A 139,943-nucleotide genomic window follows, 5' to 3' on the forward strand; every position below is an offset into this window, starting at 1 on the left:
AAAATGTTTGCCCAGCCTTGTTCTAGCACCTGGTGACTGGTGTCACAGGAACAGGCCCAGCGGGAGGCGTTATCTGACCTGGTGTCTAACGCCACAGGTTTCATTGGGATAAAGCCGGCCACTGGGGCAGGGGGGACAAGGTGGGCAGGGGAGAGCTCCTTTATGCCTTTCATTCCTGGCCAACGCTGCCATGTTCGAGGTCAGAGCCAGGGCCCTGTCATCACTACCTGGTGAAGTCACACATCAGACGGGCTTGGCCGTGCAGAGCTATGTAACTGTACAGCCCACCCTGCCCCAGTCGGGACCCTGAACCTGACTCCCGACAGGCTTCCCAGTGCCTCACCACCATTCATTGCCCACCTGCCTGCTCACCGGGCATTGCTGTGCGCTCCACGTGTGGACTGCCCTCGCACGGTGCCAGGTCTGGCCCGGTGTAAGACTTCACCAGGTGGGCCCTGCTGTGTTGAACATGCGGGCAGCGGCTGTGTTTTGCAGAGTGAGCTGAAATGCGGCACAGCCCCCATTCCCGGCCCTGGCCGCACTCCAACTGCACAGCGACCCACTCACGGCCCAGAGCCGCGCAGGTCCCTTCCTCCTCTGCTCGTGCTGCTCGTCCCGCAGTGGGGTCACGTCATTCATTCATAGAGCGTAAGGCCAGAGGGGAGCACCAGGAGCATCTAGTCTGACCTGCACAACACAGGCTGCCAGATGAACAGATTCCATCGAATGTCATGCAGTGAAGTGGATTCGGGGAAGTCTTACGAACAGGCCCCTCTTCGCCTGGCTTTCCTGCTGGCTGTGGAATGGGTGTCTGCTGCCTCCCGCTGCATGGTTATCAGCCTGCGTTTGGGTTTGTTTAATCCCAGCCCCTTCACTAAGCCATGGCCTTGGAAAGCTCCGTGTCCCAGAACTCAGCCAGTCACATCTGCTCCAGGCTGAAACTTGTCAGACAAATTCTCCACACACAGCCTGGGCGAGAGCCTTCTTTCTCCCGGGTCACCTTGCACGGTTCACACGCACAGATGTGCCCGCTGGGCAGGAAGATGCCTTGCTGTTAGCCACGTGTAGATTGCACCCCTTTCTTTCAGACTGTTTGTTCTTCAGAGCAGGGCTCTGTGGGTCAGAGAAGGGGCACGCTGGGGGCTAACCCTCAGAGATCAGGCATTTTAATAGCTGCTTCGGACAGAGCCGAGGGTGAGGGGCTATTTGCTGGGCGTGACGCTCTAGGGCAGAGGAATAGCTGTCGCTCTCACGCTGGCTTTATACTGGCCACTTCATTGATTTGGGCCAAGTTTCTCTGAATCTCCAGGCCAGAGTATGCGAGACCCGAGTCAGACCCCTGGGGCGTCAGCACCTCACAAGCTAAGGGCTCACCTTCAGGCTTTGCTCCGGCTGGCTTTCAGTGCATCACGTCCCTCTCGCCCAGCCGCGGCTCTCTGCCTAGATTGCAGGGTCTTCGGGGCCCAGACCGGTCTCCTGCCTGTCTCCGGAGCACCCAGCATGCTCTGGGCTCTGTAAGTAACTAGGCACCATGAGACTTTCAGACCTTTAGGGATTTTCCCTTCACTCAGTCTGCGGCTGAGCCTCTCCCCTCCATGGAGTTACACACGTCTCTGGCGTTGTCAGGCGCAGCGGAGGGGGATCTCCAAGGTTTTAGGCTCTTACTGATACTGGGTCTGAATAGGGGGGGTCTAAATCTTCAAATGAAACATTCTGTTGAAGTTCCAAATTTCAGTAAAGAGGGAATCTTGTACTGAATGGATCTCTCCTCCTCCCCATGTTCTGCCAGCTCTAATTATTAATTATCTAATACTGGGCTGCCCGATAGGGACTGCCACCCCCCCTGCGGTGTACAGGCTGCCCAATGGGGAGTGCCCCCCCCCCGCGGTGTACAGGCTGCCCAACGGGGAGTGCCGCCCCCCTGCGGTGCACAGGCTGCCCAACGGGGAGTGCTGCCCCCCCGTGGTGAATGGGCTGCCCGATGGGGCATGCCAGCCCCCCGGCAGCGCACGGGCTGCCCGATGGGGAGTTCACACCTGGGCCGTACTGTTATTTGGCTGGAGACAGTTTTCAGCCGGGCTGGTTTGCCAGGTGGCTGCACATCTGGCCATGCCACAGCTGGGCTTTCGCCAAGGGAAAGGGTCAAACCATAACGTCTGTGCAGCAAACTGCAGGAGGCAGAAGAAACTCCTGAAATCCCAGCGGTGGGGAGGGACACGCCAGCTCAGTGGGGCTGGGGCTGGTTGGACTTTGCTCTCTGCTTCAGTGACTCACGCTTAGTCTCTCTGAAGCCAGCTGTCCCCAATGGGGCCTGTCCGTACTGGACCCTTAGCAGGGAGAGGCCCCACCCCTGCAGTGACACCATGCTGGGGGCAGGCTGTAAAACCCCAGCTTTGGGGACGCTCCCTAAGCAGGCTCAGCAGCGATTGTTCAGTGGCCTGGCCCAAGTATGTTTGCACTAGGATTTAACGTCTCCATTGCAGTAATGCCCAGACCCCACCAGAGCAGGGCCCCCTTGTGTCCAGGGCTGGACAGACACGGGGTGAGCCCCATGCCTCGGGGGAACTCTCCCTTGGGGGGCCAACCACTGGGTGTGCTCGAAGGGGTGTGGCCCAGCCACGGCTGAGCGACCAGCCACCAAAACCAGAAGACAGGGCCAGACCCTCGAGGGTAGCTGAGCTGTGCTCAGGGCTGCTCCACGCTGGGGCTCAAGCTGGGCAGGGGCGGTGCTGAGGCCCCATGTGCGCCCAGGGAAGGTTTTGCCCTGGTGTCCCACCCGCAATAGGGGAGCCTCACGTACTTTCATCCACATCTGCCCCTGTGGCACCTTAGTGACTAACACATTTATCTGGGCAGAAGCTTTCGTGGGCCAGAACCCACTTCATCGGAGGCATGGAGTGGAAAATGCAGTAAGCAGGTATAAATATACAGCACATGAAAAGATGGGAGTTGCCTTGTCAAGTGAGGGGTCAGCGCTGATGAGGCCAATTCAATCAGGGTGGATGTGGCCCATTCCCAACCGTTGACAAGAAGGGGTGAGCATCAACAGAGGACAAATTACTTTTTGTAGTGCTAACGAGGCCAATTCAATCAAAGTGGATGCTTCTCAAACCACACAAGGGCCTGCCAGAGGGGCACCAGCTCAGGTAGACAGACAGACAGACACACACACACACACACACACGCGTACGTTGGGCGGATCTTATCTGAGCCAGTGATTGGCACTTGCTGCTGTTGGTGTCTGTCCTTTTTACTGGGTGTCGTTAGCAGGACGGTTTTAATCTGAAAGCAGAAGCCCCACGGGGCCCTCCTGTTCGCCCTGTGAGATAGATGGTCCCTGCGTGAGCGCAAGGCTGTAATTCACAGGCCACAAGGCTGCGTGGGTGCCAGTGTGCGAGCCAAGGAGCCCGTGAACGGCAGCAGAGCCCTGGCACTGGGAGCTGGGCTCCTGGGCACTCTGCCTCCTTGGATTGCCATGTGTAATGAAATGCTGGCTGGTAAACAGCAGCCTCGCCAGTTAACATTGATTTACACCAACCCCTCCAGTATTTCATGCTCCTCCCAGGATCCGTCCCCTGGGCGCAGTGGAGGGAATTGTAAAAGCTTGTTTCGAATGCAGAGATGGTTTAATGTAAGAATTACGCTGGAGCCAACAAGTAGCCCCCGGCTCTCGCGGTGGAAGGGCATTGCTGGTACCTGCAGGGACGACGAGCCCTGGGAAAGCATCACTGGGGTTAGAACTGACTTCCCCGGTAGGGAACTGGACTAGCTCAGGAATCAGGCCCCCTGAGACGCGTGAGACCCCCAGGCGTAGGCAGGCAGCTGGCTCCGGAATGGGGTTCGGTTCAGCCTCGGCTGTCAGTCGTGCCCGTCTGCAGTGGCCAACGTGAAAGGAGTTGGTGCTTTTCAGGCTGGATCCGGGGGGAGGCGTATCTGCCTCAGAGCCCCCGCCTAGCACCAACTGACCCTGCTGGGCAAGGGCGGATTCAGCCAGGAGCCTGAACTTCCCCCTCACTGCTGCCTGGGCGAGGCCGGCAGCGGGACCAGGGGAGGGGAGCGGGCACCGACCCTGCCCACTTCAGGGGCGAGCGACTGGGCTCCATACTCCAGGCTGTGCCACCGGTGCCTTCACCGGCACGGCATTCGCTCTGACGCTGGCAATTTGTGTCCTCAGCACCTGTGCGAGGCCAGTGGCTGGGGCCTGCCGGTGACGTGACACGACTGGAAACGTTCCCCCGGCATTTGCTCCTCCTGGTAACAAGGCACAAGAGGCTGTAGGCCACTCCCCATGGGCCGGGGGCATTGCTGTTAGCATGACACACTCAGCTGGGGCACGTATGTCCAGGGCTGCTGTCCCGTCTCCCCTGCAGACCTGCTCGGGGCTGGGATTGCTGCCTTGGCATCACCCTGGGAAGCCGCAGGAACTTCCCATGAGAACAGAGTTATCCTGCTGGAAAAAATCTCCACAGCCGCCCCTTCCCCCCACTCCAGGGGCCCAACCCTCAGCTCGTGCAAATCATCATAGTGTCATCGAACCCAACAGAGCGATGCTGATTTACACCAGTTGAGGATCGGGCCCTCTGTGTTTAGTCCAGTTTTCTGTCACCCAAGTTACTTTCCAGATCCCAGCGTGTAATCCCTGGGATGCTGCCTGTCGCTGCACCCCTCTGTCATACTGTGCATGGTCACGCTGGCACTTCTGCGGCCCAAAACCCACACGGCTCATCATCAGACCGCTGTCTCTGTGCCTTCCTTCCTCTCGCCCCTGTTAGGGAACAGCTTCCCTACGCCACTCTGCAAAGCTGCTTTCCTGGTAAAAATCTCACTCCCCTGCAGCAGGCCCAGATGTCGAACTCACAAACAGCTGAAGACTCATTTCCACCCAAAGCACATGCTTTTAGCCTGAAAACACTTTTAGTTTGGATTTCAGGAGAATGAACAAGAAAATGAAATCTCCCTGGGAGAGCACAGCGTGCAGGTCTCCTCCAAGGACCAACTCTGCGAACACATGGCTGCTGTGTGCTGCATGCATGTGTAAAACACACACATCCCACCCCGTACTGAGAAACAGAATGAGGCCATACACAGAAAGCAAAAGGTGTAACAGTTGCAGAGTGCCCCCCCCAATAAGCAAACAGTGATAATTAATAATAAATAACTATTAATAATCAAAGCAGTTCCTTCAGCTTCACCCACCCTCTCAGCCTGTGCATGACTTTACCTGCCATTGTTACAAATACCCAAACAGGGCATTGTAAAGCTGCACTTCCCAAACTTCTGACAGCAGAGTCCCGCTCCAGGGGAATTCCCACCGCCCAACCCTGCTGGTAAAGGCCTTCCTTTAAGAAGCATCACTCAGGCATATTTAAAGGTTTTGCTAACATTGCCATGTCAGTAGGAGTGTGAAAAAACCATCCCCCTAACCGTTTTTTTTTTTTTTTTTCCAAATCATTGTAATTTTTTATGTAGGCTTTTATTGCACTCAGTACAAATAATGTACAATTTTGTCTCTATTCGTTACTAGGCCTAAACAAAATAGAACCAAATAATGCCCTTTGTATGTTGTGACAGGGTTGGGCCCCCCTAACCAGTTCAGCTGTGTTGGCAAAGGGCCCAGTGTAGACGCAGTTATAGTCTGTGCAGGAACCCGGTTTAAACTGCAGGGGGCTCTGGGGCAGCGTGGGGGGAGGGACAAAGGGACTCTGGGGGGAGATTAGATAATGTTGGGAGGTGCGGGGGGGGGCTTTGGGGCAGGGTGGGGGAGGGACCAAAGGGCTCTGGGGGGAGATTAGTTAATGTGGGAAGGTGGGGGGCTGTGCGGGAGGGACAGAGGGGCTCTGGGAGGAGGTTGGATAATGGGGGCAGGTGCAGGGGGGCTGTGGGGCAGGGTGGGGGAGGGACAAAGGGACTCTGGGGGGAGATTAGATAATGTTGGGAGGTGCGGGGGGGCTTTGGGGCAGGGTGGGGGAGGGACAGAAGGGCTCTGGGGGGAGATTAGTTAATGTGGGAAGGTGGGGGGCTGTGCGGGAGGGACAGAGGGGCTCTGGGGGGAGGTTGGATAATGGGGGCAGGTGCGGGGGGGCTGTGGGGCAGGGTGGGGGAGGGACAGAAGGGCTCTGGGGGGAGATTAGTTAATGTGGGAAGGTGGGGGGCTGTGCGGGAGGGACAGAGGGGCTCTGGGGGGAGATTAGATAATGTGGGGAGGTGCGGGGGGGCTGTGGGGCAGGGTGGGGGAGGGACAGAAGGGCTCTGGGGGGAGACTAGATAATGTGGGGAGGTGCGGGGGGGCTCTGGGGCAGGGTGGGGAAGGGACAGAGGGGCTCTAGCGGGGGGCTGGATAACGGGGGGAGGTGCGGGGGGGCTCTGGGGGTGGGGGGCAGGAGGAGCTATGGGGCCCCGGGGGGCTCTCGGGGCGGGAAGGGCCGGGCCCTGGCGCCGCCCCGCGCCGCGCACACGGGCTGAGCCCCTCCCGGGGCGGAGCCGACTGGGCGGCACCTGGTCCCGCCTCACCTGGAGCCGCCGCTTTAAAGGCGCGGGGCGGGGCAGCCGGGGCGAGATGGAGCCGCCGCGTCCCCCTCGCCCCGCCGCACAGATGGGGCCGCCGCGGGGCCGCCTGCCCGGGCTCTGCCTCCTGCTCCTGCTGCAGGTAACGGCGCCGCGCTGCGGGCTCGCTGCCCGCCCGGACCCCGGGGAGGGGCCCCCGGACCCCCTCTGGCCGCGTGTGCCGGGGCTGGAGGGGAGCCCTCCGCGGGGCCTGGCCGCGCCGTTGGGGGGCTGCGGGGTTGGAGGGGGGCCTGGCCGCGCCGTTGGGGGGCTGCGGGGTTGGAGGGGGGCCTGGCCGCGCCGTTGGGGGGCTGCGGGGTTGGAGGGGGGCCTGGCCGCGCCGTTGGGGGGCTGCGGGGTTGGAGGGGGGCCTGGCCGCGCCGTTGGGGGGCTGCGGGGTTGGAGGGGGGCCTGGCCGCGCCGTTGGGGGGCTGCGGGGTTGGAGGGGGGCCTGGCCGCGCCGTTGGGGGGCTAACCCCGCTCTCCCTGGCGCAGGTGGGCTGGCAGCTGGGCGAGCCGGCGGAGCCGTGCCGGGCTGGCTTTACCCTGGAGCGGTTCGCGTTCGTGGTGCCCCGTGCGCAGCTGCTCCGGGGCCAGGTCCTGGGCCAAGGTAAGCCTGCCTCCCTAGGGGGGGTCGGGATCCCGGGGGCAGTGGGGCAGACCCCGCGGGGGGCGGAGACACTTAGCTGCCCCGGGCTCTGGGTCATGCCCACGGGGTGCTGCTCGCTGCCCTGTGGGACTTGAATGCCGCAGCGGTTGTGGGATGTGCCCTTGGCTGGCTTCACCCCTGCCAGGTGCTCCCGCATGAGCCCCGTCTGCCCCCTGCCTGTGGGGTGGGTGGTGTCGGCTGATCGCCTCTGCCTTGTGTGCTAGTCCTTCCCCTGGGCTCCTAGGGCAGCGTGGTTCTGGGTTACCCCAGGCTGAGACTAGCTTTGATGCTCTGGGGTGTGACTCTTGTTCTGGCACAGAGCCCTTTGTGCTTGGACATTCCCCTCTGCTTGTCCCTCCCTGGCCTCTGGTGGGCCCCTGGCCACGCTTGCACTGCGAGAGCCATTGAAAAGTGGAGCCCCAAATGATCTGCTGTGATGCCTCTGAGTCCTGTCAGGAAGAGCTGGCTTCCATTCCCTTTCTCCGCCCCTCCACTGTTCATCTGCTCTGCCAGACTGTGAGGTCCTCGGGGCAGAGACCTCCTCTCCCTGGGCTCCTGTTGAGCACAAATAATTGAGGGTACCCAGGCAGCTTAGGGGAGGAAACACTGCATGCTGAGTGAGGTTCCCTGGAGATATAACAGCTAAGCAGCTTCCTGGCTGCTCCTAACTCAAAACCTGCCCTGACATTCCAGCTTATTCTCTAGTATCCAGCAGGCTCCAAAACTTGTCCTGGAATGGAGGGTTAATTCTGATTCCCTCTTCTCACCCAGTGCAGTTTGGGAGGTCTTGTGGCCTCCTTCCCTAAACCCCAATCCTCCGGGCTCCCTGGGCGGTTAGTTAGACCAGTGCTGGCACTTCTGAAAGCAGAAATGGAGAGCGCCAGGCCCTGGCTGCTTTGTCCCTCTGAAGTGTGGTCAGCAGATGATCTGATCAGACCCTATAGAGGAGAGTCTATTTCCAAATGGGGGACGGCTCAAGGGCCTTTTCTGCGGCAGTTGAATTGCTAAAGCCCTAATTCAGACTGGGGGGGTTACATGTTTAGTGGAAACTTCCTTAATGTAGTTAGGGCTTAGCCTGCAAAGGCTGTCTCATGTCTGTCCCACCCCAAAGTAGGGGAAATTTCCACTCTGTTTATAACTTTGCCCTGAGTTCTGGTGAACTTGGCCGTCCGTGGTCATAAATCCCCCAGGCCTACAACACTTCATAAAAACTGCTTCTATCCCCGAAGAAAGAGTGGGCCTGTCTCCTCTTTATCTCTGCTCCTCCCCCTGGAGTGCAGGAGGCTTTGTCCTGGGGAATGCAGCCTTTGAAATGCTAACGTCCAAACGGCTGGAGGACAATCCTCTGTGACTGGAAGGCTAAAGACTCCCACACCTTGTTGAGCCCCACCCACCCAGGGCAATGGCGCAGGACTAGAGCGTCCTGTGAACCGGGCTCTGAGCAAACCCTGGGAGAAGATGTGGGGAGGGAGCTTTCTGTGAGGCAGTTACTGACCTGGCTTGCCCTGCACCCTGAGACCACTCTGACCCCCCCGACCTGTCCACCACTTGCTCCTCTTGGCCTGCTGCCTCCTCGGCCCCATCCCCCTGGTCCTCTCTGTGCCCTGGCTGGACCTCAGTGCACCTCCAGCTCCAGGCAGCCTCTGCTTCCCACTGCCTGTGGATCCCCACCTGTCTCTCCAGAGCTGAGCCACCTGGGACTGGGGCAGAAGCCTGGCCAGTCTCAGCTGGGCGGGGAAGTGTGGGGCAGGGGACAGTGCGGGGAGCTTGACTGGGCCCCTCCAGGGGAAGTGCGTCTTAGGCCAGAGCAGGTCCTGGCTTGGCAGATCACCCGAGACCAGCTCTGGCTGACTGCTGCTCAGCCGGGCAGACAGTCGCCTCCCAGCAGGTCCAGTGAGTGCGGGCAGGAGGCAGGGTGTGGGGGAGTGGGTTTCTTGCAGGGGCACTGCTGAGCTGTGAGGGGGCAGGGAGGGTGTTTGTTGGGGCACTAGGGAGTGGGGGTTTTGTGGGGCTGTGGGCTGGGAGGCTCTGGGCAGGGGTGGTGTTGTGCAGGGGGCTGGGAGGGGTGCTGGCATAGTGGGGCTGGGGGGGGGGGCTCTGGCCATACAGAGTCAGGAGGATTTGGGGGAAGGGGGAGGAGCTGTGTGGTGTGGCCTGGGCCTGCCCCTGAGGGCAGGGGGAACACTGGCAGCAAAGGGCCAGGCGTGCCACTGTGTCTGGCAACTGCCAGTTTATAAATAGTGACCTCGCACTAGGCTGAGTGGAACAGGGCCACCCTTGCCATGCCATGCCCCATTGCGCCTGGCTGGCCCCTCGCTCTGGGGACTGACCCCCCTGCACCATGCTCCACTGCTCCCATGGGGGCCCACAAATAAGTTTGGCGCTGGACCCACAAAAGGTTAATCCAGCCCTGCCTGGCCTGTTAGTTTATTTTGGCTGGTGTCATGTCTTAACAGATACTCCCCCGCCTTCCCCTGCAGCAACCCCTCCCTTCCAGCTAAAGCCGCTCTGCTTGTTGAGTTAGGGCTGCTGCTTCTGGGCTGGAGTCTCCCCCCATGCTGGGGATGTGGATAAGTTTGCTCGCTCCTGAGTCTGACCTGGGAGCCCCAGGCATGGTTCAGCTTGGCAGGGCTGCATCTCTCTGGGGGTCTTTGTGCATGTGGCAGAATCCTGCTGGCAGTGCCCCTGAGCCATGTCCTGATGGCTAGTGCCAGGCGTTGGAGGGTGGCATTTAAATCCCCCACCCCCAGCTGATGCCTGGGTTAGACTGCCTGAAATGGCAGTCAGTGGGCCTGTCCCTGCCCTTGCATTCCAGGCCTGCCCAAGCATGGCAGTGGGTGCCAGTGCAGAATTCTTGAAGTGAGGTGGGTGTTTCATTGCCCGGTAGACATGCTCCAGTCACCTGCGGGGTGACCTCCCCAGGGTCCCAAGTGCGGGAAATGGCTCAGCTTTGGACTCTCTTCCCTGCCTCTGCTGGCCCACCCTGCAGTGGGCCCAGGGAGTGCGGATCAGGTGCTGAGATGAGCCGAGCCAGTCCTGGGCATGGTTCCGGGGATGTGAAATGTGCACATTGTACTCCGAACAGAGGCTGGTCTGTCTCCTCTGCCGTCCCTCCAGGGACTGGCATGCACTTAACTCCATGCTTGCTGGAGTGACTTCAGGACACCAGAACTTAGTTGATTTAATGTCACCCCCTGCTCTGTGGAAGAAAGACTTCCCTTCCCCATGGGCCAGAGCCTCCCTCACAGTGTGGGGACGGAGAGGCTACACCTGCGTGTGACCACGGGCTTGCCTACACTTGAAAGGCTACAGCAGAGCTGCTGGAGCACTCTGGTGTAGACGGCAGGGGTTCTCCTGTTCCCATGTTGGTGGTCCCGTCTGACAAGCAGTAGCTAGGTTGAGGAATTCTTCTGTCAGCCTAGTGTGATCTACGCAGGGACTTAGGTCGGCTTAACTATACCGCTCGGGGTGTGGATTTTTCACGCAATGTAGCTAACTACCCTAATATTCTAGTGTAGCCCAAGCTGTAGGCTCTCAAAGCTCACTCTTCTGTCTGGAGATGTAAAAACAAATAAAATACCTAACAGAAATGTGCAGTGGATCCAGAGAGCTCTCCCATTATAAGCCAGATCCATGCTGTTCAGTTTTTCACTGGCCTGCAAAACTAGCCAAATCCAGCCTGCAGAGCAGTTACTTGGTTAGTGCCCAATTAACATTCCTCAAATGCCAGTTGTTCCCTTGGCATGGCAATGTTGCCTTCCCAGTGCTTTGAGCTTGACTAGAACCCCTGCACTGCGGGCTGCAGATCAGGGATTGCTGTAAGAGGCCCCTGGGGGTGCTGCATCCACACAGTGGTGTTCACTGCTTTGCTTAGGGAGGATTTAACCAAAGCAGGCTTTCTGCTCTTCCTTCACCTCTCACACAGCCTGACCTTTGTAAAGTAGAGGCCTTGAGACGGACCTTTGGTATGTCAACACAGGGGCTGCAAAAATTCCATGCATGCTGGAGAGAGGGGAGGTGCTGATCTCCTAGCTTGTTCTAATTCCCCTTGTACTGGAAAGCCTGCTACAAATTACTCTTTAGAGTAGCACTATGGTGCTGAAAAGCAGGCCGTTAGGAGAGATTTAATATCCGGAGCTATTTGAGTCCTCTAATCAGCATTACACAAGGATCAAAATGCATCTTAAAAAAATCACATGCACTTAATGTTCTGAAGTGTAACTGCTAATTCTCCAGTGTGGAGGAGGAGTTGGCCGGTTGCTATTAGTCCATCTCAGACACACAGGTCAGCTCTGATTACACTTAAGCCTCTGACCAGGGAAGTGATGCAGAAGACTCCTGGGTGTAGGTGCAGTCCTTGCCTGTACTACAGGGCTCGTGCAAAGGGCGTCCTCTTGGCCTTGCCTATTACAGGGCTTCCTCTGCTGTCTGAGTGAAAGGATTGCCTTCCTGCCCAGCTGGTACCAAGGTTGGGTATCCTTGTGGTGAATGCCAGGCAGAGGCAGTTGCTTGCTGGGCTGGGGCCCAAGACCTAGGGACTGTGAAGTGGCTCTGCTCAGGGTTAAAGGCAAGCAATAACCGCTTCCATAGACCTCCTAGCGCCTGCCATCTATGCAGTGGTGGGAGCTTTCTGCTGCAGTGCCTCTGGTGGGGACTGTGACCAGCAGTCCCAGAGCTCTAGGAGCTGTAGCTATCTCCTGCATGGTCTGATGCAGGGCAGCATTGCAAGCCCTTGTTTACTCTTTCTGTTTTGAAGTGTCCTGGGGGAGGAGGCTATTTCCAGTAACTGCGTGCAGAACTCTAGCTTCGGTGATGGCCTTAGCTAATGGCTGCAGAACTCGAAATACCACTAAGTGGTGAGTGCTTTCAGCGAGCCAAGGCCAGGCGAGCTGACCCAAGTGCTCAGCTCACTTGGAGTACCTCTGCTGGGTCTAGCTGGATGTGGGGAGCTGGAAGCCTTCCTGTTTTCTCCATCCTAGAGCAGAGATGTCTGTTGCAAACGCTGTCCCTTCTCTGAGAAATGGAGGCCTATGTTCCACAAAGTATCACTCTAAGACTTCCTGGTCCTGTCCAGGCTGCTGCTGCAGGTTGGGGCTTATAATGTGCCAAAGCAGCTGAGCTGGCCCAGGGCAGTCTCATGGACATGCAGGCTGACAATTACAAAGGAGCCGAAGCCTTAAGGGCCCCCGGGCCACGTTAAGTGTGGAAAGAGCTTATGTTTTTATTGCAGGGTTTGTGTGGACCTGGATGCAAGTACAGCTCCCCTTGAGTGTGTAATGGCTGAGGCTGGTGCTATCTCTGGGAGATGGGTTTTTGTGCATGGCCCTCGGGAATTCTTGTCCAAGACCACAGATGGTGTGTGGTGATAAGGGCTCTGTCTGCACGGGGCACTCTAAAACCTTCCCACCAGTGCGGTTCACTAGGGCTAGTAACAAGGGAGCACTATTGGAGCCCAGCAGCTGGGCTTGCATGGTGCTGGCTAGCCCTGCTCGGAGCAGGCATGGGCAACGCCACAGCCTGCTGGAGGCTAGAGCCCATGAGTGGGAGGACTTCGGCACCTGCTGTCAGCTCCTAGCATGGCAAGGGAACAAACTGGTGATTGCAGGACTGAAGAGCACCTGGAATCCTCCAGGCCTGGGGTCTGTTTGGCTGCCTCAAGGCACCTGTGCTGCAGTTACTGGGTTTCCTGTCACCAGCTTCCTCCCTCCACTCACCCATCCCAGAGAGGCTGGTACCTATACTGAGCTAGCCGCCCTAGTCCAGGACCTGTGGAGGAGTCAGTCCATGGAGAGTCAATTTCTTGTAACTGCTCCCAGGTCACGGGGAAGGTCAGAGTTGCTAAGACATGACCAGTCTAGCTGGGCCTGATCTCCAGTGAGAGCGGAGCAGCAAGCTGCTCCCTGACTGTTCCTGCCCCAGGAAGGGAGGAGATCGCACAGTGACCCTTGATTTCTCAAAGACCAGCCATGCTGGTGGGCAGTTGCAGCCTTCTCTTGACAGCCCTAAAAGCTGTTAACTGGAGAATGGGCCAGGCTTCACTCCATGCCCCTGATCTAAGGGTGGTGCAGACCCCTCCTGTATGGGCTACTTGGTGTTATGCCCGACACCTGCTCTTGGCTGCAGTGGTCCGAGCATGAGCATCTTCCTGTGCAAAACAGGGAGCAGGGGGCCTGTCCTTCCAGCTGTGAGGAACTGCCCCCCAGTCTCTCGCCTCCAAAGCCACCCTGCAGAGCTGCACAGTGTTCCCCATGCAACAGCTGCCCCATCCTTGGTGAGGGAGGCTCTGTGGCTGGATCAGCATGGCAGGAGCAGGAAGTGGAACAGGTCTGATTGAATAACTTGGCCATTTAAATACCTGCAGAGCAGAGGCTAGACCTCTCAGTGCTACCTGGGAGTCAGTGACTCCTCCTGGGCCCAGCGTCTGAAAGCAAACCAGAAACATGCATGTAACTCGCTGCTGGGGGCAGATTAGCCAACAGGCCATGCCACTGCTTGGCCTCACATCAGGCTCTTACACATGTGGACTTCTGGAGACCAGTGACTGGTCACTGCATTATCCAGAGGGATTCCTGGATTCCCTGCTGCTGGAGAGTGGGCAGAAACCCCTCCTAAACAAGAGCATGGGATAGGAAAGCCCTGGGTCCGGAGTACTGTTCCGAGCCTGCCTGCCATTACCCTGCTCTCTGGCTGCCCCTGTAGGGCATGGCACCCCTCTAAACTGGCAGCTAAGCTTAGACCTGCTGGTGTTCTACACGTACCCGTACTTGTGACGTGGCTATGGGAGCCCTCGTCTCCTAGGGTATTCACATTGAGAACACAGGTCACAGCCGAAGCCATGTTCCGGAGTGTGACCTCAGCCCCTCAATGGCAAAGAAAAGGGGAGCATGCCCCAAACAGGCTTCCATGCAGTAGTCTACAGAGCTGGCTGTCGCAGGGTGCTGGCTTTCCTGGCTTACAGGAAGTCTCTCTTCTACCAGACCAGTTGCTATGCATTTCATGGGCGTGGTATGGAATGGGGGCCCAGGCAATAGTGAATGGCAGGGTGGGTGTTTGCAATGGGATAGTTTACAGATTCTTGCAAAAGCTTTGGGACCATGGGCCTACAGCACAAGGTGAGTACAGCCTTTCTGCCCAAGGAGGGGTAGCTCAGTGGTTTGAGCATTGGCCTGCTAAACCCAGGGTTGAGGTCAATCCTTGAGGGGGGCCATTTAGGGATTTGGGGCAAAAATTGGGGGTTGGTCCTGCTTTGAGCAGGGGGTTGGACTAGATGACCTCCTGAGGTCCCTTCCAACCCTGATATTCTAGGATTCTATGACTGCTGAGGTCCTGGCTGCAGCTCTCCTAGGCAGCATTACCTTGTGGAAGAGCTGGTGGCAGAGAGGTCTAAGAAGACCTATAGTGCTCTCGTTAACTGCTGGCCCAATGCAGTCAGCCACACAGGGCTGGGGTAGCTCTGGTGAACTGGGTAAGTCTGGCCTAGCAGCATGGTTGTTGGGATAGAAATGGTGTGCCCTGTGGGTACTCTGTGCAAGGAGTTAGGGTGTGGCCAGGATACAATATGACTGAAGCATGCAGTGCAAAGACTCATTCTTGGTCTTTGCCAAGGTATCATGCACCTGGTGTGGGATTTGCCCAAGGCCCTCAGCCCTGCAGTCTGCCTCTTGCATTCCCAACTCCTAATGCAACTAAACCTCTAAACTGAGTCAGGCCATCACAGGCTCTTCTGCAGTAGGAACTACCTGCCAGAGGAGAATTGGCCCTCCTGTTAATTGCTCCATCCCTCTGCCTGCTGTTAACAAGGCTGTCTGCAGACAGCATGGCGGTGGAGTTCTTGTCTGGAGCTACCCAGTCATAGGCGCTAACCAACAGGCAGCTGACTTACTGCTTGTTCTGGAGGTGTAATAGCAAGCGATGCTGCGTCTCTAAAGTAGCACCATCGCCCTCACTTACCCAAGCTTGGAAGGCCACGTGCTGTGTGGTGGGGGCCAGGCTGACGGACCCATCAGGATTCTGCCCTTGGTGTATTACTATAGGGAGATAACCGTTCCTACGGCCAGTTTCAGAAACCCAGCCTCTGTTTGGGCTCGCTGACTGCACTAGGCAGAGCCTGTCTTAGCTGAGTCAGCAGCTCCAGTTGTCTGAGAGCAGACTTAGCTGATCACATTGGAGGATAAGTCCAGATTTCCCCTGCTTCTTCCTGTATGGTTGGTGCTGTCACATGTCTGGCTTAAACACTTACTGCCTCCTAGCAGGTTACCCAGAGTCTCGCTGGAGATATCTGATCAGTCATGTTCCTGTCTCCCTTCTCCCTTCTGGCATGGAGAAACTTGTTTGCACATGTGGCTGGGTAGCTCAGAAGGCCAGCTCCAAGCTGGCCACTCCAGGGAACGATGACGTGTGCTTGGGGCCCAATGGCTTGGGAAAGGGGTAACATGAAAATGACTAGATAGGCAAACCCCTTCAAGCTGGAAGCTGTCACAGTTTTCGCACCAGGGTCTCCCTGACAGCCTGTCTCCTGCCGTCCTGTGCTTGGCGGGAGCCTGTTAACAGAGCCCTTCCTCCCCAGTGAGGTTTGAGGACTGCACGAGATGGAAGCTCGCACTGTACGATGCAGATGATGCTGACTTCCGAGTGCTGGCGGATGGGACGGTCCTGGTGAGACACCAAACCCAGCTGCCTGGGCAGGGGAAGACTTTTACTGTGAGTGCCTGGGATTCCACGGGCAAGAAATTCTCTGCTTCAGTGACTGTGAGGAACCAAAGCCCTCGCTCAGCACAGGTAACGCTCATGCCAGCTGGCAGGCCTGTAGGGAGCGCGGGGGGCTGACTCTATGGCAACCTTTGTGCCTTGGGTAGAATACAGCACTAGTGAACCCTGTTCCCCTAACAGGATGGCAAGGTGCCCAGATTGATCATGGCCCCTACGAGAGACGGGGGTGGAAAGGCCAGTCCCACAGCCATTACTGCTGTAGTGTTACCAGTGCACCCAGCCCACTAACTGCCTGTTGCTTTGCTGGGAGTCGGTTACATGCAGAATGACGCTGGTCTAGCAACTGCTTTCATGGCTAGAGCAGCCCAGGAGCGTGGGGCTCAGTGGGAATCGATACCTGTAGCTCTCCCTGGACTGCCAAGTTGGCCCCTGGTCACACTGGGCCCAGAGTGCAACCTTCTCCATTGCACTTTACATGATCCAAGCCAGACACAGAAATACATGGTCTTCATCCCACTCGCCATGGTCTGGCCTCCTGCAGCGTCCGTGTCTGAACAGTCCGCAAGTCTGACTCCAGGTCTGTTGTGCTCACAGCATGCTCTGCATAAAGGAGCCGCCAGCTGGCACCACGCTAACCCAGGGTTATACGCTGGCTGGTCTGGGATCCCTGGGCTTGTTTCTTGTACACATGGATGTCTCCTTCTCCCTGTAGGAATCTGCTCCAGGCCACCCAGCAGAGGTGCTGATGTTCCCACAGGCCAGACCTGGTCTGCAGAGACAGAAGAGGGACTGGGTGATCCCTCCGATAAGGGTCCCTGAAAATGAGAGGGGCCCGTTCCCTAAAAAGCTGGTTCAGGTAGGGAAGCATCTCAAACCTGCATTCACCCGCCCAAATGCTGCCTCTTGGGCAGGCAGGTGCTGCCGGGTCTCTTGTTGCTGGACCTAACCATGTCACATGCCTGGCTGCGCAGGTGCTGACTGCTTTTTGCCAGTGGGTGCTTTTGAAAAGGTGGTGGGGCTCCGCCGGTTTGGGAGGGCAAGGCTATGTTCAGCATATTTATACACTTCCATATTCTAGTTCTGGAATGTTCTATCATTGGCATCTTAACAATTTAATCCCTATTAAAATAGTAACAAACTACAGAATCCCACTGTCAGGAATTACAGTGGAGGAAAATCCTTGCACTCCCCTAGACGCTGTTGCAGTAGATTCTTCTGTGTTTGCTGGAGTACAGTGGATTCCTGAAGGTTTCCCACTGTTGATCTTGTCTGAACGCAAGTTTATCCATCTTTCAGTCTGGCCCTACTCATGTCCGTTACCGAGCTGTGACTTGCAGTGTGCTCATCTAATTCTGCCTTTGTTACACCATGTGCCATGTACATGCTTTGATTCCCCTTAGATCAAATCCAATAGGGATAGAGAGTCCAAGATAATCTACAGCATCACAGGGCAAGGTGCAGACACCCCTCCCAACGGCATCTTCACCATTGAGGCCAAGACTGGCTGGATGATGGTGACTCAGCCCTTGGACAGAGAAGACATCGACAAATACCATGTAAGTCACCCAAGCCCTGTGTGTGGCAGGTGGGCAGAGCCCCACTGACCAGGGGGCCCATTTCTGAGCCAGCTGCTGGTGGAAGGGAGCATGGTGGAGCTCAGAGCCCTCTTGTTTGTCTGTAGCTCTTCTCTCATGCCGTGTCTGAGAATGGCAAACCTGTGGAGGAGCCCATGGAGATCATCATCACCGTGACTGATCAGAATGACAACAAACCCCAATTCACCCAGGAGCTCTTCAAAGGCTCGGTTCTGGAAGGAGCACTGCCAGGTAGGAGGAATGGGTGGAAATAGCTTTGTCCTGCTGATAGTGATCCAGGCTCCAGAAATCTGCATCCCTGGACTCTGCTCCGTTGTCCCTTAGTGGGACAGAGCATGGGGCTGGGTCTGGGGTGTCCCTGTTAGCAGGTGGGATTCTGCCTTTGACATCTCTGATAGTGTCTGCATCCATGCCCCTGCAACCCATGTGCAGTCAGTACAGAACACAAATCAAGCCCTGATAATCTCTTACAAGCCTCTGGTCTCTGGCAGCCCTGAAGGGTCACACAGGCTCCAAGCCACTGGTCCATGAATGTGGTGCCCACTTCCACACCCTTTTGTGTGGCTTGCCAATGAGTCCTCCTCAGAGCAGTTAGCTCTCCTTCCTACTGAAGGAGATGAGCCCAACGCTGGGCTCCGTTCTCCATTGGCAGAGTCTCTGCTATTGAGCATCTTGTATGAAGCTGCAGCACTCCTCGGGGGAAATGTTCTGCCTCCTGATCAGGGAGGAACAAGCCACTACCACCTCCAACTCTACCCCACTCTCTCAGGTACCTCTGTGATGCAAGTAACTGCCACAGATGCAGATGATGCCATAGAGTCCTACAATGGGGTCATTGCATACTCCATCCTGAACCAAGAGCCTAAGGAACCCCATCCCCAGATGTTCACCATCCACAGAGCCACTGGAGCCATCAGTGTGATTGCAAGTGGCCTAGACAGAGAGGTGAGCAGAGACATGGGCTTGGAAGCATGGCAGCTGTTGCCATAGCAAAGTTCCTTGAAGGAGGGCGGCAACATCTTCAGTTACTGGAGTGTGCCAAGGACAGAGTCCTTTTCCAGCTTGTGCCGGCAAGGGCAGCTGTATGGCACAAGCCTATGAAGGAGCCAGCTCCTCGTTTGCAGCCTGCCTCTCGATGGTCTGAAATGCCCAGATTTATAAATCTGGGCTTGACACCAGAAGACTCCTGCAGTGGCTCTCCCTGGCTGGAGAACTGTGGGCTGCTGCAGGGGAGAAGGGCTCCCTGTTGATGCATGCCTCTGAGATCTGAGCAGACCCCTGCCCAGGGAGTCCTGAAGCATGATGGACTCTCGTAGCCAGCTTGACATGCCCTGGCTGCTGGGGACTGTGTGAAAGGGTTACAGGGAACTGGCATCTGAGGCAGCACTGCTAATGTCTTATCTATCCATCTCTACCACTGACTGGCATGTCTGCCTCCCCCCAGAGAGTGAGAGAATACACGCTGACGCTGCAGGCTGCAGACCTGGATGGGGAAGGCTTAACAGCCACTGCATCCGCTGTGATCAAGATTGCAGACACCAATGACAACGCTCCTGTGTTTGACCCCAGAACGGTACCCTACTCCATCACCCTCTCATGAGTACCAGCTGTGCTGGGGTGTCCTGTCCCATCCCCCTCCCTGGGATCAGGTGGGGGGAGATAACAGGCACAGTGAAGACTGCAAGGAAAAGTGGCCATTCCTTCACCCAAAGCATCTCTTGGCTAGGAGCCACATGAAGTGCTCTCTGCACAGGCTGCTGCTATCCTGAGCCTACCCCAGTTGTAAGGGATCAAACAGCCAGGGTGCCCCAGCTGGAGCCCCTGAAAGGGAGACATCTGGATCAGCCCCATTGTTCGGTGCTGCACAGACAGTGAGGTCGTGGTTTTAGGCAAGGACTGCAATCTATTGTCTTGTCCTATGCCATGAGCAGGAAGAGTGGGGCGGGGTGGGAGAGCAAGGAGCGATCACTGGCTGCTTTGTGCTGCTGGCCAGTGGAGAAGGCCCAGGTCTCAGGGGGGCACTCTCTCTGCTCTGAGCTGTGACCGTGTGGCTGACCATGGCCTGCATGCCCCTGTGTTGCAGTACGCCATGGCGGTGCCAGAGAACGAAGCGGGGCGCGAGGTCCAGAGGCTGACCGTGACAGACACGGACGAGGTCAACACAGCGGCGTGGCGGGCTGTGTACACCATTGTGCGAGGCAACGAAGGAGGCTTCTTCACCATCACCACGGATCGCGAGACCAATGAGGGCGTTCTGCGAACAACCAAGGTAGGGTGGGTTTGGGTTTCATGGGCAGCTAGACCAGTGCGCCTCCGGGGGTGAGAGGGGCATCTGCCTGCCTTAAAACTGGGCTGGTGTGCTGCAGGGCGAAGCGCTGGCTGCGCCCAGTGCCAGCATCCTGCTGGACTGAAGTAGCTGCATCAAAACCCGGGGCCATTCTGCAGCACAGCTGAGCACATGGCATTGCCACGTAGCTAAGTCTAGAGCAGCCGACTCCCACATTGCTGGAGGAATTGCCCCCCCCTCCTGGGCAAGAGGCCTGGCTTCACCTTTCCTTCTCGTCCCTCCCAGGGCTTGGACTTCGAGGTGAGAAGCCAGTTCATCCTCTACGTGGCAGCCACCAATGAGGAGCCCTTTGTCGTGAAGCTCTCAACCTCCACAGCCACCGTCACAGTGAACGTGGAGGATGTGAACGAGGCACCTGTCTTCAACCCACCCATCAGGACAGCCCAGGTCTCAGAGGACGTGCCTATTGGGCAGAAAATCACCTCCTACATGGCTCAGGACCCAGACAAAATGCAGAGTCAGACAATCCGGTAAGTGGTGGTGTTGGACTGGGAGCCTGGGCTGGTAATACCGCACATACAGAATCCAGCCTCGTGCCTAAACAGCCAGGTTCACCAAGGCCAAACAGAGACCGATGGCCTTGACAGCCCTGTGCCAGGACAGTCTGGACCTGTAAACCATGGGCAGCAAAGCCTCTGGACTGGCCCTTGCCAAACACACCATATCCCATGGCCACTGCTCCTGTCCCTGAACAGACTGGCTGGCGCAGTCTGGGCTCCACGCTCTGGAGTTCAGCACCTGCTACGCGGGAGTACGGAGCCCCCAGGGAAGCCATGATTTGGGCAGTAGCTGCCCAGCTCAGGGCCCAAGTGCCACCGAAAGCCGCCCGCTGTCAGAGTGGTGCTGAGTCTGGCCTCTCAGCGTCTTGGCAGGCACCTTCCAGAACAGCCTCCCCCTACAAACTGGCTTCTGCCCCCGGCTCTAGCACCTCTTCTGTCCCCTAATGCTCTTTCCCTTCAGGTACCGCGTTGGGAATGACCCCGCGGGGTGGCTGGAGATTCACCCGGAAAACGGCATTGTAACGGCAAAGGCCCAGCTGGACAGGGAGGCTGTGTTTGTGAAGAACAACACCTACACGGCCATCGTGCTGGCAGTGGACGATGGTAACAGCTCTGCAGCTGGAATGTGGGGGGCAGGGCTGAGAGCTTGTCTGATCACTGCGGTTCTGCGATCAAGAGAATCTTTGTTCCCCTGCGCTGGTGATGGCTCCCCATGTGAGAGACATGTGATAAGGCCACACCCCCTCCGAGGCTGTCACGAGAAACCACACCTAAATTAAAACCCAGCTCCCTTCCCAGGAAGATGGGAGTCCTTCTAAAAGCAGCCCAGGCTGGCTTGTCGGCTCCTCCATCATACTGCACCAGTCTGAAGCAGCCTGTGCTGGGGTGGAACTGAAGGTGCAGGGCTTGGGAGCCTCACCTGAGTCATGGGCAAAGCAGACCCTGTAGCCTAGAGTGGGGACCCAGGTGGTGGTCATTGTTGGGACTGCACCAGGGACCTCCAGAGCTGACGACGTGCTGCCCCTGGCTGGCCGGGCAGCTCCGTTCTGGGTCAGGCACGGGACAGGCGTCTCCCACCTGCTGAGCAGTGGGCTCCCCTTCTGGGCCAGGCAAAGGAGATTGAACCACTTGCCACGATTAACCTCCACTCTGTCCCCAACAGGTGCCCCTCCTGCCACTGGCACAGGGACCTTGCTTCTGACTCTTCTGGATGTGAACGACCACGGGCCCGAGCCAGACCCTCGGGAGATCACTGTCTGCAACCAGAATCCGGTGCCACAGGTCCTGACCATCATCGACAAGGACCTGCCCCCAAACACCTCCCCCTTCAGAGCAGAGCTCCTCCATGGATCTGGTGCGAGCTGGGCTGCTGAAATGGACAGCAAAGGTAACTGCTGAAGGGATTTGCTGGTCACCTGAGATCTCAGACCATCCATTTCCCCTCTGCCTGCCCCCCTCCCCATTCCTCCCTTTCCCTCCAGTAGGAGGAACGAGCCCTGAACTGTGGCTGTGGATCTTGCCCACAGAATGCGACGTGGTGTGGTGCTGGCTTGGAGTCACTCGTGTGACTAGGTCTAGAACACTTGACCTACCAGGCAAGATTGGAAAAAGTTAGGTTTGTTTAGTCTGGAGACAGACTGAAAGGGGACATGCTAACAGTCATTTTGTAACTCCTTTTATGTATGTGGAGGGACATAAATTGTTCTCCTTAACCACTGAGGACCAGACAAGATGCAGTGGGCTTGCATTGCAGCACGGGAGGTTTAGGTTGGACATCGGGAAACTTCCTATCTGTCAGGGTAGTTACGCACTGGAACAAATTACCTAGGAAGGCTGCAGAACCTCCATGGTTGGAGGCTTTTAAGAACAGGTTGGAGAAACACCTGTCAGGGATGGTCTACAGCAGTGGTTCTCAAGCTATTTACCATTGTGGGCCACCTCCAATACTAGCTGTATGGCCCTAAGCATGTCACATGAGCTGCAGCTCTGTGCTGATTGGGCTGCAAGTGGCCCATAGTTTGCAGGGTGAGAACCACTGGTCTAGAGAATACTTGGCCCTTCCTCAGCACAGGGGTTGTGCTAGATGACCTGTGTCCAATCTTCCAATTCTTGTAAGCTTGTAAAATGATCAGGGAGGAGTATAAAAAATATTGCTTGGGCATGCAGGAGTGAAATCAGGAAGGCCAAAAACACCTGGAGTTGCAGCTAGCAAGAAATGTTAAGCGTAACAAGAAGGGTTTCTTCAGGTATGTTAGCAACAAGAAGAAAGTCAAGGAAAGTGTGGGCCCCTTACTGAATGAGGGAGGCAACCTACTGACAGAGGATGTGGAAAAAGCTAACGTACTCAGTGCTTTTTTTGCCTTCGTCTTCACGAACAAGACGAACTCCCAGACTCCTGCACTGGGCAGCACAGCAGGGGGAGGGGAGGTGACCAGCCTTCTGTGGAGAAAAGTGGTTCGGGACTATTTAGAAAAGCTGGACAAGCACCAGTCCATGGGGCCAGATGCGTTGCATCTGAGAGTGCTAAAGGAGTTGGATGTGATTGCAGAGCCATTGGCCATTATTTTTTGAAAACTCATGGTGATCAGGGAAGGTCCCGGAGGACTAGAAAGACTAATGTAGTGCCCATCTTTATATAAAAATAAAAGGGAGGAGAATCCGGGGAACTACAGGCTAGTCAGCCTCACCTCAGTCCCCAGAAAAATCATGGAGCAGGTCCTCAAGGAATCAATTCTGAAGCACTTAGAGGAAGACAGTGATCAGGAATAGTCAGCCTGGATTCACCAAGGGCACATCATGCCTGACTAACCTAATTGCCTTCTATGATGAGATAACTGGCTCTGTGGATGAGGGGGAAAGCCGTGGATGACGTGTTCCTTGACTTTAGCAAAGCTTTTGACGGTCTTCCACAGTATTCTTGCCAGCAAGTTAAAGTATGGGCTGGATGAATGGACTATAAGGTGGATAGAAAGCTGGCTAGATTGTCAGGCTCAATGGGTAGTGATCAATGGCTCCATGTCTAGTTGGCAGCCGGTATCAAGTGGAGTGCCCCAAGGGTCAGTCCTGGGGCCGGTTTTGTTCAATATCTTCATAAATGATCTGGAGGATGGCATGGATTGCACCCTCACAAGTCTGCAAATGACCCTAAACTGGGAGGAGAGGTAGATATGCTGGAGGGTAGGGATAGAATACAGAGGGACCTAGACAAATTGGATTGGTCCAAAAGAAATCTGAGGTTCAACAAGGACAAGTGCAGAGTCTTGCACTTAGGACGGAAGAATCCCATGCACCGCTACAGACTAGAGACTGATTGGCTAAGCAGCAGTTCTGCAGAAAAGGACCTAAGGGTTACAGTGGACGAGAAGCTGGATATGAGTGGGCCCTCGTTGCCAAGAAGGCCAATGGCATTCTGGGCTACATAAGTAGGGGCATTGCCAGCAGATCGAGAGACGTGATCATTCCCCTCTATTTGGCATTGGTGAGGCCTCATCTGGAATACTGTGTGCAGTTTTGGGCCCCACACTACAAGAAGGATGTGGAAAAATTGGAAAGAGTCCAGCAGAGGGCAACAAAAATGATTAGGGGACTGGAACACATGACTTATGAGGAAAGGCTGAGGGAACTGGGATTGTTTAGTCTACGGAAGAGAAGAATGAGGGGGGGATTTGATAGCTGCTTTCAACTACCTGAAGGGGGATTCTATAGAGGATGGATCTAGATTGTTCTCAGTGGTAGCTGACAGAACAAGGAGTAATGGTCTTAAGTTGCAGTGGGGGAGGTTTAGGTTGGATATTAGGAAACACTATTTCACTAGGATGGTGAAGCACTGGAATGGGTTACCTAGGGAGGTGGTGGAATCTCCATCCTTTGAGGTTTTTAAGGTCAGGCTTGACAAAGCCCTGGCTGGGATGATTTAGTTGGTGGTGGCCCTGCCTAGAGCAGGGGGTTGGACTAGATGACCTCCTGAGGTCCCTTCCAACCTTGATATTCCATGATTCTTGCAGCCCCTTCCAGCCTTACATTTTATGTGATTTCTCTGCATGTGTCATGTGTTGAGTATCCTAGTCCCAGATATGCCATGGTTGAACACTGGGGAGGGAAGATGCAAACTCCAGGGATGAGGTGGTCTTGGGTATAGCATGTTCATGGCACTGTAGGGTCTTGGTCTGCTTGGGAGGTAGAGGGGATGTGGGGGGCCTGGTCTCTGACCCCTGGTGGCCCTCCCCTCTGGTATCCAAGCTGCGGTCTCACCCATATAATCCCACTGTCTGTCTGCACAGGGGAGATGCTCACCTTGAAGCTGCTGGAGCCGTTGAAGAAAGACATCTACCAAGTTTACCTGCGGCTCTTTGACAACCAGAACAAAGACCAGCTGACTGTTCTCAAGGCAGAAGTGTGCAACTGTGAGGGGCATGCAGAGACATGCCCGAAGGAACAGCTGCCTGTTCCAGGGGTCCCCATCATTCTGGCCATCCTGGGGGCTATTCTGGCCCTACTGAGTGAGTGCCTGGGAGGAGTTGCTCTAGGCCTGGCTGATGGGCATCTTGTGCCAGGGTGGGGTCTTCCAGAGCTAAGCTAGCCTGGCCTGCATGGAGGGTGAGCAGCAGAAGCAGGTGTCTTGCAGTGCAGGATGGGACCTGCTGCTGCCTGTGGTGAGGCAGCTTCACCTAGTGGCTAGAGGACCGATGGTCAGACCTGGGACCTTGTTCCAGCTCCACTGCTGACCTGCTGTTTCACTTCTGTGCCCTGGGTTCCCTGCCATTAAAACTGGGGCCTGACCTCCTGCCAAGTGCTCCGAGATGGGAGCTTGCTGGTGTCTCAGCGTCACTGCACCCAGGAGAGCAGCATGGGGCTCCATGGGGGAGGAGGAGAGCGCCCCTGGAGCAGGCTGCATGGCACACGCCTACCTGTCTTGTCTCTTCCAGTCCTCCTGCTGCTGCTGCTGCTCTTCGTGCGGCGGAGGAAGGTGGTGAAGGAGCCCTTGCTGCTCCCCGAGGACGACACCCGGGACAACGTCTTCTACTACGGCGAGGAGGGAGGTGGCGAGGAAGACCAGGTGGGCACTAGTGGCCCATGGCATGTTGCAGGGTGGGGAATGGGTAACAGCACACCTGAAGCACTGGCTTGCCCTGGGGGCTTGACTGGGTCCCACCTTCTTATTCTCTGGCTTTGCATGTTTCCAGGAGTGGGCAACATGGGCCTTCAAAACTAATGGCCTTGGAGCCCCTCTGGTGCCCATGCCCATCCCTAGGACAGATGTGGCCTGGCAAATAGACATCCCAGTTCTGGATCAGCCAAACTTGGGAAAAGGGCCCTGACCCTGTGCATCTCCCTCCTAAAGGACTATGACCTCAGCCAGCTGCACCGCGGCCTGGAGGCTCGCCCCGAAGTCCTCGTCCGCAACGATGTGGTGCCGACCCTGCTGCCAGCTCCCCAATATCGCCCTCGACCTGCCAACCCCGATGAGATTGGCAACTTCATTGATGAGGTGAGGCCAGGGATGCAAGTGTTGCTAAACTCACGTGAGCCTGGGCTGATGACACCTAGTGAGGAGCTGGAGCCAGCTCTGGACATGGGCATTGGCTGATCAGGGCCACCAGTTCCTTTCTGGAGCTCAAGATCTGGTCCTCACTTTAGCTGGATGTGCATACATTGGGCACGTACCACCCTCAGGGCTAGTTGCTAGCCACCTGCGGCTCTGCTGCTGTGGGGATTCCCTGGACCGCTGGTTCTTGGCTATGCGGTGGCACTTCAGGGTCTCCCTTCCCATCACCATGGGGGCCCAAGGTGCCCACCCAAGGTCAGCAATAAGTGTTATCTGCCTGGCCTGGTGCAGTTACATCGCTGCTGGGAAAGCCTGGTTTTATGGCTGTGCTAGGCTCTGATATCCCTGCCCTCATTGCCGGGGCGTAGCTCGCCCAAGGCTGTAACCTAGCTATGGGGAGTGGAGAGGGTGGATGGGTATGTCCAGGTGTGGGCCGCATATGTAGCTCTCTGCTAGCAGGCCACATCCATGAGATATGGTCCTGAGGATGTCACCTGGGCCTCAGCTGTGTGCTGATTGGGCTGCAAGTGGCCCGTAGGTTGAGAACTGGTGTAGAGATTTCAGGGGAACTGGCTGAGGGTGGTGGAGAATGTGACCAGAGCACAGACCTGTTTTTTTTCTCTCCCCTGTTGGGTCTAGAAAAGCCCACAGGCCAACACTGGAGGCCAACCTCCAGGAGAAGGCCTGTGGCACCCGTTAGTCAGGCTGAGCTCTTCCTTTCTGCCAGGGTGCTTGGCATGACCGGCCCCAGCCTCCAAGTGCACATGCTGTTGGACTGGTGATGGGCCAGGCCCTCTGCTCAGACCAGCTGCCTCTGGTCATAGCGGCTGTCGTTCCTCAGGGGCGTTGAGCGCTGCAGCTCCCACTGACCTCAGTGGGAACAAGGGTTGCTCAGGACCTGGCTCCTGCCAGAGAATTCCCCAGGTCCAGCTGAGGGACCAAATTCCAGCCTCTGGGGTGGGAAGCCAGCTGGCGCTGGGGTTGCTCTGGGCTGACCTAAGATCAGGATCTCCCTGCCAGTGACTCAAGAGGAGGGAAGACTCTTGAGTGACTCATGGGTGTGGCAGGGGACCCTCCATCAGGACTGATCTGGGAGCCCCAGGCCCAAATGCAGGCACTGAGGGTAGTCTCACTGCTCAGCAAAACTGCCCTTCAGTGCCCTGGTCTCATGATACAAACCTGCCTCTTGACTTCCCATCTGAGAGCTCCCTGCCTGTCCTGTCCCCTGCCAAAGCCTGGGCCCCAGGTTGGCTCCCCCCTCAAGGTGACCACTCGCTGGTCTTAGTGCTGCCTGCCAGCACCGATGCGGGTGGCCCTGTTTAATCCCCCCCACCAAGCTCGCTGCACTGGAGAGTCGCCCCAGGAGCGTGTGCTGGGATGACTCATAACCGAACGCTCCTCCGCTCCCCCAGAACCTGAAGGCAGCCGACACTGACCCCACTGCCCCGCCATACGACTCCCTGCTGGTGTTTGACTACGAGGGCAGCGGCTCCGAGGCAGCCTCGCTCAGCTCCCTCAACTCCTCCGCCTCGGACCAGGACCAGGACTACGACTACCTGAAGGACTGGGGCGGCCGCTTCAGGAAGCTGGCTGACATGTACGGTGGGGGCGAGGACGAGTAAGGGGGGTGGCCAGATGCCATGTGCCCACCCACCCACAGAGCAGCTTCTGCCAGGATGCCGGATTTCTCTCCAGGAAGCTCCGTAGAGCAGCTTGTCTTGCATGGGGCAACTGGCAGGCTGGAGCCTCAGTGGGCAAACTCTCTGGCCTGGGTCCCTTCACATGAGATCTTCAAGCTTCTTGGAGAGGAAATAGGCCCAGCTCTGGCTCCTGTTGGGCACCTGTCTCTGCATGCCACCTATGTGGCTGAGCCATGTGTGTGAGATGCTTCCTGGAGCTGAGGAGCCTAGTGTGACTTTCCTGGAGGCTTGTGAACAGCCTTGTACCCAGACCCAACCATGCCTGGAAGCCTTATGCAGCTGCTGGTGCCTTTTGGATCTTAAGACACACTTGCCTGCCAGGGAAAATAAAAGCCTGTCTTATGAATCCTTAACTCCTAGAATATCCCAAAGGCCTGGAGACCTCTGGCTCTTGATTCCAAACTGTGACTGGATTGCCTCCTTGTGTGAAGTTTGTCAAACTCCAGCACCAGGTAACAGTATCCGTGCAAGGTGCTGTACCCCAATCAGTCCAGTAGGCTGCCGGCCAGCTACCCATGCAACTGCCTTCCTGCTCCAACCACTCAACTGTTAATACCCTGCTGCTAGCCCTGTTCCATACAAAATGTTTGACTACTGCCTTTTATATCTTCCTAGGCCACCCTCTTTTCTTTTGTACTGTGTATAAAGTAAGTTAGTGTGATGCTAAAGCATGGGGCAATGGGTGATGTAACTTTTAATAAAGGAAGTTGATTTTTGTTTTTACAGGCTTGGCTCTTTATTCCTAGTGTCCCTCTTGCCAGTTAGTGCTGTGGGTTGTGGTGATGTCTGTCTCGGAGCTATTGCTCGAGGGCTGACCAGTAACAAGCTCCCTAGCCTTTGGGCAGTTAAGAGAGATCCTCCCCACTCTGGAGCCCAGGAGCTCTGGCCTGTTTGCAGGTGCTAACTTCCAAAGGGTTCTGGCCATGCTGGCTAGCAGAACTCTGCCACTGGCTCCCCTCACACTGTGAGAGGGGGATGGCAGGGACCCATTTCTTGTGTGAGACCCTCTAGCTGGAGAGGCCAGCCCTCGCTGGGCTTCTGACAACTGGAGGGGAAAGGGGTTTCCCTAACATAGAGGCAGGATCAGGCTGGGGTTTAGTATGCACTAACCCCTCTGGTCATCTAGATGACCCCTGGCAAAGGGGCCATGGAAGGCAGGACTCCTAGCCATTGCTGCTGAGGGGGTTGGTCTACAGGTCAGTGACCCAGTGCTGCACGCTTGTCCTGCAGGGAGGTGTTAACAGCACAGCAAGACAGAGCGGCCCTCTGGCCTGTAGATACTGCCCCAGTGCCCAGGGGGAAGTGGAGTGATTTTTAGCTTCTAGCAATGCTGGTACTGGGAACAGCCAACAAGCTGCTATTATCTGAAGGGAATCCAGCGGTTGCTTCCCTCCAGTTGTGACAAACTCCTACTGGAAATGGTGTCCTGTGTCCAGAGTGATCCCTCTGCAGGTGAACAGCTGCAGCATTTGCCAGAGACTAGCCCCACTTTGCAGGGGCAGGGAGGTGTTTATGGCTGCAGGGGCCAGGGTAGCCCAACTAAACTGTCCTGCACTAGCCTCACCCATGCCCCAGTCAATGCACAGCTGGGCTGCCAGGTGTTTGGAGCAGACAGTGCCTTGCAGCTGGTGGGAGCCCCCTGCTGATCCCTTATCTCGTCCCAGCCCTCTGCAAACCTGAGCCATAAACAAGAGCTCAGAATGGGCCAAGGCCACTGATCTCCAAACAATGCTGCAGCGTGTAGCTCTCCCACAGCTAGGCAGAAGCTGAGATTGGAAGCTGGCTAGCGAGGAGCATCCTGTGCAGAGGAGAGGTTTGCAAGAGTGAATGCTGTTGCTTCTTATCTTTCTAATTTACAGCTGCTTGCTTCTGCCACAGTGGGCCAGAGCCAGCCCAGGACCTCACAACAATGAATGACATCTAAAGTGGTCCGGCTCCTGGGACCGCTCTGGCCTTGGCTTCACTACACCTCCTGCGAGCTGTGGCAAAATAGTCATCTGCAGAAAGGCTTTGGGGAGCGAGTGGCACCGCTGCCCATGGGAGCTTCCTTTGTGTCTGCAGGGAGGTGGGAGGCCTCTGCAGAGGGTGTGATGGAGGCTGGTGAGAGCCGGGCCGGGGCCACAGCCGTGCGGGCAGGAAGGAGCCAGCAAGGCTTCCTCCCCACTGCCCTAAGCTAACCTGACCACCTGCGCTCCAGGGGCTGGAGTTCAGGGGGTGAACTGGGCTTGCCAGGTGCATGTGCCCATTGAGACGCTGCATTGCCAGCGAGTGCCTGAGCTCTGGAGTGAGCACGACCCTCCCCAGCAGTTGCTGCTGAGCTGGGAGCTGCTTAGAGACTTTTTCCCTTCCAGGTGACGTGATTTAGCCTGTAGCCAGCCAGTGGTAGAACTGGGAAGAGAACCCAGGAGTCCTGCCCTACAGAAGCATGCTAGGCTCTTGCTTCACTGATGGCAACTGTTGCTGTGGGCTGTGAAAAAGCTGCCCGGTTCCAACCGAGAGGAGGCAGCTGCTCTGGGGTGAGTCCAGTGCCTGTTCTTACGGTGGTGGTGGTGGGGGGGGGGGTGAGGTGCCCGGCAGTTTTGAGGGGATTAAACTTGCATGCTCTATGCTCGTGAGCAGGGGTAGGTCCAGGCCCTGCTTGGTACCAGGCCCCAGGACCTTAATGCTGCAGAAATGAATGCCAGGAGGTCATTTAAGCAGCTGTTTCAAACCCTGCTACCCAACCAGTCGGAGGGCAGCGAGGTATCTGGGCCCTGAGCCCCTCCCGCAGCACATGCCCTCGCTTTCACCCTCCACCGGGCTGAACAGGTCTGGGCCTGCCGCTCACAGGAGCCTCCACGGGCACCTTTTACTTTAACAGGTCCCTGCCGGGGAGCAGAAACCTCCTGCTCTGGCCTGGCCCCTTCCTTCTGCCCAGAGATAATCCAGCTGCTCCAGATAAATCCCAGGCTGGGGAAGGGGGCCACTTCTAAACCCAGAGAGCTGCCTGTAACCTGAGGCCAGGCCCTGGCTCCTTGCTTTGCTTGGTGGTGGGGGGCCACAGCCTGCCTTCTCCCCACAGTGCCCTTCCGTGGGGGGAGGCTGGATGCAGACTGTGCCTGGACCTAGCACTGTGGGAGCTTTTCCAGCTGCCGCTGGCCTGATGCTCACCGGGGGGTGTCTACGCTACTCAAACACCATTTGGGCTCGGCATGTGCCCTGGGAAGGGGGAGGATCCCAGAGCCTGAGCTCCAGCCCAAAGCTCACACCAGTTAATAGCCCCTGAGCCCAAGCCCATGAGTCTAACTCAGCTGGCAGGGGCCTGCTCTGGGATTTTAATTGCAGTGTTGACAAACAACCCTGAGCGGCTCCTCCTGCTGGGCCATATGAGGGTTGCCAATTATCTGATTGCAGAAAACTGAGCACCCCGTCCCACCCCCTCTCCAAGGCCCTGCCCCGCTCGCTCCCTCTTCTCTCACCCCCTTACTTGCTCATTTTCACCAGGCTGGGGTTTGGGGTGGGGGTGCAGGCTCTGGGGTGGGGTCAAAGATTATGGGTTTGGGGTGCAGGAGGGGGCTCCAGGCTGGGGGGGGTGGGGCTAAGGGGTTCAGAAGGGTGCTCAGGACTGGGGCAGGGGTTTGGGGTGAGGGCTCCAGTTGGGGGTGGGGGTTCTGGGGTGCAGACAGGGATTTGGAGGGGGTGCAGGCTCAGGTGGCTCCCGTAAGCAGCTGTCATGTTCCGCCAGTTTCTAGGCGCAGGGGCAGCCAGGGGTCTCTGCATGCCACCCCTACCTGCTGGTACCGCCCCCGCAGCTCTCATTGGCCATGCTTCCCGGCCAATGGGAGCTGCAGAGCTGGCCCTCAGGGCGGGGGCACTGTGCAGAGCCCCCCCAGTCCCTCTTGCACCTAGGAGCCAGAGGGAGATGCCAGCCACTGTGGCCAACAGGACTTCTAGGGGCAGTACTGACTGGAGCTGCCAGGATCCCTTTCCAGCCACATGTTCCAGCTGAAACCCGGATACCTGACAACTGTCAGTTACACACAGGCAGATCTCCGCCTGCCCCCCATGTGGCTAATGTGGGGGGCTGCAGCAAGACCCGGACCACTCCACTTAACCCCACCTGCTCGCTCCAGCCCCCGTTTGCTTGGCTGGGGCCATCTAGCCCTGCCCGCAGCCGCTGACGGTGCGAGAAGTTCCCAGCAGTGGCTGAGCATGTGACCCTACCGATGTGGGTGCAGCCTCCCCCTGCACCAAAGCGCAAGCCTGGGCCTGGTTCCAGGGGCAGCCTTTGCTGTCCATCTCTGAGAACAGCTGCTGGCCTGCAGTGGAAAACAACACTCCCTGCCTCTCTCTACCAGAGCCTGACCCCCGCTCCTCTCAGGGTCCCCCCTGCAGCTGCCCTGGATCTGTGCTGAACTCTCCCAGGACAACAAGACAAACATCCCATTGCTTGTGGGAGCCCTGGGCACCCCTAGCATGCTCAGTGCCAATCAGCCCCCCAGGCAGCATATCCCAGCACCATCAGATGTTCCCTTTCCCTGCGTTTTGCAGAGGGATGTCTCCCCACCGCAGGGCTCTGCTCTGTGCCCACCAACCAGCCCAAGGCACAGGATGGGGCCCTCGCTTCCTCTTCCCCCCTCCCCAGCAGAAGGCATTGGCTTCTCACCCAGCTTGCCAACCCACCCCATACTGGCCAGGAGGCACCTTGGATGCTCTCATGGGCAGGAACCCACTGGTGGAGGTGGCCCTAGGAAGAAGGGCCTCAGTGATGCTGAGTGCCCACCAGTGACTCTTGGCTCTTACTGAGCAGGAGCAAGCTCCCTCGGGGCTAGCCAGTGACCCTGGGCACCTCAGCCAGGCATCAGCTGGAGAGTACAGCCCTGCCCAGCTGCCAGGATGGGCAGTGGCATGAACCCACCTCCAGCACTAGCTCAGGGGTCCTGTAGCAGGACGGGGCCAGTGGCTACTGGGGCCTCGGGGCAGGGTCCCCACTCTTCCCCAGAACAAGGTGGGAACAAGCTAACTGTTTGAGACCCAAACAGGAGCTTCCCAGCCTGGCATCCCCCCGCAGGCACACGCTCAGCTCCACCGCTGCGGTCACTGGGGGCCCTAACACACAGCGGGCCCTGGGGCCCCGCAGTGAGGCAGCTTGCCCTGCTCCAAGCAGGCCTGGAGGGTACTGTGGGCATGGCACCCGCTGGTGTCTCCTCCCTTCGTGGGCTGTCACTGGGAGCAGCTGAAAGGGGGGATGGTGATGGACAAGGCGGGTGAGGGACCAGTGTATGGGCTTCACCCAGCTTGTGTCTCTGTCCTGACCAAGCACGGCTACACCAAGGCTGCAACCACTGGGCTGGCATAGACACAGCTCGAGGCTGAGATTCGGCTCCGTGCCCCTGTCGTTCTGCCCCACAGCACCAGCGCCGGGCGGCTGATGGGCCGTGACTGCTGCTTGTTCGGCTACGCGGAGCCGGCTGGTGGCACTCTGTGTGCCTGGACCCAGACTGGGGGCTTGGGGCAGGGATCATCTCACATAGTGCAATGAGGCCCTGGTGTGTGGGGGGCCACTGGGCACTTTGCACTACAAACATTGTAACCTCCCAGAGGTCCTGGACAGCACCAGGGAGCAGTGCGCTGGGCCAGCTCTAGCTGTGGCGGGCAGGGGCCCCTGAGTTGTTAACAGGCAGGGAGAGTCCATTCCAAACTCTTCCTTGGGTTTGCATTTCCCTCAAGCAGCCGCGCTCTGTGGGTTTGCAAAGCCTCTTAGTAACGAGACCTCCACCGCAGCAGCCCCTTCAGCATCCCACCGGGGGCTGGGATGGAAACCTCCCTGGAGCACGTCAGCTCCAGCCCGCTCACCTGCAGCCGGCCCCCAGCGTGCTCAGCTCCTGCCCCAACAGCAGAGAGTTCAGAAAGCTGGGGCCTGCAGACTAGGCCCCGTTGACGGCTGTTGTTTCTTCAGGGCTCTGGCTCCCGCCACCGGCGCGAAGGATGGGCGACGGCCTGGCTGGCGCAGCCGGGCACCCGTGCAGGAGCAGCTGGAGCCAGGGTGGCGGGCTCCTGCCCGGGACTGCGGGAGGGCCTACTGGGCCGGCGCTGAGGAAGGGACAGCACCCCGTGCAGCTGTAGCTGAGGCCTCAGGCCCCACAGGAGGGTCGTACAGGCAGCTGAGGAGCAAAGCTGGATGGGAGGGCGGGGCTGGGCGCTGTCTGACCGGGGAGCCCCTGACGGCTGGTTTCTCGCTCAGCAGCTTTCCCCGAGCTGCACCATCTCCCTGCAGCTAGCCGTGCGCTCCCTGGAGTTGCTGGCCAGCCCGCTGTTCTGCTCTGCCTCTGCCCCTGCCCTGGCCCTGCTGCCCCTCAGCCACCACCTTGCACTGTAGCCCACCCGCCCCAGCCAGACCCCTGGATGATCGCCACTCTTCCTTCCTGCGCCCGCTCTATGGCCTGGCTTCACCCGGCTCCCAGCTTGGCATCCTGCCCATCTCTGCTCAGCGCTGCCTCTGGCATCTCGCCCCTCCACGCCTGCCAGCAGCTGCAGCCCCCTGGGCCGTGAGCACCATCACGTCCCTTATGGCAGGGAGGCAGCACGGGTGGGGAATGGCGGCTCAGGCCTCAGCCTTTGGGCAGTGCCACGGCTACCCCGGGGAAGGGGGCAGTGCTCAGAGGAGAGCGTCCGCATGACCCAGCAGTGCCAGGGCCACGACCTGCTATCCACAGTGACCAGAAAGGCCTTGCGGTCACCCAGGCCTGAGCTCCAGTGTTCATTAGTATTCGCTAGGAGGGGAGCACCTAGAGGTCCTACCGGAGACCAGTGCTCCACTGTGCCGAGAGCTGCACAGGTGAGAGGCAGTCCCCGGTGGGCCAAAGGAAGGATTATCACCCACGGGGTCTTCTGTAACTGTTACAAATCCCCAAGTCAGCTTGGGGGGCAGGGAGGGGATGCCCCAAGCTGAAGCTTGTGGGACTTGCTGTGGCTGCGTGTGTGGGCTGAGCAGAACCCCAGGGAGGGGGGCGGGCCAGCCTGCAAGTGACGAGGGACTCGGTGCTTCTCAGAAGCCTGTGTGGGCTTCTCTGGGGAATGCAGATCAGCTGGCAGGAGCCACGTGACCTGCCTACTGGGCACTTGGCACATGTTCCCCTTGGAGCACGTTCCTGCAGGGTGTGAACACCCACACTTGCTGACAGGGGCCACCACTCAGCGCGCCGACTGCCCAGCGCACATGCAGCAAGCAGCTGCTTAGGGAGAGTGACTCGGAGACCCAGCTCCAGCCCGGCTGCTCTGGTCTGTAGGCGAGAAGCAGAGGTCTGGTCCCTGACAGGTGCCTTCACGCAGCACCTAGGGCCTGTGGAGATGAGCGCTCTGGGACTGCTGTGAGTCAGTGGGGGGGACTGGCTGATGTGCTGGGCACCCTTTGAGCCATGAGCTTAGCCCCGCAGCGAATGTCCCTGGGTCAATGAACCAGGGCCAGAGGTTCTGCGGTTCCTCCCTTGTGGAGTCAGTAGCAGGGATTTAAATGCAGCTGACCAGTGAAATGCACCGGCCCCGCTCATGCCCAGCGCGGCCAGGCTGCAGGTCTGGCTCGGGGCTCGTGTCTGCCACACAGGGCTCATCCTGCCAGTCAGGGTTCAGGGCCAGAGTTCTCAAACACGGTGGCCGCACTCGTGCAATGAGAGCTAGGCAGTGAGTGGGCTCAGCAGTGCGGCTCCCAGGCTCATTCAGTGTCTCTGACACTGAAGCCGGGAGGAAAATGTGGGAAATAGGAGTGTGAAGAGCATGAGTCAGGTTCAGCAATGGTCCATCATCAGCCTTCCTGCATCCCCCGCCCTCCCTCCCGAGCAGCTGGCACTGGCTATTGGCAGGGGGAGGGGAGGGGATGGACCCCGGCTCTGACCCACGGTGGCGATTCCTAGGTTCTCAGCTGTGCCCGCCTTTCCATGGGTGCTTGCACCTTTTGGCACCACAACCATTCCATTGTCTGAGCAAGTGTGTTACCTGCAAACCCAGCGCATGGGAGGCTTGGCTCGGGTTGGGTGTTTTTTAATGAATCCTGGTTCTCACAGCAGGTTGCACTGTGCTCAGCGCTACACAAATACAGAGTAGCTGCTCCCTACCCCAAGGGCTAAAGAGACAAGGTAGCCCCGGGGTGGGGCACAAAAGCCAAGTGACCGATGTGATGCCAGCAAACAGCGTGTGCGTGCGAGAGTGCGAGTACATGTGGATTCACACTGGAGCGGATTCACAAGCTGGGAGGCAAGGGGGGTGATGGAGACAAGGCTAGGAGAATGCCCTGGTGGCGGGGAGCACCTTGGACCCTGGACTCTCGGGGCAGCCCCCAGCATGCTGCCTCATTGCACTGCGCAAATATTTGCCTTCCCCAGCTGCTCAGAGGGCAAGGCAGGCTCCCCGGTGTTTTCTGAGGCTTCCCTTTCACAGGCAGTTGGCAGGGCTCTTCCCTGCTCCTTTCCTGGGGTGGTTTGTGTCCCTGGGGCGTACATCCAGCTGAGGGGTTAGCGTGAGGCTACAGAGCGAGGCTGACAAAAGCCGCCTTGCCCTGGCGTAGCTGTGCCCGTCTCCCACCGCAGTAACATCACCGCCCCGCACGGCACTGAGCCCTGGTCGGCACAAGGCCAGTGCAGATCCTGGGTTACCTCTGTCGACCCGAACAGCCCTCCAGCAGCGGTCCCCCAACGTCCGAGCCTGACCATTGTGAACTCCACTGCCCAGAGGTCACGGAGAACGGATGGGAACCCCACGTATTTCTGAACTGCCTTTGCACGACTCCCCACCTAGCAGCTCTCCCTCGTGTGCCACTGGCCAAGGCCACGCTCCTGCCTGGAGCACACAAGAGGATTGGGTCTCCTGGGCCTGTGGGTGGAAGCAGCCGTGCTGTCACAGCTGTGGAGCAGGCATCAAGCCGTGGCCAGCTGCGAAAGGATCGCACGGGGGACAGCAGCAGCGTAGTGTGAAAGTGATGGAACTGCAGCAGGCATGCCAGGCCGGGGGCCCACCTGCTGGGGCCCACCTGCAGACCTTCTATAACGAGCTGCATGCAGAGACCCCCAGAACACTGGGCTACCTCTGAAGTGCCTGAGACAGACCACTGCCAGGAACCAGACGGAGGACATGCAACGGGGGGTCCAGCTATGCCACGAGCCAGGACCTGTTTGAGACTCCACCGCAGCCGAGGCTGAGCAAGCCCGCTGCAGGGAAAGGAGCCTCGGCTAAGCATGTGAATGCATTTTCCAGGACCATGTTTAAACATGCAGATGGTGCCTGACCCCAGTGTCGCAGGCCACAGGTATTGACAAACAGAGGGAGCATTGTGAGCTGCTTTTCATTCCCCTGTAATGCTGGGGGCAGGGCACGCGGAGCAGTTAGTTTATGCACCCGGGGATGGCCCCTGCGTCCTCCTGAGAGATCATGAAACTTCTGTGGCAGTAATCGGTAACCTTCCGCCACAGGGATCTAGGGCTGGCAGCCTTATTTCCTCCTCCATGGCAGGACACTTCCCCACGCCACTCCGCGCTGTTTGGCACGCACCATTGCGGTATGCGGGCTGTGGGCGTACGGGCCAGGCAGCTACAGGACAGGAGCAGCAGCTGTGCTCTCTGTGCGTGGTACCCGTACGCAAGAGAGATCAGTTGCCGTCCCCCCGCCTGGGGCAATAGTGCCAGCATCCTGCACTCGTACCCATGTCAACAGGGGCCAAAACATTACTGCTCGATGCAGCCAAACAATTCCCTCCCGATGTCCCCTCTTCCCCTGCCCCCCTGACAGGCTGGGCCACGCTCACCAGGCCTTGGACTGCAGAGCAGTGCTAGGCAGAGGGTGTTAATAAGCATGGCTTGTTTAAAACTTTGGGGGAGTGAGGGCAGGGAGTTCTGAACCTTCCCTTTCTGCTGTTACTCTAAATACAATTGATACCTGCCACGGCCGCCTGAGGGTCCCCTCCACACCTGCGGACGCCTGTCCCTGATAAAGGGGAGGCAGAAGAGCACTTGAGAGGACATGTTCTCGGAGATAATGCAGGCCAGTGCGGCATCAGCCGGTGAGCACAGGGCCAGGAGGGTGAACACTGCAGGCAGCCTGGAGAAGGAAAGAGCAGAGAGGAGAAGGGCCCAGGAATCCCAGCAGGAAAAGGAGAGGGAGATGCACCAGGATGTAATGGGGCTTCTCCAACAGCAAACACAGCTGCTGCAGACTCTGGTGGACCTGGGCTCACCTCCCTTTGCAGTACATGGAGAACTCCCTACACCCACCACCGTTCCACATGGCATCAGGGGCTACACCCCTTTCCTGACCACACCACATTTGCGGACCTTAAGGACAACCACAGCTCCACCTGCACTGACCTGCTGTATGCTGCTGTCTGTGTAGCCAAAATGGGCTGAGACGGCCTGGAATGTTCTTTTCCTTGTTAAGTTCTATCTGTTAATTGCTTTCTGAAGTTTTTCTTGTATTTATTTTTCTGTTGCACGTGGGGTTTTTGCACTGGTTTTGGTTCGCAATAAAAGCCTGGTTTTGGAAATGAATTCATCTTTATTACTTGACAACACGTGCTGCTGAATGCGGCACGCTAGTGAAAGACCCCACTGCTGGGCTGTCAAGGTTCCTTCCCCACTCTGAACTCTAGGGTACAGATGTGGGGACCTGCCTGAAAACCCCCTAATCTTATTTTTACCAGCTTAGGTTAAAACTTCCCCAAGGTACAAACTATTTTACCTTTTGCCCTTGGACTTTATTGCTGCCACCACCAAGCGTCTAACAAATATATAACAGGGAAAGAGCCCGCTTGGAAACGTCTTTCCCCACAAAATCCTCCCCAAACCCTACACCCCCTTTCCTGGTGAAGGCTTGATAAAAATCCTCACCAATTTGCATAGGTGAACACAGACCCAAACCCTTGGATCTTAAGAACAATGAAAAAGCAATCAGGTTCTTAAAAGAAGAATTTTAATTGAAGAAAAAGTAAAAGAATCACCTCTGTAAAATCAGGATGGTAAATACCTTACAGGGTAATCAGATTCAAAACATAGAGAATCCCTCTTGGCAAAACCTTAAGTTACAAAAAGACACAAAAAACAGGAATACACATTTCATTCAGCACAACTTATTTTATCAGCCATTTAAACAAAACAGAATCTAACGCATATCTAGCTAGATTACTTACTAAGTTCTAAGACTCCATTCCTTTTCTGTTCCTGGCAAAAACAACACACAGACAGAGAGAACCTTTGTTTCTCCCCTGCTCCAGCTTTGAAAGTATCTTGTCTCCTCATTGGTCATTTTGGTTAGGTGCCAGCGAGGTTATCCTAGCTTCTTAACCCTTTACAGGTGAAAGGGTTTTGCCTCTGGCCAGGAGGGATTTTAAAGGTGTTTACCCTTCCCTGTATATTTTTGACATGGGCATTGTCCTGGGCAGCAGAACTTATGGGGTCAGTGACACACAGAGTAATTAGAAATGTCCAGCAAGCACTGAAAAGTGAATGGGTGCATTAGCAGATAGGGTTACAGTCATAGATGTACACGATTCCTAACAGGCCCCCAAACTGCAGGGCCAAGGAGCATCCAGCCCACCCCGCACATCACTGGGGCGGACTGTCAAAGGGCTCTTTCAAGGCCTCCCAGAGCCATAGAGCTCTGTACTGAGCTCTTCTAACAGCTCTTGTGTCGGGCTGATCAAATTCAGCAGAGAGCCGCTCCACCCCCACCCCAGCAGCAACTTCCCCCATTTGCTTCACAGACATCATGCAGGATGCAGCAGGCAACTAGAACCATTGGGATATTTTTTTTCATTTAGATCCAATCATGTGAGTGAACAAAGCCAGCGTCCCTCCCTTCAACCTACCAAACGCACATTCAACTCTCATTCTGCACCTGCTGAGCCAGAGGCTGATGCTTCCCTTGGTGTTGTCGAGGGGGCTGGTGTACAGCTTCATGAGCCAGGGGTAGGCCGGGTCCCCCAGGATCACAACTGGCATTTCAACATCACCAGAGTTAACTCTCTGGTTGTCAAAGACTGCCCCTGCTTGTAGCTTTCTGAACAGTCCTGTGTGCGTAAAGATGCGTGTGTCATGCACCTTCCCTGACCAGCCCACACTGATGTCAGTGATGCATCCCTGGTGAGCCACCAATGTGTGCGTAACCGCAGAAACATAGCCCTTGCTGTTGGCGTACGGTGTTGCAAGGTGAGCTGGTGCCAAAACAGGAATACACGTGCCATCTATCACCCCACGGCAGTTTGGGAGCACCATTGCAGCAGATTCATCCACTATGTCCTGCACGTTACAGAGAATCACAGACCTGCCCAGCAGGAGACGAGGAGCGGCCTTCACACTTGCCTGCCAACGGCCCCCACTGTGGATCTTCCAGGTCCCAAGTGATTGCCCACTGACTGGCAGCAAGCTGGCGTTGCAAGCTTTCACAGTTCAATCACCGTTCTCTTCTCAGCTGGGAATACATTTCTCCTTCTGGTGTCCCTGCACTGGAGGGCTGGACCGAGCTGAGCACAGAGCTAGGAATGGGGCCTGTACTACGACACCATCCATCAGTCAGTGCTCGTCTCTAGGGGCGAGAAGCGCGCTCCACCCTCAGCAGCTACTCCTCGAAAGCCGCCAACATCTTGAACTGGTTTCCGTTGTGTCCCACGCAATCTGTCCTCCACGAAATCATCCCGTTCCCTGGTGCTGTGGTTCTTCGTGCAGCTCTGCAAATACTGGACTGTCGTTCAGCCTGGGCTTGTAACGCTCATGCCAACGGTGCACAGCTGTGCAGGGCCGCAGGCTCCATGTTTCTGTCAGAGACGATGAACCGCAAAAAGGGCCAGGCCGGTGTGTGAGATGTTTTTAAAAGGCGTGCATATCATGGGATACGGATGGCACCACTGCGGGATGAAGTTGCATGCTGGGAACTTGACCCCCTTGCTCCCAGGCACCCCTGCGTGACTCAGTGCTGCCCTGCCATGTATTGCCAAGATTTCCCAGAAGACAGTGTGCTGGACCGTGGTGAGCGGCACACTGGGAAACCTCCCTTGGGGCGCTGTGCTGTGCATCCACACACGCACGCCTGACGAATACGTGCAGCACCGACGCCCAGACCCAACGTGATCTACCAGCGTGCAACATACTAACCGCTGCAGCTCTATGCCACATCGCTCGTGTCAGCCCAGATCTGTAGTGTAGACATGGCCTGAGAGACCTCTCCGAGAATGCTGCTGTGCTGTGCTGTGCTCTGCCTTCCACGGTGCTGAGGTTGCTCTCAAGCCATCCTAACGCAGTCCCAGCGGGTTCACTACAAGCATAGAGGGATCCCTGGGTGGTACAGAGCCAGGACAATGGCTCCTGAGCCACACCCAACTCTTCCCTGCTGCTAACCAACCCCTCATCTTAAGAGGTGCAATTCAGTCCACCTCTCCTGGGTCCCTGCACCACCACAGGGATGAATTCCAGCCAGCCAGGAGATGAGAGTTACCCAGGCCCTTGGGGCCAGGATCCCAGCTGCTCCCTCCCTCCCTCTCGGAAAGAGATGGATGCTAATGTGTCCTTCTGAACAAGCTAGAGTGACAGGGAGAGAAGGCTCCCCTAGCCCAGGCTGCCCTACAGTCTGGCCCTGCCTTCCAGGCTGGGGATGTGTTCCCAGATCCAGGAAAGGTTTGATGCTACCTTTGACAGGCAGATTTACAGATATTTGTGACAAGCCATGTGGCTGTACCCTGCCCTTCCCACTTACTAACCCACCATTTGCACAAGGCTGAGGGCTGGCCCTCACCCTCTCTCGGCTGGGCTGCGGCACATAGGTACCAGAGAAGCTGAGGGAGGCGCTATGGCCAGATCCTCAAAGGTAGTTCAGCTCCTAACTTCCACTGATTTGAAGGGAATGTGGGAGCCTAAATACCTCTGAGGACCTGGGCCTAAATTCACACCAAGCAGCTGGTTCTGTCTTACTTGGTCCGTTCAATTCCCAGGTCCAGGCTGGGGTCGGGCTGAAGAACCTTGCTGTGCTTTTCTTCTGTTTGCTGACGGCCAGACAGGATCGGGCAAATTCACAAACAACAGCTGTTTCCGGGAAAGCATTTGCTCTGTGTTTGTGCAGAAAGGGCACTTCAGCCACCTGTTTCTGCCATCAGGTGGCCATTGAGCCTGCAATAAAGACTGAAAGTTCACAGACCAGCTCCTCATCTGGTGGAACCTGGAAGTGACATCAGCGGAGTGTTGCCAGTTTACACCAGGTGAAGATATTTAACCCTAGATCCCAACCATCATGCACCCTAAGAGCCAGGATCAAGCTTTCCAATGTCAACGGAACCCAGAGAGGTCAGGACACTCTTATTGCAGGACAGAAGTTTCCTCTCCTGAAAACTTTACAGTCTGAGAACCTAAATCTGCAAACGTGTACTTAAACAGCCTGATTGGTTTGGTTCTAGATTCCCCACTGGAATTCCAACAGACAAAGGATGAGGGGCAGGTTGTGAAGTGATTGAGGGGTGACAGCAGGCATCTCACTGGTAATGATAGTTTGTATTTTTGGGTAGCACCCAGAAGCATCAGCTGAGCTGGGCCCCCCATTGTGCCGGGTGCTGCACAGACAAGTAGCAGGAGCCAGCCCTCGCCCCAGAGGCCTTGCAGTTCAAGGGCCAGTGAGTTGTTTCTGAGCAGCACACAGTGGCTTGGTTTGGGAAATCTGCCTCTCCCGAAAATCCCAAATGGAAATGCACTTCCTGCAGGGCTGCCTTTACATTCGCTCCTCTGACCTGTGCCACAGTTAGGGAGGCTAGAAGGGCGAGGACAAAACGCAGTGGCAGCTTTCAGGGGCTGGGCTGGGGCTGGGACAGTTCTGCCTTAGCCGGCTCCCTTGAGGCTGCAGAAGTGCATTTCTATTCTTTCCCGCGGGGGGGGAGGGATAGCTCAGTGGTTTGAGCATTGGCCTGCTAAACCCAGGGTTGTGAGTTCAATCCTTGAGGGGGCCATTTAGGGATCTGGGGCAAAAATTGGGGGTTGGTTCTGCTTTGAGCAGGGGGTTGGACTAGATGACCTCCTGAGGTCCCTTCCAACCCTGATATTCTAGGACTCTATGATCCCTCTCCCACGGGAGGAAATAATAAGGGGGCTAAGGAACACGCTGGATCTGCTTGTGTGCCTGTGACTTCAGCTGCACTGCCCTCTCCAGCCATGTCGCCATGCCCCTCCCAGCAGCATCCAGCTGTGCCCACATCCCAGGCCTTCCTCAACTGCCACACACCCTGGGGACACCGCCGAGGCCAGCTTTGAGGGGGCTTGTTCCCAGGGTGAGAGAAGTGAGGATCATTTGTTATCTCATTGGTGTACACCCCCGCTCCCTGTCAGATTTGTCTGACGTCCCCTCAGGGCTCTAGGCACCTCCTGGGGAGCCCAGGCTCCTAATGCCAGCAGGCCGGATCCGCACCGGGTGGGTCTGTCGGCCCAGCGGGGCATTGCCCCGGCAGCTCTGCTGGACGTGAGCCCAGGCTCCCCCGGAGCGTTCTCGAGCAGGGACTGGCTCTCTGGGGCACCCAGCGCGGAGGGGCCTGCTCGGGCCCTGGGTGCTGCCTCAGGGTCCCTTTCTCCGGCCAGCCCGGGCCTTGCTGCCAGCACCCAGCGGGCGAGCCCCTGTCCGGGCACCAGGCAGGGCTCGGAGCTGGATGCCCCATGCAGGGGGCGCTGGAAGACACCTCTGGGGCAGACAAAGGGCTGCCCCGGGGAGCCAGGCCCTGCGGGCGAGGCAGGTCCAGGCTGGAGACCGGACCGGACCGGGCCGAGCGGAGCCGAGCCGAGCCGCGCCAGAGCGGAGCGCACCCACCGCTGGCCCAGGGGCGGAGCCTCCTCACCTGCGGGGCGGGGCGGGGCGGGGCGCGGCGCTGGGAGCGGCCGCACCTGCCCGGCCGGCACTCGGCGCTGCAGCGCGCCCGGAGCAGAGCGAAGCCTCGATCCGCAGCGACCTGCCGCCTCCTGTCCCATGGGGCCGCCGCGGGGCCGCCTGCCCGGGCTCTGCCTGCTGCTGCTGCTGCAGGTAACGGGGCCGGTCCCCGTCCCCGCTCCCCGCTCCCTTCCTGGGGCTGGACTGCGCCCCCCAGCTCCGCTCGGCCAGGGCGAGGCCGGGGGTCTCTTCTGGGGGGTGGTGCAGAGCCGCTTCCTGGAGCACCCGGCTGCCACCCCCTCAGCCTCCCATGCGCCCCTTCGTAGGGCAGCACCCGCCCTGGCTGCCCCACTACCACCCCCTCCTGCCCCCACCCCCACTTTGTAAGGGCCGCTCCTCCCCCCAGCTGCCCTGCTGCCACCCCCCTTCTTAGGGCAGCACCCCCTGCAGTGTGCCCCCCCCCCCCGCTCTCTGAGGCACCCCTGCCTAGGCAGTGGGTTGCTGTACTTGTGGTGTGCTGGGGCAGCATTGGCCAGCATTGTGCGCAGTAGCCAGGCGCTGACTCCAGCGTTCAGGGCTCGTTGGACTCTCCAGGGTCTCGGATCCAGGGCTGGGACTCTCATGGGACAGGCTCTGCCATGAGGCTGCCGGTCTGTGACACAGACTTTCTCCCTGGAGCCTAGTGCTCCTGCCTCACCTGGATTCTGGCAGTGCAGAGGGCAGGGGAGGGCTCAACTGCACATGGAATTTCCTTCTAAACAGGGGGATTTTCTGGGAGGCTTACTGCTTGTGACCTGTCCCGGATGCCAGATACAGCTCCCTGGGGGCTAGGGGGACATGAGCTTTGGGACCCGTTCCTTCTGGCTCCTCCGAGTAGAATTCTCTAGGTAGGATTTTCAGGGGTCAGCACGATGGGGTTCAAGGGACATCACAGACAGGGCAAGGCCAGAACATGCAACTTACTAACGCTTATTTCTTGGGAATCAGGCTGGCCGGTGGTTTTGCGAGGAGGTGTCGCAGTGCCAGCCAGGTTTTGGCTCCGAGAGCTACATCTTCCCTGTCTCCCGGCGGGATCTGGAGACTGGCCGAGTGCTGGGCAAAGGTAAGGTGACATCTCAGCTCCTTGAATCTCCACGCAAGGCAGGTGTTCTCCCACTTGATCTTAGGGCAGCTCACACCTTAATGTGGAGAGCGTTTCCCTCAGCCGCTGTGTATGTCATCACGCAGACTGTTCCTGATCATAGGTTCATAGAGTTTACAGCCAGAAGGGACCACAGTGGTCATCCCGTCAGCCCACTTCAATAACTCGGGCCATGGAACTGCCTTGAATTAATCCCTGTTTGAACTAGAAAAACAGCCAATTTGGATGTAAAAATTACTGGGGCTGGAGAAACCACCAGATAACATCCTTACAGCAGGTACCGCTGATGGGGACAAGTACAGTTCGGAAAGGATTTAATGTGTTTCTAAATACTGCTGCTGGGAAAAGGGAGAGCCCATCGCCTTTGGGCTGTGGAGATATGGCTGGTCACAAGACCGCAGTTTGCTTTACGCTTTTGCGTCTCCCCGTGCTGTAACAGTGACAGAAAGTTTCACTAGATCAGTAAACATTTATCAGTGTCTCCTGCTACTGACAGTAAAGTGTTAACAAGCAGTGAGGATCACTGAAATCTGCCCTTTCCCCTCTAGCTATGGGAGGGGTAAGGCAAGCTGAGAGCAGACTTGTTCAAACTAGCAGTCTTTGGGTGTTTAGCTTGTGTTTACTCACTGACAATCTGCCTTCAAAGCTTTTCACTATCATCTGTGTGCCCGGCAGCATGAATGCCCATTTCCTGCTCTTCTTACTGAAGTTTTGGTAATATGAGTGGGTCATCTGTTTGGCCTTTGTTGTGTAAATAAGGGTATTATTACTTACTTATTAATTAATTACTTAAATGGCATCCATTGGGGGACTTAGTTCTGGTTTGGCTATAAATTGCTGGGTCTCAGGCATGACCAACAAAACCAAAGCAGACAATCTGTCTACGTTGCTGTGGGCTCTTCAACTGTATCGTTTTCAGGGGAGGGACCCTTCCACGGCTGTGTGTAAAAACACCTCGCACTAGACAAGTAGTAATTGCCAGCCTCCGGATGGCAGCAAGTCCAGCAAAAGCAGTGCCTCCGTTCTCTCTGAGCTTGTTGATAGGTTAAGTGAGCCCTCCCCGCACCCCGGTGCAGACACCCTCTGATGGAGCTTTGGTTGTGGTTCGGTTGGCAAGTGTAAGCTGGAGCATGCTTTCTGGGGTCACGACTGCATGCAATGCCTCTGACCCATCTCGGACAGAATGAATAGTTCTTTGTTCGTTACAGCTCCCACTAGCAGACTAGGCACTTCACAGATGCACAGGTGATGGGGGCCCTGTCTGGAGGCGCCTCCAATCCACATCTGTAAACCAAAAACCATCTGGCTAAAGCAGAGTTTGGGTCGCAGGTGTGTCAGTGATTCCATCTGGTTCCATCCCTCGCTATACATCACACTTCCTTTACAAATGTGCTGCACCTCTCAAACATCCAAACCTGACTTCTGGGAGTAGACCTAGCCACTACCCCGTAACCCTTCACTGCACCCATCACCTCCTCCAGTCAACGCTGCCCACTCAGACATAGTGTCATCCCAGGAAACTTGCAAAATCAAAAGAACAAATTAGCAGGAGAGCAGAAGTTCCACTTCCTCTTCATGGGTCTCCAGAAGACACAATCCCACTTCCTCACTCCCATGTCCTAGTGTTGATGACAAGTGCCCAAAGATGAGCTGAAGGAGGGTTTGTCCAGATGGCAATTCCCATTGCAGGCTGTGAAAGAGCCAAGACGCTCGTTCCCTAACATCATCAGAGATTTGGCAGTCTTTAAATCTGGCTTCTCAAGCTTCTACTAAGTGACGTTGGGGATGAAATTCCTATGCTCAGCATTCTGTGAAGAATGAGCTGGTGCAGAGGAACCATCAGTACTTAGCTGCCTTTGTTCCAATGTCCTGGAGTTGGCTGGTGCTTCCTTCACTGGCTACTATGGAACAAAGGAAAGCTGATTTTGTGTGTGACTGGTACCAAGAGTTGTGAGGTGTCTAGTGTCACAACTTTTGCTTGTGACTGCACCATTCCTGGAAACGTCTCTTCCATAACTGACAGAATGCTTGGTGAGAAGCCATTGTCTAAACTTCTTCTCAAGAGGACAAACTGGTGCTTGGCTAGAACTCCATCTAGGGTCTCCTCTAGCCTGCGTCTGGCTTCCTTATGGCTTGTGAGGAACAATGTGTAGCCATGCTAGGAAGTGGGTTGTGGGGGAGAATCAACTCAGGTGGGGGGGTCAAACCCTGTGAAGAGCATGGTGAAAGGCGACAGACTGGAGACTTTGCTGGGGCCTTTGGAACAGTGGTGGCCAGTGTGACTACTGCACTTTTAAGGTCCCGGATGTCATGTGGGGCAGAGTTCTTTTGCAGCTGGAGGTAGACTGAGCCCAAGAATGAGCTGGTGTTGGGCAGAGCTTAGGACCCACTTGATTTTTGCTGTGGTGATCTGGTCTGTCAGCGTCTTTGGCTACCAAGATGTGACTCTTGTGTGTCCCGGTCCAAACATGCCTGTCTGTTCAGCATGGCTGTAAAATCAAGCCCCGTTCCTTTGCCCCTCACCCGTATGGTGCCCTCTTGAATATCTTCAGCAAGTGTTCCTGCCCCTACTAGGGGCACTTGTTTCTCTTCAGTTGTTATGGCAAAGTTGGCAGGAGCTGGGGGAGAGCCTATACCCCTAGGGAAGGCCTGGGAGCAATGCTCCCTCTTTCTCTTTGTGTTTGTGAAGCAGACAGAGGAAGGCAGGTGGGGTCTCAGGTGAGCAGCAAGCCCAGCGGGGTAGCACCTGTCAGAAAGGCTGGTAGCTCCTGTGTTCAGGTGGCTGGCTGGGTGCTGAGATCCTGCTGCAGTTCTCAGGGCTGCTCTGTTGATTTTTGACAGGGTTGCTATGGAAATGCTGTGTACTCCTGGTTAATGGTTGATAGGGTAGGTCGACAGTCTTTGGAAAGACAGGCAGGCTCAGGCCTAGTGCCTGTGCGCAGAGCCCTGCAGGTGAGTCGTTGAGGGCAGGGGAGAACCTCCTGGGAGCTCCTCCTGCTGAGTGAGGTCTTCAGAGGCCCTGCACCGTTGGGCCCCTGGAGCCTGGCAGACCGAAGTTAGACTTCGCACCTCTGTTGTCACTGCTCATTAGCAAAACTGCTTCGCTGGTCCCCTGCTCTGGGTCCCTCTGCCAAGTGCCCTGCTGCTAGTCTCGCCTGTGCTGGCGTGACAGGGTGGTTTGCCGCTCAGGGGCCTGAGTCATCTTTCTGCAAAGCCACCCCGATCCCTCAAGCTGGTGGTAGCTGGAAATTCCCTTGGTCACTGGCACGTTCTGCTTCCGGGTTGGGGGGGGGGGGGGGAAGGGAGAGAGAAATTGCTCTGGGAGTGTCCCCCTCCTCCAAGGCCCAGTGTCTGGCTAACCCATTCGGAAGGCCTGACATCCTTGCTGCTTATTAGTAGGGTCCAAAGTTTGAGCAAACAGGAAGGTCTTGCCCCAGGCCTAGGGGCTTGCTAGAGGGAGCATGTTGCAGGTGTTGTCACTCTGCTGATTCCATAGCCAGTGGCAAGGAGCAGAATCCAGGTCTGGGCCTGGCAGCAAGAGCAATTCAGCAGGTTGTAATTCCCATCATAGGGCACGTGGAGAAGGGCGTACTGGGATCTGAGGCAATTCAGGCCTTTCTGGACTGTAACCCACACCTGCTGGGGGCAGAGTATGCAGCCCGCTGCTACGTGCTCATAGCAGTTTATGCCACGTGACACAAACCGTTCCATTCTGCGCTAGCTGAGGTGTCTGGGAGGCCCAAGCAGAGCCCTCTGCAGGGATCTGTCCTCCAGGTGAGAGGAGTGGATCCCAGCAGCAAGGTCTACATCACAGGAATGGCCACAGCTTCCTAGCCAGTTGAGGTGGGAAAAGACTCCAGGGACCACAACGCGAACGTAGGACTCCCGGGGAGAGGTGAGTCCAGTGTAACCCTGCTGCTGAATCCTGTCGGAAGCTCGGATGTGCTCCTCTGACAGAAGGGGTCCCTGCCCAATGGGGTCATGTGCTTCTCACAGTTCAGTGGTCGATCAGAGGTTAGCCCCGTGCCATGGAGAGGAACGGGATCACTTGTATTTTCTGATGTTCTATATTAAACTGTCCACTCTGCATTAAGTTCTGGTTTAAGGGCTTGGTCCTTAGATGCCACAGGGGTAGATCTTTAAGAAACTTGATTGCAGTAAATTTGATCTAAAAGGCAGCCCCTGGAACTGGAGGATGGTTGTACTGAGCCGATGCTCCAGAAGAGCTAATCACGGCACTTCAAAGGGAATCGGCTGGGTCCTGTGACTGAAACACAGAAGCTTTCCCCAGGCTGATGAGTTGGGCTGTAATTAGGATGATTAGCTCAGGGTGTGTGCGCTTTCCAGCTGATGGCTTTGGATAGGTTTCAGGACTCATTGAGCTTAGGAGAGAAAAACACCTGTTGTGATCCTGACCGGAGGCCACCCCCAGGCCTCTGGCTGGTTGTTTTTAACTGGCCATCCAACTCATGCATCTGCAGAAGTGGGGTTTTACCCAGGAAGGCTGAGGCCCAAATAAATTGGTTAGCCTGTCAGGTGCCCCGGACTTCTCGGTGTTTCTCTGGAGGAGGGTGGGTGCCTGCTCTGAACCTTTCCTACAGAGGTATTGCAGGATAAAGCCCTTAAAGAGCGAATGAAAGGGGTTGATGGAGGAAGAATGAATTGCAAAGAATAGATCCTGCCTGCTGCATTATTCCCTCAGCAGCCATTAGCTAGAAACCCTTACACATCGTTTTGTAACCGCCCCGTCTGCCGGCCTTCCCGCCTGGTGGCAGATGCTGGGATCAAACCGTCCTCTCACGTAAGGGGTGGCAGGTGCTGGGATCAAGCCATCTCTTTCTGAAGGACCTCCATAGCATTTGTTGTTGAATTCAAAGCAGGTTGCTACCCATTCTTTGGATGGCAGCTGTTTCTGGCCGCCTAGGGCTAGGAGCCAGGAATTCCTGAGCTTTTAGCTCTGGCACTGACTCACTGGTGACCATGGCAGGTCACTTCACCTCTGTGTCCCCAGGGTACGGAGGAGGAAATGGCACAGTGGCCGCACGTGGAGGGAGAGGACTAGCTTGTGCAGCACTTTGGAACAGATTTTTCTGGCTGATCCAGCCCATTCCATGATTGCAGCCAGGAGGGGCCAACCTCTGGAATCCAGGGCGGGGTGACATCTCCTGGAGAAGGCAGCTGCTGCTTCTCCCTCCTGTTTTATTTATTTGTTAAGCTTATCTGGTAATAGGGTCCTGCTGACACCCTCTGCCCTTCTCGGGGTCTCTGTGGCTTGTGGCCTCAACTGTCCCGTGTGGCTGCTGGCGTCCAACTCTCGGGAACGCCTCAGTGACCGGCTTCTGGGGAGGCAGCAGCCGCGCGACTCCCTTGCTGACCTCCCTGCACCTTGTTCTGCCCCATCCCCTGCACTCTGTCTGTGGGCTTGTGTTGCGCTGGGACTGCCTCATCCAGAGACCTGGTCCCCGATCAGCGGCAAAGGCTGCCAGGGTTTGGGGCTTTGGCCAGCTTCCCAGGGCTAAGAGCATCCCTCTTAGGTTGTCACCTTTGGCAGCCTGGGTGAATTGTTCACTTTGTACATGATTTCGCCCTGAATCACCTTTTGGGAGAAACTCGGTGATTTCACCCTGAATCACCTTTCGGGAGAAACTCTGTCTCGCGAGCCTGACGTCGTGGTGAAACTTCAGTATGACATCAGGGGCCTGTCCGGGAGCAGGCATTTCCGTGGGAGAGGCGGGGTAGGAGTTCTGCCGTCCTGTTTGTCCCGGGGTCCAAAAAGCTGATGAGTCTCTCTGGACTCTCACTTCCTCCTACGACAGGTGTCTGCATTTTGCGGAGGAGCGGCTGGATTTGGGTAAACACAGAGGCAAGTTGTTGCCCAAACTCAGGGGCTGATCGTACAAAGGCAGTGACAAAACAATCTACAACTGGCAATAAACCCAGAACCCCTCCCTGACTCCAGTGTGGGAGGCGAGAGCTTGTTTTGCTAATCTGCGGCTCTAAGCCTCTTATCTGTTAAGGAGGGGCTGGCGTTTCACGGCCAGTGAATGACTCACCTCCACCTGCGCTGGGCCTGAATGAAGGAGCCCTGAGTCGGCTGAGAGTGATGTCATTGTTCCCTGGCCCAGCCTGGGCTGGAGCGAAAGTCTGCTCCATCCTTTAAGATGACCATATTCGGCGCCGCACGAAAGGTTAGCGTGGCATCCTCGCTCTGGGATCACTGCACTGGTTTGTCGTCAGCCGAGGTTAACGTGACTCTGGGTGTCTGCTGCTGATAAGTGGGGACTAGGCAGCTTGCAGTAGCAAACAAGGACATCTGACAGCTTAGCTCCAGCTCTGTTGTGGGCCACTGACTTCCATGCCCTCTGTTTAATTCTGACCCTGGCGTATTCGGCTGTCCCTCTCTTTCTACCCTTCCCCCCCCCCCCCAGCTCAGGCCACAAGACTAGTTGAATTCAGACCTTTGCTCCTTCCAGTGAGGGTTGCCAGGCACCCGGTTTTCGACCAGAACGCCCAGTCAAAAAGGGACCCTGGTGGTTCTCTGACCAGGCCGTTAAAAGTCCGGTTGTGGCGCAGTGGTGCAGGCAGGCTCCTTGCCTGGATCCACGCAGCTCCTGGAAGCAGCAACAGGTCCCTCCAGCTCCTAGGCGCAGGGGCCTACCCCGAGCACCGGCTCCGCAGCTCCCATTGGCAGGGGTGGTGCCTGCGGACGGGGACAGCGTGCGGAGCCCCCGTGGCTTCCCCTGCGCCAAGGAGCCAGAGGGACCTGTTGCTGCTTCCAGGAGCCACCTGAAGTAAACCTGCACCCGGAGCCTGCACTCCCTGCCACGCCACATAACCCCAGCCCGGAGCCCCCTGCTGTACCCCAACCCCTCATCCCCTCCCCCATCCCAGAGCCTGCACCCCCAGTCAGAGCCCGCACTCCAACCCCTGCCCCAGCCCGGAGCCCCCTCCCTCACTCTCAACCCCTCATTTCTGGCCCCACCCCAGAGCCTGCACCCCCAGCCGGGAGCCCATACCCCCTCCCACCCCCTGCCCCAGCCCAGTGAAAATAAGTGCGTAAGTGAGGGAGGGGGAGAGCGAGCAATGGAGGGAGGGGGGATGGAGTTAATGTGGGGTGGGACCTCAGAGAAGGGGCAGGGCGGGGCCTTGGGGAAGGGGGCAGGGTAAGGGTGTTCAGTTTTCTGCAAATAGAAAGTTGGCAACCCTAGTTCCAGCTCTTAAACGTCATACGATAAAATTCCAAAGCCTTCCAGAATCAGTGACTCCTTTTAGCTGAGCCTTCAGAAAATCTGTTTTCTACAAGTGGGAGGAATCCTGAAGCCCTTGTTCATCAAACCCTTAACGTCCCACAGCCCTTGTGCCTCAAGTGCCCAGGGAGCCGTCTCTGTGGCCTAGGTACTCAGGGGCCTCCATCACTGTCAGATCCGTGCGCCTCGGGGTCCTCACACGCCTGTGAGGCAGGGCACTGCTGTTACCCCCATTGTACAGATGGGGAACCGAAGCACTAAGTGCCGTGCCCAAGGTCACACAGGAAATCTCTGGCAGAGCAGGGAATTGACCCTGGGTCTCCCAGATCTAGGCTAGCATCAGCCTTCTTTCCTGTGTCACACAGTGAGCGGCGATGGATCTGGGCATCACATCCTGTGTCGAAAGCTCCCGCAGGCAGGTCACACTGTGACACCATGTGGCTGCTGTGACGGAGGGAGGAAAGAACAAGGGGCCTCCCCAGGCTGCCCCATTACTTTGTTAAAGGGCAGTAGGGACAGGCAAGTATCTCGTGTGAAGGCCGCACACTGCTCAGTGCTAGGCTGGTGCTCTCTGCCGTCGCCTGCCCTTTCAAAGTAGGACTGTCTGCCCAAGCTCGGGCGCTGGAGGCTTGTGTGGTGGTTCATGACGCGTGCCTGGGTGCAGTGTAGACACAGTGTTCTCACTGGGCAGCTTTTTCATGGGCAGAGAGCCTGGTTTGACTGATCATAGGTATAAGTAGCTTTGCCTGGCTCGGGGCTCTTCCTGCCCTGTCTGGGGGAGATCAGAGCCGTATTGTGCAAGGGCAGAGTTTTAGGCCCATAACTGACTGCACGTCATTTGCCAGTAGTTCTGCGTGGGCCAGAAGCCACTTTTCAGTGTCTAATATCTTGGCCTTTTGCTGTTTAAAGTTGATTAGAATGTGGGTTAGTGCATCCCGCAGGAGCCTAATGCAGCCATTTGTCTGAGCGGCTAACGCATCAACTCTTTTGCTTGTATCTTGAATTTTTTTTTTTTTTTTTTAAATCTACAAAACCCCTCCAGACCCTGCTCTTAGCGGCAGCTGCTCCGTCTCTGCAGAGCTGAGTTACAGGAGTTTCTAACTGAGCGGCTCCATTCTGTGGCAAATTCTGTCGGTTTGTTCCCTGGGCACCAGAGCAGGCAAGAGGGTTGGAGGGAAATCCACATGAACCTCAATCCAGTGCCCTGACGCTGCCTGGGCTGGGCTCCTGTGCTGTGCGAGGATCGCTCCGTAGTGCTTCCGGGTACCTGTCCTGCGGGAGGAGGAATCTGACTGACCAGGGTAAAAGTGAACCCTGCTGTGTGCTGTCTGGGTGTGGCTGGGCAGGAATGCACTTTCTTTCCAGCCAGGCTTCCTGGAGAAACAGGTTTAGCGGCTGCTTCTCTCCAATTTAAAGAAGAAGTCGGTTGGCCTCCATTCAGAGGCTCCCGGTGGCCAGGGGCGGTTCTCTCTCTTCTCTTGGGCCAACGTGAGATTTTCTACAGCACGCTCCCTGGGCACATCCTCCTGGCCCAGAGCAGGGGGGCTGGGGAACCAGCGTGCAGAGGGGAGAAGGAGAACATCTCATCTCCCCTCTCTCTAGGAGTACGAGCAGCACTGACTCCCTCCAAAGGGGCGTCCCACCCCGTTCCCCTGGGCTGGAGGCGGTGCCTGGGCGCCGTTCAGGGGTCGGTTGGCGTCTGTAACCCTCCACTTCGCTTCGTGCTTAGCCTGGGCCTGTAGGTCTCTGAGCCTGAGCACTTTTCGCCTCCAGGCCCCACACCGAGGAGAGCAAATATTGCTCTCCCCGGTCTGCAGGTGGGGGGATGGGTGCCCAGAGAGCGAGTGACCAGGCCGAGGTCACAAAGCGAGCCTGTGGCTGAGCCAGGAATGGAACCTCGCGTCCCCCTGTGACCAGGCTGCCCCTCGCTGGCACGTGGGTAGGAATGGGCAGAGTGAGGACGTGGACGGTGTTTCGGGAACCTTTTCTGCCCGCGCATGGCGAGCGGGAGGGCAGCTCTGAGTCTTTGCCTAATGTGGCCGTTGCCTTAATTGTCCAAAGCATCTACTCTCACCCAGAAGGTTTATTGCAGGAAGAACAGATGTGGGAGTCATTCTGAGACTGGATTGAAATGGAAAATGAAATGAAATTTAGGGACTTTCCTACTTCACCTGTGATTTCTGTGTGGGGAAATCCTTCGCTGCCCACCTTCCATCCCTCTTATGGGTTTAAGACGCCCTTAAACACAGCCATAGACTAACTCAACTTTGCATTATGTGATGGAAAAAGTGGCAAGTGTCTCATTATTATAATGATCTTGCATTATATGTTGCTGGATCCCAGAGCTTTGCAAACTCTGTAGCATGAATTGAGAAGGATTTCATACATTTTTGTTGAGTGTTCCCTAAAATGGAAACACTTTGGAAACCGCTATGAAAACAAATGAAAGGTTCTGCTGGCTGTAACTTACCAGTGACTCCCTGGGTCTATTACTGAGCCTCCCTCTGGAAAATCGGTATTTGAAATCTAAAGAACTAATGTCCTGCTTGTTAGTTGAGACTAGACTCTGTTCCAGATCACTGTGGGGGGCCTGGGAGATCATTTATCCCCATCATCTGGGGTTTAAAAAAAAAAACCTGGGGGACATGCTGGCAATACAAAAACTCATGATTATTTTTCACACTGGAAAAATTCTGAACTGGACTGGACTCTTCCTAGTTAGTGACTGTGTGAGTTCTTGTGCCCAGGAGCGACAAAGATATTAAATTGAGGTCCATTTTGTATCTCAGTGCTATGGAAACCCAATAAAATGTGTGCTAAGTTGAAAGAGAATCCCTGTGCACATCTCTGGAATGCAGCTACCTCCGGGTAAAGTGACCGTGTCCTTGTCTCACCACCAGACAGTCCCAGTTCTTTCGAGGAGGCCTTGGCATCCCAGGAACTTCTCCACACTTTCCACTGGATTAAAATGTTTTGGTGTTTGTTCAAGACCCTGCTGTACCCAGCAGAGTTTCCTCAGTTTGCCAGGAAGAAGCTGCACCGTGGAATGAGCGTTCAGTGTGGTGAGCAGGGTTTGGGGTGCAGAGCGAGGCTGAAGGAGCCCAGAGCCTCTCGGGGCTGTTCCTTCGTGCCGAGCGAACGGCCACACCACTGGTTCCGTGTTTCCTGAGAAACCTGTTCAGACACTTAGCCCTGGTCTGAACTGGGGGGCAGATGGATCGAAGTTACGCAACTTCAGCTACGTGAATAACGTAGCTGAAGTCGACATGCTTAGACCGACTCACCGCGGTGTCTTCACCGCCGTGAGTCGACTGCTGCCACTGCCCCGTCGACTCCGCCTGCCCCTTGGCCCCCCCCATCCCCCTCCCCCCGATCCGGTGGGTAGTGTAGACATACCCTGAGCAACTGGGAAAGTTCCTCTGCTCTGAGAGCCGCACGCAGGAGGCAGCTGAGCGAGAGGCCATCAGTGGCGACACCCGCACAGTTTGAACGAATTGCTTCTTTGCTGGAGCCTCTTTCCTAACCCCAGCGCTCACACCCAGCGTCCTGGCTTGGGGTTTGAAAGAACGGCCCCCGCGCTTCTGGGGTGGGGCGCTGCAACTCCAGCCGCGCACATTAACGCTGGCCACGGCCAGGGGAGGAAGCACGCAAAAGTAAGTGCATTAAATCTCCCTGCCTGGCTGGGAGGGTCCCCATCCGGGGGGCCCAACCAGCCACTTCTTCTCCCAGTGGGGAGGCCCATCTGGGCTGCATCTCAGTGGTTACAAAATGCTGGGGGGAGAGTCCGAATGGCTAGAATCCTCCAGGGTCTGAATGCCAGACTCCTGCTAGAGCATAGCCCCCACCCTGCCTGTAGCCCTACAGATGCAAATACAGCGACACACAGTGTGTGTGTGGGGGGGGGGGGGGGGGGAAGAGGGGAGATGGAGGATGTCACTTGAGCCATCTGCCTGTGGCTGGTGGAGGCCACGCTCCTGGCCGAGAGGCAGGAGAGAGCAAAGGGTGGAACAGAAGGGGGAAGTGGTTGGGAGGGAATGATGGCTGGCTTGAGGGTGGGCAAGGAAGCAAATGCTTTAATGACCTGTGGGATTTATGTAAATGATCCATATTAGCGCATTGTATTTGCATATAATCCCTAGCTTTCTGCCGCTACGGCTTGCACAGGTGTGGAGAGGCCCGTCTGACATCCCGCAATGGCAGAGGGGGCTGAGATCAGCAGGATGTGGCTGGCATTTGTTCTGCCCCATCTGACAGGCTGCTCCTGCAGCAGCCCAATGCCCCTGGGCTGCGGGGTGGCCGGGGGAGTCGCCAAGTCACTTCCCCGCAGCAGCCCCCCGGCGGGTCCCTGGGAAGAGTTTCTCCTGCGCAGAGGTGGGGAGTTGCGCGGCACCCAGAGGAGGCAGCTCCTGTCAGCTGCAGACTGCACCCAGGATGGGATGCCCTCCTTTTCATATTGGGAACCCTGGGGGTCTCTTGCCATAGAGACCCTGCCTCGGCTTTAGGGGCACCCAAACTCCAGGAGCCGTTTGGCCAATCGGGAGCTGCCGGCTGTGACAGCTGGTTCTGCATAGGTTTGTCTGACTTCAGTAAAAATTCAGCAGGCATTGGAGACACTGGGCACCCTGTCTCTTACCCCATGCACAAGCTCTTCCTAGGAACCCGCAGCTCGTAGGAAAAGGTAACCACATGCTCACTCCTGCCTTCCCCTCCCATCGTCGGGTCTATTGTAATATCCAGGTCCGGGAAAAGCCGCTCTCCCAGCATGATTTAATTCCCTGTATGGCCTAGCATAAATAAAGGAGACAGGCCGCCCCGTTAGCACTCTGTCCTGGTGACTTGTGTTCCTGACCTGTGGGAGAACCAACGCTCGCAGCTGGAGGGGTACATCGGCTCTGTCCAAGAGCCCGACGGCAGGTCCCCTGGCTGCAGGACTGTGTTCATCTGTTGGCTGTGCTCAGTGGGGCCCTTCTGGCTGTCGGGGAGTGTGGACGGAGATCCCCTCACAGCCAGCAGCTCAAAAGCCAGAGCGCCACTGGGCACGTCAGAAAGAGACCCAGGCGATACAAGCCTGTGGAGCGGAAGGGACCTCGCAGTCCTGCTAGGAGACGGGGCTGTTCAGCGGATCCAGGGTTCCCAGTGAGGGGACACTGTGTGGCTACGCGGGGTTTGGACCCTTGCCCTGCTGCTTGTGTCGTCAAAACGCCAGCTGGCCTGCTGGCCACAAGACCGTGACCTATCCCTTCAGACAGTGTGTGTGTTTGGGATTTGCCAACCTTTCTCCATTGGCTCAGCCCCCTTACCTGCGTGTGCGATTCGTGCCTGCCCCCCCCCTGCTTTGAGTGGGGCACAAGCCAGCATGCAGACCCACAAATATGAGAGCGCTGGCTGCTGCGGGGGGTGTCTGAGGCGCGTGTGCTGGTAACAACCGCTGTAACCTGCCACCTCGTTAGATTCCCCCCCCCCCACACACACACACACAGCGCAGCTCCCTGTAAGGAAGTAGAGCTGACTGCTAAAGCCTTTAAGCAAACCACGCCAATGCCATGTCAGCATATTGCCTTGATGGAACAAAAGGTTGTGTCTTACCACACCCTGGAAACAGACACCAAGGCTATGGAGGATGCAAAGGCAGCTTTAGCCATGAGAGTGTTTCCAGCAGCCAGGCTCAAAGTGCTGTAAACCCCAGAACCCTCGTGGCACCTCCCCGCCCCCCACAGGGTGCAAGGCTGCCCTCTGGGGTGCACAGGCAATTCCCAGGACGAACTGGCATGCAGAAATTGGCACCTTCCTTTTCCTGAGAGCAGCGGGGTGTCCTTACAGTGCTCTTGTCACTGGGAAGCCTGCATGTGTTGCAGGCAAATCAGCACCACTAACTCTAAACCTTTCCCACTGTTTGCTCGCCGTGCAGGAATGGGAAGGTCTGAACATGTTCTGTTCTGTGGTCCCTGCCCTATCCTGCTGTGGGACTGAGTGAGCCATGGGGCTGTGCCCCCCCCCCCCATTTAGGTGTGGTGCGAGATGTTTTCCCTTTGGTTTGTGTGGTTGTTACCTGCATTATCGTCCCCTGGTACGTCCCTGGGAGTACATCCCAAAACCTGTGGGCAGGGAGCGTTGCTGCAAGACTGGATCTAGTCCAGGGGTTCTCAAACCTCATTGCACCACAACCCCCTTCTGACAGCAACAATTACTACACGACCCCAGGAAGGGGGACCAGCGCCTGAGCCTGCCCGAGCCCAGCTGTCCCGGGCAGGGTGGCCAAAGCCAGAGCCCAAGGGCTTCAACCCCAGGTGAGGGGCCTGTAACCTGAGCCCCGCCACCAGGGCTGAAGCCCTTGGGCTCTGGCTTTGGCCCCAGGTGGTGGGGCTTGGACTTTAGCTTCAGCTCCGGGCGGTGGAGCTTGGTCTTCGGCTTTGCCCCAGCAAGTCTAACACCATCCCTGGCGACCGCATTAAAACAGGTTTGTGACCCACTTTGGGGTCCTGACCCACAGTTTGAGAACCGCTGATCTAGTCCTTAACATTGTACCCTGGCAACACTGCAGTGAAGAAGCCACAGGCGGCGGGTATCATAGGCATTGGAAGGATCTGCTGTCCCAAACAGCCTGACGTGTCTCCACCCATGCTCCACCCCCAGGCCCCATCCTGCCTGCTATTCCCTCTGTGTCAGGGGCTGGGGAAGGCAGCCTGGGGGCCGCAGTACGCCCCCGGGGCCGTGCCATGTCACCCGTCCTCCTGGCGCTGGGGCCGTGCCGCCTGCTTGCTGGCCTGCTCAACACTGGGGTTGGGCCAGAGGGTGCCTTCAGGGGCAGGGGGGTGGCACGGCCATGAGTTGGGCTTGCTGGCACGGCCATGAGTTGGGCTTGCTGGCACGGCCATGAGTTGGGCTTGCTGGCACGGCCATGAGTTGGGCTTGCTGGCACGGCCCTGACGGTGCGACCTGGGGAGGCTGGGGCCGTGCTGCCCGGCTCTCCGGCGCACCGGGGGGCTGGGGGCACTAGCCTGAGGCAGGGGCCAGTGGCCACAGTGGGGGCTAGGCTCTGGTGGGTGTGGAAGGGGCGGGGCCTCGGGTGGAAGGGGCATGGCTGCGGGGCTAACCTCCCCAAGCCAGGGGTTCACCCACGGCCCATGGAAGAAGCCCATTGCAAATTGCTGCTGGAGGAGATGATGAGACGTCCTGCGTTTTGGATTGAATTGGAACGATGTTATTCTAATGACTTCAAAGAGTTTTCCTTTAGCTAGCCTGGTGATAGGCATGGGTTGACCTCGGAGTGCAAATGACGCATTGATACTGAGTGGAATTCAGCTTTCTGGGTGAGAGAAGAGACCAGTGTGAAATTGGCAGGGTGTAGATTTAATCCTCTGATTGATTGTTTGCTTTTGTTCAAAGGAACCCATCACTGGGGAATTAAGTCAACTGCAAAGAATGAGTTAAAAGTGGTTTCAATGGTACACCTGCCCTAGAGTTCCCCACTGATTTGTGTGCATTTTCCATAGTTTGCTCTTTAACAAAACAAACACAAGCTTGCTCTTCTCCGCTGCTGCCCAAGGGGAGGGGAAAGAACACAATCTACAGGGGAAGAAATAAACCTGACTGTGTACAAACTGCAGTTAAATGCACCAAGTAAAAAAACCCTGGGAAACCAAGTGCTTTGCTCTGATCTTTCAGTGATGGGCTCTCAGGGGTTACTTGTTACAGAAGTGATTAAGTTCAGGCAGAATTGTGACTTTGTCCATTTAATGCATCATGGAAAATTCTTTATTCTCTTGATCCCTTTGAGCAGTTCTTTGTGATTACAGATCTCTCCCCGCTGTATTTTCCACTGCATGCATTCGATGAAATGAGCTGTAGCTCACAAAAGCTTATGCTCAAATAAATTTTTTAGTCTCTAAGGTGCCACAAGTCCTCCTGTTCTTTTTGCGGATACAGACAAACACGGTTGCTACTCTGATAGGTGTCAGCGTTTCACAAGGGCAGGCTCCTGTTTACACATACAGGTTTGCCGGGTAAGCGTTCTGACTCCAGGGTGGATCAGCAAGTTGTGCATGAGCAAAGGCAGAAGTAAACTGTACGTTAGAGAAGATGTTTAGCTGCCTTCCTCCATTTACGTAATGCACATTGAGCTGCCTATGCTATCTGAAATCTGCTCAGGGCCCCGTTACGACAGGATGGCGGCCGTGCTCTCCACGGACTTCTCGCTGCCCCGTAGCCGTGAAAGCAAAGGGGATGCGAGGGGTGTTCTATCTTTTGTAAGACTATGAATAGAGTGTTCTCTGTGTCCATCAGACAATAGTCTGTCCACGTCTGGAGCGCTGCCTTCACCTTAGGGACACAGTCAGGCTGAAACATTTTTTAAACCCATTTCCTTCCCTTAGGTTGTTGGACTGAAAGAGGTTTAAAAGTCAAACTTACTTTTCACCATTTGTGCTGATGACCCAAAGCAGGGGAGTAAACAGTGACGATAAACTGCCGGGTCCCTTACACAGGCTTTTGTTTATAGCGTCTAGTCAGTTTTGCTTTCCAATTGTCAGGGTCTAAAATCTTGCTGCAGTCTTCGTTCCAAGATGGCAAAGGAAGAGAGCAGGGACATGGTGGTTATTTAGCCCTAAAGGGAGGAGCTGGAGGACTAGGGAATTCAATTATGGAAAACCCAGTGGCAAGTGCTCCTTTCCTCCTCTTGTTCTGTCCCATAGTCTGAGCAGTGGGAAAAAGGGGAGCACCGAAAGAACTGGGAGAGCAGTAAGCCTAGAGCAAATAGAAGGATGGTGGTTTATACAGTTCACCTATGTAACTCTCTGCTGCAGGAGGCTAAAAGACAGGCATGGAGGCTGCAGTTGTAGTCTGGTTAGGCCCAGGATATTAGAGACGCAAGATGGGTGAGGTAATAGCTTTTATGGGACCAACTTCTGGTGGTGTGTAAGCTCGAAAGCTTGTCTCTCTCACCACCAGAAATTGGTCCAATGAAAGATATGATCTCACCCACCTTATCTCATGAGGCTGGCGATTTACAAGGGCTGGATATTTTTGACTTTGTCAGCAGGAAAACTAAGGGCTTGATCCTGCTCCATTGGAGTCAGTGGCCATCCTGCAGGCACTTAGCTACTAACAACTCTCACATCTCGTTGCTCAGGGCTCTGGCTTGGGAAGAAGTGTTTCCCCTCTACATAGAATACACCAGAGCTGGCTAGATAGAGCAAATGAAAGGAAAAATCCAGGCTGAGTATCTGGAGAAAGCTGGTGGAGAAGCTGGTCAGAGTGGGGATTAGGGTCACTGTTTGTGTTGCGGTAGCACCGAGGGGCTCCAGTCATGGATCAGGACCCTGGTGTGCTAGGTGCTGTACAAACTCACTACACACACACGTATGTAACAACGAGATGTATTCTTCCCTTTGGCTCCCACCCCACCCCGCTCTCTTTCTATCCACAACAAAGCAAGGGAGGCCTGTCTGGTGGGACACTTCTTACAATCAGTGGCAGATTAGCCACTGGGCCAACGGGGCCTGTGCCCAGGGGCCCCAGAAAAATGGGCACCCCTGCACCCTGACCGACCCCGCTCCCCAGCAGGAGCGCTGGGTGGGCGGAGCAGGCTGTGCCCCTGTGCCCCAACCCCATTTCCCCATCCCAGGGCCCCACAAAACTCTAATCTGTCACCTCTTAGAACAAGCTGGACAGAGAATGTTCAGTAGAGAGATCCTGCACCAGCCCTGGGGGAGACCCACTTGGTCTCTTCCAACTCTAGGCTTTATGTCCTGTTGGGGCTCGCTCTTTGTTTTGGGTACAACAATAAAGCTCTTCTCCTTTTGTCCTCCAAGGCCCTTCTGGGACCTAGGGCGTCTGCACAAGCTTTTCCCCTGGCTGAATTAGCCAGTCATCTCTGAGGATGCCTCATGCCGAGCATTAACTGGCCTCCCAGCCTTTGAACTGTGGTGAAATTCAAAACCAGTGGGGCTCCCAGCCTTCCAACTCTGATGGTTAATGGAAACATTTGCTACCCCACTGGTTGGCTTCTCTAGAGAATGTTGTTGCACGCTTTCCAGTGGAAAGGCTCAAACTTCCATCACGAAATAAGGGCCAGCGATGTATCCCGGAGTAGAGCACAGGACTGGGGGGGAGGAGAGTTGGGGGTTTGTTCCTGGCTCTGCCGCTGGCTTGCAGAGCCACCTTGCACAAGTCACTTAACCTCGCTGCTGCTCAGTTTCTCTGTAATAAAGACAACCCGCCCTTCCGCTAGAGAGAGCGGGATGAGTGCTTCAATAAAGAGATTCCTGGAGTGTGGAGCTCAGAGGCTTGGGCTGTCCAGAAGCAGGTATGCCAGAGTGCTGTGATGGTGCTTGTTCCCCTTTGGTAGCCAGAATCCGGGGCTCTGCAGGGTGGCTTCTGTCTGGGTGAGAAATCGGTGATGCTGACTCAAGGAATTGTCTTTGTGTAACTTGTTTTACACTGTGCAGGCCCGTCCTGTTTCCTTGCGTGGCAGCAGGGTCAAGCTGCGCACAGGCGGGAATCTTTCTCGGGCCGGTGAGCTGTTTTTGCCTCTGCTTCTCTGCAGGGACTCGCAAAGTCTGCTCCGTCCTTGCCCGCTGCAGTTGCTTAGCCCCTGTGTCTGAACCTGGACATGCTCCTCTCCTGGGGCCACGTGGCCTCCTGAGAGGAGTCTGGGCCAGTCATCTCCCAATCCCTCTGCGTGGCTGCCGGCAGTGCATCCCCTCTTCCTAGGGAGAAGTTTTCCCTGGGTCTATCTCAGTGGCCCTTAACAGGCAGAGCTCTTCCATACCTCTGCTGCTTAGAGCCACTGCACAGCAGGTCACGCTCCGTCTGGCCGCACCCGGGGAGTCTGAGCCCACTCGCCGGGGTGCTGGCTCCTGCAAACCGCTCTCAAGCAGCATTCTGCTCCCGAAATGGGTCCCATCCCGGAATTTACTGTGAGAGAAGCTCCCGGTGGTGACGAAGTGACTCTGAAGGGATGCCTTTCTGAGGGATGCTTCCCTTGGTCTCAGTGCTTGGGTGGGGAAGGAGCAGGTACTTTTCAGGCTGTGTCACGAGGTGATCTCTGTGTGTATATAAAGTCTGCTGCAGTTTCCACGGTATACATCTGATGAAGTGAGCTGTAGCTCACGAAAGCTTATGCTCAAATAAATTGGTTAGTCTCTAAGGTGCTACAAGTCCTCCTTTTCTTTTTAGGTGATCAAAGCCACTTCTGAAGGCTCTAACCCATGCAATGGAATCATACCTGGGCCGTTAGTTACAGTAAACATCTGTTCCCAGACTCAGCGCAGAAACAATCCCACAAACAAAAGTCTGTTTGTCCAGGAACCTTTTAACAGTCCCCCTCTTCCCCCCCCACTCATGTGACATCACTGAAGTGGAATGCATCTTCCTCCCCCAGAGCCTTCCCTGGAAACACCCCGGGCTGGGGTTCTTCCCCCAATGGTCACAGGTGGGGAAATGCACAACCGAACCTGGGACCTGGCTCTTCTGTCCAGCATGGCAAGAATGTGGCTGAAACCAAGCTCTGCAGTGGCTGACTTGGTGCGTGGCCGTGGACTCCCTGGTTTCACTGAAGATCAATACTGAAAATTGCAGTCTGGATTCTTATGCATTTTGTCATGCTGGGGACTGACCTGGTTCCCAGTAGCCAGGGGCCAGATCCTGCTCCCCTTGCTCAGTGAGAGCAAGGGTGGGAGAACTGAGCCCCTGCTATAAGGGGCTTAGATCTTTTTTGTCTTACAAAGCACTTGTCGGAGTGATGGTGTGCAGTCCAGGACAGCCTGAGCTGCGTGCTAAGGGCGCTTGGTTCTGGGCTTCCTTTAGCTTCTAGGCCTGTCTCCAGACAAGTGCAGTGACTCTGGAAAGCCCACAGAATGGACATTCTGGGAATACTGACTTGCAGGGCATGATAAGGAGTAGAGAAGTGGTAACAGGAGCTCCCCTGCGATCTGGGTGCTGCCCCTGCAGCTGATCTGCTTCCAGTGCAGAATTCTGACTGACCAATCTGCACCTGCCAAAGTCAGGCAGAGCCCACCACTCCCTGAAGGAAAATGCCCCATTCCCCTGTGAGCTGAGGAAAGCCTGGTCCAGGGGTGGTGGCAGAGGCCTTCAGGGGCTGTCAGTCCATTCAGTGTGTGCAGAGACTGTCACTTGGGTGATGGGCTGGTCTGCTCATGCACCAGCGCTGGTTTAAGGAAAGGTGTGATGGGTTAAACAGGTGTGGACGCTCACGGGGTTTAAATCTGGCTTATCTGTGTAACTTTCAGTGATAAATCTATGGTTGAGCTTGGGCCTAATGTCACCGGTTTTAAACCAGCTGAGTTTCCCCCTAGGGGTTTGCCTCAGTTTAACTAATCAGGTTTTTAGGAAGTCTGGGTGTAGACAAGTCAGGTACGCTGCAAACTGCTCCACCCACCGTTCCTCTGTGATGGAAGAACTGCACGCTCTCTAACCCTGATTGGGGTTCTCGGCCCGGGGGCGGCGTCGTTGTCTGGCCATCGAGCTAACTCTTCTCCATGACAAAGTGAGGCTTTTACAACACAAAACGCATCCAAAAGCCTTCTTTGCTTGGAATCAGAACGTCCCACGCTGGTTTCTGCCAAAACCGCCCCGCTCCCTTGCTTGGGTGTCATGGTGCTAATGGCAAAGCTCTTTGGTTCCCAGCAACATGGACTGATGCTGAACTTCCCAACACTCGTTTGTTTCTAATACTTAGTGGGAGGGAATTGGCCGTAGGCTGTTACGCAAAATAGCAGTGACCGTAGCCTGTGGGGGGCAGCTAGGTGCAAGCACCCTTCCATTCATGTATCCAGCCAGCTGCCACCTGCTCTTAACGGGTCTTTGGGAGCATGCACGGAGGGCGACCTGCCTCTGCTGGTGGCCAGTGAGGCTGCTCGTCTACTAAGGGATCTGCCACCTAAGGAGGCGAGAGCTCCTCCAGGGCTGAGGGGTTCTCAAACTTCATCGCACTGCAAGCCCTTCTGACAACAAAAATTACTACATGACCCTGGAACGGAGACCGGAGCCTGAGCCCGCCTGAGCCCTGCCAACCTGGGCAGGGGGGCCAAAGCTGAAGCCCAAGGGGTTCAGCCCCAGGCAGTTGGGCTCAGGCTTCGGCCCCAAGCCCCGTCAAGTCTAAGCCAGCCCCAGCCACCCCATTAAAACAGGGTCCCAACCCACAGCTTGAGAACCAATGGGTTAGATGTTTAGAGACGGAGAAACATTTCCCATTGTACATTGCTCATGAGAAGCAAACAAAACCACTTCCACAGGCAGGGGACTCATGCTACCATAAATGTGGACAGATGAGAGAATGCATGCGTTTCCGCTGTGCCCTCGGGCTGGTGGATGGGACAGTGAATGTTAGCACTTTTACCCGCCCTGGGAGTGGTTCTGTGGTCAAAGTTCTGTTTCAAACCAGTCCGGCTTCCTTCCCAGATGCAGCCGACTGTTAGTCATGGCTTTTATGGGGGAAAGAGGGCAGATAACAAAGACCCCTCTTTTTCAGCAGGAGAATAGGGAGAAAGAAAATCTCCTGTTCGGATAGTGGAGTAGCGGGTCCCCTGAAAGATTTTCTGTCCCCATAACTTTGGCAGGGCGCTGGAATAATTTGTACAGTGGGGGTGCTGAGAGCCACTGAACAAAGCTGTAAACCCTGCGTATGATGGAAACCGCTTCAAGCTGGGGGTGTGGCCGCACCCCTAGTTCCACCCCCTATGAACTTTGCTGTCTCACTCCTGCGGGCAAAAAGTTCTTGAGTTGTGTTGCTGTGTAACTGCAAGATGGGCAGTGAAGGGAGCCTCCGCCGTGGCTGGCTGGAAAGTCCTGCTCGTGCCTGCAGCGCTTGCTCTGATGTGCGGGGCCCACTCCGCGCCCCTGGCAGCTTTTGCTTTTAATGTCGCTGTTCCTCTGAAGGCTGCGCTATCGATTGTCTGGGCCCTGCTAGGATGCATTTCCCGCCCCTGTCGTACAGCTGTGCGGACACGATGCTGAGCAGGGGCCAGCAGTGGGAGGTGACCCAAGTCGGAGGGGCACTGGCTCACCCTGCTTGTCCCTTCTCCAGCTGGGGGCTGCGGGTTGTGGAGCCCACCCCCCTGAACTGCTCCCTGTTTGGTGCTGGCAGGCCTAGCAAGGAGAGCCTGAGAGGCCATTAAAGCAGGGCTGTACTGTGAAAGCTTTTAGTGACCCGCCCCCGCCTGGCTCTCACTGGGCAGAGCATTAATAACCTAGTGCACTAGCTGGGATGGGCTCTGCGGGGGGGTCCTTATTAGACAATGCTTCATTTCCTCGGGGTGAGATCCGGGAGTTGGGGCAATGAGCCCCCGGCTGAGTCGGAGCTCTGGGGGGCTGACCCCCGGAAAGAGGTAGGTGGGTCTCACCTACGTTCACTGTAACCACTTGGGATGTTTGCCTGGAGTGGGAGCAGCCGCATTCCAGACCTTCCCTTCCCAGGTTAATCACCCTGCTTCCTGGGGGAGGGGAGGGCGTGGGGTCCTGCAGCCATTTCCTGCTGTGAGGACAAAGCAGCTGTGAGGACAAAGCAGCGGGGCTGCCATTAGCCCTGGGCTTAGACAGCACCTGGGACTCCCTGCTGTGCTGGGGGCGGAGGGGAAGGGAGGGGAGGGAAGCCTGCATTCAGCATTGACCAGGCATGGGGAAGACAACTCCCCTTCCCTTCCCCCTCCCCAAAGTTGGGGCATGCATTAATAAATGTGGGATAAGTGGAGTCTGGAACAGCAGCTGGCGGCCCCCGCCCTCCCCATAAATAAAGTTGCTGGTGCCCCGGTCAGGGTATGATTTCGAGGAGAGGGTGCAGCAAACCGCCCCAGCGGCTCCCGGGCTGCGAGCTATAGGAATCCCCTTCCAGCCTGTGCCAGCAGCGCGGGATGGCTGGGCCTCCAGAGCGCCCGGCCCGGCCATGCCCACCCAGGCTCGTGACCAGATAGTCCCAGCGTGGGCCCCACGAAACCCACCATAACTCTCTCACTCCCAGTGAAACCCATTTTAAACCAACCCTGAGGAGACCAGGGCAGTTCCCAGAGCCCAGCGTTGCGGTTTGTGCTGCTGGCATCGACTCAGGGGAACGTCGCTTTGTTTGCTTTGTCACGGGTGCTGCTGTGCTCGGGGCACGTGGGCCAAGGAGACTGGGGCACGGGCGCCCTCTGGCTGAGACTGGCACCTCAGCTGGAGGCTGAGAGACTCACTGGCACAGGTCCCCTCAGTTCTGTGCCTCTACAGCATCCCCGGGGCGGGGGAGCGGGCGGTTGGCTGTTGGAAGCGGGGCCTGTAGCTTTGATTAGAAGCAGCCTAGGACTGGGTGGGCGGTTATGGCGCCTGGAAGAATACAGGAGTGATGCCTCTCTTTTGAGAAGGGTGCCGATGGCATCTGTCATGTCTGAGATCTCAGGTCAGGCAACGTTGCTCCAAAGCAGCCCTTGGGCAGCATCTGCTTTAGCTCTAGTAAAAACAACGAGGAGGATGTGTGGCACCTTAGAGACTAACAAATTTATTTTGGGCATAAGCTTTCGTGGGCTATAGCTCACTTCATCGGCTACCTGGAGTGAAAATACAGAAGCAGGTATAAATACATGAAAGGATGGGGGTTGCTTTACCAAGTGTGAGGTCAGTGTAATGAGTTAAATCAATTAACAGCAGGATACCAAGGGAGGAAAAATAACTTTTGAAGTGGTAAGAGAGTGGCCCATTACAGACCGTTTCAGAGTAGCAGCCATGTTAGTCTGTATTCACAAAAGAAAAGGAGGACTTGGGGCACCTTAGAGACTAACAAATTTATTTGAGCATAAGCTTTCGTGAGCTACAGCTCACTTCATCAGATGTAAGCACTGCTTACAGACAGCCCCCCAACCTGAAGCAAATACTCACTAGCAACCACACAACAGAACCACTAACCCAGGAACCTATCCTTGCAACAAAGCCTGTTGCCAACTGTGTCCACGTATCTATTCAGGGGACACCATCATAGGGCTTAATCACGTCAGCCACACCATCAGAGGCTTGTTCACCTGCACATCTACCAATGTGATATATGCCATCATGTGCCAGCAGTGCCCCTCTGCCATGTACATTGGTCAAACTGGACAGTCTCTACGTAAAAGAATAAATGGACACAAATCAGACGTCAAGAATTATAACATTCAAAAACCCAGTTGGAGAACACTTCAATCTCTCTGGTCACTCGATTACAGACCTAAAAGTGGCAATTCTTCAACAAAAAAACTTCAGAAACAGACTCCAAGGAGAGAATTGGAATTAATTTGCAAACTGGATACAATTAACTTAGGCTTGAATAGAGACTGGGAGTGGATGGGTCATTACACAAAGTAAAACTATGTCCCCTTGTTTATTCCCCTCTCCCCCCCCCCCGTTAAATGGCCCACCTTGATTATAACTACAAAAGGTCCCCCCCACCCCACTCTCCTGCTGGTAATAGCTCACCTTAAGTGATCATTCTTGTTACAGTGTGTATGGTAACACCCATTGTTTCATGTTCTCTGTGTATATAAATTTCCCCACTGTATTTTCCACTGAATGCATCTAATGAAGTGGGCTATAGCTCACGAAAGCTTATGCTCAAATAAATTTGTTAGTCTCTAAGGTGCCACAAGTCCTCCTTTTCCATTACAGACAGTTGACAAGAAGGTGCATCTGATGAAGTGAGCTGTAGCCCACAAAAGCTTATGCACAAATAAATGTGTTTAGTCTCTAAGGTGCCACAAGGGGGGGTAGCTCAGTGCTCTGAGCATTGGCCTGCTAAGCCCAGGGTTATGAGTTCAATCCTTGAGGGGGCTGTTTAGGGATCTGGGGAAAAAATTGGCAATTGGTCCTGCTTTGAGCAGGGGGTTGGACTAGATGACCTCCTGAGGTCCCTTCCAACCCTGATCCTCTAGGATTCGAAGGACTCCTTGTTGTTTTTGCTGATACAGACTAACACGGCTCCCCCTCTGAAACCTTTAGCTCCAATGTGAACCTGCTCGGTCACCGCCTCTGAGGACTGGTTGAGGCGCTTTCCCGGCCTGGGTGTCCCAGTGGAGGTGATCGACCGCACAGCTCGCCGATGGTGTCTATATGGAAGACTCTGCGAATACGCAGGTCACCACTTCCCACCCCAGTACTCCAGGGTGGAGTTCACGGCCCTGTCACTGCTGCCAGCAGAACCTCCCTTTAAAGTGATAGCCCAGCTTAGCTCCTCAACCACCGTGTCCCTGCAGTCTGAGAACCTTGCTAATGAACCCCCCCCGCCCCGCCCGGGGCTAGCGGTCTCTCCCTGGCCTCGGAAGAGCAATTAGCAGTGAGGCTGAGTTGCTAAGGCCTTGTGGCTGGGGAGCTGCGTAGCGACGAATGGGTTCGGCATGGCCCTTGTCACTGAGTCCAGGATGTTCTGCACTGCTGTGGCCTGGCCTCCGAACTGCTCGCGGACTCGCGGATGGCGCTGCCATGCCGCTGGCTGCTGTAAAGGAGCCGGGTTCTGCCTGTGCTCGGTGGGTGGCAGCTCAGTGAAACCTCCTGCCCTCAGCCCACTGTTACGGGCGAGGAGGCTGGCAAAGCTCAGGCTTTAACACCAGCCCTCCAGGAGGCATCGACCTGCTGGTTCGCCCCTTCCATCCCCTTTCGCGATCTCGACGCTCGGGCGCGTTGGGCCCCTGGCTGGCGGGGTTAGCGTGGGTGGGGCTCGGTCCGGAGAGAGGAACGTCCGGCTATTGGCTGTCCTGGTCTCCAGCGGGGTGGGGGTAGCCCTCGCTGGCCTGCCAGGGACTGGAATATGCAGATGGGCAGATGGCTCCGCTTCTAACCCCCTTCTCCTGCCGGGCTTTGCTGTCTCTCTCTCCGCAGTGAGCTTCGAGAGCTGTGCAGGAAGGAAGCGGACAGCGTACCTGTCGGATGACACACGCTTCAAAGTGCACACGGACGGAGTTGTCTCAGTCAAACGTCCCCTCCAGCTCCATGGGCACGAAAAGAGCTTTTTCATCCATGCCTGGGACTCTGCCAGCAAGAAGCACTCTGCCAAGGTCACCCTGAAGAGAGAGGGGCACCGGCACCGCCGGCACACGGTATGGCGACAAACCCAGCGGGCCTGGTTCGTGCGACCCGTCTGCCCCGGCTCGGCCCATCTGCTGCAGCATCCGTTGCGGGCCATTGTGTCCCTTCAGGCCAGCCCTGGGCCAGTCTGGGCTCATCCTCTGCCAGCAGAACGGTCTCTCCCGTGACTGCCTGGCTGCCTCTGCCTTGCAGAGCCTGGGCGGCCCCCCGGGGGTCCGGTGGCACACTGCCAGCTGCGCTGGGGGAGGGGGACGGCTGTCAGCTATTGGGCAGGATAAAGCTGCTGGCAGCCGTTCAGCCCGCGGCTTTCTCCTGGGGCTGGCTCACTCTACGAACGAGGGCAAGGAAAGTCAGCGTCCTTGGGTACCGTCTGCGAGGCTTTGCTAGCTTCAGCCCGCTGGGAACCAGGGGCCACGGCTTCCCTTCCTGAATACTGGGGAGAGACCCATGCGGGGGCGTCCCTGACCCTGGGTGTCTCCGTTCTGCCGCCTCCTCCATGTGGGCTCCTGTAGGTCACGTGCCCTGCCGCTACCGCTCAGCGAGAGGAAAGGCCAAGGCAAAGCAGGAGGCTCTGGTCCCGCGGAGGAGCAGGAGTGAGCACAGCGCTGCAGGGACGCTGTCCTCCCGAGCAAAGCGGAGTCTCCTGCCAGGGAGCCGCTGCGCTCGAGCGGAGGAGGGGTGGGGTGAAAGGGAGGCTGTACGTTTCAAGCGCCTGGTGCTGCGAGCTGCTGAGCACCCTTTACTCCGCGTCAGCGGGAGCTAAGGACACTCGGCAACGGGCAGGATTAGCGCTAAGTTAGGAGTTTGGACCTCTTCCAGCTCTGGCTCCTGTGCTCTGCAGCGGGGCTCTCAGATTGGCGCTGTGGCTGGTTGTCTGAACACATCTGTTCAGTGTGCAGCGGCCGCCAAACAAGCGAACAGAGTGGTGGGGACCACTAGGAAAGGGCCAGATAAGGAGCCAGAGAACATCCTAAGGCCACTACATAAATCCCCGGTACGCCCACACCTGGAATGTTGCGTGCGGTGCTGGTCGCCCGATCTCAGAAAAGATCTGTTGGAATTGGAAGAGGTACAGAAAAGGGCAGCAAGACTGAGTAGGGGGATGGGACTGCTTCTGCAGGAGGAGAGATTAAAAAGCCTGGGGCTGTTCAGTTTGGAGAAGGGACAAGTAAGGGGGCTAGGACGGAGCTCTGTACACTCATGACTGGGGTGGAGAAAGTGGATAGGAAAGTGCTGATAAGTGCAAAGTAATGCACATTGGAAAACATCATCCCCACTACATATATAGAATGATGGGGTCTAAACGAGCTGTTACCACTCAAGACAGAGTTCTTGGAGTCTCTGTGGATAGTTCTCTGAAAACATCCACTCAATGTGCAGTGGCAGTCAAAGGAGCTGGGTCTGGGGCCTGTTACGTCCCTTGTGACAAAGCACCATTCCCAGCTATAAAAGGGATAGGCCGAAGTTCCCTGCAATTCCAGTTACTTGTTCCGGTCCAGCCCAGCCCTGTGGTGAATTAGTAAGAGCTTGCAGCGAATGGCTCCTCAAGCCCATAGCAGAAGGTGGAGAACCAGTGTCTGGATTTGTCTGTGTAACGGGTGTGGCTGAATCTTGGACAGTTGGTTAAAACTTCCAGCCCCCTTGTGTCTAATGCAGGGACCTCACTGTGAACCGCGTGTCTCTCCCTGCAGGACTCCCCCGCCAATGCTCAGGCAGACATATTGATCTTCCCAAAGTCCCGACTCAGCCGGAAGAGGCAGAAGAGGGACTGGGTCATCCCTCCAATCAACTGCCCTGAGAATGAGAGGGGACCCTTCCCCAAGTCGCTGGTTCAGGTATGGGAGGCCTTTGGCACGGCATCCCAGCCAGGCGTGTGTTGGGTGTGTCACTCTTGGGGTGGGAGGAGGGGAGTAGCTGGGAGAAGGCAGAGGGGGAGCGTGGAGAGATGGGTGGGTGGCATTTGTTTGGAAGAACTCTTGGGATCTGACGCCCTGGTTCCGCCTTCCCACTTGCTCTTGGCTGCGCATCCGGCTGGGCCGAGGAGCCATTTCATTGCCTGGGTCTTGTGCACTAGGGCAGCCATGCAGCGCGGGCTGTGGGGAAGCCTCCATCTGCCCCCAGATGGCTGCTCCGTCAGCATTCACAAACAGAACCTCCCCAAGCCCTCTGTCTGCTACTGGGCTTGTGTAGCACCAAACCCGCCTTCCAGGCCTGTCCTCCTCCGCCGTACCCCCGAATGGGGTAAATGGGGTGGCATGTGGGGCTGAGCAGGAACCTGAACGTGAAGGGCAGCTTCTCGGGGACTGGAGGGATTCTGGCAAGATGGGAGGGGAGCACAGGCTGGGGCGGCCCCCGTGCTCAGAAACCCCTGGCTGACCTGCCCCGTTCTCTGGCACCAGATCAAATCCAACAACGGCACCAACATTTTCTACAGCATCACGGGGCGGGGCGCAGACGAGCCCCCTGTGGGTGTCTTCATCATCGAAAGGGAGACGGGGCAGCTAAAGGTGACGAAGCCGCTGGACAGAGAAGACATCAGCAACTACACGGTGAGTCCCTGGGTGCCAATGATGGAGAAGGGGCATGTTCTCAGGGACTGATGGCCCCTGGAGCTTGGAGGCAGCTGGGACAGGGCCCAAGGCTCCGATGAACTGGGTCTCACTCCGTTTCTTGTACCGCACGGTCCAGAGGGCAGCTGCCCTCCCCTCCCCCATCATGGTCTCTTCCCCGAGGCCTGGCAGAGTAAAGCCAGAGAGGAGGTGCTGATCTGTGCCCGGCCCTGGTCACTTGGCCACGTCAGCACTTGGCCCTGAGGCCCGGTTCTTTCCCCGAGGTGCTGAGTGCTGCTGAGGGGGCCCAGCACCGGTGAGAATCGGGCCTGGAGCGCGCTGACAGCCTAGCACCAGCTCGTTGCCTCAGCAGGGCCCCTGCTGCTTGGAGACGCGCTCAGCGTGCACCTCCTGTCTCCGAAAGCTTGGCTGGACGCTTCGTCACGGGCCCGTGGGTCTCTGCTAGGCAGAGCAGGGCTGGCCAGTGGCTCTGTGTCCATTACCGATGTTGGCCCAGCAGGGAGGAGAAACCATAAATCCACACGGGTCGGGACAGCCCAGACTGGCCCCTCTCTGGGTAACAGGACCTCACTGTTCATGGGCAGCCCGTGATTATCCTCCGAGTGTGGAGGGGAGCTGGATGGGCCCTTTGAAGGCTGCTGTCCGAACCCTTGGCTTAGGCTGAGCTGGGCAGAATTCCCCCATGCTGGACCTGTTCCGTGTGGCCTGCATGTGAACTCAAGTCCCTGGTGGGGATGGTCAGCCAGCAGCTGGAGTTGGGGAATCGAAGGCAAGTCCCTTCTGGCAAAGCCAGCCAGGCTCGGGCTCCCGTTCTGCAGGGACACGTGGAACGCCGTGCACAAGCCAAGCATGGCCGCTGCTTTCAGAGTCATGGCTGGGTTTGGCGGGCGCTGCTGGCTGCTCGTGGCCTCACGGGGTGGCTTGAATGGTGCCTTACACCCCGTGCTGGCTTTGCAGCTCTTTTCTCACGCTGTGTCTGCGAATGGGAAGCCCGTGGAGGACCCCATGGAGATCATCATCACTGTGAGTGACCAGAACGACAACAAACCTCAGTTCACCCAGAGTGTCTTCACAGGCTTCATAGAAGAAGGAGCCAAGCCAGGTATGTGAGCAGAGCCCCCGACTTGGGGGCTGAGACACACCGGTCATGAGATGTGGCTTTGGAGGGTTCCCTCCAAGGACAGAGAGAGACAGGGACTGTTTTAGTGTTGGGTTAATTTTGCTTTGAAGAATTTAAATCCCAGAATAACCCAAAGGGTCTAAAATCTGCCCACTGAGCAGACACGCCTTGTCCAGAGTGCGGGTGGCTGGGCTTGAAGCAGGCTCTCCCTCCCCTTCCAACCCAGCAGTTCCTTCCCCCGATCCTGCAGGAGAGTCGGCATCCTGGGGTTGACCACCTGCCTCGCTACAGAACCCGCGGAGGGGACCAGTTACCTTCGCAGAAGGCTCTGGGGCTGGCAGGGAGCAGGCGCTCGGTGCGCTGATGGGGGCGGTGTGAGAACTGGAAGGGAACAGGGGAGCTAATTTGGTATCAGTAAATGTGGCTCTAAACTGTGCCGTCTGTTTACCTGTGAGACGCTCCTAGGGCTCCAGTCTTTCTATCGCCCCAGTGAGATCGATGGCTCTGGGCCGACGACTCAGCCGGCCCCTGCCCCGAGGCGCTTACAATCTTATTCTCTTTCTTTGGTGACTGCAGAGAGGAATCGGCAGACATTAGGGATGGGAAATGCCTGGTGGTTGATCTAGTCACCTTCCCCTGTTCCCCTTGGCGGGCCAGGGCGGGATTGGTCCCGGCAGTGCGTTCTGGAGAATTGTCTCCCGCCTCATTTTGTCCTAGAACGAGAAAATTAGTGTTGCTCTAAACTCGTGCCCAGGTTCCTCCGTGATGCAAGTGACAGCCACAGATGCAGACGACAGTGTAAACTCCTACAATGGGGTCATTGCTTACCTCATCCTGCAGCAGATACCTGAAAAACCCGACCACCAGATGTTCACCATCAACTTTGAGAATGGCATCATCAGTGTGATTGCAGCTGGGCTGGACAGAGAGGTGAGTGCTGCAGCGTTGGGTCGGAGTTAGATCCTAGCTCGGCGTAGTTACGTTTGCACAGAGAGGATGGACGGCCCCAGGCTCTGAAGTGCGAGCTCCGCATCGAGACGCATAGACAGTGGCGGGTGTCCGGCACAATCCGTGTCACGCTGCAGGATGTCTTTGTCGAACTTCTGCTGTCTCCATTTCTCCTGGGCACTTACGCCATGTTAGACCTTCCCTGCACAGCCAGCCCTTGGCCTGAGTGAATTGTGCTTGGCAGGGAGGCAGTGCGGGGTTCAACGGGCATCTCTGCAGTGCTAGAAACTGACCCCCCATGGGAGGCCCGATAGTTTGGCCGTGTTTGGTTAATTCAGCTAATTTAAATGCATCAAATCTCAGCCCCACGTTGGGTTTTGTCGAAACATGGTTTTGCTGAGCCTGCACCCAGCAGGAGGGGTTGCCCTGGGAACTCTACTGATCAAGGGAAACCCACTTTCTAACAAATACAAAGTGAAACTGACGTCATTGATTGATTGTCCAAGCCCAGATAGATGTGCAGAAAATCCCCAAGCTGTTCACTGTAGATACTGAAAAGAAAAGTGAATGGTTAAAATGCTCTAGGCTACCAATGTGAAATATTCATTTTTAGTAGAGGGGACAATGACAGCTTGCCTGCTGAATTGTGAAGCAGATTTCCTTACCTGTTACTGCCGGGTTTCAGTGGATGAAACTCCCCCGAGCGGGCACCCACAGCCAGAGGAGTGGTGTTGCTTGCAAGCTGAGTTCAGGCGCTCACACCTCCTGTCTCACCTGCTGGCTGCTCTGGCCGCAAGGAAACTAATCATAACAAGTTCCCCCAAGAGGCAGAGAGGCCAGGCCTGGCAAAGCCCATTCCCAGCCAGTATGGCAGCAGGCTGACATGTCCTCCAGGTGCTAACCCCAAAGTGACTTTTGTGGCTTGCAGGTGACCCCCAACTACACGCTGATTGTCCAGGCTGCCGACTTAAGAGGCGAAGGATTTACTACCACAGCCACAGCAATGATTGAGGTCACAGACACCAACGATAATGCTCCAGTGTTCGACCCACTCACGGTAACGTAACCTCTGTTCGCACTACCCGGGTCAGGAGCTCCACTCCCAACACAGAGGAGTTGATTAGCTACAGCTGCGCAAAGAGTGAATTAGATGCCTGAGAAAACTGTCAAGTTACTAAACCTCAGATGTGGTGAAGAATCAAAGGGGCAGAACTATTCCATGGGGTTAGAGAATCAAATTCTTCTGTGCCAAAAACATTTGCCTCTAACTGGAAGTTGCCTGAACTTGCTCCCTTTAGGAACATGAGTGAAAGGTAAACGTCACAGCAACCTCACGGAAGTACCGCTAGCCATTGCGGGAGCTGGGGACCTGCTTGCTGTGTGTGTTCGTACCTGAGTGCTGAGAGCCAAATCCTAGCTCGGCATAGCTACATTGAAGCCGGTGGAAATTGCTGATTTCCCCTAGCTGTGGATCCTGGCCCTGGGTGTGTAGTTATGGAATAGCAGCTGCAGGGACAGATGTCTTCTGTCGCTGGAACACTCAGTGCAACTTTCCATCCCCCGCCCCCAATGTATGGGGCCCCTTGAGGAGAGTGTAGCAGCTCTGGGTCCACCAGCGCTCCCTGGAAATAGGTGTCGTGATTCTGGCCCAGGATCTCCAGCTGCGGCTCCCTTTGGAGCCCAGAAGCTGAAGCAGCTGCACTGTGCCCCTGTGTGGAGGGTTCCGGCCCCGCTGCAGAAGCCAGATGCTTAGGCTTTGTTGTTTTAAAAATCAATGGGATTCTGGGGCCACGCAAAGTGCTTCAGTGGCTGGGCAGTAGCCCTACAGTCCAGCCTGTCCCTTCCATTGCAGTACCAAGCCACGGTGCCCGAGAACAAAGTGGGGGTGCTGGTTGCCAAGCTGAGTGTGTCGGACAGGGACAAGCAGGGCTCTCCGGCCTGGCAGGCGAAGTACAAGATTGTGAGAGGGAACGAAGGGGGCTTTTTCACCATAACCACGGATCCCAACAACAACAACGGGCTCCTGAAAACTTCCCAGGTGAGTTGTGCCCACCCAGCTCTCGCGCCTCACCTTGACGTGACTTTGAAAATGCTACGGTCCAGGGGGACGGCTCCTGGGGTCCTCAGCTGCACCGCTTCCCCCTCCTGCATGCACCCGCATTCACCCCAGGAACGTAATCCGGCCCGGCTCAGCCCACCACTGCTCTTAGGCTGCAGGAGCATGATCCCCAGCAGAGGGTGCCCTGGGGAGCTCCCAGTCCTAGTCCCCAGAGCCCTGCTGCGTGCGAGTCCTTCCCCGGGAAGGTACAGCTCTGTCTGGGGGCGCAGGGGCTTTCCCTCAGCCACCCCAGAACCAACTCTGACTTACTCTTCTGAATCTCTTCCCAGCACTGCTCAGGGGGGGCGGGGGGGAGAGTCCGTCTGGTAGGACGGACTCGGGGCTTTAGGTTCCCAAAATTTCTCCCTCTCCCCTCTGGATCTGGTTAGGGGCTGTGGGCCTGCCCATGAGGGGTCAGAGCTCGGTGCGCTACCTCCCACGGGCCCTGTGGGACTGCACCGAAGAGTGGGGAGGGAGCACGGCCAACGGATTAGACCAGGGGACTGAGTGTTGAGCAATCCTGTCACAGAACTTCAGTGCTTCCTTATCCCCGCCAGTGCGGTGGGGATGGTTCTCCCTCCTGGAGAGGGGCCCATGCGGGTGGAGCACTGGGGGGGTCTTGGATGGAAGGCACCCGGGGAAGGGGACAGCGCGCTCAAGGGACCTTCCTGAAGCGAGCCTGCTGATGGGCGGAGTTCCTCTGCCACCCGGTTAACGTGTGTCCTCTCTTCAAGGGCAGGATGAATAGCCTCCCAGCCGTTCACAGCCCTGCTCCCTCCTCTGGGAATTCTCCCTGGCGTTAGCAGGGTTTATATTTTGTCTCTCCTGGAAAGCTGACTCCTTCCTTTGCCTCCTTTCCAGGGCCTGGATTTTGAGGTGCAAAGACAGTTCATCCTCAACGTTATCGCAATGAACGACATTCCCTTCTCCGTGTCTCTCCCAACTTCCACAGCCACCGTTACTGTGAACGTTGAGGATGTGAACGAAGCCCCAATCTTTGATCCACCTATCAAAAGCGCAGTGGTCTCAGAGGATTTGCCTGTGGGACAGCAAGTCACCTCCTACGTGGCCCGGGATCCAGATAAGAGCCAGACGCAGAAAATCAGGTAAGGGCAGGAATGCTGCAGATAAGCCTTGGCAGGCCCCTGGGACTGAGCTCACAGCAGCCATTCGATTTGTGCATCAACTGCTCAGGCCACCCCTAATCAGTCCAGAAATGCTGTGGAGCAAACACAATGTGGCCTGTGCATGGCCTTTCTGTGTCCCATGGACCCAGGGGAAAGCCAGGCACTAAGGAGGTTCTGATTGTTGGCAAACTCCTCCTTCCTGCATTGGAAATCATCTCAATCATCTGCTCTCTTGAAAGGAAATAAAGGCAAATTCTCCAGGCAGATCCATGGTACAATTGCCCTGCCAAAACTCATACCTACCTTTGCACAATCTACCTTCATGCTTGAAAATTGCGTAACTGGAAATATACCGAGCTGGCTGTTTGCCCAGCTAACCAAGCAGATCAGGGGCGTAGCTATGTGTCCAGCACAGCCAAGCCGCCTGCAGCTCCAGGCAAATCAGGCTACTGCCTGGTAATGCGAAGGCCTGGTTTACGCTACAGAGTTAGGTTGACGTAAGGCAGCTTACATCTAACTGGGTAAGCGTCTACACTAAAATGTAGCTCCCACCGATGTAAGTCACCCACTACACCGACTTCATAACTCCACCTCCGCGAGAGGCGTAGTGCTTCGTCGATGTAGTGTCCGTGTAGACACCCTGCCACTGACCTTGCCTGTTGGCTGTCAGCTCTGCATGGGGCTCCAAGCTGGACCCCCCTCCCCGGCAGTGGGGCTCCCAGCCATAGGAGCCGACTCTGTGGGTGCTCCAGGGCTGGAGCACCCACAGGGAAAAATTGGTGGGTGCTCAGCACCCACCGGCAGCTCCCCCAAGCCCGGGAGCGGAAGGCAGGGGGGAGAAGCGGAGCAGCGCTGGCGTGCTCGAGCAGGGGCGGGGAGCGGTTCCTCTGCTCCCCCCCCAAAGGTTACTCCCCGTCTGCCGCCTCCCCTGAGCGCACCGCCGCTCCGCTTCTCCCCCCTCCCTGGCTTGCTGGGGAGGAGGGGAAATGTGGTGGGCCGGGGGGAGGGGGGAAGGAGGCGGGGCAGGGGATTTGGAGACGGGGTTGGAATGGGGGCGGGGGGGGGGGGGGCGAGCACCCATCAGCACCGGCTAAAGTCGGCGCCTATGCTCCCAGCTTCAGGTCCAGGGCAGCAGGGCTCCAGGTGTCAGTGCCCCACTGAAGTCGGTCAAAGTGCTTCTGCCGCTGACAGAAGGAGCAAGTGTGGACGGGAAACAGTGTATTAATGTCGGGGCTGCCTGAACGTCGCCTTAATTTTGCAGCGTGGGCATGCCCAAACCCACCCTTCCGCACCTCTCTCCTGAGCTCTTCCCTTCAGTTCCTTTAGCCGTGTGCTCTCGACACCTCTCTGGCTGGCTGGAGGGCAAGTAAACAGCCCCTCTGCTCTGAAATGAGAGAAGCTGCCTTCCTGCCAGCAGTCTGCGAGAGAGAGTGAACCCTAGCAGGCACCTGAGAGCCCTCGGCAGGGCAGCGACCGGTCCCCGCCTGCAGGGGATGTAAGCATGAAAGGGGCCAGTTGTTCATATTCACAAACCTAGTTTGCTAGATTTCAGCCTTAAACTCTCACTGGCAAATTCATTTCATGTTTCCATGGAGCATCACCCACCTGCTCAGCCCCCGCACTCCCCCTCCCCCCATGCTGGACCTTTCTCCTCATACCTGCTTGCCCTCCCCTCCAGGTACAGCATGCAGAGCGACCCTGCAGGGTGGCTGGCTATTGACGCCGAAAATGGCATCATCACAGCCAAACGCCCTCTGGACAGGGAGTCGAGCTACGTAGTCAACAACGTTTACGAGGCCACAGTCCTGGCTGTCGACTCCGGTAAAGACACGCACCTCCCTCTTGTTTCGGGCCCCTGTTCTCTGTCCAAGTGAACTGCCTGTGTGATGTGCAGTAAGGCAGCGATCGCTCGCGACTCTCCGGCAGCAGCACTGCCTTCACGCTGTGTTTGGATCCAGACGCCCCTGGCAAGAGAAAAGGGACAAAACCTCTCCTCGTGCTTATGTGGCGGCTTTCCTCCCCCAAGTCCTGCACTGCTCCACAGAATAGAGAGCAAATAGCTGCTACCCCGGCGGTGGGGAAAGTGGCGTACGAGCCCCTGGCTGCACTGTATAATATTCTGGGACAGGAAAAGGAAAAATAGTGCCCATTGGACACTGCTTGGGCAAAACGTGACTGCCCAAGCTGGGACGTGGCCAAGACACCAGGGCTAATGCCACAGGAAAAGTAATGGCCCCAAGTGGTCTGCACTTTCCTGAGAGACAGAGATGGACTAAATCAGTGCTGTGGGAATGCTCACTAAAGCATGGCACTGTTTAAGCAGGGGTGGGCAAACTATGGCCCAGGGGCCGCATCTGGCCCATAAGGCCTTTTAATCTGGCTCTCGAGCTCCTGCCGGAGAGTGGGGTCGGGGGCTTGCCCTGCTCTGCATGTGCCATGGCTCCTGGAAGCAGCGGCATGTCCCTCATCCACTCCTACGCATAGGGGCAGCCAGGGGGCTCTGGACATTGCCCCCACCCCAAGCACTGGCTCTGCAGGTACCACAGCCAAGGGGGGACATGCCGCTGCTTCTGGGAGCTGCTTGAAGTAAGTGCCGCCCAGAGCCTGCACCCCTGACATCCTCCCATGACCCATCCCCCTGCTCCAGCCCTGATCCCTCTCCTGCCCTCTGAACCCCTTGGTCCCAGCCTGGAGCATCCCCCAGCCCCACCCCACAGCCCGCACCCCCATCTGGAGCCCTAAACCCCTTGCCCCAGCCCAGAGCCCCTTCCCACAGCCTGAACTCATTTCTGGCCCCACCCCAGAGCCCGCGTACCCATCCAGAGCCCTCACCCACTCCTGCACCACAACCCCCAATTTCATGAGCGTTCATGATCCGCCATACAATTTCCATACCCAGATGTGGCCCTTGGGCCAAAAAATTTGCCCACCCCTGGTAAGGCCATCAGCCCAGGTCCCCTCCGCCCCGGCCCATCTGATCGCTAGGTTCTCCCCCAGCTGCCCATGCAGTGCTCGTACTAGGTGTGGGAGTCAGCTGGGCGGCAGAGTGTGTGGGATTCTAGGGTCCCCTGCACTGAGCCGTGGTGTCGCTCTCCCTTAGGGCAGCCATTCGCCACGGGCACGGGGACCTTGCTGCTGACCCTCACGGATGTGAATGACAATGGGCCAGTGCCAGATCCACGGGAATTTTACATCTGCAATCAGAACCCAGTGGTCCAGATGTTAAATATTGTGGACCTGGACCTTCCCCCAAACACCAGCCCCTTCAAGGCGGACCTGCTGCACGGCTCCGGCTCCAACTGGACAGCAACTGTGAACGCTCAGGGTAAGGGGCTGGGCTGCTGTGCGCCCCTCTCGGCTTCTTCTGCTGCGAAGCAGGCTGTCCCCCCGCCCCGGCCTTCCAGAGCAGTCAGTTGTGTGGGGAGCTACCCCACGCTGGTATTCCCGCTCGGGCTGGTGGCCCAGGGGCTGCGGGGTAGAACTGGGCCCTTCCGCTGGTTCTTTGTTGCTTTGTTTGACTTGCAAAACAGCCTGCGGAGCCACAAGGCCGTTCCAGTTACTGCTTGTGCTCCCCGCCCCCCAGCAGAGCGAGGGGCAGGGACCCCAGCCCCCTCTGGGGCCTGGTGCGTTCTCACTAACCTGCCCAGCCGCCGCTCCTCAGAACGAGAATGTGAGAGCTCTGGAGCAGGCATGTGTCTGCCAGGCCACTCTTCAGGTGCCAGCCAACCCGACCGGTCTCCTGAACCCAAAGCGGGTACCTGAGGGTAGAGCCCCCCTAGGAAGGACCCCGAACGTGTGAAGGGGGCTCAGGCTTCCCCACTCCCGCTGGGCCTGCTGGTTGTAGCCAGTGGCAGCTCCGCCCCCCTAATGCCCCCAATGCCAGTCACACTGCCAGCTGTAAGGGTTGCGAGCTTCCCCCCACCCCTACGAACCCCAAACTCCGTAAACCTCCCTGCAGGAGCTGGGCTTTGCGGACAGCCAGGCCCTCCCAGCGGGGAGGCTGCTCTGCAGTGTGTCCAGCTATAGAGCTGGAGGGGCTGGCGGCTTTGGCCTCCCACTGTGCCGGGGTCCTGCAGCAGTGCTGATGTGGCATGGCCAGGCCTCGGTGCTGAGACTACCCACCTCCAGGATCCCGTCACTTTCTGACTCGAGCCCTAAATCCTGCTCTCCCCCAGGAAACAGCCTGGCCTTAAAGCTAACCAAATACCTGGAGCCAGGAGAATACAGCATCTTCCTGCAGCTGGTGGACAACCAGAGTAAATCCCAGGTGACGACTGTCAAAGCCAGTGTGTGCGACTGTGACGGGGAAGCCAGGAACTGCGAGAGGAGAGCAGCCATCGCGGGCGGTCTGGGGATCCCGACCATCCTGGGGATTCTCGGAGGAATCCTTGCCTTGCTGAGTGAGTACTGCGGGCGGAGTCCCCTCACCCCGGAGAGAAGCAAAGAGCCTCCCGTGCCTGCCAAGCGAGTTACTGTTGCAAAAGGCCTTAACCTCAGACTCACGGCAACTCCCCTCACTGCTGAAATGACTTCCCAGCGTGCGCCGTTGCCTGAGAGCTCCCCTCTGATGCACTGCTCCAGCCAGGAACTGCTCCCACTGCTCTCCGGCCTGGCCTGGCAGTGCAGGTTGCTGGCCCAGATAAAGGCAATGCTTTCACTCCCTCTTTCTAGTCCTGCTGCTGCTGCTGCTGCTCTTCGTGAGGAAGAGGAAGGTGGTGAAGGAGCCCTTGCTTCTCCCCGAGGACGACACTCGAGACAACATCTATCACTACGACGAGGAGGGCGGCGGGGAGGAAGACCAGGTGGGTGGAGCTCGGAAGCCGTTGCTCTAGGAAGGCCCTGCTCTCGGGGCAGAGCGGCTCCCCTGCGTGCGGCTTGGGGCTCTGCGCTGAAAGTCTCCAGCGCGAGAGCATCGCGGGGACCTCCTCCGGACGCAGGCAGGATGGGCTCTTTTTGTGCCTTGCCCAGTCTCACAGCCAGGCTCGTGTGGCCTGGCGAGGTCACACAGTGGGTCAGTGGCATTGCCGAGCTCTGAAACCAGGATCCTCTCGATCCAGCTGCTTGCTGTGCTGATTGGCTCTGCGGGCATCCCACGTCGCTCCCCAAATGCGGCGGTCGCCATCACCCAGGGCCTGGAGTTATGCTGCGTCTTGGTCGCCAGCTGCCCTCTCCGATCTCTGACACCCCCCATGTCAGCCCCTCCACTGTGGGCCAGGCCGTTCGGACAGCCCGAGTGTGACTCGCTCGGCACGTTGAGTGCGTGCGGCCGATGCACGGGGGGGGCCTGTGGAGCTGCGCTGCCTCTCGGGCCTCGGTTCCCCAGTGTGGCCCTGACAACGCTGCCCTTGGCTTCTCGTGGCCAGTAACGTTGGATTGCTTGTGCTTCTAGCACTGACATGAGCCAGTTACAGAAAAGGAGGAGGAGACATGAAAACCCACTCCGGCCTTCAGCGCTCCTACCCCCTGGCCCCTCTCCCCCCACTTCAGCTACCGCTTCCCGGCAGGTCTTGGTACAGAGCCGCTCTCTGCAGTGCCCCTGTGCAGGGCTGAGAGCTGGATGCACCCCGAGGGAGGCGCTGCTGTGGGGTGACACTACAGTGGTGGGGGAAGTTCCTGCTGTTGGGCCCTGCCTGAGGCCCCCCCTTTACAACCTTGCTTTGGCTGCATCTCGCAGAACAGCCTGGCTTTCTCTTGCTCGTTTCCTGACATCCTACCTCTTCTCCCTCCTCCATAGGACTATGACCTGAGCCAGCTGCACCGCGGCCTGGATGCTCGTCCTGAGGTCACCCGCAACGATGTCGTCCCAACTCTCATGCCAGCCCCGCAGTACCGGCCACGCCCCACCAACCCTGACGAGATCGGCAACTTCATCGATGAGGTGAGTGGGGCTCGTCAGTGCCCGGCAGGCAGAGGAGTGGGTTACTCAGAGCTCTGACTCTGTTAGCAAGGCTTCCCGTTGGCTCGGGCTGTGCAGCAGAATCAATTGCTGTGGGCTGGGCTGTGCGAAAGCCCTTCCTTAGACCCTGCACCATAATTCCTAAGGCTCCGTCTCTGCGCCCAGTGGGGACACTAAAGCCAAAGATCCAGAATGTGAAACTCACTGGGGCTAGGGCATTCTAGGTGTCAGGCCCTGGCTAGGGAGCTCTTTCCTGAAGTTCAGGACTAGCCCCCTTCAGAGCCTGGTGCACAGCCCTTCTCTTCCCCCCCAACCTGCCCCCAAGTAGCGAAGGCAGAGAGGAGTCCGATTATTATTCATTATAATGCTTGGAACTCAGCATTTTAATTCTCTTGGTGACAGCTCTGGGACCCCCTCGCAGCTGTGTGCAGTATTAGAGTGCGCCAGATACAGGTGCTCCAGAGTCATCTAAACACCTGGTCAGGACTGGGGTGCCTGGGGGGCCAAGCCCACAGGGACAAAGGGAAGGGGAGATGGCATTCCTGCTGAGCATCCTTGGGGGAGCTAACTGTCTTGCTGGATTGCCCCCCGACCCCTCGGTGGGGCCCAGGTGCAATTCTAGAAGACTGCCCAGATCATCCATGGTAGTGTTGGCCCTCTTGTTCCTCATCTGCTTCTGTCAGCCGTGAAATAGCCCTGTTTTCAACTGGGATAAGCCGCACCCACGTGCAGTGCATCTACACTGGGGTGTGCACTGCTAAGAATCGCCCCAGTGCAGACAGGGCTCCGGGTGGATCCCCCCGCACCTCTTCACAGTCAGATCATGTTGTGAAGGGTTCCTTTGTGGTCACGAGAGCTAGAGGTTTAAGTCTCTTCCAAAGAGAAGCCGAGTCTCTAGCACGAGATGCCAGCTCCCATGGGTGCCGGGTGCCGTTGCATGGGCTGCTAACTGCGATGCAGATACAGAGTGTGCAGGAAGGGCTGATTCTGGGGCAGCAGAACTGTACTGCTCCTCCATTTAAAGTCTGCCTGAGATTCTCCTGAGGGCATTCCCCGAGCGGCACCTCTGGGCAGGGCGAAGCTGTTGCTCTAGGTCATGATTTAACGCTCCTCCCCACCCCCAGAACCTGAAGGCGGCCGACACTGACCCCACTGCCCCGCCATACGACTCCCTGCTGGTGTTTGACTACGAGGGCAGCGGCTCCGAGGCAGCCTCGCTCAGCTCCCTCAACTCCTCCGCCTCGGACCAGGACCAGGACTACGACTACCTGAAGGACTGGGGCGGCCGCTTCAGGAAGCTGGCCGACATGTACGGCGGGGGCGAGGACGAGGAGTAGGTGCCACCAGTGTGTGCGGGCCGCAGCTGTGAGAGAAATGTCGCTGCGGCCCGTTCGACACACACCAGCAAGGTCTTCCCGAGCAGGCTGGATGGCTGAAATTCCCTTTCCTTAGCAGACAACAGCACTACGTGAATCTGTCCTCCTCGCAGAACCTGGCTCAGTTTCTTCAGCCCCTGTTGTTCAGCCGTGGATAGCCAGGGCTTTCCAGGTTAATGGGGGTGGGGGGATTCTGTGTCGGTCAACTAAGGGCCTTGGTGGCAGCCTGCCCAGAGTGTGAGGCTTCTGCCCAGAACACGCTGCACTTTGACGGCTTCACTGTAGGGGCTGCAGGTCTCGGCGTGCTCAAGGCAGAGCAACGCACGCTGGGATCTACAGCCTCCACAGACTGACTGGTTCTAGGAGAGGGCAGACGTGCCCCACCCTTTAGTTACCACAGTTTTGTTTCCTCTCGTGCGGCTGGGGAGCTCCTGGCTGCTGTTACTTCCCCCAGATGGCCAGCCACAGCCACTTCCACTTCCCTGTGCCCACGTTGGTGAGTACTCACAGCCACCTGCTAAATGGCCTAGTCTTGCCTCTTTGCAGCACACTGGGCAAGGGGTGCCCGGAGAACGCACTCACACCAGTCTGGTGCTGTGTAGCAATGTCTTCACCTGCCATGCTGCAGGCCTCCCAGGACAGGGGCCTGCTAACTTCTGGGGCTCCTCTCCTCCAGCGGTATCATTAAAAGGTAACCATTTCCCCAGTGCTCTCAGAATACCTCATTCCAAATTCAGGAAGCCTAGCGGGAAACTCCCCTCCACCAGCAGATGGGATTTGTTCACTTTTTAATGCCACCCATTGTGTGGTTCGGTGCTGAGTGTGCCCATGGAGTAGGCGTGTTCTCCAAAGGAGATGCTGAAGAGCAAGCGTGAAGTAGCCTCTTTCTCAGTAACTGTGGAGACCAGCTACCGCTGGGCCAGTCTGGAACACAGCCAGATTGCGAGGGACTTTGCCAGAGATATTTTTATTGAATTTTCAGATGCCCCTTATTTTTAATATTATTGTTACCCTTAACCAAGAGCTGCACTTTGATACGTTTAGCGCTGTGCCAACCCAAAGACCAAAGATGATGGTAACCCGTTTACTAAGCAATCACAGGCACAGGAGATATGGGGGAGAGCCCCCAGGAAATCCTCAGGGAACGGACAGTAGATTCACACCCTTTCCTGGAGAACCCCAGACTCACCTTTGTGTGCTGGTTTTAATGAACCCAGCTTGTCCCTGTCCAAGCGTTCATATGCTTGGAACCTGATGATAATTTGTCTCTGTGTGCTGCAGTAGTGACTTTCCATTGCCCTAGAGTTCAGTGTTCTTCCCCACCCCTACACTTTGCCATGCACTCCTTACCCCTCCAAAAACCTGGATTATAAACCAACTCTTAAGTAAAGCGCTCCTGAGTCCCTCCTCTCGCCTGTGCGGCTAAGGGCTGTAGTCTGTCCTCTGCTGACTGAAGGTGTGACTCTGAAGAAGTGTGTCACGTGATATTCATGCCTAGTACACTTGGGGCTCTGTATAAATAAATGCAACATCTAAAACCTGACTGTCAGCCCAGTTTGATGCTATATTTTTGTATAAAGTTGTTCATTCATATTTCTGAATAGGGGAGAGAGGATCTATAAAATTACCAGCCAATACCATGCCATGTTCTTTTCACGTAGTATTTAGCAGAATGTCTTATTTGATTTAATAGCTATAGGCCAATTTATATTTTTCCATAATGTCAGATTGTGGCTACTTCCTTCATTGTGTTGTCTAATCTCTAGTGTGTGCAGTGTAATTACTGTGCAATGGAGCTTTTAGAAAAAGGAAATGGCTTTATTTGGTTTCTAAACTGTGTATTTGGCTGCCTTAATACTTTGTACCTTTCTGTGACGGGGAATGGTGGGACACAAAGGAAGCTCAGAGAACAGCAATAGCTTCGTTTTAATCTGAGTACATTTTTATAACATTTTAATACATTTGTTTTAAAAAAATACTTTTCTCTTTTAATGTCAAGGCTAAAAGTCTCCGAACCGGTTTTGCTGCCCGTAGCTCATTGTGAATACTCTGTAGAACACTGGTTCTCAAACTTTTTTTTTCCGCGAACCACTTGAAAATTGCTGAGGGTCTCGGCAGCCCACTTAATGATCTTTCCAAATGTTGTTTGTACCATAGGTAACTATTGTAAAGCGCTTTGGATAAAAGTGCTATATAAGAAAACTTAATAATAATTCAAGTTTTTTGGTTCTACAAATAAAAGCACACAACTCATATTTTAATATCCGTAGTCTTACCTTTCTAATGCGATGGATGTGGCCTCTCTCCCCCACTGCAGCAGCCTCCGAGCTGGGGCTGGGAAGGACGGGGGGGTCTCTCCCCCGCCACGGAGCTGGGGCTGGGGAGGAGGGCCATCTCTCCCCAGCAGCCACAGCGCTGGAGCTGGGGAAAGTCACCTCTTTCTCTGGCTGCCCAGCCTTGCACATCCCAAATTCCCCCCACCCCCTCTTCTCACCCCACTGCCCCCTCCCACCTACCCCTTATTCCCCCCAAGGCCACCACCTCACCTTACATGTGGATCTTCTCCAGGGTCCAGGCACCTAATTAGTGGAGTCACGCTGGCGCGGTTCCCCTGGTTAGGTGGGTGGCCCTTCATTCTCTCGTGTGCGGCTGCCCAGGCACGCACCTGAGAGGGAACGATCCACGGACCACCTGAATGGAGCTCGCAGACCACTGTTTGAGAACCGCTGCTCTAGAACTCCAAAGCTGAAGTCCAAGCCTGTCCCCCAAGGAGCAATGCTGTGGTGTCTCTGATCAACCTCGGCTGGCTCCTTTGGAAAAGAACAAAAGACAAATGCTTTCCTCAGCCTCTGGCTATTCTGTATGAAAATGGCTTTCGGAACGGCCGCATGCCGTGGGACAAACCTGGAGTGCTGCTGGCAGAGCAGGAACTAGCTAACCATTCTCATTCAAACAGCTGGAAGAGCACCTGCTATTGCTTCATACACCAATGGAGGGGTCAGGCTGGGATCCATTTTATACAAACAAGGCACAATAAAGGTCAGAACTAGACTGATTGAGTTTTGGGGCTAACTCAAAACAGCTCATTTCCCTGCAATGGTATAGGACAGCCCCAGCCTACTCCACGAAAGTTTTGCTGGTCCAACTATACAAGTACACCAGCAACCCCCTCACCCCACCCCACCCCAGTATAGAGGCAGCTTCCACTGGCAAGAATTGTTTTGCTGGTATAACTCATGCCAGTTCTCCAAGTGAAATAAGTTATGCTGGTATAGCTGCATCTACCCAAGGACTTTTGCTGGTGTAGAGATGTTGTGAAAATTCACCCCCCTCTGTGACATGGCTACACCAAATAAAGATTCTAGTGTAGACATAACCATCGAATGATAGTGAACCACACCATCAATGCTGGCTATTCAGCAGCAGAAATCGTAAGGAGAACTGAATGGTTGCTGAGAGTGAATGCAGTTTTACCCTGCTCTCAGCTTCTTCCTGACAGACCCTGGGCGCGTGGGACATGATGATATCTGGTGCACTGGACACAAGGCTGAACTGGAGAACTGGGCTCCAGCCTCAGGTTCCTTGTACTGTACACACTACCGAAGGACACTGGTGCCCTGTGCGGCCAGCCCTGAGGTGTGCACGTGTAACTATCCACCTATTCGCTCTCCAAAGGGCCATATGGGGCACATATGGCTGAGCAGAGCTAGAAGAGGCAGGAGTCCAGCAAAGTAGCAAGTGGGTGGGTCAATCCTCCATTTGTTGATCCGGGGTAGGAAATGGAGGCAAGAGGCTAGCTTTCCTCTGTCAGCTGCTGGGTGGAGGGCTGGAGGCTGGTCAGTGCAGGGGGTCTGGTAAGCAAGGAGTGAAACCTGAGTTGTTGGGACAGAACTGACTTGGGCTGCTGGGAAACCAGGGTCTGTCTACGCTCCCCAGGGCTGCCAGCAGCACCTGGATGGCCTCGCTCGGGGGACTGGCGCAGCGACAGGGGGTTAGATGGAACTGGTCTGTTGCGTCCCTGAACTGGGCGTCTCGTGGCTGAGGGGACCCCCCCTAGCCCGGGGCCTGGGGCTGCCCCGTCTGCTAGGGCCCAGCGGGGGCCTGCAGGGCGGCGAGGCCCTGTCCACGCACCCTGTACCGGGGGGCCCTGGTGCAAAGCCTGGCTGCATGGGGGACACGGGGCCCGTAGCAGCGCGGCTGCAGAGGAGCCAGAGGAACGACCCCCGGGAGCCCGGCGGGAAGGGCCAAGCCCTGAGCCATGCTACAAGCTGACTAACTGCCCACGGTCTGACCCTCCCAAGATGGCGGGAAGACAGCTCACGGAAGCTTATGCTCAAATAAATGTGTTAGTCGCTAAGGTGCCCCAAGTCCTCCTGTGGCGGATTCGAACAGGGCTGCGTTAGTCTGACCCTCCCAAGATGGCGGCAGGGCCAGGCCGCGGCGGCACTAGTCTGACCCTCCCAAGATGGCGGTAGGGCCAGTCCGCTCCTCCCCCTAGGGGGCGGTACGAGTCTGACCCTCCCAAGATGGCGTCTCGGTGCGCTATTGTGCGCAGGCGCAGTGGGCGCGGGCGCTATGGCCGGGAGTTTGAAGCTGGAGCGGGTGGTGGAGGCGCTGGTGCTGCTGATGGGGAGGCCCGGAGGAGGCACCGGTGAGAGGGGCGGGGACTGTGGGGCTCACGTGTTGGGGTCCCCACCACACGCCCTGGGTGTCTCTCCCGCCCCGCCCCCGCAGGAGTCCCCCCGCCTCCCCCATTGCCCTCAGCAACCCCCCCCCCGTTGCCTGTTTGGGGCCCCCCGCCTCCCCCATTGCCCTCCGCAGCCCCCCGCCCCCCGTTGCCTGTGTGGGGCCCCCCGCCTCCCCCATTGCCCTCCGCAGCCCCCCGCCCCCCCATTGCCTGTGTGGGGCCCCCCACCCCCTCCATTGCCCTCCGCAGCCCCTCCCCGCCCCCCGTTGCCTGTGTGGGGCCCCCCGCCTCCCCCATTGCCCTCCGCAGCCCCCCCGTTGCCTGTGTGGGCCCCCCGCCTCCCCCATTGCCCTCCGCAGCCCCCCGCCCCCCCATTGCCTGTGTGGGGCCCCCCACCCCCTCCATTGCCCTCAGCAGCCCCTTCCCGCTCCCCATTGCCTGTGTGGGGCCCCCCGCCTCCCCCATTGCCCGCAGCAGCCCCTCCCCGCCCCCCATTGCCTGTGTGGGGCCCCCCGCCTCCCCCATTGCCCGCAGCAGCCCCTCCCCGCCCCCCATTGCCTGTGTGGGGCCCCCCGCCTCCCCCATTGCCCGCAGCAGCCCCTCCCCGCCCCCCATTGCCTGTGTGGGGCCCCCCGCCTCCCCCATTGCCCGCAGCAGCCCCTCCCCGCCCCCCATTGCCTGTGTGGGGCCCCCCGCCTCCCCCATTGCCCGCAGCAGCCCCTCCCCGCCCCCCATTGCCTGTGTGGGGCCCCCTGCCTCCCCCATTGCCCTCAGCAGCCCCCCTCCGCCTCCCCCATTGCCCGCAGCAGCCCCCCGCCTCCCCCATTGCCTGCAGCAGCCCCTCCCCGCCCCCATTGCTTGTGTGGGCCCCCCCGCCTCCCCCATTGCCCGCAGCAGCCCCTCCCCGCCCCCCATTGATTGTGTGGGGCCCCCTGCCCCCCCCATTGCCCGCAGCAGCCCCTCCCCGCCCCCCATTGCCTGCCGCAGCAGAAAACTAATAATAACAGCTATGGAGGGACAGTATACGGCTTAGTGGAGGGCAGGTGCACCGCTCTCGCAATCCTTGTATTGTACGTGACCTATTTGTTTTTCCTTTTAGGAACAGATTCAGGTTCTCTCCAGGCGGCAAAACATGCAGATCTGGTCGAAACCTTAAACTCCAACTTGGCTGCTTTAGAGGAAAAGCTTGGTCAGGATCCCCAGTGGAATGAACTGCGGAGCTTGAGAGCTGAAGTCAGAGAGCAGGCTGTTTGGCTAGAAAGCTCTACAGATGTGACCTGGAGTTTTACTTGTCAAGTCCTGCTGTTACTGCTGAGTCTGAAAAAGCGCATGATCATCTTAGCTGCTGCTTACCATCCAGCCAAACCAAACCCTAGGACCGCTGAAGCTGCTCCAGCTCTCAGCCCTGACACGCTCAGTATCTCCCAGCAGAAGACTGTTCAGTCTGCATTGCAGTTTGTGATTACCTTAGGCCTTTGTCCATATCTCTTGCCTGGGGTTGGAATCCCGCTGAAGCACAGGACAGAGTTCAGTGCTGTTGTTCAAGATGTGGTATCTCCCAACACTTCCCCCAGTGCAATGCATAGGCTGTATGGCAGCTGTACTGCACTGCTGCAGATTGCACAGCACCCATCTTTAGGCAACCTCATCCTTACCCGCCACCTTGGGGACCTCATAGCAGGTCTGTGCCAGCTAGGATTCTGCCCGACCAAAGGAAAGGGTGAGCAAGCCAGGCCATTGGAGCAACTAAAGGTGTGTATTCTGATGAGAATTTCCTGCCTTAATTTTGTGTATAGACCCCATCCTATAGCTTCCATTTTTCTGGGGCAAAGACAGCTAACTGGAAGAGACATAAAACCTTGTGCTTCAGGACTTCAGCCAATCTCTCACTATTAGGGAGCAAGATGAGACCTTCCTTGGGGAGAAGATTATCCCATTTCTGCCGTCTGTGTGGTGTCTTGCACCTTCCTTTGAAGCAGCTGGTACCAGCAACTGTCCGAGACAGGGTACTGGGCTAGCTGAACCACAAATCTGATCTTGTCATAAGAACATAAGAACGGCCACACTGGGATGGACCAATGGTCCATCGAGCTCAGTATCCTGTCTTCTGACAGTGGCCAGTGGCAGGGGCTTCAGAGGCAGTGTACAGAACAGGGCAGTTTATAGAGTGATCCATCCACTGTTGTCCAGTCCCAGCACCTGGCAGTCAAAGACTTAGGGACACCTATGACATGGGGCTGCATCCCTGACCATCTTGGCTAGTAGACATTGATGGACCTGTCCTTCATGAACTTTATTTAATTCTTTTTTGAACCTAGTTATTCTTTTGGCCTGCACAACATCCCCTGGCAACAAGTTCCACAGGTTGACTGTGTGTTGTGTGAAGAAGTGCTTACTTTTGTTTGTTTTAAAATTATTGCCTATTAATTTTATTGGGTGACCCCTGGTTCTTTTTTTATGTGAAAGGGTAAATAACACTTCCTGATTCACTTTCTCCACAGCATTCATGATTGTACAGATCTCCATCTTATCCCCACCTTAGCTGTCTCTTTTCTAAACTGAACAGTCTTTTTAATCTCTTCTCACATGGAAGCTGTTCTGTACTCCTAATAATTTTTGTTGCCCTTCTCTGTACTTTTTCCAATTCTAATATATCTGTTTTTAGATGGGGCAACTGAACTGTGTGCAGTATTGAAGGTGTGGGTGTACCATGGATTTATAGAGTGGCAATATGATATTTTCTGTCTTATTTATCTCTTTCCTAATGTTTCCTACCATTCTGTTTGCTTTTTTGACTGCTGCTGCACATTGAGCAGAATGTTTTCAGAGAACTATCGACAAAGACTCCAAAATCTTTCTTGAGTGGTAACAGCTAATTTAGACCCCATCAATGTGTATGTATAGTTGGGATTAAGTTTTCCAGTGTGCATTACTTTGCATTTATCAAAATTGAATTTCATCTGCCATTTTGTTGCCCAGTCACTCAGTTTTGTGAGACTCTTTTGTAGCTGTTCACAATCTGGTTTGGACTTGACTATCTTGCTACTTTTGTATCGTGTGCAAACTTTGCCACCTTGCTGTTTACCCCCTTTTACCAAATTGTTTGTAAATATGTTGAACAGCACTGGTTCCAGTACAGATCCTTGGGGGACCCCATTATTTACTCTTCTACACCAGGAAAACTGACCATTTATTCCTACCCTTTTTTCTGTAGCTTTTAACCATTTACTGAACTGTGAAAGGACTTTCCTTCTTATTCCGTGACTGCCTCTTTTGCTTAAGGGGTGTCTGCTGCTGTCTGAACTTACAAGACAGCATGCTGACATGCCCTCAGCCCCACCAAAAACTCACTCTCTCTCCCCCCACATACACACAACACACTCCCTGTCACACTCCACCCCACCCTCCCCATTTGAAAAGCATGTTGCAGCCACTTGCATGCTGAGATAGCTACCACAATGCACTGCTCTCTGTGGCCGTTGCAAGAGCTACTAATGTGTCCACGCCAGTGCGCTTGTAGCTGTCAATGTGGACAGATTGCAGCGCTTTCCCTAGGCTGGTTTGACTCAAAGTGCTCTACATCTGCAAATGTAGCCATGTCCTCAATTTCAACCAGTTTGCCCAGTACTGAAGTGAAGCTTACTGGCCTGTAATTGTCAGGATCTCCTCTGGAGCCTTTTTAAAAAATAGGCATTACATTAGCTATTTGCCTATCATCTGGTACAGAGGCTGTTTTAAGCGAAATGTTACTCACCACACTTAGTGGTTCTGCAATTTCATATTTGAATTCCTTCAGAACTCTTGGGTGAATCCCATCTGGTCCTTGTGACTTATTACTGTTTAATTTATCAATTTGTTCCAAAAACATCCCTACTGACACCGCAATCTGGGACAGTTCCTCAGATTTGTCACCTAAAAAGAATGACTCAGGTGTGGGAATCTCCCTCACATCCTCTGCAGTGAAGACCCACACAAAGAATTCATAGTTTCTCAGCAACAGCCTTGTCTTCCTTGAGTGCTCCTTCAGTGCCTTGCTCGCTCAATGGCCCCACTGATTGTTTGCCAGGCTTCCTGCTTCTGATGTAATTAAAAAAGTTTGTTGTTAGCTTTTGTGTCTTTGGTTAGTAGTTCTTTAAATTCTTTTTTGGCCTGCCTAGACTTGCCAGAGTTTGTTTCTTTCTATTGTCCTCAGCAGGATTTGATTTCAAATTTCTAAAGGATGTCTTTGTCTCTAACCACTTCTTTTACTCTGTTGTTTAGCCATGCTGGCATTTTTTTGGGTCCTCTTACTGTTTTTTTTTCATTTTGGGGTATACATTTAGTTTGGGTCTCTATTACTGTGTTTTTATGAAGTTTTTATGCAGCTTACAGACATTTCACTCTTGAGACTGTTCATTTTAATTTCCATTTAACTAGCCGCCTCATTTTTGTGTAGGTCTCTTTTTTGAAGCTAAATGCTACTGTGGTGGGTTTCTTTGGTATTTTCCCCCCTACAAGAGTGTTAAATTTAATTACATTATGGTCACTATTACCAAGCGGTTCAGCTATATTCATTTCTTGAATCAGATCCTGTCCCCCACTTCGGACTAAATCAAGAATTGCCTCTCTCCCTGTGTGATCCAGGACTAGCTGCTCCAAGAAGCAGCCATTACTGGTGTCTAGACATTGTATTTCTGAGGTGACATGTTCCTTGTCAATATGTGGATAGTTGAAATCCCCCATTATTATTGGGTCTTCTGTTTTCGTAGCCTCTCTAATCTCCCTGAGCATTTCACAATCATTGTCACCATCCTGGTCAGGTGGTTGGCAGTATATTCCTATTGCTATACTCTTATTATTCAAGCTTGGAATTTCTATCCATAGAGATTCTATGGTACTGTTTTAATTCATTTAAGACTTTTACTGTATTTGACTCTATGCTTTCTTTCACATACAGTGCCACTCCCCCACCAGTGTGACCCACTCCTATATATTTTGTACCCTGATATTACCGGGTCCCATTGATCATCATTCTACCAAGTTTCTATGATTCCTATTATATCAGTATCCTCATTTAATACCAGACAGTCAAGTTCACCCATCTTACTATTTAGACTTCTTGCATTTGTATCCAAGCATTTATAAAATTAGTCTGCCTTCGTGTGATGTAATTGAATGGGGACTCTTTTTTGTTGTCTGTTTCTCTTCAGTTCCTACCTGTACTTTGTCAACTTCTATCCTCTCCTCGTTACAAGGATACAGAATATTCCCTTTAATAAATCCTCCCATATGGGATGTATGAACCATGTGCTCCTCTGCACCTATCAGTTTCCCCTACTCCTTAGTTTAAAAACTCCTCTGTGACCTTTATAATTTTACATAACAGCAATCTGGTTCCATTTTGGTTTAGGCAGAGCCCATCCTTCCTGTATAGGCTGCTTCTTTCCCAAAAGATTCCCCAGTTCCTAATAAACCTAAATACCCCTCCCAATGCCATTGTCTCATCCACTCATTGAGACCCTGTAGTTCTGCCTGTCTAACTGGCCCTGCATGTGGCACTGGAAACATTTCAGAGAATGCTACCATGGAAGTCCTGGACTTTAATCTCTTACATAGCAGACTAAATTTGGTCTCCAGGATCCTTCTCCTACCTTTCCATATGTCAGTGTTACCTACACGTACCATGACCACCAGCTCCTCTCCAACCCTATGCATAAGGCTGTCTAAATGTCTTGAGAGGTTGACAACCTTTGCACCCGGCAGGCAATTCACCATATGGTTCTCCTGGTCATCAAAACCCCACAATTTATATTTCTAATAATCAAATCCCCCGTTACTATTACCTGTCTCTTCCTAATAACAGGGGCCCTCTACCCCAGAAAGGTATCCTCAGTGTGAAAGAATACTATGACATCATCTGGAAGGAGGATCCCAACTTTGGGATTGTTTCACTCCGCTCCAGCTTGATGTTCGCTTCCCTGAGACTTTCCTCCTCCTCAGCAGCACAGAGACTGTCATAGTGGGGGTGGAACTGCTCTACTTTGGGCTTGTCTACACTACAAAATTAGGTCAACTTAAGTTAGGTCGACCTGCAGCCAATACAGTAATTAAATCGGCTGTTTGTGTCCATTACTACCCTCCTTCTGCCGGTGCTGCGCATCCTCACCAGTAGCGCTTGTACCAACTGAAGTGGGGCATTGTGGGGCACTGACAGCCGGAGCGTGGGGCACTGATAGCCACACAGGGTTCACAGCTGGAGCCCTCCTCCTGCCTCAGGGCCGACAGCCCCAGCTGTGAGCCAGGCACAGGGCTCAATTTCACAGTTGACATGCTTGTCAGTTTCATGGCTGCTATTATTTCACTGTTCCTCTCTGGCTGTCAGCCGGTCCAATGTGGGGCTTACAGCTGGACTCCTGTCCTGGGGCTGACAGCCAGAGCCAGAGAGGAAATGTGAAATAATAGCAGCCCTGAAACAGACAAGAATGTCAATTTCACTGCTGGTAGGCTCCTTGCTATGTAAATGAGCCCAGTGCTGGTGTCACAGCTTAGACTCTCAGCCCTGAGGTGGGGATGGGGAGGATCCCACTGTAAGCTCTGCTGCCAGGGCTGACAGCCGAGAAGAGGTATTGACAACCCGGAGCCCCTCTGCCACCTCCCAGTAAGGGACGCGAGGGAGAGGAGAGCCCAAGCCCGGGCTCTCCTCCCCTGACAATCCCTCACTGGGAGGTGGCAGCAGGGCTCCCGGTTGTCAGCTGCCCGACAACGCGGCTCTGTGCTGTCAGGCATCCAGCTGTGAGTCCCGTACTGGGCCAACAGCCAACGGGTAATGTAAGTAACGCAATTACTACACAGACACTGTGTCGCCCTACTACATCAACCTGAGTGCTACGCCTCTCGCAGAGGTGGAGTTATTAGGTCAGTGTAGTGGACGACTTCCATTGGTGGGTGCACCATTCTAGTGTAGACAGTTACAGAGTTAGGCCAAGGAAAACTGTCTTATGTCAACCTAACTGTAGTGTAGACCAGGCCTGTGTCCTGCAAAGTCTCATCTGTGTGTCTCGCTGTCTCTCTTAGCTCCTCCAGTTCGGAAACTCTCATTTCAATAGCTCATATTCGGTCTCTGAGAGCCACGAGCTGCTTGCACCGAATGCACCTACACCACCTGCCCACAAGGCAAGTAATCGCTGCATTCAGTGCAATAAACAGGATGGACCCCACTCTGCTGCTGGACTTTTGCCTGCATTCTTTTTACTCTTGCAGGGTTGTTTTTTGCATTTGTTCCTTGAGTGTGTGTGGCAGTTCCCCTGTAACAGTTGTTCCTGAACAGGTTTTGTTTATATTTGCCTTAACTAAAAAACACCCTGTGTCAGACAGAATTTAGAGTGGTCTCTAGATACCCACCTGGATGTTTCTCAGTCGATGTCCCTCTACTGGACCGTTGCTAATGGTCCAGTAGAGGGAGCCAGGACCTAGCAAAATACGTGCCCTGTGCTGCTTTACTGTTTGTCTGTGCTGTATTCATATTCCAGCACAGAGACCTGTTGTTTTTCAGGGCCTTACAGAAGAGCAGAGAACCCGCAGTAGGGAGGCCTTGAAGAGTGTCTTGGATCGAGTCTACCAACCGCTAGTGGTCCAGGAACTGCTTGTTCTTCAGGGTGGATCCAAACAGGTACCAAGGATGCCAACTGGTTCTGTAGCTGGTCAGGAGGTGAGGGAAGGGAATCTGATTCATGAGGCTGTCTCCAGTGCCTGCACCTTCCAGTGGTACAGGAACTGGAATATGATATGCTAGGGCAGGGGTGGGCAAACTTTTTGGCCTGAGGGCCACATCTGGATATGGAAATTGTATGGCGGGCCATGAATGCTCATGAAACTGGGGGTTGAGGTGCGGGGGGTGGGGATGAGGACTCTGGCTGGAGGTGTGGGCTCTGGAGTGGGGCCAGAAACGAGGAGTTCAGGGTGCGGGAGGAGGCTGGGGGTTGGTGTGCAGGGGGGGGGGTGAGGGCTCCAGCTGGGGGTGTGGTCTCTGGGGTGGGGTTGGAGGTGAGGGGTTTGGGGTGCAGGAGGGTGGTCCAGGCTGGGACCGAGGGGTTTGGAGGGAGGAGAGAGATCAGGGCTGGAGCAGGGGGATGGGTCACGGGAGGAGGTCAGGGGTGCAGACTCTGGGTGGCGCTTATCTCAAGCAGCTCCTGGAAGTAGCGGCATGTCCCCCCTCTGGCTCCTATGCGGAGGCATGGCCAGGTTACTCTGCGCACTGCCCTGTCCGCAGGCGCCGTCCCTGCAGCTCCCATTGACCATGGCTCCTGGCCAATGGGAGCTGCAGAGCCAGCACTTGGGGCGGGGGCAGCGTGCGGAGCCCCCTGGCTGCCCCTACGCATAGGAGCTGGATGCGGGACATGCCGCTGCTTCTGGGACCCACGGAACGTGCGGAGTTGGGCAAGCCCCCGACCCCGCTCCCTGGCAGGAGCTCGAGGGCTGGATTAAAAGGTCTGAAGGGCTGGATGTGGCCCCCAGTCCATAGTTTGCCCTCCCCTGTGCTAAAGCATTAAACTGCAATTTCCTAGCTACCTGTCCAACCAGTGGGATGAAGATGTGGGGCTTGGAATATGCAGCAGAGACTTGCATTTGGAAGCTTTGTTTTATTTTTATTCAAGCTACATACTAGGAGTGAATCTATTTTCTTGAAAAGATAATAGAAGCGCAGAAGCTTCTTCCCTAGAGAAGATGATGCTCTGGATCCATCCTTGCTATGTTGCTTCACCAAATATAATGTATCAGCAGGGATGAATCTGGCTCGTTGTGGCTGGTTTGTATGCTTCCTGACAAACCAGCTGAATTTGTGCTAAATACACATTGATGACTACTTCCTCCACTCTGAGATTGGCTGGGCTATTTGTCCTAGAAACTTGGCTATCTTACTAGTAATGAATAATGCAAACATATGTTAATAAAACATTATGGATTAGAATATAAATGCACAAAAATCAGTAAAATTGTGGCTCCTACAGCAACAGTGACCCTGTCACATTGAACATAAATATTTATGGCATAAAATAGTAATAAAAATTCTACTTGTGATGCCTGCAATAAAGCAGTGTTGCTGTGAGAGCCATAATTTGGAATGTTAATTTTTGTGCATTTACCCGTGTAGCTAGAATACAGCTCTTGTCAATTCCACAAGCTGACTACAGCTCCACACTTTCTTCTTTGCAAAGAAATTGTTCTGAGAAACACCTTGTACGCTTTGGGTGCTCTATGAATAGTAAATCGACATTCCTGGCAATGCTTTGTTCATCGGGTTAGCTGTGCTTTGCCCAGAACTCCCTGGAATGTATGTACATATCGTTGGCTTCCGTCAAAGCCAGTACAGCATCAGTTCAGCAGTTTGTATTCTGTCAAGCTTCCAACATGGCTGTCCTTCTGGTGAAGTGTCTTGTCCTGTAACTTTCCTATGTCACTCTGGCAAAACAGGCATCGATTTATCTTCAGGCTATGAGGCGCTACCTTGAGTAAATATCCATTATGGCCACACTTTCCAGGGCTATGGGGAATGTGGGATTGACCTGTGAAACTGACAATTCCTGATTTCAATCTGTACAGGACTGCTGGGAAAAGACTGTTACTTGGCTTTAAATGAACAGAGGAATTGCAGCTAGATGCACATCTTTCCTCCCATGTAGCAATTTAAACTAGGCCATGTTTCAGGGTGCTCTGTGGGGCTGTAAACTGGGAGAACCAGGGGAATTCAGCACACTGAGAACTATGTTGCTGTCAGGAATTCAGTGTACCACTTCTGGTGAAATGAGAAATCTGAGCCTTGGTTTTAAAACCCTAATGCACAGTGCAGTACTGCCCCTAAATTGGAATTGTGTGTTCAGAAACGCTTGGCTTATACTGCTAGATTTACTGGCAAGGAGAATATTAGATTTTCCTTTCAAGAATCTTGTATGGATCCTCAATACATAGTCTTTTAAATACCTTTTCTAATTGCTTATCTGAATAGTGTCAGCAGTATTCTTGTGCTCCAACGGTGTAGCGTTATGCTGATCCATCTGTTTGGACTGGCAGGTGTCAATCAAAGTTGATAATTTTGAGCTGCAACTGTTTTCACTTAGCACTGGAGGCTTAAAGGGAGGGCAGCTGCTCTTTAAAGAAAGCTGCTGTCTAGGATGGAGGTTGCTCCTCTCCCTCTGGAGTGTTAGGTTAAAGCAACATGAAAGAACAGTCCGTTGAAGGATTCGGGGTGTCAGATCTCATTAAATAAAGCAGCTGGACACTTCTGATCAGTTTTGACCTGGGTTGCCAGTAGCTTTGAATCTGCACTGATTCGTTCTTATTTGATCTTTCTTCCTCCATAAACACCCTTTTTGTTTAATGTAGCTGTTTAACCTGGAAGTGAGGGCTGCCTTGTAAAGAAAAAAGGTGAGAGAATCCCCTGAGCTACTTCCTCAGTAAAGCAAACATGCACCCACCTTTTCCACGGTTGGTGTGACAGGTGACAGCGAATGCTGTCCATGCAGACTTCATGATTTCTAGGTTTGCAAACTCTAGATGGCACTGGTGTTTGTACTGGAACAGCCCCTGTCCTAATACTGATGCACACTCGGGTTGTTTCCTTTCTTGACCACGTAACCTATAGATTTGTATTCTCTGTCTTCTCACCACAGTGCTCCATCACTGTGCCCTGCAGTCACTGGAGTTGGACTTGTTCTCCTCTTGAGCACAGTGAGCCCTGATTCCTACTGAGAACCCCCTGTGTGTCTCACTGGTAGTGAGACAGTCAAAGCTGATGCATAACCCCAGGAGAATGTAATTTAGGGAAAGAAATATCTGCATGGAGGAGAGGCTCCTGGGATGCTCAGCCCACCTAATTAAACCCTAATTATCTTGGTGCCATTGGGTGGTGAAGTGATTTGTAGAAAATTCCCCTCTGTGCTGTGTTCCTGCCATGACATATATCAAAGCCCTTCATGGCAGAGAGCATGTCGTCTTGCACATCTGAGAGAGCTTGCACCATTCTCTAAAGAAAATACATTTCCTATCCCCCTCTCCATATCCTTTCAGTGCTTGCAGTCCCCTGGACAAAAGGTGAAGCAGCCCCTTGCCCAAGCTCCAGTTTGGCTTCGGCGTCTCTGTGGACAGCTGCTCTCGGAGAGGCTGATGAAACCCAGTGGGGTTCAGGCTGTGGTCCGGGGCATCATGGAGGGAGCAGGAAGTAAGTATGTTGCTCAGACACTGTCATTTCTGTTTTACAGATTATGAATGAAATGAGACTTCCCAGGGTGGGTCAGAGATCTTTCCATCCCATGAAATAATAAGCTGGAATAGCATTATGGGGACCCTCACAAGAGATTTCCTCTTTAATTAGACTATAAATACTTACACACACGGGTTATGCTTGCTTCTGATCTTAAAAAGGGACTACTGAGCTCCTGAACTTCAAGACACCTTTTGTCAGGGTGTGTTGTTACATTTCTGGGTTCTGTGCCTGGAAAACTCTACAGTTATTGAGAAAATATAAATAAAATGACAAAACCTAGGGCAAAAACACCTGTGCATATGAAATGCCAGTTCCTCACTCTTGTGAAGAATAAGTTTGTTTTTAAAGATCTGTATTGTTGATCTTTTTATTAGCTCCTATTTCTGTAAAGGGCATTGGTGCACGGGAACAGTGCTCTGTGTTAGTAAATGATGATCATCTGGGAGAGGAGTGAGATCGATTCCACACCCAATAGGGTTTGGGATGTCAAGGCTTACCACTGCCCCCCTCTGGCCAATTAGCTCAGGAAGGGGTTTCTCTCCAAGACTAACCTCTTGACCTGACCTCTGGGACGTGTGTTCCATAGCCTGCACTCCCAGAGCCCCGGCCAGGGTGGTCAGTCTTGTGCTGTGGCTCTCTGAGAGGGTCTTGAGATCACCACCTGCCTTCAGTGCTTGGTTGTTATGCTTGTGAGTTGGAGTTGACTGCTGGAGTCCAAGGCCTTTGATAACACTTTGTTCCCTTCCTCCAAAGCAGCAGGGCAGTCATCTGAAAGACACCTGGGCTGAGGAGATCGTTAAAAACAAAAATCCAACTTTTAGCCTTAAACGTGTGGCTTCAGAAAAAACTGAACTGTTGTTTGGAATGCCAGAGTCTAATGGGGTCTGTGTCCCACTCTCCTTTGCCTTCAGTCGGGGTAGCTGGTGGCAGTGGCGCTGAAGCAGCAGCTGCAGACTGGAGAAAGTGTGACATGGTAGCTAGGATCTTGGCTTCCTGTCCTCAGCAATCTCTGTCCCTGGAGGATTACTACCGGCAGGTGTGCCCACAGGTATGCTCTTTCCCCGTTCTCACCAGAGCATGTCTGCAGTGCTCATGAGCAGGGGCTTGTGTGCTTAGCCCATAGTCTGGATGCTCTCTCTGTTTCCTGACCTGTGTTGTATGTGAAATTTCCATTCCAGATTCTAGACTTATTGCATATTCAGGATAAGCTGATGGCACACCAGTTCCAGAGAGTTGCCACCACTTCCCTTCTCACTATGGCCAGAGAATGCCCTCAGCTGGCAGGGAAATATTTGCTCCATCCCATGCTAGCGCCGCTTCTCCAATGCTGGGATATGGCAGGTAATGGTCCATCTGTCTTGGTCGTGTGGTCCCATAACATATCCGGCAAACCCTCTCACTTGAGAAGGGAAGATCGGTTCTCTTTCTGTCACATATCTTTGGGCTCATCCCCCTGAAACGAATCCCATGGAGTAATTTCTCTGCAGATCCGGGGTCCTGGTCCTTCCATCAAGGGTTCCTCTTGATTATTTGTCTGGCTGCTAAGTGTCTAGGCTCAAACTGGAACATGTAGAAAGAGACATTGGTCCAGGAACACTTTGTCTTTATAGCCTGCTGTGACCTCTGCCTCTTTCTGGTTGTGGTGCTTAAGGAACAGCTGGGTGGGTTGCATTTGAGACACGTCCCAGATTCTGATTCCACCCCATGATAGCTACATGTCGTCCATTCTTAAAGAGGTTTGAGGAGTGACTTTGTTCTCTGAAATCAGTCACATTCGTGCATGGAGGCTTGGTTTTTGCTGTGGGAAGTGGTGGGAGGAGCGCAATCTGTTTATAGTATGGCGTGCAGTGGGATGGGTGATACCTTCCTGTGCTAAGTCACCTGCTCCATTTGCTCACCCAGCAAAGGTGCTACATTATGTTCTTCAGTGCTTTGTTCAACCTCTGCCACACTGTTAAATTACTCAAGTGGCAGGGCTCCTGCTACTTCCAAAGTCTGAGGTGGTGTCGAGCGGTCAGTGGCAGGTTTCTGGTGGCCACCCTTCCTCCTAGCTGCTGGAGCGTGGGATGTCAGCCTCCGAGCAAGTAGAAAAACTTCTCCAATTTACATATTCTGACTTATGTTTTTATAAGTTGCTCAAAACAAAGCACATAACTCATAGTAACCCTTGCAAATGAACAATTTTCCTGTCATCAGCAAGCAGCTCCTAGCCCATAACGTTAGCAAAAACTCCTAATCAGGAACACCTACATCAATGGTCTCCAACCTTTTCATGCCCAAGACTACTTTTTGAATTTAAGGGCAACCCAGGATCTGCCCCGCTCCTTCCCCAAAGCCCCACTCACTCCACCCCCCCCCCCCCATTGCTCACTCTCTCCCACCCTCACTCACTTTCACTGGTCTGGGGAAGGGGTTTGGGAGTGCGTGCGGGCTCTGAGTTGGGGCCAAGAGGTTAGCAGTGTGGAAGGAGGCTCTGGGCTGAGCCTGGGGTAGGGGGTTGGGGTGCAGGAGGGGGTGAGTGGTGCAAGCTCTGGGAGGGTTTTTGGGTACAGGAGGGGCTCTGGGATGGGGCGGAGGCTTGGAGTGCAGGAGGGGGTTCAGGGTGTAGGAGGAAGTATGGGGTGCTGGCTCTGGGAGGGAGCTCAGGGCTGGGGATTGGGGTGCAGAAGGAGGTTTGGGGTGTTGGCTCCGGGAGGGGGCTCAGGGCTGGGGGTTGGAGTGTGGCCTCCTGCTGGGCGGCACTTTCCGTGGGCAGCTCCTGGTTCGTGGCACAGCGAGGCTAAGGCAGGCTCCCTGCCTGCCCTGGCTCCACGCTGCTCCCGGAAGGGGCCAACGCACCTCTGTGGCCCTTTGGGGGTAGGGGGATGTGGTTCTGCACGCTGTCCCTCTCTGCAAGCACCTCCCCCAAAGCTCCCATTGGCCACAGTTTCCCATTCCCGGCCAATGGGAGCTGTGGGGGTGGTGCTTGCTGGCAGGAGCAGTGCACGGAGACCCTTGTGCTCCCCCACCCACCCAGGGCCGCTGGGGCACTCTGGCCACTTTTGGGAGCAATGTGGGGCTGCAGCAGCCCTGCTACACCACCAGAGATCGCGATTGATTGGGAGAGTCCCCAGGATCGACCTGTCGATTGTGATCGACGGGGTTGGTGACCACTGTCCTAGATCTAACGTCAGCTATCCACACTTCAACCCATTCTCATGGTTCTTCTAATTTTTACTTTTTATCCTTATCAGCAAAACTGCAGCTGCAGCTATTTTGTATCCTTACACAACACCCAAGTTATTCCTGACTATCAGGTGTTCTCGCTTCCAATTAATGTTGGTGGAGTGCACAAAATTGCTGTGGTTTTGCCAGTCAATGTCTCTTGTAACATTGCCATCACTGTAATGGGAAATAAATTTACAGTACGTCCTTACCCACACATCCTCCCCCCCTTGCCCTGGCTACACTGTGGTGCAGTCTCAAACAGGCCCTGACTTGCAGCATAGCTGAATCCCCTGGTCGCATGTCCCCAGCTCCTCCCCTTCCTCCTCTCCCTCCTCCTCCTCACTTTTCAGGCTAGAGGCCTGTGGCTTGGCTCCTTAGAAACATCCATGGTGGTGTGAGGGGTGCTGGTGGTGTCTCCACCAAGTATGGCATGCGGCTCTTTGTAAAACGGCAGGTCTGTAGCTTGACACCGGGTCTACTGTTGGCCTCCCTGGTCTCCTGGTATGCCTTCTACAGTGCCTTTGCTTTCATGTGTCGCTGCTGCTGGTCCCTTCTCCTGCATCCCCGTGCAATCTGCTCGTAGATGTTGATATCTCTATGGCTGGTCCATAGCAGTACCTACACAGCCTCCTCTCCCCACAGGCCCAGGGGATCCAATATCTCCTGTCTACTCCAGGCTGGAGCATGTAAGCAAGACACGAGAAGTAATTCTCCCGCTCTACTCCACACTGAGTAGGCCTCAACTGGAGTATTGTGTCCAGTTCTGGGCGTCACATTTCAGGAAAGATGTGGACAAATTGGAGAAAGTCCAGAGAAGAGTAACAAAAATGATTAAAGAAAAGGAGTACTTGTGGCACCTTAGAGACTAACCAATTTATTTGAGCATGAGCTTTCGTGAGCTACAGCTCACTTCATCAGATGTTTACTGTGGAAACTGCAGCAGACTTTATATACACACAGAGAATATGAAACACTACCTCCTCCCACCCCACTGTCCTGCTGGTAATAGCTTATCTAAAATGATCAACAGGTGGGCCATTTCCAGCACAAATCCAGGTTTTCTCACCCTCCACCCCCCCACACAAATTCACTCTCCTGCTGGTGCTAGCCCATCCAAAGTGATTAAATGTCTAGAAAACATGATGTATAAGGGAAGATTGAAAAAATTGGGTTTGTTTAGTCTGGAGAAGAGAAGACTGAGAGGGGGCATAACATTTTTCAAGTACAAAAAAGGTTGTTACAAGGAGGAGGGAGAAAAGTTATCCTCCTTAACCTCCGAGGATAGGACAAGAAGGAATGGACTTAAATTGCAGCAAGGGAGGTTTAGGTTGAACATTAGGAAAAACTTCCTGTCAGAGTGATTAAGCACTGGAATAAATTGCCTAGGGTGGCTGTGGAATCCCAGGGATGGTCTAGATAATACTTAGTCCTGCCATGAGTGCAGGGGACTGGACTAGATGACCTCTCAAGTCCCTTCCAGTCCTGTGATTCTGTGTGTAGTGCATGTAGCCTTCATGGTCAGCTGGGCAGTTGCATGCAATAATGGAGAGCTGCTAGGCGTGCTCACCATTCCGGGCAATCAGGAAAAGGCATTTCAAGAATTTGCAGGGCTTTAAGGAGGGGGGGTGGGGCTGGCATGCTTCCAGTCTGCATGACCCCGGGCAGTGGAGTTCACAACTGAGACCAGAGAGGTCAGTGTTGGGCATTGTGGGACAGCTGCTGGAGGACTGTTAGGGTCAACATAGGCAGCACAGCGTTTACACTCATACTGAATCAACCTCAATACATCCTCCATGGCTCAATGCCCCTCGGGGAGGTGGTGGTACTATGTCAGCGTAATGGAGCACTTACATGAATTGGAGACCAATTTAAGTGTAGACACATGTGTAACTAGATCAACGCACGGTGGCTTATGTCAGCCTAACTTTGTAGAGTAGACTTGGGGGCTGCTGATTTCACCCTTAACTCTTCACTTCCCTCCATCTATTATCCTATAACCTATTTGCATATGGGTCCAGTGTTGCTCTACTAAACTGCTTTGGGTACTGTAGCCATGTGCCAGGACGGTGTCACTCTCCTGCTCCCAGAGGCTACTCTTTGAAGGTGCAGATGGCAGCAGAGTCTGGATGCTCATGCTCTGTGTTTTTTTCAGAGATGGCAATGGAAGACTTACCAGCAGGGACTGTGCTGGTGAAAGAGGCAGAGCTCAGCCGCTGCGTGGAAGATGTGTTCAAGGTACAGTATCTCATCTGAATCTCTAGTATGTGTAGCTGTTGCCTAAGGATTGAAGAGAAAACTGTATGTCCAAAGTCAGTCTTCAAGTCTGGGACCTGCTGAGCCACTTAAGATGAATATTCTAAACTATAAAAGAGAACAAAATCTCCAATGCAGCCTCAATGCTGAAATAAGGCAGAGTCAGCAGTGCCAGAGCCAGGGGAGCCATGCCTGCCCACTTTTTAATGTGGGCATAGTTTAATGGGACGGGGGGCTGCGTTACCCCACCCAAGCTGCAAGCCTTGGGCAGGCACAGAGTGCGGGTGGGGAAGATAAGGTGATCAGCTTCCTCACCATGAAACGCAGCCCTTGCCAGCGGCACCAGCCTCTTCTCGGTGGGGTGGGCTGAGGTGAGCCCCCTGGTTCCCCACCCAGGGCAGATGGAGGGTCCAAGTCTCCCCACAGCAGCCCGGGTTCCCTGGGTGGCTCTTAGTACTGCCCAGCCGGTTCCAGGTCTGGCCTGGCTAGGGGGCAGGGCCTCGTGGCCCCACCACTTCTACCAAGGTTCCAGCACTCCTGGGCCGCGTCAATAAGGTTTTGTCTATGTAAACAATTAGTCTGTTGCAAGCTGGGGTGTGCATCCACCCCTCCATAGCCTCCAGCAGGCTGTCTGTGTGGATCCTGCTGACACACATTAACATTTTGTTAATGTGCTTTGATCTAATCCTCTTTGAAATGGGACTAGATCAAAGTGCATCATCGAACTGCTTATGTGCTTCAGCAAGGTCTATGTGGACAGTTAGTCCATAAGAATGGCCATACTGAGTCAGACCAAAGGTCCATCTATCCCAGTATCCTGTCGTCCGACAGTGGCCAATGCCAAGTGCCCCAGAGGGAATGAACAGAACAGGTAATCATCAAGTGATCCATCCTGTTGCCCATTCCCAGCTTCTGGCAAACAGAAGCAAGGGACATCATCCCTGTCCATCCTGGCTAATAGCCATTAATGGACCTATCCTCCATGAAGTTATCTAGTTCTTTTTGAACCCTGTTATAGTCTTGGCCTTCACAACATCCTCTTACAAGGAGTTCCACAGGTTGACTGTGCGTTGTGTGAAAAAATACTTCCAATCAATCTGGCTGTCTATTAATTTCATTTGGTGACCCCTAGTTCATGTGATAGGAGAAGGAGTAAATAACACTTCCTTATTTACTGTCTCCACACCAGTCATGATTTTATAGACCTCTATCATATTCCCCCTTAGTCATCTCTTTTCCAAGCTGAAAAGTCCCAGTCTTATTAATCTCTCCTCATATGGCAGCCGTTCCATACCTCTAATCATTTTTGTTGCCCTTTTCTGAACCTTTTCCAATTCCAATAGATCTTTTTTGAGACGGGGCGACCACATCTGCACGCAGTAGTCAAGATGTGGGTGTACCATAGCAGGCTACAGCGGGGTAGATTTGCACCTTAGCTTGCTGCGAACTCATGTTCATGTAGACAAATCCATAGAATCACCCTGTATCAAGTACAACTGTGGGGAGACTGCTACTTTTCTGACGTGACCCAGAGACACCTCTGGATCCTTTCAAGCACCGACACCCAGAAGTGTTACTGGAAAGGGTCACAGAGCTAATTCAGCATAGGAGAACTTGCTGTTTGGCTCCTTCCCCAGAAGCCAGAGTCGCTCTGGAGGCACACTTGAGGTAAAATAGGCTTTGTTCTTTCTGGAGACAGTCTTGCAGCAGGCAATGAGGCAAAGAGTTACTATTCTGATCTCACACCCCTGCTTCTTTGGGTACGCTGTCTCTGTGTGATTTGGAGCTGATTGTAGAATCTAAATCTTTACACAGGATAGCTAGCCATTCTGCATTCCTAGCAGCCAGCTTTTAAGCCGTTTAACGTGTGCCATGTTAATTTTATATTATTATAGTTTATCAGAATGTAGTGCTGTACCAAGTCAAATGCCTTACAGGAGTCTAAATATACTACATCAACACTGTTACCTTTATCAACCAAACTTGTAATCTCATCAAAAATATATATATCAATTTAGTATCAATTTATATCAATCAATCAGACAGGATCTGTTTTCCATAGACTCATGTTGAGTGGTATGAATTATATTACCCTCCTTTAATTCTTTATTAATCAAGTCCTGGATCAGCTGCTGTATTATTTTGCCTGGGATCTATGTCAGGCCATGTCTGAAATAAGTCAGGTCATCCTGTTTACCCTTTTTAAATATTGGCACAATATTAGCTTTCTTCTAGTCTTCTGGAACTTCCACAGTGCTCCAAGACTTATTGAAAATCAACATCAATGGTTCAGAAAGCTCCTGAATCAGCTCTTGTAAAACTCTTGGATGCAAGTTATCTAGGCCTGCTGATTTAAAAATGTCTAACTTTAGTAGCTGCTGTTTAACATCCTCCTGGGATACTGGCGGAATGGAAAGATTGTTCACATCACCATATGATATGACTACATCATCTGTTTTACCCAGATACAGAACAGAAATATTTATTGTTATACTTACTGTAAGGCTGTTGTCAGGCTGAATACAGTTACAAAACAGAAGTAAAGCCTGTTAGGAGTTGGGAGGAAAAGAAATGTCACCACTCAGCCACAAAGGATACACTGTTCTTTTTGGCTGCCCAGTGTTACACTAGGGTGTACAAAGTCAGGAAATGGCTTGGATGAAGAATTCATGGAGTGACTTATTGGCCAGGGATGTGTGTCTAAGTGCCCCAGGTAGAGTGGGCTGGAAAAAGCAAAAGAAGGCTAGAGCATCAACTGCTTCTGGAAACTGCAGTCATTGTCTGCTCAGCCTTTCGCTTGAGACAATGGGGATGAGCTGGGGGAAGCTGGCTCAGTTAGGTGGGCATGCCGAAGCTAGCATAGCTAACTAATTTTAGGATTATCCTAAATCTCGCTTTCAAAGGATGTATCCAATACTTAAACCCTTCAACTCAGATTTGAGTCCCCTACCCAAGGTCACGCTCAAGTTCTCATTGACAAACAAACACAGTACATATGCCATGTAGAGTTCTGTACACTGCAAACACCAGCTGTCCCCAAAAGGACTAAGGCACTGAGGTGCTTTCCTGTATTCTTGCAGCTGCAGGCTGCTTGGTAGGATCTCTCATAGGGTGGAAGTGACCAGTGCACTGCCCTCTGGCAGCTGTTTGGAGACCTGTGTGGAATGAATTTCTCTGTCCAGTTTTTACTGTGCAGCTGTCCACATCACAACTGACACCTGTCAGTGATCGTGTGGGCAGCCTTAATAGTGGTACCAGACATTCTATGGGGACAATTCCTTCCTCACTGTTGTTGGCCATCCAAATCAGGACTGAGGCATATGGGTGGAGTGAAACGTGGGGAAACTTGAGCTGTTTCTGTCACTCCTCTTCCTGGATAAACAGGAAACTTCAGTCTCCAGGGCTGTTATCTGATACCTTTCCCTAGAACTAAACTTGAGTAGTTCAAAAAGTGTCAATATTTTACAGTGAGGGTAATTAACTATTGGAACTGATCTAGGGACATGGTAGTTTCACCATTGCTGGGAGTTTTTATATCTAGATTGGATGTCTCTTTTTAGAAGTGATGCTCTAGTTCATCCAGAATTCATGGACTTGATGCAGAGCTCGCTGAGTGAGGCTCTATGCCTGTGCTCTGCAGGAGGTCCAACTAGATGATCACAATGGTCCCTTCTGGGAGGGCTGGCCCTAGACCAAATGGTGCCCCAGGTGAGGAGTGTTTTTGGTGCCTCCCCTCCATTTCTTAAACTTTCGAATACCTTATTTTTTATTGCATTTTTAGCCCAATTCTCGACTTTGCACTATTTGCATGCATGATTTATCCCTCTCATTATAAGATAATTTGCATGCTAGGATCTGTAAAGCTGTATTTATTCATGCAATATATAAGCAAATAAAAAAAAATTGTTTCCTCTAAGCTTAGAGAAACTTTTTAATTTTCAGAGTAATGGAAATGTACTCGCATCAAGAGATTGAACGGTGCCCCAACATTGGGTGGACCAGTATTAAATTGTGTTGTAGCAGGTGACCGCCTTAGAATGTTAACCCTGTGTTGTTCTGTTTCAGATATTTTCCTATCAGATTTCCTTCTTGCTGCAAACTATATTGCAATTGAGTTTTTTGCTTCCTATACTGAGCTCCTGAAGGCTTCTTTGGGGGCATCTTTTATTTTCTACGGGGGAAAACAGACAGTACTAGGGAGAGCAAAAGCCTGTGTTCAGCAGTCTTAGAAAGTCATCAAACATTACGTGTTAAGCATGGCAAAAGAAAGAACAGTATTTTTTGTTGCGTAGATAGGGGTTCGATCGATATCTCTGGCGTCTCATTAAATGTCCTTTATTAGTTGCTACTTACACTTGTCAAGTCTTAAAACACACATACACGTTCACAATTACACACTAAAACAAGGATCACAATATCGCAGCTGGGCTGTCAATTCACTTCAGTTCGTTCTCTTATCTCACTGACTGGCGACGCCCTGCCCCTTATATACACGAGGACATGGCTGACAACATTCTAGGAGGTTCGAGCAAAATATAGTTCTCAAAGTCTGGAAGGTTCCACAAGATTCTATAAAGGTCTAGAACGTTCTAGGAGGTTAGTGAAAAATGAAGCCACATACGGAATACCTGAAACATTTTACTTCAAACGTTCTATTTCCTCTTTTGCCACTAACAACAAAAACAGCAGCCCCCAAGCTGTCACCTGTGTTGCCTGCCCCTAAATCCAGCCCTGCCTTCTGGCCTTAAAATCTATGAATAAAGATCTGCAGAGGAAGTAGTTCCAAGAACATGGAAGTGAATCACTTTAGACTCCATCTAAAGCTTCATTCTAGCTGCTGGGAGCAATCTCCATTTACATTGTGTCTTTGTCAAGCTGGAATTTGTCAGGGGTTTTCCAGTTTTAACCTTCCCGGAAGAGGGCTAACCTGTCTTAATTCCTACAAAACCTAGCTTTTACCATCAGTGCTTACCCAATGCTTGGCAGGAAGCAAGTATGGGTGTAATTCCTCTCTTTCGTGATGCATTCCTTTCATCTGGGGTAGTCCCTCTCAAAACACTGAAGGAATAGTGAGAAAGAAACAAAGTTCTCTTTACCTCTGCTACTGTCAGTATGTTTTCTCCTGACAACAGAAGTCGGAGAATCAGGGGAGGTCAGTAGTATAGTGCTTTCCAGATTCCTGATCCCATTGGATTCCCTTGAAGAAATCTATAACATTCTCAGTGTAAGTAGATGCTGTACCACGTGCAAAGGAAAAAGTAATAGCTTAATTCTAAATTTAAATTCAGCTTTGGCGTAATGGCAGGGACCCTCATCTTACTCTGCAACATGTGGATTCCTCTGTGTTGTGTAATTTCAGCACTGCAGACAAGTAATCTGGTCAGCAGTCACCACCCATTTTTCAGCATCATTACCAAGCAGTGTAATTTAGTAGTGTGCTTTCAAGACCTGCTCTTGCATGGTGTAGATCAAGAGGAGGAGAATGAGCTGGACAAGATTTATGGTGATTGGGCCAAGTGCTACCAAAGCTCACTGAAACACGATGGTTTTCCTGCTCCAAAGCACAGGGGGTGCTCTTGTTCAGGTTATAAGAGATGGGGTAATCAGGCAAACTCAAGAGGACAGGAAAATTGATGGAAACATGAGCTTACTACCCTAATGGGCCTGTCACTGTCAGCTTGTGCCAATAACTGACTGTCTTTAATGTTACTGCAGAAATCTCGGCAGGCAGGGAGGATAGTGCAGACTCAGCGTTTTATGTGGAGCTCCCCCCAACAATGATTGATTGTTCTTGAAGCTGCTGCGAGAAAACTGCTCCATCTCAATGAAATCGATTGCCTCTTAGCTGAAGTGCCAGTGTGATGAATGCTATCCGAGGGACTCAGATGGGCTCTTTGGAGCAGTGGTGACTTTGGGTGTGGTGGTCTGGAATGCAGGTCCCAGGGCTATGGCTGTGGAGAGGAACTAACCTTCCCTTGTGATGTTCTTTTAGGTTGTTAAAGGTACTGCATCCATTTTCTCCGAACTATGTCCAGAAATCTGATGTGGTGAGAGAGGCTTGGGCAGGTATCTTACTGTCCTCATCCCCTCTTCCCACACGTCACTTCTGCCCAACGAAATGCTGTAGAGAGGGTAAAAGGAGCAAATGGCCATGTTGCCAGACCCCTGAATTACAGCCCGGAAAGTCTAGGTATGCAGAGCAGTGCTTGGATCGAGATGGAGCGTTGCATGCTGAGACCTGTAATCGGTGGGAGAGGCAGCAGGCTGCATTGTAGAGCCCCATGGGCGTCCTTTAGCCACCCTGCTTGGTGTAGGAAGGTGTGGAACAGAAATGCCCTAGTGGCTCCGCCCAGGTTGGAGCTTGATCCTCTGCTGTGACCACAACAGCAAGTGTCCTCTTTGGGTCTAGCAGAAAACAAGATTCAAACCAGTCTGACTGTTACTCATCTGCAGTGAGCCAGCTCTGAGGCTTAGCCACATGTCCTGACAGGGGAACTTGCTCTCTGCTGTGAGCCCCAAGCTCTGGGCTAGAAGGGCAGCATCTGGAGCAGTGGAGTTGAACGGCAAGAAGCTAATGATTGGATCTTTGGCAGAAGCCTTGGCAGTCTGAGCTTTTAAACCAGGGGTGGGCAAACTACAGGCCGGATCTGGCCCGCCAGCCGTTTTAATCCGGCCCTTGAGCTCCCGCTGCGGAGCGGGGTGTGGGGCTTGCCCTGCTCTGGTGCTCCAGCCGGGGAGCAGGGTTGCGGGCTGCTCCAGGTGGCTCTCGGAAGCGGCAGCGTGGCCCTTGGCTCCTATACATAGGGGCAGCCAGGGGGCTCAGCTCTGCACGCCGCCCCCGCAGCTCCCATTGGCCGAGAACCACGGCCAATTGGAGCTGCGAGGGTGGCACCTGCGGATGGGGCAGCGTGCAGAGCCTCCTGGCCGCGCCTCCACATAGGAGCCGGAGAGGGGACATGCCGCCGCTTTCTTGAGCCGCTTGCGGAAAGTGCCTCCCGGAGCCTGCACCCCTGAGCCTCTCCCTGTGCCCCAACCTCCTGCCCCAGCCATGATCCCCCTCCCACCCTCTGAACCCGTCAATCCCAGCCCAAAGCACCCTCCTGCACCCCAAACCCCTCATCCCCAGCCCCACCCAGGAGCTCCGTCCCACACCCTGAACTCATTTCTGGCCCCACTCCAGAGCCTGCACCCCCAACCAGAGCCATCACCCCCTCCTGCACCTCAACCCCAATTTTGTGAGCATTCATGGACTGCCATACAATGTCTATTCCCAGATGTGGCCCTCGGGCCAAAAAGTTTGCCTACCCCTGTTTTAAACGCTGTGATTGTTGTACTGTTTTGGGTAGTATGTTATAACTAGCTGGCAGGCAGAGACCAGTCAGGGGGCTGTTCTGTGGCTGGTGTTCATTATGAAAATGCCTCCACAATGAAGCCACATATGGAATACCTGAAACATTTTACTTTAAATGTTCTATTTTCCCTTTTGCCACTAATGACAAAAACAGCACCCCCCAAGCTGTCACCTGGGTTGCCTGCCCCTAAATCCAGCCCTGCCTTCTGGCCTTAAAATCTATTAAAAAAGATCTGCAGAGGAAGTAGTTCCAAGAACATGAAAGTGAATCACTTTAGACTCCCATCTAAAGCTTCATTCTAGCTGCAGGGGATGAGGGATCCACTAACCTCCTAGAGGGTGGGTCCCTCATTAGTGGCAGTGTGCTTTAGTCCTGACAGCAGAGAGATTAACAATGGAGACTTCTGCTTGCAAGTGTGCAGGTTTTTTGCCTAGCAAGTATCATTTGATGCTAGAGTGGGAAACGCTCCTTTGTATACCAAAGATGCTGGTTAGGAAGCACGGCTCCACAGGCATTAGCATGGGCAAAACTCTCTGCATCAAAACAATAGGCCAAAATATTATCAAAAGAATCTCTTTCCTCACCTAAACTGCTTTCTCACTCTGGGCTGGCATGTTGCATTTGACAGGCAATAGCAACGCTTGGAAGTGAGCCCTGAGATTAGATCAAACCCTAAGAACTGCTGCTTGCCCTCCAGCTGAAAGGGGAATCTGGAGCTGGAAGGAATAATCTTGTTTAAAGGAACAGTGTCCTCCAAGCAGCACAGTGTCCCAGCTGCTGAGTTGAAGATCATTCAAACAGCTTGCTAACAGGGTCGATATTTTGTTTGCCTCTTCCTGGCACCCTCCCAGTAAAAACATTTTTAACAAACCCACATACCTGTTAATTGGAAATTTACCTTAAAAAATGCACAGACTCTGAAATTGTAACTGTGTAACTAATCAGCTTTTTATTTCTTATAGCCTTCTGCACTGGGTGTCTGTAGAGTTGTTGATATAACTGTAAAAAGAAAAGGAGTACTTGTGGCACCTTAGAGACTAACCAATTTATTTGAGCATGAGCTTTCGTGAGCTACAGCTCACTTCATCGGATGCATACCGTGGAAACTGCAGCAGACTTTATATATACACAGAGAATATGAAACAATACCTCCTCCCACCCCACTGTCCTGCTGGTAATAGCTTATCTAAAGTGATCATCAGGTGGGCCATTTCCAGCACAAATCCAGGTTTTCTCACCCTCCACCCCCCCACACAAATTCACTCTCCTGCTGGTGCTAGCCCATCCAAAGTGACAACTCTTTACATAATCAAGTCGGGCTATTTCCTGCACAAATCCAGGTTTTCTCACATCCCCCCCACCCCCATACACACACAAACTCACTCTTCTGCTGGTAATAGCTCATCCAAACTGACCACTCTCCAAGTTTAAATGCAAGTTAAACCAGAACATCTGGAGGGGGAGGGGGGGAGATAGGAAAAAACAAGAGGAAACAGGCTACCTTGCATAATGACTTAGCCACTCCCAGTCTCTATTTAAGCCTAAATTAATAGTATCCAATTTGCAAATGAATTCCAATTCAGCAGTTTCTCGCTGGAGTCTGGATTTGAAGTTTTTTTGTTTTAAGATAGCGACCTTCATGTCTGTGATTGCGTGACCAGAGAGATTGAAGTGTTCTCCGACTGGTTTATGAATGTTATAATTCTTGACATCTGATTTGTGTCCATTTATTCTTTTACGTAGAGACTGTCCAGTTTGACCAATGTACATGGCAGAGGGGCATTGCTGGCACATGATGGCATATATCACATTGGTGGATGTGCAGGTGAACGAGCCTCTGATAGTGTGGCTGATGTTATTAGGCCCTGTGATGCTCAAGAAACCCATTTGCTCAAGAAACTTCCTGAAAAAGCACAAGATCAAATCCGCACAGACACACCCCTGGAACCCCGACCTGGGATATTCTATCTACTACCCAAGATCCATAAACCTGGAAATCCTGGGCGCCCCATCATCTCAGGCATTGGCACCCTGACAGCAGGATTGTCTGGCTATGTAGACTCCCTCCTCAGGCCCTACGCTACCAGCACTCCCAGCTACCTTTGAGACACCACTGACTTCCTGAGGAAACTTCAATCCATCGGTGATCTTCCTGATAACACCATCCTGGCCACTATGGATGTAGAAGCCCTCTACACCAACATTCCACACAAAGATGGACTACAAGCCGTCAAGAACACTATCCCCGATAATGTCACGGCTAACCTGGTGGCTGAACTTTGTGACTTTGTCCTTACCCATAACTATTTCACATTTGGGGACAATGTATACCTTCAGATCAGCGGCACTGCTATGGGTACCCGCATGGCCCCACAGTATGCCAACTTTTTTATGGCTGATTTAGAACAACGCTTCCTCAGCTCTCGTCCCCTAAAGCCCCTACTCTACTTGCGCTATCTTGATGACATCTTCATCATCTGGACCCATGGAAAAGAAGCCCTTGAGGAATTCCACCATGATTTCAACAATTTCCATCCCACCACCAACCTCAGCCTGGTCCAGTCCACACAAGAGATCCACTTCCTGGACACTACAGTGCTAATAAACAATGGTCACATAAACACCACCCTATACCGGAAACCTACTGACCGCTATTCCTACCTGCATGCCTCCAGCTTTCACCCTGACCATACCACACGATCCATCGTCTACAGCCAAGCTCTGCGATACAACCGCATTTGCTCCAACCCCTCAGACAGAGACAAACACCTACAAGATCTCTGTCAAGCTTTCTTACAACTACAATACCCACCTGCAGAAGTAAAGAAACAGATTGATAGAGCCAGAAGAGTTCCCAGAAGTTACCTACCACAGGACAGGCCTAACAAAGAAAATAACAGAACGCCACTAGCGGTCACTTTCAGCCCCCAACTAAAACCCCTCCAACGCATTATTAAGGATCTACAACCTATCCTAAAGGATGACCCAACACTCTCACAAGTCTTGGGAGACAGGCCAGTCCTTGCCTACAGACAGCCCCGCAACCTGAAGCAAATACTCACCAACAACCACATACCACACAACAGAACCACTAACCCAGGAACTTATCCTTGCAACAAAGCCCGTTGCCAATTGTGCCCACATATCTATTCAGGGGACACCATCACAGGGCCTAATAACATCAGCCACACTATCAGAGGCTCGTTCACCTGCACATCCACCAATGTGATATATGCCATCATGTGCCAGCAATGCCCCTCTGCCATGTACATTGGTCAAACTGGACAGTCTCTACGTAAAAGAATAAATGGACACAAATCAGATGTCAAGAATTATAACATTCATAAACCAGTCGGAGAACACTTCAATCTCTCTGGTCACGCAATCACAGACATGAAGGTCGCTATCTTAAAACAAAAAAACTTCAAATCCAGACTCCAGCGAGAAACTGCTGAATTGGAATTCATTTGCAAATTGGATACTATTAATTTAGGCTTAAATAGAGACTGGGAGTGGCTAAGTCATTATGCAAGGTAGCCTGTTTCCTCTTGTTTTTTCCTATCTCCCCCCCCCCCCCCCCCCAGATGTTCTGGTTTAACTTGCATTTAAACTTGGAGAGTGGTCAGTTTGGATGAGCTATTACCAGCAGAAGAGTGAGTTTGTGTGTGTATGGGGGTGGGGGGGATGTGAGAAAACCTGGATTTGTGCAGGAAATAGCCCGACTTGATTATGTAAAGAGTTGTCACTTTGGATGGGCTAGCACCAGCAGGAGAGTGAATTTGTGTGGGGGGGTGGAGGGTGAGAAAACCTGGATTTGTGCTGGAAATGGCCCACCTGATGATCACTTTAGATAAGCTATTACCAGCAGGACAGTGGGGTGGGAGGAGGTATTGTTTCATATTCTCTGTGTATATATAAAGTCTGCTGCAGTTTCCACGGTATGCATCCGATGAAGTGAGCTGTAGCTCACGAAAGCTCATGCTCAAATAAATTGGTTAGTCTCTAAGGTGCCACAAGTACTCCTTTTCTTTTTGCGAATACAGACTAACACGACTGTTACTCTGAAACCTGATATAACTGTAGCCATCCTATGAGGGTTTTTAGAGAAATAGTTCAAAACAAACCTGTAAAGTGTAAGATTTTTCAGGATCTCTCTCCCTGGGCTTTGGGGCAGGGAAGGGAGATATGGGGTGATTTGTGTGGCTGGTAACTGGTCTGGAGGTGGGGAGAAGTTGCTGAGGGCGGTTATGATGGTTTTTGAAATGTATCCGGGTACAGAGCTCTGGGTAGGTGCCTTTTGGAAATAAAGGGAGGGAGGAGAAAGTGTCACTCTGAAGTCTCCTCTAAGTGCTGCCTGTCAGCAGCCTGAGTCAGGGGCCCTCTGCCTTCTCCTTGGATATCTCACTCCGCACATAGCAGCCCAGCTGCCTTCCAGCCTTTGCTTTCGAGGGACTGATCTGTTTGACCGTGGGAATTTGGCTCTGGATGCAGTATGTTTATAAAGACTTGTCTCTTCAAATACTGCAGTCTGTAGTTTTAATCCCCTACCCCTGAGTGATAGCCGTCCTGAGTAACTGGCTGTAATATACGAATAGCATGAAGCCCTACTGTAGCTAGCTCTGGCAGTTCCTAGATGACTCTGGAGAAGATGGTGCTGATGAAGGCTGCTTTCAGTGCTTATTAGCAAACAGGAGTCTGGTGTGATCAAGGGATATGGACTCAGAATTGGAAGGGCTGGGAGCAGTAACCTGCACAGTGTACATTCAGAAGTCAGTCCCTACCAGGCATGCATGTGCCTTTCACCCTTCTCTTCCTCTGCACTCCAGGCAGACATTTGACCTTTCTGTCTCCGTAGGTGTATGTGGTTGGGAATGAGCCCTCTGACGTGTTGCTGGAATCCTTGCAGCCAGCTCTGGGAGTGATTTTCTCTCTCTATTGTTTCACCAAGCAGAACGTGTCACACTTACGGTAAGGCATGTGGCAAAACCCTTCTGCTAGGTGAAGTGGTAAAGCTTTGTATCCTGGGGTGGGGGAATCCTCCCCGCTTGGTGCCCAGCTGTAAAAGACAGCGAAATCTGTGCCTTGTGCTGGGTAGAGATGGAAGTGTCCAGAAGACACTCCTGTGCCGAGCACCAGAGCTACATTTGGCACTGTATGGACATAGCTGAAGACAAAGCTTGCAGCCCCAAGGAGTTTAGATTCCAACTCGGCCCTGACTATGAATGTCAGACTCACACAGCAGACCAGAACCACCCCCCAACTTGGTGTGGGAAGATATAGTGCTCGACTTGGTTCCTGGTAGATTGGAAACTAGTACTTTGAGGTGGTGACAAGTCTACCTACAGGGTGCTGGGAATCCCCCATTACTGGGGGGTATAATTAGTTCACTGTCTGGCCTATGTGAAACTGACTAGGAAGGAGGGATCGTGGTTGCCCAGGGACAGCAGAAAGCCCTGTGTGCGTGTGAGGCGAGGGGCTTGGCGGGGGGGGGGGGAAGGGTGTTTTGTGTGCAGGTGGAATTTAGGGACGGGGGAAAACTTTAAATAAATTCCAGTATATGGACCTGAATGTCCTTGTGCTCCACTGGCTGTTTGGAGTAAAGGTCATTTCTTTCCCGTTTGAGCTGATTCCCTTTTTCCCAGAGGTGCACAGGACCTGCTCCTCTCCTGGCCATTGAACCTTTGTTTACACTGAGCCCTTCGTTCAGTTCTTCCACCCCTGGAGTAGCACCAGTCGTGTGGCACATGAGTGCAGACCAGCTGTTGGTGTTTTTGCCACTTTCCTCCTAGCCTGCTTTGAGAAGGGTTGGACAACAGTTTGATAACGATGTTACCAGGAGGTTTACTCAAAGCCTTTCCACCATTCCGAATATCAGTAGAGGCACAAGGGCTTTGACGAAAAGCTCTGTGGAGACACAGCCTTTGCCATCAGAAAGATGACATTAATAATTTCAGAGGTGCAGGGGAACCTCCTTAAAAGAATGAAAACAACAAACTAAACCAGCTGCAGGGAGAGTGGGGCTACCAGGGTGCTGTATCTTTCCAAGAATTCAGCAAGGGTAACTGAACTGCAGCTGCCCAGCACTGGTCAATCTTCCAGAATTTGGCACCTTCATGAAACAGTTGCTGGAGCTCATCCAATTGTTACTGAGTTTATAGGCTATATGACAGGTTTCAGCGTAGTAGCCGTGTTAGTCTGTATTCGCAAAAAGAAAAGGAGTACTTGTGGCCCTTAGAGACTAACCAATTTATTTGAGCATGAGCTTTCGTGAGCTACAGCTCACTTCACTTCACTCTCTTCCCAATTTCCTCCTCCTCCGATGCCTTGGTGCAGAAACAGCTCTGTGCATGGAGTGTGACTGCAGGCAGTCTTCAGGCCCAATGAATCATTGCAGCTGCCTTATAAGCTCACATAAATAACTGTCACCTCCCTGGGATTTACTGTATCTGTGAGACTGCACATAGGGAACCTTCCAAGGTGTGTCTGTGGTCACCTGCCATCTTCCCGGTGCCACCAGCTCACTCTGATGGTGTTTGTTGTGTATTGGAGCTCACAAAACATCATTGTTACATTGCCCCATGTGTCTGTTACAAGGCAACATGCCAGTGGTAGAAAATGGACTCTGTCATGGCCTCTCTTTCTTGACAGCTCACCATGCCAGGAGATTTTATTATGGGTCTTGGAGAAGTCAGAGAGAGAGGTGGCGCTCTCCATGCTGGAAGGATTTGCAGGACTGGGTAGAACCATGCAGTTTCTCCATCCGCTGTGCCAGTTTCAAGTAGCTGGTGGAGGTGGTGCCATGATCACTGTCAAAGAGACCATCAGGTAAGAGTCTACATTATGACACCCTGTGTTAGCAGCCTTACACCCACTGCCTGTGGGTGTGGCTGAACAACTGTCGTCATTCAACACCTGGGGCTGTTTTATGGCTCAGCCAGTAAGGGGTGCCCATGCAAAGTTCCACAACGTGTGCAGAATATGAAAGTGGGGCACGGGGGAGGGTTTCAAGATGTGGTGGGGGATGCTGTAGTCCCTGTGGATTGTCACCACTAGACAGGGATAGACAGTTGGCTTGGGCTGAGTGCCAAACTCTAGCAGGTGAAACTTCACGGATGGCCTGAACTTTACAGGCAAATGGAGCCAAACATTGCTGGAGCAATGAGGTGTGAAGCTGGAGCAGACTTTTAGCCCTGATACACCTACAAAACCAGTAATAAAATTCATGTTTGGCTTTTATTAGCATTATTAATTTCTTCTTGGGAACCCTTTGTCTTGAGGCTGGATGGCTCAGGGGACTGAGAGTAGGAAATGGTCTTTCACTCCTGAACCACTGGTTCAAATTCTGACCAGACTGGTAGTGTCTGACGTAATCACGGCTAATGGCTGATTGGTTGCATGTGTGAAATGCATGGAGTGGACATCTGTCACCATCAGCATGGTATTAATTGACCCCCTTGTTAACAGCCTCTGTAGACTGACTGAATAAGCCATAGTGACCGAACACCCCCGGTGCTCCTGGAGATGGTCCCTCCAGGATAGGGGTCAGGCATGTTGGTGCCTGACGTTACACGGCCATTGCCCGTGGTCTGTTTGCTCTGAGGGTAAATGGAAGACTGCAGGCTCCAGCACTATCTGGACAGAGCCCGTCACCAGCAGTACACTCAGTTTTAAAAGAAATAGTTTTTGCTTGGGGCATGTATCGATGAGCCAGCATTACCTGGTGGAAAACGCCAGGGCTGAGCCAGGAACTCCTGCTTTGTCACTGGCCTGCTGGGTGGTCAAGTTTGGAGTTGTCTGCACACAGACTTGCATCCATTTAGTTAAACTGGTGCAGAACCCCACGTGGCTGTTCTTATTCCAGTATAGTTTAAACCTGTGCCTTCAACTTGAATGAACCTAATTAGAATTAAAATAAGTGTCACACAGGGGTTTGCACTGGTTTAACTAAATCAATTTAAAATCACTGCTTAAGTTAAACTAGTGCAACTCTGCATGTTGACACAGCCTCGCTTCCCCTCGGTGTATCTATTTCCCTCATTTATGCTGGGAAAACAAGTGTAGGGCTGCTGCATTCATTAATTAATGCTCATCCAGCTCTTCACAGAGGAGTTATGTATGTGCTAAATATTTTGTGTGCATAGATTCCACCCTGGTCATCCCTGCAATGAATATAGGTTAATTAGTGAACTGAATGCTCCGCCATTTCAACTTCATCCCCAGACTGAATGATATTTCATCAGCCACCGTCTGTCCGTCCGTCCCCTTTCAGGGAGTGCAGCACAGGGTGTTGCTGTAACCTGGAAGTGATGAAACAGTGTAAACGCTGCCCCAGCTTTCCCTGACCTGGAGTGACAGGTGGGCTGGGGGGGCATGGGAAACACTGAGACATAAAGCTGGACAGATAAGCCAGAAGTCCCTTGGGCTTTTGGGACTTCACGTTGATTCTGTTGCATGGAAAGCACTCCTCACCAAAGGCTTGGCTCATTACAGCTTGAAACCACATTATAAACCTGGATGAGATAGCAAGGGTGCCAATTCAGGATGGGAAGGAGTGGATCTTATACTGAGGTAGATACTAAATACAACTGAGAACTCTTCCTGATGTCGGTAGGAGAGCTTAGCTTGCTGGAGTTACCTGCTGGATCTGGAACATGGGTTCACACCCCAGCACTCTCCCTCACAGGAACATGGACAAGGCTCTGGCATACAGCAACAGATTAGAGATTCTTCTGGAAGAGAGGTCGTATAATGCTGTTGACCAAAGAGAAGGCAGACAGACCATCCTGTTGCTGGCACACCTTCAGCCGCCTGTGGTCTCTCCCACTGGGGTTGGGAGTGATTTTCATGCTCGTTTGAGTCTTAAAACCAGATTTCTGACCCCTGACTAGCTTAAGCAGCACCAAGAATGGGCTAGGCAGCAGGGGCCACCATTGACCATTAGAGCCCTGCATGGTTTTTGCATGAATAGGGACCGTAGTCCTGGTGCCCAGGCCAAATTCCATCTTCGGATAACATTGTCTCTGTAAAAGTTTCCCTGCCGTTTCTGTTGGATACGGTGTTCTCTGCTTCCTGTCACAAACTGGGGTGTAGCGCTGCTGTGTGCTGGCTGCTGCATCTTAATGGGGAGATGAAAGGAAGACCCTTGGAAGTGTTCTGGAAATACCTACAGCACTTGGGGATGAAATGTGCCAGGGAAATGCTCTTTCCAGGGGTAGTTCAAAAACCAGTGCCAAAGAGACTCTGGGTGGGTTCCTGTTGGGTGAAACGTTGGCTGCATTTCAGCGATGAGGAGGAGGAACTCTACCAGAAGGTCTCCTCGGAGCAGTGGCAGATGGAGCAGTTGGTGGCCCTGTTGACTCACTGCCAGAAGAGCGGCTTAGCTGGAGACTTCTTCATCTGCTGCTTAAAGGTAAGAAGCTACAGTCTGTTAGCAGCCTGGCCTCTGCTGGGTGCAAGGGTCCAGGAAGTGCCTTGCATTTCCAGAGGGTTAACTTTCCCATGCTGCATGTGGGGAGGGTACTGGGAGAAGGGGGAAGTTCCACTTAAATCTCCTGGGAGTGGTGGGTAAAGAGCCGCTACAGGTATAGGGTAGCTGTATCTCCCGACAGTTCCAGCGCCAAGCCCTGAGGGGGCGCATGGAGTCCTCACTCTGTGTGAAAGCTTTAACCCTTGTTCTGACAACGGGAACATGCCTGAAGTTTAATGGTGGGTTTTAAGCTGTGAATAATCCCTACCTTTGCAGACTGCCACTTCCTTGGCTTTCGAGAAGGAAAGGCACTTCCCCAGCTCCCCGCCCCGCGTTTCCTTTTCTTCCTGCAGCTTCGTATCCAGACTAATCACTGCCATGGTCCCTCCTCAGTGTTTGCTAGGCCTGGGCCATGCTTTGCTCTCCTTTGCTGCCAGTCAGAGTGTATAATCCGTGTCTTGCTCGCCCCCTTTGGGGTTGGTGCCATGGTGTTATGGCCCTTCTGCTGTGCACAGAGTGCTGCACTCCTTTGCTGGGCTTCTTTCAATGGCCACCAGAAGAGCTCATGCTGTGTATGGCTGGGAAGGGGCACGGGCAGCATAGGTGCACTTCTGTGCTAAGCAAGCGGGGTGCCTGGGCACCACAGCCCGCCACCACAAAGCCCTTCTCAATGTGTTCAGCCGATGTTCCTGTTCATTTTATAAATCAGGAAATATACAGTTAAAATCTAGTTTGCCTAGAGGTCAAAGGGTCTCTGGTGTATCTGAGGCCAGTGCCAAAGCAAATGGGCAAGCAAGGCCCTGGCAGATTTACAGCCCTAAAGTGACTGTCCTTAGAGGGAAGCTTTTTGTGTTCCTGCACCTGATACGTGTGAGGAGGTCACCTGCAGCATTTGGGGCCGGTGGTGGCAGTAAGAGGAGAGGGGTGGGAGATCCCGGGCCTGGATAACAGAACTAGCATGAGATCCTTTTGGAAAGCTTGGGCTTTGGGAAAATGGCTGGAGAAGAACCCCCAAGGCCTCAGTGCAGAACAACCCTGCCTTCTTGCACCTGGAGTGAAGATTCTGGGCTAAGGTGAGGATGGCAGCACAGGGTTGAGGCCGAGCAGCTACTTTAGTAGAACGGACTGCTGTGTGATACTGCCCTGCTGTTCAAATCTGACCTTGTTCTTGGATGTTAGCTGCTGGCAGGTTGCCCACTGGGTGCCCCCACCTGTGTGCCCTCAAACCAGTTTCCTGTATTTAGCTTTCTTTCTGACGGCCGTGCACTCCCCTCCCTGGCAGGAGCTGACTCACATGGCTGCAAACGATGAGGCCGGCTTGGATGACGATCCTCTCTCCTGTGAGAGTCTGGTGGAGCTGGAGCAATACCGCAGTCAGCATCTCGTGGGGCAGAAGAAGCAGCTGCTTGTTTTGCAGCTGGTGGCCATGCTGTGTGAGCGCGTCTCAGACACCGTGTTCACAGACATTGTACAGGTAGGTCATGGCAGAGCCCATTGGCATGGCAGTGGCAGCAGCACTGCATATGGCCAATGCCATCCAACCTGAGGCTCACAGAATGACCCTGAGGTGGGTCCTGTATATGTCTTGGCTGAACCCCTTCTGCAAGTGTGACGTGAAGTCAGACGTGGCTGCTGCCTTCCGTTGACTGAATCTCACGCACTGAGGTGAGGGTGCAGTGAGGAGGGGCGTTTCCTTCTGTGACTGCAGGGGAGAATCTCCGCCTGAAACCTCAAAGATTTCTGCTTGGGGAAAAGGAGGCCGCAGTAGCTCTGAGCTTCCCCCAGCCAGCACTGCTTCACTGTGCACGGGTGGGCACCCTGGCGGAAGAGGCGGGGGCTGAGTATCGAGAGCAGAGGTTCTCAACCTTTTTTTCGTTTGTGGACCCCTAAAAAATTGGGACTGGAGGTGTGGGCCCCTTCGGACATTTTGGCCATCGTCCGCGGACCCCAGGCTGAGAACCACTGGTCTCAGGGGCCTTGCCGTACTTGGTGCTCCTGCACCATTTCCAACAGCACCTTCTTCTGGGCTAATAAGAGTGCCAATATTGTCCCCCAGCCCCTCGTTCCCAGAGCCAGCTGGCCTTCAGTTTGCAGTTTGAATAACGCTGGGAGAATTCAGACGCTCCCATGTTACCCAAGCTGCAGAGGTGGCCTGAGCTGCTGCAAGTGGGTGGAAGGAGCCCCCAACTGGTGGAAATGTGGTGACCAGATACCCTCTGCCCTATTGCCGTGGGGCCCAAAATGGGAGCTACCCCAAAGAACATTACTCTGAATTGAAAGCCCTGCATGACATAGGAATAGCCAGTAGTCTTCCACGCCCAACACAAACCAACGCTCGCGTGCGCCGTGCTGGCTCTGCACCAACAGTTAAATGAGCCTCTCCACAGAGCTGTGCTGCATCAGTGCTGCTTGTGGACAAACAAAGGAGTGAGCAGAAGAGCCATGTTAATGTCAAGCCTCATTAGAAATGCAGGAAGCTAAGAGAAGATCAAACCTTTGGGCTGCAAAATGGAGAAGGCCAAAACCAGTCGGGCAAGAAATGTGTGTGTGTTTTTAAACCTTCTTGCAGAGAGTTGTGAACCATGGGGGAAAATGTCTGACCCTATTCTTGACTGCAGACTCGGCATGGAGCATGTGAGGTCTAATCCCCTGGCCTTGTCTTACTCTGCATAATTGGGGAGTGCTTTGAACAGATGAAATGTGCCTAGAGAAGGAATAATTGTTGGGGGCTGGAAACCCTACAGTGTGTTTCTGGAAAAGACCAATTATTCTTTATGCACTGAATACTTCAAACGATGCCAAGCACTGTGCTGATTGTGGAGAAGGGCACAGTCCATGCTGCAGAGCGCTTACAGTCAAAGACAGCCTACAGGAAAGGGGAGAGAGGAGGATTGTTTCAATGACCATATTTGATCCATGCTGAATGCCTGCTTTGCCATTTGACCCCGTAGCTAGCCAGCATGACTTCGATTTGTGCTGGTGTTAATCTAACCTTGTTTTACTGAGCTTTCTATTTGTTCCTTACAGGATATTTTAAACCTGGTCCTTTCTTAATATTTTGCACTGTGTAACTCCTACCCATTCTGTATTTACCTAGTTAATATTTCAAGCCCTAGCCTTTTCCTAATGAATTTGAACCCTTAATCCTCCTCTGTCATCCCTCCCAACAGTGATCAGCTGATGAGTCCAATGCCCTTTGTTTCCCAGCACCTCCTCGGTCCTTGCCCACTTCCTACCCTTTTGTTCTGCACAAACCCCTAGTCACCTGCAGAGACTGGCAGTGTGCTCAGCTAAGGTCAGAAAGGGGTAGTTCCTGGGGGGCTGCTAACATACTGATCCCTGGAAACCTTGCAGGGCTCCTGCCCTCGGAGAGGCCTCCTAGTGAATGCAATGAGCTGCATTATAGTCATCCAGGGACTGTGAAGGGCTGCAGCAAAGAAGCAAAGAAAAATGCTGCTTCCCTTGGAATAAAGGACTCAGAAAGCCTTGACAGAAGCCAAGCCACTGTTGCTGTTTATAGCCCAGTCTGTCAGTGTGCGCTTTTTAAGGAGTTTCTAGCTAGGCTTTGGGCTAAAACCTGCGATGTATGACTCAGGCGGGGGATGTGAGTGTTGTATTTTAAGTATCAAGTTTCAGAAATATCAGTTTTCTTTCTCAAATTTAAAGGACTGGCGGGAGGGGGAAGGCCTGTTGGTTTGGCTGCAGCCTTGCATTCCTGGTGCTGACAGCCAGGTCTCCTTGTTAAAATTAAAATGGCCAGAACATCGAGGCATAATGTTGCTAAGGTGCTTTTCATAGCAAAGAAAATTAGACAGGCCAAGCTCATAATATATGAGCAGCTGCTGGGGATTCACATCTTCAGAAACACTTCTAATTTGCTCAAAGTATCTCTCAAACGCCTATGGCTTCCTGGTGCCCACCAAATGAGTTTATAAATAAATTAAGCAAAGCTGCACTGTCTCCTTTTCCCCTGGATCTCCCAGCCTGTCCGGCACTGTGAGCTCTTTGGGGCAGGAACGGTCTGTTTTTGTTTATGGTACAACACTGAGCACTGCGTGAGTGCCAAACAAAGAATCGGAAGTTCCGCTTCCACGTAAATACGTCTTTCTCTGGCGCCCCTGGTAGAGGACCTCGGCTCCTGTAGCGTGCAGTGCACTGCAGCCAGTCTTCCAGACAGCGGGCCAGCCCGTAGGGGTGCAGTCCCATGGGTGTGATGAGAGAGCTTGGCTTAGGGGCTGAAGGATTATTGTGTCTCTAACTGGAATAATGTGATCTTTCCTTTTCTTCTGTTCCCTAAACTCCCTTCCTTTGGCAGGTGGTGGAATTTGTGGCAGTTACATTGCAGCGGGCATGTGCAAGTCTTGCCCAGGGTTCAGAGGGCACTGTGGAAGCGCAGACTTTGAGCATGTCCATGGGACTAGTGGCTGCCATGCTAGGAGGGGCAGTGCAGGTAAGCCAGGACACAATGGGGTGTGCGCTTGTGATCTGAATGCATGAAAGGGCCTCTGGAGCCCCTGACCAGCAATGCAGGCTACTCTGGAACATGCATGGCAGCCTGTGCATGGGCTGAGAGAAAACCAGAATTTCTGAAACTGGATGGTTAGTTTAGATCAGATTATTTTGAAATTTTGAAAATAGAGACTCTTCCCACTCCTGTGCCTTGCCCCTTGGTGGAGACATGGTTTCCCTTCACCAGGATGACTCTTAGGCTGTGGTTTGGATGCTACAATGCTCCCGTCCCTTTTCTCTCCCCCACATCTGCTAATTTTTGTCTGAGAGTGATGCCAAGAAATTGATTCATGCTATTGCATCAACTGGAGTGGCCTAGAGTGTAATGTGGCAAAGGATGTAGCTGTGTTGTAACAAAGGGACCAGATGAGTCACAATTGAGCTGTCTACCTGTTGCTAAAGAGGTTACACTTGTACCTGTTTTGGAAGCATTTTCATGCCATCACGCAGGTCTTTGCACTGTTTGGATCCTACTTCATTTCTCAGCCTCTTCGTCCTTCAGTTTGTTCATTTAACCAAGGTCTCTACAATGTGGTGTGTTTCTAACAAAAAAGCCACCAAACCCTAAATCTGTGAACAGACCCAGTGAAGGAGCATGGCCTGGGTGCATTTTTAGTCAAACTACTACACTTCTCCTTTAGCTTAGTTCTGTAAATCTGCTAAAGTACGAAGAGGATAGTGATCCTGCATGCGCCTTGTAAGGTGCACAGAAGGGAGCCCCTCTGGGACGCACCTTAGGAGCTCTGCTTCTGGGGAAGGCAGAAAATGTTTTCCCTAGCTACACAACTCTTAAAGCATAAGGGAGAATAGGGCCCTGTCTTTGGACTCCTAGGGTCCAGGGGACAGGTTGTTCTGGTGATATTTTGCCACTTAGTTTCAGATTATGGAGTTTACATGTACTTTGCATGCCAGCAGTTTCCAAGTCCTGGAGAATCAACCTTCTCCTGAAGTGTGTTTTTTCTCTAAAGTAAATAAATCTAGGAAATGGCATACAAAAAACTCTGTGCGGCTGGGTGCTCACAAGTCATGAAGTGCCAATTAGTTTCATGCAGAACCCTGACTCTACCAGCAGGTGTGCGTGATCTGAGCCTCTACATGATCGCATTGTATTCCTTAAATATTCATGTTTTTAGTCTGAGATGCTCACGTGTAGCATCTTATAAGTGCATTACTCTGTATATGCCTGTCAGTCCCTGAAAGTCACTTACATGAAAAGTACACAATAAATGAAACTTATAGGACATCCTCCCACCTATTAAGCAGGCATGGGAATAATAGTGAACATTTGCTGAGCACCTAAGTTTGCAGCTAAATTCACTTTCTGGTCAACTGCCTCATTCCCGAATTATACCAAAGGAAGGCTGACCTGCTGATGGAAAAGGGAATTTGTTGTCTCTATTTGCTCACCAAGTTACTAGAATAACTAATGGGAGAGGAGACGCTTTCAGTGAAAACATTCTGGACAGCCTTGGCAGTGAAGTTAGTGTAAGTGTGAAAAAGTGGTGCATGGTGTCACTTGTGTAAAGCAGCGGAATCTTGTCTGATGCTATGCATGTTCAGCAGTAGCCTGTGATCATGTGGTTAATGACTGTATCATGATACATGTGCACAAGAGGATTTGTGTTGGAAATGGCCCAACTTGATTATCATACACATTGTAAGGAGAGCGATCACTTTAGCTAAGCTATTACCAGCAGGAGAGTGGGGTGGGAGGAGGTATTTTTTCATGCTTTGTGTGTATATAATAAGATCTTCTACACTTTCCACAGTATGCATCCGATGAAGTGAGCTGTAGCTCACAAAAGCTTATGCTCAAATAAATTGGTTAGTCTCTAAGGTGCCACAAGTACTCCTTTTCTTTTTGCGAATACAGACTAACACGGCTGTTACTCTGAAAAGAAGAAGACAGAAAGTCAATTCTCCACTCTGCCAAATCCCAGCATTTTAGGTTGTCAGTGGGACTGGGGTGGGGGCATGGATCAGTGTTCACGTCACACTCCCCATCAGTGCCCATCCCAGATGGGGGAAGCTAATGATCCAACCAGCGGACTAAATTTGATGATGAATCCTGGTCACGTGCCACCTGAGGCATGTTATGCGTACATGAAGAAGAAGTAGGACTGGGTGTTACTATTGACTTTTTGACTGCACGCATGGGGTTAAACTGACAGCTAAATGTGAGGCTGGGAAGGAATTTTGTCCAAGGCCTGGCAGGGTTTTACCTTCCTCTGAACCACTGCCTGGGAGAGTTCCACTCGCATAAGGTGGGCATGTGCCACGGTTGATTTCTTTCCCTTCTGGTTGCAGGGGAGCCTAAAGCACTGAGGGCCATTGTCCCTTCTACTAGCTATGAGCTAAAACAGCCAAACACGGTGTAAATTCAGAGCAGAAGCTGACTCTGCCCTTTGTTTTGCTTTCTCACCTAGACTTCTGCTTTCCTTTTGGGGTCTTCTCATTGATCAACTGCCCCTTACCCTCCTCTCTCTGGCAGAGCAACACCTCCTCAGACCTAGAGAATGTGCACTGTAGGTCCGTGCCCCTGACCCACGGTGGATGAGGTAGCGGAGCAGGGCTCCACACTTGTACATGGGCCCCTAAGCCAGACCTGATTCTCACTAGCTCATATCAGCTCGTTAGCCATTATTAATGGAAGGAACTTAATGTGTCCAAGTCAATTGAACGAGAAAGGTTTCCCAGGGCAGATGGTGGTTGACAGCAGACATTTAGGTTAACATTTAGAGCCCTGCAAATCTACAGATATCCGCTTTATATCTGTGAATATCTGCATTCACAGACCATTTTTGCAAATTTTGTATCCCTGCAGGGCTAAGTGTATTGTCTCAAATGGCCATCACAGAGGATATCTATCTTGGTTTTCAATTAAGTGTTTTGCACAATTGTGCAAAAAAAATCTCCTGAAACCACTGGCAAACCATTAGCTTCACTACTCAAGTCTTTGCTTTCCCAGATCTAATGATTGAATTTTGAAACTGTGTCGGTCCCAGGATATTAGAGAGACAGTGTGGGTAAGGTAATATCTTTTATTAGACCAACTTTTGTTGGTGAGGGGGGCAAGCTTTCGAGCTCTGTATAAGCTTGTATGCTTGTCTCTCACCAACAAAAGTTGGTCTAGTAAAATATATTACCTGCCTCACTTGGTCTCTCTGATTTTTGAAATGCAGTGCAAGAACTTCTTTCCATCCTCTTCCACGTCCTGATACATGCTGCTAGCAAAACCCTGCAGTGCCTCTTGCAGATCCATGACACATTGCTACAGCTTCAGAGGGAACTTCTACCCAGTGACACTCTTGAGTAGCTTGGGCACAGTGCATTCCCCAGTGTAAAACAGGGCCTGGGAGGAGCGTGCAGAGGACAGCTTTATAATCTACCCTTGTGTTGCTGAACCCTGTGGTTCTCTCATGCCTCCCTGCCCCTGCCCTGCACGTCCTTTCTGAGGTTGTAGCTCTTGTGCTCCCCCTGCTGGCACTTTGCCAGAGCTAGGGGGGTCAATCAGAGCTGCTCGTTAAATAAGGAAGTAAATGAAAAATGCACCTTAATCGCTGCAACCTCGAGAGAAAATATTTGTCAAATGGGAAAGGACGTCATTGGTGCAGCAGAGAGTGAAAACCAAAGTAGGTGCGAGAGCCCTGCTCCCCGAGTCTCCCCAGCATATGAGATGCTAAAATACCAGGCATTGACAATGGAGCCTTATTCAGAAGACGTTGAGGTCTTGTGATTTCAGCAGCGGGACTGGGAGTTTGGATTTCTGTGTTCTCTTGTTGCGTGGTGTGGGCGAGACCTGACTGCACAGGAGCTCAGTTTCCCAGCCAGAAGAAAGTGGATAATATTTATTTTCCCATCTCCAAAGGGGGCTGTGGAGCCTGATTCATCCGGTCAGTCCTAAAGCTCAACGCTTACTGTTGCCAAACAGGCATTCCGAGCACATGGGCTCTGCTGCAAGAGGCTCTTTGGGAGATCTGGAGATGGTCTGTTTCCTGCTAGCTTGTTGATTAGGGTGTGCAATCACACGTCTTGGAAGGGCACGTTTCCTCTCCCGAGGAGTGATCAGTTTCTTGAGCCTCTTGAGGATTCCTGACCTGATAGTAAAGTTTTAAGGCCAAGCAGACATCTCCTGGACAGACTAGAGGGAGCACTGGGATTGGCTCTGGTGGTGGAGACGGGATTGGCCCCATCCTTGGAGATGTGCTGCAATCCTTTGGGATTGATATAAGACTTTAGCTGCCTCCCCCCTCCGCCCTCCAAAGTCTTCTCCCTTCCGAGTTTCTTTTAGGCTTTACAGTGCTGTGTGCTAAATCCAGGAAATTGCCACTTGGTTTATTTTGTCACGCACAGAGCAATTTTCTCCCTAAAGTAGCATCTTCACCCTTTGCTGAGTTCCATTCAATGGATCTGTTGAGGTGTTGGCTACTACAAAGGCAATTGGTCCAAAGTGGAGACATGTTATAATTCTCATGTGTATTTCCTAATAACCCAGCACTTTCACCCTGTCAGTGTCATTTAACAAGTAAAAAGCTATCCACTGGGAAGCAGATTTTAAATCAAGATCGGATCTTTTTCTAAATGATACACTTTAGTTCAAACAGGGATTAGTGCAGGGAAGCCATGCTCTGTGTTATACAGGAGGTCAGGTGAGATGATCACAGTGGTGCCTTTTGGCCTTATGCTCTGGGAATCTACAGTCTGTGAAAAGTGCTTTGTGTCCTAGTTCATGTTCATCTCCGGAATAGGCTTCAGGGGCAGGTGACGCACTTGCTGTGCTTTCGAGAACTGTCAAATGATCAGGCTCATTGCCTAGTCCTAGCAGGCACATTGGTTCCCTGCACATGACTCCTAGCAGATACTGGAGGGCGAGGCAATCACTTGTTTCGATTTACAACATACACAAAAGGCTCCTAATCCTGGGATCTGGGCACCTTTGTCATAAAATAGTCACATAAAGGTTGAACCAGCAGCTGCTTCTCGCCTCTAGGCAAGAAAAAAATAACCAAAGATTAACTCAAACCACGAACAAATACCCTCTTAGCACAAGTGCAGGAGATCACTTGCATTCACCCTACACCTGGAGCATGCTGCCAATCGCCATCTGCACTCATGAAACTAGCCCTCGTCTCTCTCCGTCCTCAGACGCATAGGCTGAAGACGGGGCCTTGCAGAGTGTTGTGATGGTCATTAATTACCTGTGCACACTTTTACATGTGATCTGTGTGTGCCGCTCGTCAAGTGACTGCTCATACAACTGCACCTGCACATTTCATGCTCCTTTTTGTCCGTGCTGCAGTGAACGTGAGGCCTGAGTAAATGCCTCTTGGGAGGAGTGCCCCCCGCTCAGCAGAGCTAGTGCCGTATGGCTAAACTGCACTGCAAGCAGACTGTGGCAGGTGTTGGTAGGGGATGCACAGGAGAAGGAGCCAGTGAGGCTTTACAGAAACTAGTCAGACTGCGTACTGCCGGCCGCTTTCAGCATACGCAAAATCTCTGTGTCTGAAACGCTGCATGACCAGACAAGGATGAGGTGTTCTGGACCTCCTGTAGTCACATCTCCATGTGAGGATGGTAGGGCAATGTGAAAAGCTGCTGTCCCACCCCACCCAATGGTCACACTTCCCAGTTTGGGGCACACTATTATCTGATCCATCAGGCTCACATCCGTGCTGTGCAGTTACTGAAGTTTCTTATTAGATTCAGCTCCATCAGACTGTCTCCCACCACGCTCTCTCCTGGGCCCCTCAGCCCAGGGGAGTGTTCTCAGGAGCTGCTGTAACTCCATGTGTGCATCTCTCATTTTAGGCCATGCCAGTGACAGTTGTGTTTTTCTTTCAGCTGAAATCGGGTGACTTTGCCATCCTAAAGCAGTTGGTGCCCCTGTTGGAGGAGATCTCCCGCATTCATCTTGAACCTGTCATCCAGGAGCTTGCAGCTGATCTGCGCATCACCATCTGCACTCACGGAGCCTTCTCCACCCAAACTGTAGGCACTGCTGCCCAGAGCACCCTGGGGGAAAAAATAGGGTCAAGCAGGTCAGGAGGACAGACCCACACAAACCCCACAGAAAGACCTGAGAACGAAAGAGCTGGGCTCATCCTAGGACAGCCACAGAGTAATGAAAATTGCAGCCACACAAACAGCCTGACCAGTAACCCCAGTCCTAAAGGAAAGAATGGGGAATCCACTGTGCAGAAAGAGTGCCCCGTTGAGACTCCTACAGCAGACCACACCCCACAACAGCTTCAGGAGCTCCTCTTATCAGCCTATGACCCGGAAATCCCAGTACGAGCAGCTGCCCTGCGGCGTCTTTCCCGTTTGTTAGAGCAGAGGGATCCAGATGGACTAAAGGCTCAGGAGAAACTCCTCAAGGTAGGCAGAACTCAGGACTAAAGCTTGCTTGCAGATCGTGTTTGTTTAATGTGCTGATTCCCTTCTGACACTATGCACCACTCAACCTAGTGTCACACTTACTGGCTTGTCTTCACACTTATTACATGACAACACACCTGGGACAATGTGGGCGCTGGGGGAGTGACTCAGGCTGGCCGTACACATGTCTGGGAAGAGCATGCAGGTCCCTTGTTGGCAGTTTTTTTCTGAAGAGCTCAGCCTTCGTCCTCCTCGTGGCCCCAGCAACTCTTACTGTGTTCCCCCCTGAACTGTTGGGGTTTGTTCTCTCTCCTCCCCGCTCCATGAAGCGGTAAACGTGATGATTTGGTAGACCCAGTTATTGACCCTGCTAACATGAATTAACAAGGTTCCTCTGACCCAGCATGGCTAATGTCCCCAGGCACTATTCCCATGTTGGCCTCTCATGCCCCGTCTCTGCCCCTTATTCCTGGGTTCAGGGAGGAGTAGAGGTCACTTCCATTTTTCTCTGGGGCTAAAGGAGAGGAACCAGAGTTAAAACAGGAAAATGCCCACGGATCTCTGTAAGTGAAAACCTCGCATCCTCCCTGTGAATAGCTAAGGAAACAAATTGTCCTCCATGCATTGCAGGGCTCAGAGGCGATTCCTGAACCACTCCCCACCCCACAGCTGGAAGTCTCTGCTGTAGTGATGGGCAGCTGAGGAGTCAGTGTCTCACTGGCAGATTTCATGAATCAGTGTTACCTTTATGGCAACCATGACCCAGGCTCAAACCCTTTAACCAGGGCCACGTGCAGTCCATGATGCTGTGGGAATCCACCTATATGACAGCTCTGAGAGGTGTAAATGTCCTCATTCATCTCAGCGGGGTGCTAACTCTCAAGCCTAGTTGTGATGATTTAAATTGTCAGCATTTACTATTTCACTGCTGGCAGAAGCATCCAGACAACGTACTGGTCCCTCACTGCTGGCTGCAGCGGCGTGTGTTGGGGTCAGGAGGCAGTGGAACAGCTAGTTGCTGTCAAAGTTTAGAATTTCAAAATTTCTTGTTGCTCCAGACTTGCCTACAAGATGGAGAGAAAAGCTGCTTCCCCACAGATCTCACAGGGCCTTGCTTGCAACTCCAGCTTGACCGCAACGTACAGAGGCTTCACTCAGAGGGGTACGGTCAGCTCAGAGAAATGGGGAAGTATGGATAACACCCCCAAGTGTGTGGGACTGGAGCTGTCTTAGGTGAGAACATGGGTCTCACGCCCCTAAGAAGGTAACTGGTGTGCTTTGTCCTCCAGGTTTTCTTGGAAAATATGGAACATGAGGACTCCTTTGTGTACCTTTCTGCTATTCAAGGTGAGTGCAGTGCCCAAGTTGCCTGAGTTTGGTGTCTGTTATTTTTCTAAGGATTTGCTAGTTAAACGTGCACACTGTGTCTGTCATGCAGAGCCCTTCGCTCCTTTCAGTTCCAAGAAGTGTCTGAGCCAAGACAGCTACCAAGAGAGTAGCACAATGATCACTGCCTGGGTGAGATAGGTGGGGCAAGATCTGAACGTAGGATCGGGCACCAGGAACTGCTGAGTTCCAATCCAAGCTATGCCACTCTCATATTCTGTGACCTTCACCTCTGTGCCTGTTTCCCTCTCTCAAAATAGGGATATTTCCTACCTCCTGGGCTCCTTGAGGGTTAATGTGTGAACTGCACTTGGCAGAACAATACTTTTAGACTGGCCTAGGTAGGAAACTTCTCTGCCCAATCTGTTGTCTCCTCCTTGCCAGCAGTAGTAAACACCCCAGTCTCTGGATAACCTGCTAACAGTGAGGGGTTAGCTTCTCTTTCTCCCTCTCTAGCTGCAGAGTCACACAGACACTGGTCACTTGTCTGCAGCATGGTAAGGAAAAAAGAAATTTCCTGTTTGTGCCATCTGCACCTCTCCACTCTTCTTATATTGATTTGTACTGAAACCCCTATTGTAACGTCAGGGAGGGCCTTGTTTCCCGCAGCATCCTGCTGTCTTTAGGCCAATTTGTGGGAGTGTCTCTCGGGGCAGTTTCTCTGAGTGTCTGAGAGGCCATTGTAATCCAAAAGGTGGTAAGGTGCCTGGTTCTTGTGAAGTTCTTCACAACTGGGTCTGTCTTTGTGTCCTCTGTGGCTTGGGCTGTAAAGCTTTCTCTGGCTGCCATCAGTACTTTGCCCAGAGTACAACAAAGCTGCTTCACTGAACTGAAGTTGGAGATCAAATCATCATGACTGCAAAGGGAAATGAACGAGCGGTGATTGAATTCCAACACATTTAAGCCAGGAGAACACAACTGTCCTTGCATCTTTTACCCAGCTGTTCCCGGAACGGGTCTTGCTGGGAAAGATTTGCTTTTAGAACAAAAGGAAAAGCAAACATTTTACATGGCTTCAGGTTCTGCCTGGGAGCTGTTCCCAGCACCATCTCATGGTTGAAATCGGGGTTGTACAATTGTCTGGAAGTGGGGAACAGATTTTTGGTCTAATAGAACTAGTAGCTCATGATTCCTGCCACCCACTCGGGTGTGACTAATGCACATGGAGGCACAGGTGCTGTATGTTTCCCTGTTCAGATGAGGCAAACCCCCTTCCCTGGTAAGCCATACCGGAGGGCATCTTTCCCACTATGGTTAACTAACATTTGTTTTGTGATATGTATGAGTCCTTTGTGTTCCACCCATGCTCTTATCTGTGAACTGCTAGCATACATCAGCTGAAAGGTTTGGCTTGTTTATTTAGTTTAATTACCAATTAAGCCACTGATTATATTCTGCTGCTGAGGATGTGCTGTGGATTTAGTGAGTGTCTCATCCTCAAACACTGCACATTCCCAAGAAAGTCAGAGGCAAGGCAGAAAAGAATTCCCAGGAAACCAGAGAGCCAGTGGCTGTGAAATCCAGGCTTTATGCCTCCCAGTCAGCAGTTTGGATCCATATGGATTTTCTACTGGGATCGCAGGCCTCCTGGCGCTAACATCTCTTTGGCTTTGTCTACACTAGAGCTTTGGTCATGTTGTAACTCAAGGCAATTGATTGCCAGTTGACTTGCGTTAACTAACATGATCATAAATACTAATCTAGACAGTCCATGAAAGCGTGTTGGTGGCTGTGTTAGAATTCACAGTGGTAAATACCTTTTCTTCAGCTGAGTGGGCAAACAATTCGTTGCTGTCACAGGCATGGTACAAGGCTTCTCCATCAGAATGAAGGGAAGTCGCACAGGATGCGGGGTCGGTGACCTCCGTGCTAGTCAGTGCATGCAGCTGTTCATAGAGCACAGGTCACTCTTAGATTTTTACAAAGGTTGGCTAGTAGGTGTGCTCCCCAAACTGGGCCACCAGGAAAAGGCATTCCTGAAATACACAGGTTATTTTAAAGGGAAGGGTGCGGGCAGGCTTCTGGTACCTGTGACCTGTGGGCAGTGGATTTCAAAATTGTGACCGGAGCAGCTGCTGTCCCAGGGAGAGTAGCATTGTGGGACAATTGCTGGGGGACTGTTGAAGGTGACACAGATAGTTCAGTGGTCTTATGTCATGTGGGGAGATGGTGTTACTGTTTTGATGTAACAGGGAGGCTACCTCAGTGAGAGACACATGTAGCTGTGGATATTGGGTCAACATAGCTTTGTAGTGTAGACTAGGCTGAAGTGCCTCTTGGTCCATGGTGCACAGCCGTGCACATCTGGAACTGGGAGTCTGACACCAGAAACTCTCCTGAGCTGTTTGGTTCTCTAACTATGAAAGCATAAGCCACCCCACCACATGGTGAAAATACCTGGGCTCTCCTAAAAGGGGAAACCTGTCATTTCTAGAGGAACACAGATGTTTGTTTAGCTGCGCTTATAAAGAATTGCAAGGTGATCTGGCATAAAGCTGTACCAACATGCTTTATGGACAATGAACAAATAAAGAGCTACTTCCGAAGAAAAGCTGTGGTATCCGGACTCCAATCCTATTGCGTGCTACTTATCCAAACAATCCCCCTGTGGTTTCCATTCTTCAGTCTGTTCCAAACTCTTGGGTAGTGCTGCTATGCGCTTTTAAAGGGGGCTCCATGGCAGGGATGGGATTAGTTGCTGAATCCAGCAAGGAATTGCGCGGCTGCACTCTGAAGTAGCTGCAAGTGCTGGAGCAGTCCTGCTGAGGGAATTGCTGTAATCAAGCTGTACGGCTCCCGGGGTATATTTGCTGCTGGGAGGTCATGGTGGGGAAAATAATATCTCTTCATAAGAAACCTGTGCATGTGAAGAGAGGTTAATAGCTTGCCCATGCATTCTGTTCCATGGAAATGGCTGCCGAAAATGTGCCAAGATTCCTGACTTTGCTTTCTACCTTAGACCGAGTCCCTGCAATAAGAGGACAGACACAGGAAGAGAGATCATCTGGAGAGATCTTATTCGGCACTCCAGGAAATCTCGTATTGGGGTACCTGGGCGGGTTATTTTAGTATTCACCACTTAGTAATAGGGACACTATCTCAATAAAACCACTGATAGATGGGGAATGGATGCTTGAGGGATGCCAGATAGCATAACCGTTGGGAATGATGGTCATCTATTACCGCTAACTGATCTCTAGCCTTGTAGGTGTGACTAGAACAATGTCAGACATGAGGTCCAAATGACACATTCACAACACAAGCTTTCATTATTATTTAAAAAAAAATTGTTGTTTCTGGCTCTCAGGGTTGATAAAAACCCTTCCAAAATGTGACCTAAGTGTAAGCAGTGTAGTAGTGATTGCTTGACTCTGCAGACAGCCTGAATCAGTGGCTCTGAGAGGTCTGAACTCCCCAAAGCCCTATTAATCTCCTCTATATGTTAACCCTAGAGCCCAGTGATGACACTTTAATGTAACCGTTATCTATTCAATTAACAATCACTGTAGTGCATGGAATGGGGAGGAAGGTGGCCACGGGGAGTTATTGCAGACAAGGATGTGCAGAAAGAAAAACAGACGCAGTTAAGAGAGAGACAAGGAAGGGAAACACAGTGAAGAAATAATGGTGATCCTGTGGGGGAGCAGATTTCCCTACGGGCTGCCAAATAAGACAGTTGGGTTCCAGACACTACATGTAATGACAGTAGTGCAACGTTTCAGTGCTACATAGATACCAGAGTCTCCCCTGGATCTCCGTGATGTTGCCGGGGTGCCCCTGTGGATGGACAGGCGTGTGCTGCACAAGACTGACACTTTGGTCCATGGGCCAGAATTAAAAATGGGATTCAGCGCTTGCCACAGGATGAGTGCGAGGCCCCTGGACTGGCACCCCGGGGAGATGGTTACACGTGCACACCGTCTCCTACAGTCACCAGGTCCGCGGCCACAGCTGTTACCAAAACTTCCATTTCTCAGGCTTGGTCTACACTTAAGTTATGCCAGTGTGGCTTGTTCTGCTTGGGGAATGAGTACAAACTGTACCCCGTGTCATGTCTTCACAAGATCTGTGCTACACCCCAGCTCTTGGAGGAACCCCTTCAGTGGGTCCCACTCTTTCCTTCAGGGCTGGCCATATGGTCCCACCAGCTCCTAGACTTGAGCCTCTAGGCTCCTGCTTCATAGTGTGAGCTCTGCCCTGTGCGTCCAACTAACAGACACCTGGTAGAGTCCCTGAAGAGTGTAAAAGTCTAATGAGCCTCGGCAGGTGTTTGCATGAGGCAAACTTTCCCAGACAGAACAGGGTTTATTAGTCACCTGGAATGCAGCACTGGAAGTCCTCAGGTTAGCATAGAGAAATAAAGATTAAGACATAGTCTGTCTGGCCCAGATAGTGTCATCTGCCATCCAAGCTGCTGTGGACCCCATTTCTGGCTCTCTCTGACCCTTTCAGTCCAAGGGGAGAGCAGTC

The 139,943-nt window shown here is 53.7% G+C and overlaps 3 protein-coding genes and 1 long non-coding RNA gene across 4 annotated transcripts in view; all 4 read left to right on the plus strand.

Moving 5' to 3' along the window:
- Positions 1-6,521: 6,521 nt before the first annotated feature.
- Positions 6,522-28,311, plus strand: LOC125645306 (B-cadherin-like). The gene is made up of 16 exons (XM_048870652.2): positions 6,522-6,646; positions 7,039-7,153; positions 15,759-15,970; positions 16,614-16,757; positions 17,302-17,457; positions 17,583-17,727; positions 18,266-18,441; positions 18,941-19,069; positions 19,580-19,765; positions 20,069-20,313; positions 20,804-20,946; positions 21,506-21,730; positions 24,624-24,842; positions 25,269-25,399; positions 25,685-25,831; positions 27,301-28,311. The coding sequence occupies exons 1-16, from the start codon at positions 6,557-6,559 to the stop codon at positions 27,508-27,510; spliced, it is 2,673 nt and encodes an 890-aa protein (XP_048726609.2). The 5' UTR covers positions 6,522-6,556; the 3' UTR covers positions 27,511-28,311.
- An 863-nt stretch (positions 28,312-29,174) lies between these two features.
- LOC142068683 (uncharacterized) lies at positions 29,175-38,383 on the plus strand. The gene is made up of 3 exons (XR_012664616.1): positions 29,175-29,401; positions 29,940-30,104; positions 36,150-38,383. It is a non-coding gene; the product is annotated as an uncharacterized LOC142068683 (long non-coding RNA).
- A 5,074-nt stretch (positions 38,384-43,457) lies between these two features.
- On the plus strand, positions 43,458-87,260 carry LOC125645307 (B-cadherin-like). The gene is made up of 16 exons (XM_048870653.2): positions 43,458-43,590; positions 44,425-44,539; positions 69,658-69,875; positions 71,556-71,699; positions 72,264-72,413; positions 73,392-73,536; positions 74,309-74,484; positions 75,431-75,559; positions 76,355-76,540; positions 77,462-77,706; positions 79,406-79,548; positions 80,828-81,052; positions 81,903-82,127; positions 82,399-82,529; positions 83,462-83,605; positions 84,748-87,260. Exons 1-16 carry the CDS (start codon positions 43,537-43,539, stop codon positions 84,958-84,960), a joined length of 2,643 nt encoding a protein of 880 aa, XP_048726610.2. The 5' UTR covers positions 43,458-43,536; the 3' UTR covers positions 84,961-87,260.
- A 2,302-nt stretch (positions 87,261-89,562) lies between these two features.
- TANGO6 (transport and golgi organization 6 homolog) overlaps positions 89,563-139,943 on the plus strand; it is a 92,328-nt gene continuing 41,947 nt past the window's right edge. Inside the window, exons 1-14 of the mRNA XM_048870651.2 lie at positions 89,563-89,650; positions 90,786-91,438; positions 97,218-97,334; positions 100,730-100,880; positions 101,837-101,973; positions 102,104-102,266; positions 106,285-106,367; positions 118,593-118,705; positions 120,386-120,562; positions 123,020-123,146; positions 124,486-124,677; positions 127,519-127,653; positions 133,554-134,087; positions 135,377-135,434. Of these exons, the coding sequence (XP_048726608.2) occupies positions 89,575-89,650; positions 90,786-91,438; positions 97,218-97,334; positions 100,730-100,880; positions 101,837-101,973; positions 102,104-102,266; positions 106,285-106,367; positions 118,593-118,705; positions 120,386-120,562; positions 123,020-123,146; positions 124,486-124,677; positions 127,519-127,653; positions 133,554-134,087; positions 135,377-135,434 (2,716 nt within the window). The 5' untranslated portion in view covers positions 89,563-89,574. The remainder of the gene's footprint in view (positions 89,651-90,785; positions 91,439-97,217; positions 97,335-100,729; positions 100,881-101,836; positions 101,974-102,103; positions 102,267-106,284; positions 106,368-118,592; positions 118,706-120,385; positions 120,563-123,019; positions 123,147-124,485; positions 124,678-127,518; positions 127,654-133,553; positions 134,088-135,376; positions 135,435-139,943) is intronic.

This window comes from Caretta caretta, chromosome 12 (assembly GCF_965140235.1).
Source record: "Caretta caretta isolate rCarCar2 chromosome 12, rCarCar1.hap1, whole genome shotgun sequence".
NCBI lineage: Eukaryota > Metazoa > Chordata > Testudines > Cheloniidae > Caretta > Caretta caretta.

Bases quoted from the DNA above. Each gene is read 5' to 3' on its own strand.
- LOC125645307 (XM_048870653.2), top strand. From the start codon at position 43,537: ATGGGGCCGCCGCGGGGCCGCCTGCCCGGGCTCTGCCTGCTGCTGCTG. The intron at 43,591-44,424 runs GTAACGGGGCCG...CTTGGGAATCAG, and splicing joins GCCTGCTGCTGCTGCTGCAG to GCTGGCCGGTGGTTTTGCGA. The intron at 73,537-74,308 runs GTATGTGAGCAG...ACTCGTGCCCAG, and splicing joins AGAAGAAGGAGCCAAGCCAG to GTTCCTCCGTGATGCAAGTG.
- LOC125645306 (XM_048870652.2), top strand. From the start codon at position 6,557: ATGGAGCCGCCGCGTCCCCCTCGCCCCGCCGCACAGATGGGGCCGCCG. The intron at 21,731-24,623 runs GTAACTGCTGAA...CTGTCTGCACAG, and splicing joins TGCTGAAATGGACAGCAAAG to GGGAGATGCTCACCTTGAAG. The intron at 24,843-25,268 runs GTGAGTGCCTGG...TGTCTCTTCCAG, and splicing joins GGCTATTCTGGCCCTACTGA to TCCTCCTGCTGCTGCTGCTG.